This window comes from Bufo gargarizans, chromosome 6 (genome assembly GCF_014858855.1).
Source record: "Bufo gargarizans isolate SCDJY-AF-19 chromosome 6, ASM1485885v1, whole genome shotgun sequence".
NCBI classification, from domain to species: Eukaryota; Metazoa; Chordata; class Amphibia; order Anura; family Bufonidae; genus Bufo; species Bufo gargarizans.
Window position 1 is genome coordinate 363,428,737 of NC_058085.1, and position 144,179 is coordinate 363,572,915.

The 144,179-nt window shown below is 48.4% G+C and overlaps 2 protein-coding genes across 4 annotated transcripts in view; one reads left to right on the plus strand and one right to left on the minus strand.

Annotated features, from left to right (window-relative positions):
- Positions 1-29,203: 29,203 nt before the first annotated feature.
- CFAP58 (cilia and flagella associated protein 58) lies at positions 29,204-119,047 on the minus strand. 3 transcript variants are annotated; one of them, XM_044298110.1, is made up of 19 exons: positions 118,981-119,047; positions 114,082-114,363; positions 106,839-106,987; positions 100,538-100,694; positions 98,949-99,143; positions 95,735-95,872; positions 95,012-95,171; positions 94,315-94,397; positions 92,594-92,785; positions 91,961-92,122; positions 88,382-88,528; positions 82,823-82,963; positions 74,208-74,431; positions 61,373-61,484; positions 58,383-58,487; positions 45,331-45,450; positions 43,056-43,189; positions 36,863-37,005; positions 29,457-29,570 (listed from the first exon to the last, which is right to left on the minus strand). In XM_044298110.1, exons 1-18 carry the CDS (start codon positions 118,987-118,989, stop codon positions 36,888-36,890), a joined length of 2,628 nt encoding a protein of 875 aa, XP_044154045.1. In that variant the 5' UTR covers positions 118,990-119,047; the 3' UTR covers positions 29,457-29,570; positions 36,863-36,887. The 3 variants fall into 3 exon arrangements, with proteins under 3 accessions (XP_044154046.1, XP_044154045.1, XP_044154044.1); XM_044298111.1 differs by lacking the exon at positions 36,863-37,005 and having other exon boundaries at positions 29,204-29,570; XM_044298109.1 differs by lacking the exon at positions 29,457-29,570 and having other exon boundaries at positions 36,822-37,005.
- A 20,828-nt stretch (positions 119,048-139,875) lies between these two features.
- Positions 139,876-144,179, plus strand: part of LOC122940384 (inositol 1,4,5-trisphosphate receptor interacting protein) — a 13,282-nt gene continuing 8,978 nt past the window's right edge. Inside the window, exon 1 of the mRNA XM_044297029.1 lies at positions 139,876-140,025. The gene's annotated coding sequence lies outside the window, so the exon portion shown is untranslated. The remainder of the gene's footprint in view (positions 140,026-144,179) is intronic.

The following is a 144,179-nucleotide window of genomic DNA, read 5'->3' on the forward strand; positions in this document are numbered from 1 at the left end:
ATGTTCGGTGCATTGTGTATTAGTCATGAGAATGTTCTGTGCATTGTGTATTAGTCATGAGAATGTTCTGTGCATTGTGTATTAGTCATGAGATTGTTCTGTGCATTGTGTATTAGTCATGAGAATGTTCTGTGTATTTTGTATGTCATGAGAATGTTCTGTGCATTGTGTATTAGTCATGAGAATGATCTGTGCATTGTGTATTAGTCATGAGAATGTTCGGTGCATTGTGTATTAGTCATGAGAATGTTCTGTGCATTGTGTATTAGTCATGAGAATGTTCTGTGCATTGTGTATTAGTCATGAGATTGTTCTGTGCATTGTGTATTAGTTATGAGAATGTTCTGTGTATTTTGTATGTCATGAGAATGTTCTGTGCATTGTGTATTAGTCATGAGAATGTTCTGTGCATTTTGTATGTCATGAGAATGTTCTGTGCACTGTGTATTAGCCATGAGAAGTTTCTATGCATTTTGTATGTCATGAGAATTTTCTGTGCATTGTGTATTAGTCATGAGAATGTTCTGTGCATTGTGTATTAGTCATGAGAATGTTCTGTGCATTTTGTATGTCATGAGAATGTTCTGTGCACTGTGTATTAGCCATGAGAAGTTTCTATGCATTTTGTATGTCATGAAAATTTTCTGTGCACTGTGTATTAGTCATGACAAATGTTCTGTGCATTTTGTATGTCATGAGAATATTCTGTGCATTGTGTATTAGTCATGAGAATGTTCTGTGCATTGTGTATTAGTCATGAGAATGTTTTGTGCATTGTGTATTAGTCATGAGAATGTTCTGTGTATTTTGTATGTCATGATAATGTTCTGTGCATTGTGTATTAGTCATGAGAATGTTCTGTGCATTTTGTATGTCATGATAATGTTCTGTGCATTGTGTATTTGTCATGAGAATGTTCTGTGCATTTTGTATGTCATGAGAATGTTCTGTGCACTGTGTATTAGTCATGAGAATTTTCTGTGCATTTTGTATGTCATGAGAATGTTCTGTGCACTGTGTATTAGTCATGAGAATGTTCTGTGTATTTTGTATGTCACAAGAATGTTCTGTGCATTGTGTATTAGTCATGAGAATTATCTGTGCATTGTGTATTAGTCATGAGAATGTTCTGTGTATTTTGTATGTCATGAGAATGTTCTGTGCATTGTGTATTAGTCATGAGAATGATCTGTGCATTGTGTATTAGTCATGAGAATGTTCGGTGCATTGTGTATTAGTCATGAGAATGTTCTGTGCATTGTGTATTAGTCATGAGAATGTTCTGTGCATTGTGTATTAGTCATGAGATTGTTCTGTGCATTGTGTATTAGTTATGAGAATGTTCTGTGTATTTAGTATGTCATGAGAATGTTCTGTGCATTGTGTATTAGTCATGAGAATGTTCTGTGCATTTTGTATGTCATGAGAATGTTCTGTGCACTGTGTATTAGCCATGAGAAGTTTCTATGCATTTTGTATGTCATGAGAATTTTCTGTGCATTGTGTATTAGTCATGAGAATGTTCTGTGCATTGTGTATTAGTCATGAGAATGTTCTGTGCATTTTGTATGTCATGAGAATGTTCTGTGCACTGTGTATTAGCCATGAGAAGTTTCTATGCATTTTGTATGTCATGAAAATTTTCTGTGCACTGTGTATTAGTCATGACAAATGTTCTGTGCATTTTGTATGTCATGAGAATATTCTGTGCATTGTGTATTAGTCATGAGAATGTTCTGTGCATTGTGTATTAGTCATGAGAATGTTTTGTGCATTGTGTATTAGTCATGAGAATGTTTTGTGCATTGTGTATTAGTCATGAGAATGTTCTGTGCACTGTGTATTTGTCATAAGAATGTTCTGTGCATTGTGTATTAGTCATGAGAATCTTCTGCACTGGGTGTTCCCAGTATTTAGTGGTTAGTGCCTACCAAAAGTGATCCATGGAAGGACAACCGGTGACAGGATCATTGATGTGTGGGGAGGTGAGGCTCAGCCTGTCTAGTCTGATCCCAAAGGAAAGCTACTGTACAGCAAAGTACTGACAACATTACTCCTGGCTATGATAGAAAGGTGTCAGAATACACAGGGCATCGCAGCTTGCAGTACATATGGAGCTGTGTAGCCACAGACTGGCAGAGCACCCACCTCCAAAAGTTTCTAGAATGGACACAGGATCATCAGAACTGGATCATGGTCTGATGAATCAGGTTACATCATGTGGGCTGCTGGGTGCATTTGCGTCACTTACCTGGGGAAGAAATGGCACCAGGTGCACTATGGGAAGAAGTAAGCTGTATCAAATTAAAAAGCAGGAACTGGTGAAGCTACAAGGAAGAACATTCAGATGGAGAGTTGGTAGAAATCAGCACGTTTCAGGATCATACTGATCCCTTCGTCAGGTCTGACTTCTCCTTTTCTTTCTCCTTAAGCGCTATAGGAAGAAGACGGCCTGGTCTGATGAATCAGGTTACATCACGTGGACGGCTGGGGGCATGTGAGTCACTTACCTGGGGAGGAGATGGCACCAGGTGCACTGTGAAAAGAAGCCTGCCTGGTCTGATGAATTGCATTACATCATGTGGACAGCCGGGTGCATGTGCGTCACCAGGTGCACCATGGGAAGTAGTAAGCTGTATCACAGAAAAAAGCAGGAACTGCTGGTGAAGCTACGAGGAAGAACATTCAGATGGAGAGTTAAAAGATGACTTTATTGGTGGAAATCAGCATACTGTCACCACCAGATCTTTGAGAAGTTCTGATAGACGTTCTTCAGTACTTCCTGCATGATCTTCTTTTGTTTTGCTTTCGTTTTGACATCTCTCCTCCCCAGGGGTCAAGTCCTGGGAAAAAAAGTGTGGGAACTCACCCAAGATCCACTGCAACCCCCCCCCCCCTCAAAAAAATAAAAAAAAGCACAGAAAATCTAGCACGCTGTAATTTGTGTAGCTGCGGACTGAGCCAAATGTACACATTGTGATCAAAACACAATATCATAGTGCCATCCTCTCCCCCTGTCCCCTAATGTGCCAGTATCAAGTTCCTCTCTCCTACCCCCTTCATGTGCCAGTATCATGGCGCCAATAGCCCGCCTCCCCCGTGGCAGTAAAGTAACAGTCCGGTATTTAAAAAAAAAAAAAAAAAACACTTTTAGAAAAGTTTGTCATGGGATTCAAACTCATGACCCCTACACATCAGAGGCAAGGCATATGCCCTCACAGCTATGAAAGCTGTCTAGCTAAAAACTTAAAAAAAAAAAAATAAGACTTCTACTGTAGGTAACTTTGCCCACTGTGTATGGATGTAGCAGAGCTGGGTGTGTTGGGGCAGCTGTCATGTGTATGGTTGTACACTAGGTATCAGTAGGAGTCTTAAAAAAAAAAAAACACTTTTAGAAAAGTTTGTCCTGGGATTCGAACTCATAACCTCTACACATCAGAGGCAAGGCATTTACCCCCACAGCCATGAAAGCTGTCTAGGTAGTTACTTAAAAAAAAAAAAATAAGACTTCTACTTATACCTAGTGTACTGATACCTAGTGTACAACCATACACATGACAGCTGCCCCAACACACCCAGCTCTGCTACATCCATACACAGTGGACAGCTGTCATGTGTATGGTTGTACACTAGGTATCAGTACACTAGGTATAAGTAGAAGTCTTATATTTTTTTTTTTAAGCAACTACCTAGACAGCATTCATGGCTGTGAGGGTAAATGCCTTGCCTCTGATGTCGTGAGTTCGAATCCCAGGGACAAACTTTTCTTAATGATGAACTTCTAAATGATCTCCTATGTGTTAGCTGCGAAGTGACTGAACATACTCGCAGCGTATTAGGCCGACAGAAGAAGTGAAGGAGATGATGTCAGTAGGGGGCGGGGCGCCATGAGAGGAGTCACAGACAGCAGCAGCAGCACCGCACAGACAGCTGTGAAGCCGCTTAGCCTGCCCTGCACAGTGCGCTTCACCCCCTGATTTCAGCCGCGTTCTCCTGGCTTGAGGCTTGTAAAGGGAACGGCGTTCCTGCCATGAAAAAAGTGCAGGAACGCCGTTCCCACGCGTTCCCCCTCCACTCGACCCCTGCTCCTCCCTCTCCCAGCTGTCATCTATTAGCAGTGATTGCCTCCCTATATATCTCCTCTCCATACTGCCTCACCTTGCGGTTTATACAACTTCCTGGAGTGTGCTGATGCTAGAAGCTGTTACTGCTGCATCCACAAGATAAGTCTGTTCCTTTATTTCTGTTTTCCTGTATTCTTGATCCTAGGTGACCCTGACTCCCTCCGTATTAAGTGTAGGGAGCCGGTGGTCGTGTCCCCTCACTATTATAGGGTGTTCAGGTGTCATACAGTCGAGGAACGAGGGTATGCAATTATCTACCATAGAGATTTTTGCATAGGCTGAACAGTAAGGGGGAGTGCTAGGGCTGTTACAGGGCTTACCATCTTGTTCCTTAGTTTTGGATCAAGTCAGTCGGATCTTCATTTGTGTCTTCTAGTTTTCTGCAACACCATCCGTGACACATACTGATCCCTTCGTCAGGCCTGACTTCTCCTCTTCTTTCTCCTTAAGCACTATAGGAAGAAGGCTGCCTGGTCTGATGAATCAGGTTACATCACGTGGACGACTGGGAGCGCGTGCGTCACTTACCTGGGGAGGACATGGCACCAGGTACACTTTGAGAAGACGGCTACCTGGTCTGATGAATCACATTCCATATTTACCTTGTGAGAGAATTAGGCTTCTCCTCAGAGTATTTCAGGAGATGTGTGTGCGGATCTTGTCGGGGTCAGTGATGGTGTCAGTGACAACATGGCTGCACATGATGGGACAGTGTCATGATGTGAGGGAGGATGGAGACAAGTGGGAGATCACATTAACATAGTGGGATTGGCAGTGTTCACAGCAGCACCGAGTATTTCAGGAGATGGGGCATGCTGTAGGATGCAGTGACCTGACCACTATTTAAACCTTTCCTTGTTCAGATAAAATAAAAAGTCTCATAAATCCCGGGATCTATTGTTGGTGCCGGGTTGGATGCTGGATGAGCGCGGTATCTGCCCTGAATCCCCGCTGTGTGGTCCTGCGGCTTATCTGCAGTTTACACGCACTCCTGGTAACATTACATTGAGGTATTATAACATTTCGAGCGGCGTGTGTATCCCCTGTGGCCCCCGGAGCAGCCCGGGGAGGACTCTGCAGGAAGCTTTGTGCCCAGGATTCCTGAATATGTAATCGGCCTCTACAGCGAAAGGCGGAAAAATACAAGTTATTTGTGACAAATCTTCTAATCCTTCTCCAGCATCTTGTCGCTCAGCTTCTAGATCATTCTTTTAGCCAAGACCAGCGGCGTAACTATCGGGGAAGAAGGGGAAGTGGCTGATTCTGGGGCCCAGGCTGACAAGGGGCCCGGCCGCCCAGGGGCAGTGTCTCAAACAACTTAACATACAGTCTTAGTTCCATACTGTGCGTTGACGGTCACATTGGAGGCCCGCGCTCGGCCTGTTGTCCATCATCCGTTCACTAAAACAAGGCCGCCCACTCCACCCCATACCCATGGATTGATTCCTTACTGGCACTGCCAGACAGTGCCTGCATAGCGCACCGTGCCGCCGGCTAGAGAAAAGTACAAGCCGGCAGGCGCCGCGCGCTGTGCTAATAAGCCCACCAGGTTCCTTACCTAAAGAAGGAGGGAGCGACAGGCGGGAGAAGCAGTGCGGCAGGCAAAAGGAGCAGCACAGCGGCGCACATCACTCTGCTTTTCAGGTACTTGCGCACTGCCTGTGCCCCTGGCTCTTACCTGCCCCCCCCCCCCCCCCCCGCCCTTGCCTGCAGCCAAGTTCTGGGCATGAGGAGGAGGGAGAGCAGTGGGCACGCAGGGCAGGGTGGAGTAGAAGAGCCATCCCAGCCTCTGCCCACTACTTCATGTGCCAGCCTTCTGTAATAAAGCATGCGATACATGGCAGCCTCCCCTCTCTGCTCGCTGTTCTGCCATCTACTACTGCTTATTTTGGCACTTTTATATATGCACACGTGATGCCAGGATGGTCCTGGGCTGGCATCGGGTGTGCACTTATATGTGCCATAATAAGCACTAGTACACAGCGGGCAGAAAGGGAAGGCTGCCATGTACTGCAAGCTATAGACAGGAGGCTGGCAGAGATTGGGATAAAAGTTCAAATCACCCCCCTTCCCAATGTTTTATATAAAGATAAATAAACATAAAAAAAATCTTCACTCCTAAAATATAAAAATATTAAAAACACCCCCCCATTCACCAACACACACATACACCAAACAAAAATAAATGAATAAGGGCCCATGAACACGACTGTATGCCCTGCATACAAAAATTTGCTGTGGGGCCCAGTCACTTCTAGCTATGCCCCTGGCCAAGACCATGAGCGGTACTGGGGAGAGAATGACCAGCGGCAGCCACTTACCGGATTTGGCTATTTAACCCTGTAGTGACCGGAGGATTTTGGACACTCATAGAGGTCTCCTGCACCCACTGAGGGTGGGGGTGGTACGTCCATGTAATCTCTGTATGGCCATTTATTTGAATAGACGGCCACTAATGCTACATGTCCCTTACATGTGGATGTCATGGCTCATTGCTGGTGGAGAGAGAAGAGAAAAAAGACATTAGATACAATGTAACATTTTCTGGTATGTGGCGGACTGTTCCATTATTACCCATTCTAAGGGGGTGTTCACAAACCATTCTGCAGCCCATTGATTTCAACAAGAAATCTGCACAGTAGTTCACACACAGCTGATTTTTCTGCTGCAGATTTCAAATGTGGAAATAAAGATTGACATGTCTGTTCTTGCTGCAGACTCCACATGGCAACCAAAGTGATCTGGTCACATATGGATCAGGCACGTTAGGGCCAATCTGCAAATCCAAGTCCCTTCTTCCCTCGCCTAAGCAAAGGAACCATCACAAACCCCTTTGGTAGACATAAATCACAAAATTAGTTTTCAAATATGTATAAAAATATTAATTCTTTACAGTAGCCAAATTATACTATCATGCACCAAATACTACCATACAGTGCCCACATAATACCACAATGTAGTACACAAATAATACTATATGTATTATACCGTGTAACAATATAATAATAGCAAAGACAGGTGCACTCTGCGGTCTCACTAAACCCTCAAACTGATGTTAAAATTGAGAGATTAGCCAACATGTCCTACGGTGTAGGACATGTCTGAGCCCGAGCACCGCGCCAAGGTTTCTCAAGTAGTCCAGTGCTCGGGCTCAGACATGTCAGACAGTAGGATATGTTGGCTAATCTCTCAATTTTAACATCAGTTTGAGGGTTTAGTGAGACCGCAGAGTGCACCTGTCTTTGCTGTTATTATATTGTTATATTTTTATCACATCCACATAATTGCTATCTTGTGTAGGATGTCTATTGTGGTACTTGTGGTTCGCTGCGGGCATTATCCACTGTATGCATTTTTGCTGGGGATCACCATTAGCAACAGGCTACAATTGCAGGATTTGCTCCCCTGTATACATGCACAACTGCATATGGGTATGAGCACTTCCTGCCTGTTTAATACCATGCCATTTTTTTCAGTATGTATTATACCGTGCTAAAATATTACGATGAAACTGTAACCAAATAATACCACGATATGGTAACCAAATAATACCACCACATCGTACCCTAATATTTGGCCAACATACAGTGGCTTAATAACTTAACCAAACATTGCTGAAGAAAATGCCATCATACAGTGACCAAATACTATAATACCACCACAATGCCCCCGTAATATATATGTATTGTACACAAATAATACTGTTATGCCAAGCTCAAATAATTCCTTGATGCAGTGACCAAATAATACCGCCATACAAGGACAAAAAATACAGTATAACCGTACAATGCACAAATGATACTACCATCTACTAAACTAAATTATATCCCCACAGTGTTCAAATAATAGTACCAGATGCTAAAATGATACCGTTATACAGTGCTAAAATTATAATGCCATAAAAATGGTAAAATACCGTAGTCATCATGAAATAGGATGGCAGAAATAACGGGGCATTTGCCTCTTTATTCCCCTCTCTATAATGAAGATCTGAATCTGGCCACCTCTTTATGCTACTGTTTGATCTTCTAGTTAATAGTGGCGCCATCTATGTGGAGACAGCGGTGTAATGAAGTAGAACATCAGGATATTTAGGACTTATCGTTTATCCATTATCGTCCTCAAAAAATTCCATAGATCCAGCTGCACTTGAAGCCTCAGATGACAGGCCTTCCCATCGTGTGTTACGTACTTTCCTGGAGGATCAGATCTCCTCTGGTGCCGGTTCCTCGCTCCTCATCCGCTTCTCATGTCTGGCCCCAAATCTATTTTTCTTGCCGCTGGAGTTAGTCAGAAAGAAAATGAGAGCGACATCAAGCAGAAGACTCCCCGGTGGTGACACTCAGCCTCATTACCTTTTGTTAGCGGGATCTCTACGACTGTGGCTCCAGTGATCGGCAGACGAGACGCACGTCCCTGCAGATGTTTTTATCAAACTTGCCGCCGTGACAGAAATGCCGTGAGCCGACCATGTCAGAGGGAAGGTGAAGGGAGACTGATTAAAACCAAAACCAAGAAGGAAGTCGGGATGAAGACGCTGCAATCCATAGTGACGGGAAATAAGATGCCAATGATATTGGCTCTCTGACATTAAAGGGGTTGTATGAGACTAGAAAAACTTGGCTGCTTTCTTCCAGGAACAGCGCCACTTCTGATCAACGTGAGGAAAGATGAATAAATTACAGATCGGATCAAACACTTTTACTGTTTGTTTCGCTCTATGGCAGATTAAGGTCATACTCCTGGGCTGTTTCCCAAACACGGACCCCCACTACCCACCATCGTCAATACCACCTGTCTGGTATTACACTAGGTCCTTGTTTTTGCTTTACAGTATGACAGAGGTTTGGGGTGGCTTCAGAAGTGAGGAGCCAGAGATATCTCAGCAGTGAACTCTACAGAGGTCAGGAGAGGTTGTCCTGGTGGTCTGGGCTGGAGGGAGAAGAAAAGGGAAAAAAATGACTACACTAATAAAAGACGTCACCTGTGAGCCATTGTGTATAATGAGATGTCACCTCTTCTGACATAACCTTTATAGTAACTCCCTGTACTCCTCGTGAAATAAAAACTCTGGGAAAGCTCTGTAATTCCTCCTGGAAATGGTTGTGTAAGCCTTGGAAATCTTCTGGACAGCAGCAGCTGTCACTAGATCAAGCAGCTCTACAAAATGTGTCCGTGTAGTCCAGACCTGGCCTGACAGATGGCTGATACTATTCCCCTTCAGTGGGTTGTGCCCCTACATACTGACAGTGTCCAATCATCACTGACAGTAGTGACAGATCCCATTGACAGGCGTTGTCATCCAAAATCAGAACCTTCACAGACCAACCATGAATGACGAGGCTTACAGCAGAGCTCCGTGGCTGATATAGGGGACATTGGGGCAGGGTGTCTGTCATGGGCAGTGCAAAAGACTGTATTTACCTGCCCGGTGTATGCTGGTAGTAACTGGTCATGTTACTGCAGTATTATTTTTATTTAGAGGAATGCTACACAGCACATACTATTGATCGGGCAAGTTACCTGGGAGGGGGGGCTAAACTGAGCACCAACATTAGGGCTCCAGTAGGTGATGTATCTCCTTCATAGTTTAGCAGACTTGTCAAGTCTGCCCACTACCTCTGATGAAGCCAGATTAGCTGGCGAAACATGTTGGGGCGGAATTAAGGTTTTAATTTGCTGTACTCCACCGATGCTAGACTGAAATCTGTGTGCTTGGTGCTTAACATTCAGTGTGAACAGGCTTTGTCCCACAATTCACACCCCAATTGTATGGGGGGCTAATAACTATCAGGCACAGCGCAATACCCTAGAGAATAAAGCAGGGAGTTTGGGGAAAGGCAGTGCGGGTCAGTGCACCCCCGCCTGCACATATACGCTTTATACCAGTCCTTAATAGCACATTTTTGGGGTACAGTTAGTTTTAATCTTTCAGCTAGCTCACTTGTCACACTTTTTTCACCTGTTTTAATAAAGTAAAAGTTAAGTTTTAGTGTCTGGGACAAGAGTGGTTAGTAGCCGGTTAGGCAAAAGTGTTTGTTATAGTATAAACCCTTCCCAGATTGGGTCCTCTCTAGAAAATGTGTTATTCTCACCTACTAACACTTTCTCTGCTTCTCCTTATTGCTGGTGATATCTCTCCAAATCCAGGTCCCCCTCAGCAAATCCCCATTATTGCCTCCATGTCCTACTACAAATCTCCTTCTACAAATTTCTGTAACCATTCCTCTGACCCCTGCTCCTTTGGTTCCTCTTGCAGGAGCATTATGAAATTCACGCTCTGTCTGTAACAAACTGTCCTACATTCATAACCTCTTCATCTCTCGAAAAACTTTCCTTTCTGGGTCTTACAGAAACATGGCTGACACCCTCTGACACCTCCTCTCCTGCTGCACTCTTAAATAATGGATTTCATTTCACTCACACCCCCCACCACGGCTGAAAACATGGTGGAGGAGTTGGTCTTCTCCTATCAGACACCTGCTCCTACAGCCCAACTCCACTGCCACCTTCCATTACGCTCACTTCATTTGAAGTACACTCTATTCGCATCTACTCTCCCTCCAACCTGCAAGTAGCTGTCATTTACCACCCCCCAGGACCAGCCACCATCTTTCTTGACCACTTTAACACCTGGTTCCTACACTTTCTGCCGACATCCCCACTATCATCATGAGTGACTTCAACATCCCTACTAACACCTGCCACTCAGCTGCCTCTAAACTCCTATAACTCTCTTCCTCCGGACTCTGGATCTTATCTTTACCCGCCTCTGCTCCCTAGCTAACCTTTCTAATTCGCCTCTCCCCCTATCTGACCACAACCTTCTCTTCATTGGTCTCTTCTGCTGCTCCCCCATTCCACACACTAGCACACCCTCACCTTAAACATCTCGACTTTCGCTTGCTTTCTGACTCTCTTCTCCCACTCTCTACCATTTGTTCCCTCCAAGATCCAGAAATGCCACCACCCTAAAAAACAACTCAATAAGTACAGCTCTGGACACTGTTGCCCCCCTCACACACAACAAAACCCGAAAAATCAACAGACAACCCTGGCACACCAACCTGACCAAAAAACTCTGACAAGCTTCCAGGGCTGCTGAGCGGTGATGGAAGAAATCCCACTCTAAGGATCACTTCACCGCATACAAGCAATCCCTCCTCATATTCAAATCCTCGCTCGCTAAATGCAAAACAGGCCTACTTCTCATCCCTCATATCTTCCCTGGCCCACAGCCCTAAACAACTTTTTAACACTTTTAACTCCCATCTCCGTCCACCAGCGCCCCCACCCTCTCCTCTCATCTCAGCTGAGGACTTTGCCACATACTTCAAACAAAAGATCGTCAACATCAGAGAAAGCTTCAGTGCACAGTCCCCACAGACCCTCTACACAACTGCTCGGTCCTCTTCCCCCAAAACCTGCTTCTCCACCATTACAGAAGAAAAACTCTCCAATCTACTCTCCAGATCACATCTCACCACCTGTGCACTTGACCCAATCCCATCCCACCTCATCCCTAACCTCACCACAGTGTTTATCCCAGCCCTAACTCATCTCTTCCACCTATCACTAACCTCTGGTGTCTTCCCCTCATCCTCAAAAATCCTTCACTTGACCCATCTTCTTTGTCCACTTATCCCCCATATCACTTCTTCCATTTACCTCAAAGCTACTTGAGCAACATGTCTATTCTGAACTGTCCTCTCACCTCTCCTCATGCTCTCTCTTTGAATGGCTACAATCTGACTTCTGACCCCACCACTCGACTGAGACTGCCCTCACCAAAGTCATCAATGACCTACTAACAGCCAAAACCAGAAAACAATACTCTGTCCTCCTTCTCCTTGACCTGTCCTCTGCCTTTGACACTGTTGACCACTCCCTTCTGTTGCAAACTCTCTCATCTCTTGGCATCACTGACCTGGCCCTCTCCTGGATCACATCATACCTCACAGACCGGACGTTTAGCCTCTCCCACTCCCGCACCACCTCCTCGTCTCATTCCCTCTCTGTTGGTGTCCCGCAAGGCTCTGTCCTTGCTATTCTCTATCTACACTTTCGGCCTGGGACAGCTCATAGAGTCCCATGGCTTTCGGTATCACTTTTTATGCTGACGACACACAAATCTACCTCTCTAGTCCAGACATCACAACCTTAATATCCAGACTCTTACAATGCCTATCTTCTATATCATCCTTCTTCTCCTCTCACTTTCTAAAACTTAACGTGGATAAAACAGAATTCATCATATTTACCCCATATTGCCCAACCCCCCCCCAACAGATCTATCTATCACAATCAATGGCTGCACACTCTTCCCGGTCAACCAAGTCCACTGGCTCTGAGTGACTTTGGATTCTGCTCTCTCCTTCCGACCGCACATCCAAGCCCTTTCCACCACCTGCCGCCTCCAACTCAAAAACATCTCATGCATCGGCGCTTTCCTTAACTTTGAATCTGCAAAAATGCTTGTACATGCCCTCAACATCTCCCGCCTAGACTACTGCAACACTCTCCTCTGTGGCCTTCCATCTAGCACTCTCGCACCCCTCCAATCTATCCTCAACTCTGCTGCCCAACTAATCCACCTCTCACCCTGTTACTCCTCTGCCTCTCCCCTCTGCCAATCCCTTCACTGGCTCCCCGTTGCCCAGGAAATTAATTTCAAAATACTAACAAATACATACAAGGCCGTCCACAATCTGTCCCCTCCCTACATCTCTGAGCTACTTTCCCGATACATCCCCACACGCACTCTCCGATCCTCACAAGACCTCCTTCTCTCCTCTCCTCTTATCGCCTCTTCTCACAATTGCCTCCCGTGCATCCCTCATTCTCTGAAACTCTGGACTCTCACCTACAGTGGAATCCTTCAAAAGAAACCTAAAAACCCACCTCTTCAGACAAGCCTACAACCCATGACCCTGCTGCCTCTATACCGCCATGACCAACTTCACCCGCACTGTATCCTTCTCCTTTACCATGTAGATTGTAAGCCCTCACGGGCAGGGCCCTCTCCCCTTCTGTACCAGTTTGTAACTCGTCCTGTTTATGATTAGTGCAATTGTCTGTATTATGTATGTGCACCGCTTATCATATGTACAGCGCTATGGAACGAATGGCGCTTTAATAATAAATAATAATAATACTGTATATAATGTATACAAGTAGAAAAACTACCCCATTATAATGTGTGTCAGTACATCCTCAGACCCTCATAACAGATCCTCAGATCAGACCCCCATTTCAAACCTCACATGAGACCTTCATGTTAGACCCTCCCATACCAGACCTCAGATCAGACCCCCCTTAGACCTTCATGTGAGACCTCAGATCAGGACTCCATATGAGATGGAGCCCCCATATCAGACCTCAGATCAGACCCCCCTCAGACTTCCATGTCAGACCCCCCAAGTATCAGACCTCAAATCAGACTTTAAAATAAATAAATTAACTTACCTCTCCTGTTCCGCCGCCACTCTCCCGGTCTGGCGTTCTCCCCTGCAGTCACACTCCCTTGTCTTCTCTGGGTCCGTGCTGCACAGTCACGTAACTGCCTGCAGCGTCAGGTCGTAGTGCGCTCTGTACGTCCTGACACTCTAGGCAGTCAGGACAGGGGAGCACAGCCCGGAGGAGACCAGAGAGGAGAGGGGTGAGTACAGCTCTCACAGCGCTCCACTCCCCTGCCTCCTGCAAACTAGTGAATGCTTCCTCCTGGCTTAGGGGCCCAGTCACAACTGTAACCGCTGCGACCCCTATAGCTATGCCAGTGGCAGTGGGCCCCCCTGGAGCAGTGGGTCCTGGCACATGTCTGGGTATGGCGGGTGCTGACGCCAGCCCTGAGTCCCAGTATTCTTACCAGCAGCTAATCTCCAGAATAACCGCTGTAATCTGCACGGACAGCAGCTAGGCGGGTCCGGAGTGACTCCATAAGGTCCTGGAAGGTTGTCACAGAATCTGGAGCCATACTGACTGCAGTGCATCCCACAACTGCTGGAGGGGGATCCATAGAGTGGTCCCACAGATGCCTAATTGGGTTCAAGTCTGGGGAATTAGGGGCCAGGGTGATACTTGGAAGTCTTGGTCATGCTCTTCCAAACAATATCAGACATTTCTAGCCGTGTGACATGTCGCATTGTCTTGCTGGAAGATCTCATCCGCTCCAGGGAAGACCATCAGCATGTATGGGTGTACCTGATCTGCAAGGATGGAGTCAAACCCAAATCAGTAGAGAGTGCCTTCCACATGGATGAGTAGGCCAACAAGAGCATGCCATGAAAACCTCCCCCAGACCATAACGCTGCCCCCACCAGCTTGTGTTCTTCCAGCAATGGCTGCAGGGCGTTCCCTCTCTGATGTTTCTCTCCTGACACACCAATGTCCATCCGTTCCATGAAGCAGAAAATAGGAACACATTCGCTCAACAAGGAGCAGAAAAAGAAAAACAAAAGCGCGCTGCTCTGCTAGCTAGAATTTTTTTATTAAAAACATACATAAAACACTATAAATAAAAGGCTAGCCATGGTTTCAGTGGCGGCCGCCACCTTCATCCGGCTGTGAGGTCAGAAGAAAATACATGCATTTAACTCGGGCTAACCACAAGAGACGGCAATCGGGCCAATCAAAATATAAAGACATCCAGAATACACGGAGTGGACTCAAATGGATTGAACCAGAAGAAAATACAAAAATATCCAAAATACATGAAGTGGGTTCAGATTAATAATAATAAAAATAATAATAATGTGCATGAGATGCATCTGCGCATAAATACATTCTCTTCAATTATAGATCTAGACATAGCGGAACACTATCAATGTGCAAACAAAAGTAATATAATGGATGTTCAGCTAAAGTGCAACCTAAAGTGCAACGTGCATAAAGTGCCACACAAGGATATACCATCAGAAAGATGAATCTGATGGATCACCAAGTAGTTAAATGTATTTTTTTTCTTCTGACCTCACAGCCGGATGAAGTTGGCGACCGCCACTACAACGCATGGCTAGCCTTTTATTTATAGTGTTTTATGTAAGCTCCTTGTTGAGCAAACGTGTTCCTATGTGTATTCCGGACAAGCGGAGCAGTCTGACCGACCCTCTCTACAGGAGAGACTGCGCCATTTCCTAGTGCTGCGCCTGGATTCCCACAACATTATTCGGTAAGGTATTCTCACCTTGAGTCCTCATCTGGGAACCCTAAGGCCTCTTTCACACGGGCGTTGCGGGAAAATGTGCGGGTGCGTTGCGGGAACACGCACGATTTTTCAGCGCGAGTACAAAACATTGTAATGCGAGTGCGTTTTGCACTCGTGCATGTTTGGTACCCAGGCTTGGGATCGTTGTTCTGTAGATTGTATTATTTTCTCTTTTACCATGGTGATGGATCATGTGATGGATCATGTGATGACCGGAGTGACGTCACCACAGGTCCTGTTCCTGCACACAGCAAAGAAAGAAGACAGAAGGAGATGCCAGGCTGCGCGATCAAGTGGATTAAGGTGAGTTAAATTTTTTATTTTTTTTAACCCCTCCAGCCCTATTGTACTATGCGTTCTGTATTCAGAATGCTATTATTTTCCCTTATAACCATGTTATAAGGGAAAATAATAATGATCGGGTCCCCATCCCGATTGTCACCTAGCAACCGTGTGTGAAAACCTTTATTGTTTATGATTATGAAGCAGAAAATGTGACTTATCGGAGAAGACTAATCAGCGGAGGTCCAATTCCGATACTGCCGCAAAAACTGAAGCCTTTTCTGCCGATGCGACTTGGTGATCAGAGGCGCAGTGACCGCCGTCTGTCTGCTCCGGAGCCCTATACACAGCAGGGTTCACTGGACTGTTGTTATAGCCAAGGGGGCGCCGCGCACCCAGCCTTTCTGCTGCCTGAGGCGAAAACTGAAACAAAGCCCCCCCCCCCCTTCAAAATGCCAATTTCTTAACCTAACCCCTTTACCACAATAAAAGCGCTCATTGCCCATGGCCCTTCCGCTGCCCCCTCTTGCCCCTGCCTGGTGCTGCCTGAGGCGATCGCCTCACCTGGCCTCATTGGTGGTGCACCCCTGGTTATAGACACACGTCTGGTGCCCCCTGGTACATTTTTGGGGTCAGCTGCTCCACTGTAGTGTGTGGTCCTCCCTTATGCACCTTGATAGCCAACGTTCCCGTCTCACATCAGTGGCACATGGTGCTCCACAGTTTCCACGTCGCTTCTTCTCAATGGCGCCATTTGTCCACTCATCATACACTTTCACCGTAGCAGCACGAGAACAGTTCACACTGCGCATTTTCAGAAAAACTGCCACTTGGGGCCCAAAAGCCAATAATCATTCCTTCCTGCAATTCTGATAAATTGCCCCTTTTACCCAGGACAGCAACGAGGGATCGGTGTCTTTGTCCAAGTGTCCAAGTGCTGGATCGGATGGGGTGATATTCTTAGGAAAGTGAGTGGACTAGACTTAAAAAAAAAAAAAAATACTAACAAATCGCAAACATTTCCCTGAAGCCCATCGGCCTCTGTAGACCAGTCTTTATGACTTCAGTTCCTGATCCGAGACGGGTGACCCTTCTAGGGTTCAGATGCCATGGCCTTGCCGAGGAGCTGCTTGTTCTTGAGAAGATACAAAACGTCTCTTGGATTTTTTTTCCCGCTTACATTTAATAAGTGCGTCTCAGGAGCCCCAATTAAATGAAAGTCTTCATCTGGTTTGTGGTTCCTCTGAAGCGACTTGTCACCTCGTAGACATCCAGCCTGACGTACGTAATCCATATTTAATTAGGTAGAGTTTACATCATGAGTTTATGATCGCAGAGTTTATTCTTTGTATCCGTGTTCCGAGGATAATTAGTTTTGTTTTCTTCGGGGCATCTCCCGTTCAGACTGGAGTCACAGGAGGAGCTTCCCTCTGCATTGCTACCGAGCGGCGCACCTATAATTAATAACTATGGGCCCTAATTACACTCGTCACATTGCAATGATTTTGGGTGGTTTACACCCTACAGAGGGCAAAGATCAAGGGCAGCGCACTACCAGGCCAGTCTGTGATTGGACAGTGACGTCACTGATGAGGGCAGTGAGGTCACACAGTCTCTAGAAAGTTACTGACTGGTTGATGACATCACAAGGGGGAGATAGTGAGGTCATACACTCCCGTACTGGGTCAGTCTGTGATTGGATGGTGATGTCACATGCTAATCACATGATGTCTGTGACTAGTCATACTGTGATGGGATGATGATGTCATAGAGTAGTCAGTCTGCGATTGGACAGTGACGTCACTGATGAGGGCAGTGAGGTCACACAGTCTCTAGAAAGTTACTCTGACTGGTTGATGACATCACAAGGTGGAGATAGTGAGGTCTCTGTACTGGGTCAGTCTGTGATTGGATGGTGATGTCACATGCAAATCACATGGTGTCTATGGCTAGTCATACTATGATGGAATGATGATGTCATAGAGTAAGGTCAGTCTACGATTGGACAGTGATGTCACTGATGAGGGTCGGTGAGGTATCAGAAGTTCATCACAGGGTGGAGAGAGTGTGGTCACTCAGTCTCTGTAGTAGAGAAATCTGTGATTGGGTGGCAAGTTAGTAGCTAGTTATCCTATGATTGGATGATGATTTCATACAGTAAGGACAGTGCACTGCCAGGTCAGTCTGTGATTGGACAGTGATGTCACATGTTATTCACATGAGCTCTGTGACTAATTATGTGATTGGATGATGATGTCATAGAATAAGGGCAGAGCACAAGCCAGTCTGAGACTGGTCAGTGATGTCACATAGTCTTAGCAGCAAGATATTCTGTGATTGGATGATGACCTCACAGTGTGAGGATAGTACGGTCACACAGTGTCTATAGAAGGTAACCTGCAATTGGCCAGTTACGTCACATGTTAATCACACGGTCGATGATGTCATAGATTTGAAGGCAGAGCACTGCAAGGTCCGCATGTGAATGGGCAGTGATGTCACATGGTCTGTATAACAAGTTATTATATGATTGGGTGATGAGGTCAGAAAGAGTCTCTGTTGTGGGTCAGTCTGTGATTGGACGGTGATGTCATATGGTGAGCATAGTGACATCACATGGTGTATGCAGCCAAATGATGCCATATGATGCGTACAATGTAGTCAAAGGACCTCTGAGATTGGACGATGAGTTCACAGAGTACCGGATGGTCAAAGGTAATGTGGTGATTTTATTTCAAGACACAGAGGCTCCTATTGCTTTATCTCTCTTTACTGACAAACCACAGCAGCAAAGAAAAAACTTAAGAGATTAGCAATGCATATCTCTATGGCAACAAACCCCTCCCACATGCTCCCCTATATATAGTCTCTGTCACAGGAAGCCTTCCTCTTTTTTTGCTGCTGCCACAGCTAAGTACCTCACTGTGCCCCTTTTTCTACTGTTTATACATAGTATATATATATTTCTTTCTTTTACAGGGCGCGGACTTTACCCAATTATTCAGTTGCTGTCAGTCTTGTGGTTTTGTGTCATTTTGCCCGTGTATTTTGAAATTTTTTCCACAGGTTGCGCTCGTTTTCACTTATTCGTCCGTTAGCCCCATTGTTTTCTTTCTCAAATCCTTCCCCCTCTTTCATTCTCCCATACTCCACCCTTTTTCTATTTTCACGCCGCGCCCGAAATCTTGCGCTACTTCGGCCGGTCGCCATTTTGGTTTACTGGTCGCGCTGCCCCGAGATCTCGCGCAGAGCCCTCCGCTCGCGAGATTCTCGGCGGCCATTTTACCCTCCTATTTGGGCGCGCGATTCTGTTTAGCCACGCCCCTCGGTTTTCCCTGGCATCGCTTCCAATCGCGTTTGCTCTGTGTCTTGTGGGGTAACTCACCCCGATCAAATTGTGTTTTTTCCCCAACTACCCCATTTTTTAGGGTCAACTCTAATAGCCCAGATTATCATACTTAGGCAAAATAACCTTCTGTATATCACCTCAGCTATCATGTCGCATACCCCATCTAGACATTCTATGGCCGAGGAGTCTGAGGTGGAATTTCACTCCCCTCCTGCAGCACCTACATTTAGTGGAGCCCCTTCCACCTTGGACCCTTCGCAGGTGGATATCTTACAGCGCTCTGTTTCAGAGGCTATTATAGCGGCAATGGGATCTATGTCCCATTCCCTTTTCAGGTCAATTGCTGATGCACTCAAAAGTCAACCCCCCACACCCAGGGTTGATACCCAAGCAGGTTCTACTTCCCATCCAACCTCCAGAATCGATTTGACTGGTGTGTCCATAGCCACCCATGACGGCGCACCAGGATCGCGCAAAAGAGCCTTTTCCCGCCAGGCAGAAAAGGCGAGGAGTTGGAAATGTGCCAGAGCACAACCAGAGTCAGTTTCAGGATCCGAATTCGGTTCCGACTATGAGGAGGCTAGATTTGAGGATGAGGAATTTCCAGATGCAGACCTGTCTGACTCCCCATCTGTTCGGCCTACTGATAGTTCCGCTACTGCGGCAGGACCGTCTAAATCTCAGGCTGCATTGGGTTCATCTGGTCCTTTGACCGACCCCTCTGGAGAGCCATTATTTGACCCCGACTCATTGCACCACCCGAGGTCGGCTGAGTGGCTACCGCTGGATCATGTAGCCCAATATTTAGAATCCAGAGTCCGCTGCCCCCTCAGAAAGGAGGCGCGTAAAAAGCTCAAAGCTGAATGCTCGCAGCCCTTGATAGCAAACAAAGTTTGCGATACGCCAGCAGTGGACCCTAAGATGGTCCAATTTTTATCCAAATCTGGTAGGAATCCTAGCAGAGGCCTGGATTCTGCTCTTCGGGCATGCCAGGATAAACTCCTGGATGTCTTTGGGCCCCTAGCTAAGATTTTCGAGTTAGCTGAGACCGCCAGAGCGGCTAATGAATCTGTGGACCCTGAGGTCCTCCGTGCTTGGGCACAACGTGCCATTTGTATAGCTGGGAATGTTAACACTTCCCTTTCAATAGAGAGACGTAAGGCGATCTTATATAAGATCGAGCCTAAATTATCTAATCTGGCTCTGTCCGAGTCCGGTAGTGAGGCGCAAGGCCTCCTCTTTGGCGACTCATTCATCAAAGATATGAGCAAATTTGTGGGAGCATTTACGGCCCTTGACAAGGCCCAATCCTCCATGAAGAGGGTTTTCCATCCTCGTTTTTCACACAGGGCCGGCAGTTCCAGGGGCCGTCTGTCCGGCCGCTCCTCATTCCAGACCCGGGGCTCGGGTCGAGGTTCCTACAGCCACCGCTCCTTTTCCGAAAGATCCTCATTCCAGGATTCCAGACAACCAACGGGTTTCTTCCCATCCCGAGGTGCCCCCAATCGTAGAGGCTTCCGTGGAAACTCTGGCTCCCGTCGCCCTTTCGGTAAGTGTACCACCACTTATTTTTTCTCCAGTTTGTGTAGGGGGCAGACTACAACATTTTTCTCGTCCTTGGTCTGCCATCACCACGGACACTTGCGTGCTCTCCACAATTCTTGGTTTCCAAATAGAGTTGGTAAGTTTTCCGGTTCTTCCCACCCCTCCCTACCCTATGGTCACCTCATCAGAGAACCTCTTCCACATAGACATGGAGCTGATGGACCTACACAGAAAGGAGGCGATCGAACGTGTGCCAGACTTCTCCGGAGGCGTTCTGAGCACTATCTTTCTGGTGCGCAAGAAGGGCGGCCAAATGCACCCCGTCATCAACCTGCGCCCCCTGAACAGGTTTGTAAGGTATCGACACTTCAAGATGGAGGGCATCCATCTTCTCAGGGATCTTCTACTAAAAGGGGATTGGATGGTGAAGCTCGACCTAAAGGACGCGTACCTCACCGTCCCCGTAGAAGAGTCCTCCAGAGACCTGCTTCGCTTCCTGTGGAAGGGGAAAACTTGGCGTTTCACTTGCCTCCCCTTCGGCCTTTCCTCGGCTCCATGGTGTTTCACCAAACTCATGCAGCCGGTGGTAGCATGGCTTCGCAGTCGAGAAATTCGACTAATTATCTACCTGGACGACATCCTTTTGTTGGCCCAGGACAGACAGACCCTTCTCTCACATCTGGAGCTCACTTCGAACCTATTATCCGGATTGGGATTCCTCATCAACTACGGCAAGTCCGTTTTGACCCCAGCACGGATAATGGAATTCCTAGGTTTTTCCGTGGATTCGGTAGCAGAAACCCTCAGTCTTCCGACAGCAAAGATCAAGGAGATTCGCAAGGAACTACGCAGAACGCTGGACATGCCACAGATTTCCCTTCGACATCTGTCTCGGATCATCGGCCTCCTATCTTCCTCCATCCAGGCCGTTTTTCCAGCCCCTTTACATTACCGGGCCCTACAACGCCTGAAGACGGCGCATTTACACAAAGGAGCCACCTACGCGGATCTTATTTGTCTGGACGCCGAAACTCGGGACGAGATCCATTGGTGGATCGGCAATCTTCAAGCCTGGAGCGGGAAGGCGATTTGCGGTCCTCGTCCGGATTTTACAGTAGATTCCGACGCCAGCCTCCTCGGCTGGGGGGCCCACTGCGAGGGCATTTCGACCGGAGGTCGTTGGTCGATAGAAGAATCTTTGCACATCAATGCCTTGGAACTCCTGGCGGGCTCATTCGCTATTCGCAGTTTTGCGAGAGACATGGCCAAAGCTTGCATTCGACTACGCATGGACAACGTCTCCGCTGTCCGTTATGTCAATGCCATGGGCGGTATCCACTCTCCCATGCTTTCTCATTTGGCCAGGGATTTCTGGTCTTTCTGTCTGAGCCGGGAACTTACAGTGGTGGCGGAATACATCCCAGGATTACACAACGTCCAGGCGGACTGGAGCTCACGCTATCTCAGGGATGCCAGCGATTGGAGATTAGACTCGCAGGTGTTCTCTACCATCTCCTCAATCTGGGGCCCTGCTTACATCGATCTCTTCGCCTCCCGTTTGAACAAACAACTACCGAGATTCTTCAGTTGGCGCCCGGACCCGGAAGCGGAAGCTGTGGACGCATTCCTTCAGGATTGGTCAGAAGACCTTCACTACGCGTTTCCTCCGTTCTCAATGATTCCGAGAACCCTGAGTCAGGTTCGTTTCTAATCAGCGGAGATCATCTTGATTGTTCCGTTCTGGACCACTCAGTCATGGTTTCCCAACCTTCTAGAGCTTCTCATCCTTCCTCCCTTTCTCTTGCCAGATTGTCCAGATCTCCTCTTAGGTCCAGGAGACGTTCAACATCCTCTCCTTCTGGATGGTTCTCTTCGACTTCTGGCTTGCAGAGTATCAGGTGTTCCTACGAAGGCCGCGTCCTTTCGGAAGCAACTTGGAGATTACTGGAAGAGTCTTGGGCTCCCGGCACCAGACGGGTTTATAGAGCGGCCTGGAGATCTTAGTCTAGTTGGTGCGTGGACCGGAGTCTGGATCCCGTTTCGGCCCCTGTAACGGACATCTTGAGTTTCCTTACTTCCCTATTCGAAGACGGTAAGGCTTATCGGACTATAAATCTTTTCAGGTCCGCCATTTCCTCTTTCATCAGGGTTTCGAAGGCCGTCCAGCAGGCCAACACCCTTTAGTCTGCCGCTTACTCAAGGGTTCCAGGATGGCTCGTCCTCCCAGACCACGCCTTTCCGCCACATGGGACGTTTCTCTGGTTTTAAATTTCTTCTCTTCCTGGCCATCCAACTCTGAACTCTCATTACGTCAATTGTCAGCTAAACTGGTCACTCTGTTCTGTCTTATCTCTTGTAAGAGAGTTTCTGACGTGAGAGCTTTGGATTATAACGCCAGATTTTTCTCTCCTGAAGGAGTCACTTTCGACATTTCTCGTCGGACTAAGACCCAGATTCGTTCTGTGTCTTATCCTTGTTTTCCGGGGGTTCCTGCTCTTTGTCCTGTATCTTGTCTACGGGAATATGAGTCTCGAACTTTATCTCATCGTTCCAGCGAGGTCCCTCAGTTGTTCCTTTCCTATCCGACGTCCGTTTGCCCCGGTTTCCACCACAACTTTGGCCTAGGTGGGTGAAATGGCTCATGTCTTTGGCGGGTGTTGATACTTCCATATTCACTGCTCATTCTACTCGAAGCGCGTCTTCCACTTCTATGATGGCGGCGGGTGCTCGCCTGGAGGACGTTATGAAGATTGCAGACTGGTCCAGGGTATCGACTTTCAGAGAATTTTATTTTCGTCCTACTCAACATGTTTTTACTTCTGTTATTGGGCAGCTTTAAACTCGCAATAGGAGCCTCCGTGTCTTGAAATAAAATTGTATGATTTTGCTAATTTATGACGTAAAGTCATTATTTTATGAAAGACAAGGAGGCGAGTATTGCCCTCCCTCACTTACTTGTTTCCCTCCCTTGTCGCGTTACTTTAGTTATTTATTTTATTTTATTATCTTTGATTTGGTGCTGATTACTTTACGCTTGCTATTTATTATGTTTTTTGCTGCTTCGCATGCATATGTTACTTTAGCGTATATTAATATCCCCTCTATGTGATTTTCCTGTTTCTGTTTTTCTTCTAGTGTGACTTAATTCTCACTATCGGTTGGATTACGTATGATCTACGTTCTTAGTTTCCAGTTACGGCATCACAGTTCCGGATTGACCAGTTCTCGGCTTCTGTTTCAAAAGTTCCTGAAGAGTTGGAGTGGCATCCGCCAAGAAAGAGGAAGGCTTCCTGTGACAGAGACTATATATAGGGGAGCATGTGGGAGGGGTTTGTTGCCATGGAGATATGCTAATCTCTTAAGTTTTTTCTTTGCTGCTGTGGTTTGTCAGTAAAGAGAGATATAGCAATACTCGCCTCTGTGTCTTTCATAAAATCATGACTTTACGTCATAAATTAGCAAAATCATACAATTGTGGTGGTGATGTCACCTGGTGGGGACAGTGAGGTTACACAGTCTGTGGATCAGGTCAGTCTGTGATTGGATGTTGATGTCACATGGTGAGTAAAGTGAGGTTAACCTGTGATTTCCTGGACCATGAATTCACATTAGTTGCACTATAGTTACACAGGGTTGCACCTAGCCTTTCTGCTGCCTGAGGCGAAAACTGAAACAGGACCTCCCCCCAATGCCGATTTCTTAACCTAACCCCTTTGCCACAATGAAGGCGCTCCTTCCCCATGACCCTTCCACTGCCCCCCTCTTGGCCCTACCTGGCCTCATGGTGGTGCGCCCCTGTAGATATAGCTGCAGGTTCACCTCAGGGGCGGCTGCAATCGACCATTACTGGTAAATTCACTTTCCTCCAGTTGCTTTTTGTGTAAACAGAAATCCGAGAACATCGTCCAAAGTCAAACACCTGAACTACACGTGAACCTTCTCTTAATCAAATGAAATCTCAGAGAAATGGACAATTACGAGCGGCCGATGTTATTAGTCCTCATGTCTGAGCGATGGAAGCCGCGGTGATCACTAAAAGCCGCCGCATTATTGTAAGGAAAAATGATGACGCTGCAGCGGGCGGCAAGATCACCCCACAAATCAGATGCTAATGGCAGCCTCTCGGCAGTGCGCCGTCTGCAGTGCTCCGCTCGTGACCTTCTGTCTCTCCGGATGACAGGTCCAAACACAAGGATTTACAAGTCATAGGGAGGGGATCCGGGCCATCATCTCAAAGACGACCTAAAGCAATAAGTGGTGGGTGAAACAGTCTGCGTCCTGCTGAGGACTGTGTCACAGGTCCCCTATGATGAGACTCCCGCCAGTGGGGTCAGGGACCTGCTGCTATAGTAGGGGTGGGTTGGCATCTGTCAGCAGTTTTGTACCTATGACACTGACCTGTTCCATGTGCGCTCGGCAGCTGACGGCATCTGTGTCGGTCCCATGGCCATATGTGCCCGCATTGCTGAGAAAAATGATGTTTTAATATATGCAAATGAGCCTCTAGGAGCAACGGGGGCGTTACCATTACACCTAAAGGCTCAGCTCTCTCTGCAACTGCCGTGTCGTCTCCACTTTGATTTACAGGACCAGGTGTGATGATGTTTTCACTGCCTGGTCCTGTCAATCAAAGTAGAGAGGACGCGGCAGCAGCTGCAGAGAGGGCAGCAACTCTAGGTGTAATGGTAACGCCCCCGTTGCTCCTAAAGGCTCATTTGTATATATTAAAACATTATTATTTCTCAGCAATGCAGACACATAGGAACATGGGACCAACACAGATGCCTTCAGCTGCCGAGCGCACATGTAACAGGTCAGCCGGTGTCATAGGTACAAAACTGCTGACAGATACCCTTTAAAGGATTATTATAAATAATAAACACCAAGTAGAACAGAAAGTAGACGCATGATGTTACATTGTCACCAGGGAATTAGCAGCCGCTTTCTTCACAATTAGCAGAGAGGATGTAGTGCCTTCAAGGACTGAATGTTCTGAATGTGCGGAAATATGTTACTTCAAAACACTCCAATGTCCTAAATGCCATAAAGTTCTGAAATGTATTGACAGCACAGAAAGAAACATCGATATAATGAAGCCGAGAGCACTGTGCAGCCTGAAACGCGCAAGCAGCATTCAGGACGGTGATGTCTATCAACTCTAGACTTTTATGGTACTTGAAGTGAAGCTTCTTATACTAAGATAGACTCTGAGCGGAGCATGCCGAGCCAATAATGTACTGACCCAAGCTGAACCCTGGACATCTCCTGATAAATACAAGCTGGTATAACCTGGGCATCTCCTGTATATAATTATATATGTACAGCTGGTATAAGCTATACATCTTCCTGTATATAGTGATATGGGCCATGCTGGTATAACATGGGCATCTCCTGTATGTAATTATATATGTACAGCTGGTATAAGTTATACATCTTCTTGTATATAGTAATATGGACCACGCTGGTATAACCTGGGCATGTCCTGTATATAATTATATATGTACAGCTGGTATAAGTTATACATCTTCTTGTATATAGTGATATGGACCACGCTGGTATAACCTGGGTATCTCCTGTATATAAGTATATATGTACAGCTGGTATAAGTTATACATCTTCTTGTATATAGTGATATGGAGCATGCTGGTATAACCTGGGCATCTCCTGTATATAATTATATATGTACAGCTGTTATACGTTATACATCTTCTTGTATATAGTGATATGGACCATGCTGGTATAACCCGGGCATCTCCTGTATATAAGTATATATGTACAGCTGGTATAAGTTATACATCTTCTTGTATATAGTGATATGGACCATGCTGGTATAACCTGGGCATCTCCTGTACACTACGTGCAGAATTATTAGGCAAATGAGTATTTTGACCACATCATCCTCTTTATGCATGTTGTCTTACTCCAAGCTGTATAGGCTCGAAAGCCTACTACCAATTAAGCATATTAGGTGATGTGCATCTCTGTAATGAGAAGGGGTGTGGTCTAATGACATCAACACCCTATATCAGGTGTGCATAATTATTAGGCAACTTCCTTTCCTTTGGCAAAATGGGTCAAAAGAAGGACTTGACAGGCTCAGAAAAGTCAAAAATAGTGAGATATCTTGCAGAGGGATGCAGCACTCTTAAAATTGCAAAGCTTCTGAAGCGTGATCATCGAACAATCAAGCGTTTCATTCAAAATAGTCAACAGGGTCGCAAGAAGCGTGTGGAAAAACCAAGGCGCAAAATAACTGCCCATGAACTGAGAAAAGTCAAGCGTGCAGCTGCCAAGATGCCACTTGCCACCAGTTTGGCCATATTTCAGAGCTGCAACATCACTGGAGTGCCCAAAAGCACAAGGTGTGCAATACTCAGAGACATGGCCAAGGTAAGAAAGGCTGAAAGACGACCACCACTGAACAAGACACACAAGCTGAAACGTCAAGACTGGGCCAAGAAATATCTCAAGACTGATTTTTCTAAGGTTTTATGGACTGATGAAATGAGAGTAAGTCTTGATGGGCCAGATGGATGGGCCCGTGGCTGGATTGGTAAAGGGCAGAGAGCTCCAGTCCGACTCAGACGCCAGCAAGGTGGAGGTGGAGTACTGGTTTGGGCTGGTATCATCAAAGATGAGCTTGTGGGGCCTTTTCGGGTTGAGGATGGAGTCAAGCTCAACTCCCAGTCCTACTGCCAGTTTCTGGAAGACACCTTCTTCAAGCAGATGTACAGGAAGAAGTCTGCAAGGTAAGAAAAACATGATTTTCATGCAGGACAATGCTCCATCACACGCGTCCAAGTACTCCACAGCGTGGCTGGCAAGAAAGGGTATAAAAGAAGAAAATCTAATGACATGGCCTCCTTGTTCACCTGATCTGAACCCCATTGAGAACCTGTGGTCCATCATCAAATGTGAGATTTACAAGGAGGGAAAACAGTCCACCTCTCTGAACAGTGTCTGGGAGGCTGTGGTTGCTGCTGCACGCAATGTTGATGGTGAACAGATCAAAACACTGACAGAATCCATGGATGGCAGGCTTTTGAGTGTCCTTGCAAAGAAAGGTGGCTACATTGGTCACTGATTTGTTTTTGTTTTGTTTTTGAATGTCAGAAATGTATATTTGTGAATGTTGAGATGTTATATTGGTTTCACTGGTAAAAATAAATAATTGAAATGGGTATATATTTGTTTTTTGTTAAGTTGCCTAATAATTATGCACAGTAATAGTCACCTGCACACACAGATATCCCCCTAAAATAGCTAAAACTAAAAACAAACTAAAAACTACTTCCAAAAATATTCAGCTTTGATATTAATGAGTTTTTTGGGTTCATTGAGAACATGGTTGTTGTTCAATAATAAAATTAATCCTCAAAAATACAACTTGCCTAATAATTCTGCACTCCCTGTATATAATTATATATGTACGGCTGGTATAAGTTATACATCTTCTTGTATACAGTGATATGGACCATGCTGGTATAACCTGGGCATGTCCTGTATAGAATTATATATGTACAGCTGGTATAAGTTATACATCTTCTTGTATATAGTGATATGGAGCATGCTGGTATAACCTGGGCATCTCCTGTATATAATTATATATGTACAGCTGGTATAAGTTATACATCTTCTTGTATATAGTGATATGGACCGTGCTGGTATAACCTGGATATCTCCTGTATATAATTATATATGTACAGCTGGTATAAGTTATACATCCTCCTGTATATAGTGATATGGACCATGCTGGTATAACCTGGGCATCTCCTGTATGTAATTATATAAGTACAGCTGGTATAAGTTATACATCTTCTTGTATATAGTGATATGGACCATGCTGGTATAACCTGGGTATCTCCTGTATATAATTATATATGTACAGCTGGTATAACCTGGGCATCTCCTGTATATAATTATACATGTACAGCTGGTATAAGTTATACATCTTCTTGTATATAGTGATATGGACCATGCTGGTATAACCTGGGCATCTCCTGTATATAATTATATATGTACAGCTGGTATAAGTTATACATCTTCTTGTATATAGTGATATGGACCATGCTGGTATAACCTGGGTATCTCCTGTATATAATTATATATGTACAGCTGGTATAAGTTATACATCCTCCTGTATATAGTGATATGGAGCATGCTGGTATAACCTGGGCATCTCCTGTATATAAGTATATATTTACAGCTGGTATAAGTTATACATCTTCCTGTATACAGTGATATGGACCATGCTGGTATAACCTGGGTATCTCCTGTATATAATTATATATGTACAGCTGGTATAAGTTATACATCTTCCTGTATATAGTGATATGGAGCATGCTGGTATAACATGGGCATCTCCTGTATATAATTATATATGTACAGCTGGTATAAGTTATACATCTTCCTGTATATAGTGATATGGACCATGCTGGTATAACCTGGGCATCTCCTGTATATAATTATATATGTACAGCCGGTATAAGTTATACATCTTCTTGTATATAGTGATATGGACCATGCTGGTATAACCCGGGCATCTCCTGTATATAATTATATATATACAGCTGGTATAAGTTATACATCTCCTTGTATATAGTGATATGGACCATGCTGGTATAACCTGGGCATCTCCTGTATATATTTATATAAGTACAGCTGGTTAAGTACTTTCCAGATCTTTATTGGTTGCAGGAGTAAAACAAGGGAATAGATGTTGTGTTTGTGGTGAGCAATCTTGCGAGCTCTGAGCTCTTGTCCTCTTCAGATGGAATCACCCGCTGCTCATGCTCCATTTCAGTCAAATTGCAGAGTTTATCTCAGGAAATGGTGTACACCGCTCATGTAATTTGAGGCTGACACTATGTATCCACCATTGCTACAAGCGCTTTATGTTTATCTGTCTGGACGGCACAGCTCCAGCCTCACAATGAAGCGGTCGTCCTCATTCAGATCTCAGCCGAGCAGCGCACATTGCAGACGTCTTGAGGTGATATTACTCTCTGCATACAGTGGTGAACATGAGAGCTCATCCCCGGGCCTTAAGATATCTTCATGGATAAATCTAAAACAAAATATATTTAACAACACAATTCAGGAATCAAAGAATACATTCAATTTTACTTTTTCAAGCAGCTGTGGATTTAGGGAGCCAGAAATGTGTACAAACTGCAGTCTTTGCTCCCCCTCCCCTCTCATAGTGCACAGCCTCAGGTAGAGAAGCTGCAGCTGCATCCCCCTCCTCTCCCTCTGAAAATCTGCTTAAGAAGCTGCAGCTGCATCCCCCTCCTCTCCCTGTGAAGCGATCTCACTAAAAATCTGCTTAAGAAGCTGCAGCTGCATCCCCCTCCTCTCTCTCTGAAGCCATCTCACTGAAAATCTGATTAAAAAGCTGCAGCTGCATCCCCCTCCTCTTCTTCTGAAGCCATCTCACTGAAAATCTGATTAAAAAGCTGCAGCTGCATCCCCCTCCTCTCCCTCTGAAGCCATCTCACTGAAAAGCTGATTAAGAAGCTGCAGCTGCATCCCCCTCCTCTCCCTCTGAAGCCATCTCACTGAAAATCAGATTAAGAAGCTGCAGCTGCATCCCCCTCCTCTCTCTCTGAAGCCATCTCACTGAAAATCAGATTAAGAAGCTGCAGCTGCATCCCCCTCCTCTCCTTCTGGAGCCATCTCACTGAAAATCTGATTAAAAAGCTGCAGCTGCATCCCCCTCCTCTCCTTCTGAAGCCATCTCACTGAAAATCTGATTAAAAAGCTGCAGCTGCATCCCCCTCCTCTCCCTCTGAAGCGATCTCACTGAAAATCTGATTAGGAAGCTGCAGCTGCATCCCCCTCCTCTCTCTCTGAAGCCATCTCACTGAAAAGCTGATTAAAAATCTGCAGCTGCATTCCCCTCCTCTCCTTCTGAAGCCATCTCACTGAAAAGCTGATTAAAAAGCTGCAGCTGCATCCCCCTCCTCTCTCTCTGAAGCCATCTCACTGAAAATCAGATTAAGAAGCTGCAGCTGCATCCCCCTCCTCTCCTTCTGAAGCCATCTCACTGAAAATCTGATTAAAAAGCTGCAGCTGCATCCCCCTCCTCTCCTTCTGAAGCCATCTCACTTAAAATCTGATTAAAAAGATGCAGCTGCATCCCCCTCCTTTCTCTCTGAAGCCATCTCACAGAAAATCTGCTTAAGAAGCTGCAGCTGCATCCCCCTCCTCTCTCTCTGAAGCGATCTCACTGAAAAGCTGATTAAAAAGCTGCAGCTGCATCCCCCTCCTCTCTCTCTGAAGCCATCTCACTGAAAATCAGATTAAGAAGCTGCAGCTGCATCCCCCTCCTCTCCTTCTGGAGCCATCTCACTGAAAATCTGATTAAAAAGCTGCAGCTGCATCCCCCTCCTCTCCTTCTGAAGCCATCTCACTGAAAATCTGATTAAAAAGCTGCAGCTGCATCCCCCTCCTCTCCCTCTGAAGCGATCTCACTGAAAATCTGATTAGGAAGCTGCAGCTGCATCCCCCCCTCTCTCTCTGAAGCCATCTCACTGAAAAGCTGATTAAAAAGCTGCAGCTGCATCCCCCTCCTCTCCTTCTGAATCCATCTCACTGAAAATCTGATTAAAAAGCTGCAGCTGCATACCCCTCCTCTCCTTCTAAAGCGATCTCACTGAAAAGCTGATTAAAAAGCTGCAGCTGCATCCCCCTCCTCTCTCTCTAAAGCCATCTCACTTAAAATCTGCTTAAGAAGCTGCAGCCACATCCCCCTCCTCTCTCTCTGAAGCGATCTCACTGAAAAGCTGATTAAAAAGCTGCAGCTGCATTCCCCTCCTCTCCTTCTGAAGCCATCTCACTGAAAATCAGATTAAGAAGCTGCAGCTGCATCCCCCTCCTCTCCTTCTGAAGCCATCTCACTGAAAATCTGATTAAAAAGCTGCAGCTGCATCCCCCTCCTCTCCTTCTGAAGCCATCTCACTTAAAATCTGATTAAAAAGATGCAGCTGCATCCCCCTCCTTTCTCTCTGAAGCCATCTCACTGAAAATCTGCTTAAGAAGCTGCAGCTGCATCCCCCTCCTCTCTCTCTGAAGCGATCTCACTGAAAAGCTGATTAAAAAGCTGCAGCTGCATCCCCCTCCTCGCTCTCTGAAGCCACCTCACTGAAAATCTGATTAATAAGCTGCAGCTGCATCCCCCTCCTCGCTCTCTGAAGCCATCTCACTGAAAATCTGATTAAAAAGCTGCAGCTGCATCCCCCTCCTCTCCCTCTGAAGCCATCTCACTGAAAATCAGATTAAGAAGCTGCAGCTGCATCCCCCTCCTCTCTCTCTGAAGCCATCTCACTGAAAATCAGATTAAGAAGCTGCAGCTGCATCCCCCTCCTCTCCTTCTGAAGTGATCTCACTGAAAAGCTGATTAAAAAGCTGCAGCTGCATCCCCCTCCTCTCCTTCTGAAGCCATCTCACTGAAAATCTGATTAAAAATCTGCAGCTGCATCCCCCTCCTCTCCCTCTGAAGCGATCTCACTGAAAATATGATTAGGAAGCTGCAGCTGCATCCCCCTCCTCTCTCTCTGAAGCCATCTCACTGAAAAGCTGATTAAAAAGCTGCAGCTGCATCCCCCTCCTCTCCTTCTGAATCCATCTCACTGAAAATCTGATTAAAAAGCTGCAGCTGCATACCCCTCCTCTCCTTCTGAAGCGATCTCACTGAAAAGCTGATTAAAAAGCTGCAGCTGCATCCCCCTCCTCTCTCTCTGAAGCCATCTCACTGAAAATCTGCTTAAGAAGCTGCAGCTGCTTCCCCCTCCTCTCTCTCTGAAGCGATCTCACTGAAAAGCTGATTAAAAAGCTGCAGCTGCATCCCCCTCCTCTCCTTCTGAAGCCATCTCACTGAAAAGCTGATTAAAAAGCTGCAGCTGCATCCCCCTCCTCTCTCTCTGAAGCCATCTCACTGAAAATCAGATTAAGAAGCTGCAGCTGCATCCCCCTCCTCTCCTTCTGAAGCCATCTCACTGAAAATCTGATTAAAAAGCTGCAGCTGCATCCCCCTCCTCTCCTTCTGAAGCCATCTCACTGAAAATCTGATTAAAAAGATGCAGCTGCATCCCCCTCCTTTCTCTCTGAAGCCATCTCACTGAAAATCTGCTTAAGAAGCTGCAGCTGCATCCCCCTCCTCTCTCTCTGAAGCCATCTCACTGAAAAGCTGATTAAGAAGCTGCAGCTGCATCCCCCTCCTCTCCTTCTGAATCCATCTCACTGAAAATCTGATTAAAAGCTGCAGCTGCATCCCCCTCCTCTCTCTCTGATGCCATCTCACTGAAAATCTGCTTAAGAAGCTGCAGCTGCATCCCCCTCCTCTCCTTCTGAAGTGATCTCACTGAAAAGCTGATTAAAAAGCTGCAGCTGCATCCCCCTCCTCTCCTTCTGAAGCCATCTCACTGAAAAGCTGATTAAAAAGCTGCAGCTGCATCCCCCTCCTCTCCTTCTGAAGCCATCTCACTGAAAATCTGATTAAAAAGATGCAGCTGCATCCCCCTCCTCTCTCTCTGAAGCCATCTCACTGAAAATCTGCTTAAGAAGCTGCAGCTGCATCCCCCTCCTCTCTCTCTGAAGCCATCTCACTGAAAAGCTGATTAAAAAGCTGCAGCTGCATCCCCCTCCTCTCCTTCTGAATCCATCTCACTGAAAATCTGATTAAAAAGCTGCAGCTGCATCCCCCTCCTCTCCTTCTGAAGTGATCTCACTGAAAAGCTGATTAAAAAGCTGCAGCTGCATCCCCCTCCTCTCTCTCTGAAGCCATCTCACTGAAAATCAGATTAAGAAGCTGCAGCTGCATCCCCCTCCTCTCCTTCTGAAGCCATCTCACTGAAAATCTGATTAAAAAGCTGCAGCTGCATCCCCCTCCTCTCCTTCTGAATCCATCTCACTGAAAATCTGATTAAAAAGCTGCAGCTGCATCCCCCTCCTCTCTCTCTGAAGCCATCTCACTGAAAATCTGATTAAAAAGCTGCAGCTGCATCCCCTTCCTCTCTCTCTGAAGCCATCTCACTGAAAATCTGATTAGGAAGCTGCAGCTGCATCCCCCTCCTCTCCCTCTGAAGCCATCTCACTGAAAAGCTGATTAAAAAGCTGCAGCTGCATCCCCCTCCTCTCCTTCTGAAGCCATCTCACTGAAAATCTGATTAAAAAGCTGCAGCTGCATCCCCCTCCTCTCCCTCTTAAACAATCTCACTGAAAATCTGATTAGGAAGCTGCAGCTGCATCCCCTTCCTCTCCCTCTGAAGTCATCTCACTGAAAAGCTGATTAGGAAACTGCAGCTGCATCCCCCTATTTTCCCTCACTTTTGAACTACATTAAGCCTATGCAAAACAGTGTCCTTCTGGCAAGCCGAGATCTGTCTGTATACAAAAAATGAATTGTGAACATAGTGATATCACCTTGTGCCAAAAGACAAACACAGCAATGATACACCTGACAAGCTCAGCTCTGCAACATCTGTGAAACTCTAAATATCCATAGGCAGTAGTCCTGGCTCACTTGCAGGAATGTCATCTTGTGTCCATGTGACCACTTGCCCTGCCGGTGGAAGCAGCAGATTTGGCTACAGGCAGTTACTGTCTTCACTTGCAACACAGAACGTGTAGGCAATGGGCTGTCCATGTAATGCACAGACATACAGACGTGCCCGGTCCTCCTGAACAGACAGTCTATGGATGGGCCACCTTCTACCCCACATTAGTTCACCAAAATCATGAAAAACATATTTACCATTCACATGCATTACAAAATGATTCAGTAAACAGTTACATTTATCTGCATAGTATGGTGCCACCTGGTGTTCAAGGTGTATAGCAATGTGCACCTCCACCTAATGAGCTGAATGCTGCTGGTCACACATGCTCAGTCTCTCTTCCCACAGGCAGGTCTATTGATCCTCTGTTCACTGGCAGCCTGTACAAAGTGCTTCTATGCTACTTGTCAGGAAGGATGAGTAGTCCTGCAACATACGGCAAAGCCAGACCGACTGCCTGACCGCTCCAGGCTCTATAGTCCAATTACTGTCTAACCATCTTCAGGGGAATAAATATATATGGCTGCCAGAGGTGAAGGAAAATAAATGGGAACTATATTTATAGCTGTCAAGGGGGGACGGAGGGTAACTGGGAACTTACTGGGGACTAATATTTACAGCTGCCAGAGGGAGGAGGGGACTGACTGGATAACTTACTGGAAACTTTATCTATAGTTGCCAGAGGAGGGAGGAAAATAACTGGTAAAATACTGTGGCCTATATTTATAGCTGCCAGAGTGGGTGGAGTTTGAATGGAAATTTTCTGGGGCCTATATTAACAACTGCCACAGGGTAAAGACTGACTGGGAATGTACTGCACACTATATTTTCAACTACCAGAGGGAGAAGACGACTGACTGGGAACGTACTACACACTATATTTTCAACTACCAGAGGGAGAAGAAGACTGACTGGGAACATACTGCACACTATATTTTGAACTACCAGAGGGAGAAGAAGACTGACTAGGAACGTACTACACACTATATTTTCAACTACCAGAGGGAGAAGAAGACTGACTGGGAACATATTGCACACTATATTTTTAACTACCAGAGGGAGAAGAAGACTGACTGGGAACATACTGCACACTATATTTTTAACTACCAGAGGGAGAAGAAGACTGACTGGGAACATATTGCACACTATATTTTCAACTACCAGAGGGAGAAGAAGACTGACTGGGAACATACTGCACACTATATTTTTAACTACCAGAGGGAGAAGACGACTGACTGGGAATGTACTGCACACTATATTTTTAACTACCAGAGGGAGAAGAAGACTGACTGGGAACATACTGCACACTATATTTTTAACTACCAGAGGGAGAAGAAGACTGACTGGGAACGTACTACACACTATATTTTTAACTACCAGAGGGAGAAGAAGACTGACTGGGAACATACTGCACACTATATTTTTTTTACTACCAGAGGGAGAAGAAGACTGACTAGGAACGTACTACACACTATATTTTTAACTACCAGAGGGAGAAGAAGACTGACTGGGAACATACTGCACACTATATTTTTAACTACCAGAGGGAGAAGAAGACTGACTGGGAATGTACTAAACACTATATTTTTAACTACCAGAGGGAGAAGAAGACTGACTGGGAACATACTGCACACTATATTTTTAACTACCAGAGGGAGAAGAAGACTGACTGGGAACATACTACACACTATATTTTTAACTACCAGAGGGAGAAGAAGACTGACTGGGAACATACTGCACACTATATTTTTTTTACTACCAGAGGGAGAAGAAGACTGACTAGGAACGTACTACACACTATATTTTTAACTACCAGAGGGAGAAGAAGACTGACTGGGAACATACTGCTTACTATATTTTTAACTACCAGAGGGAGAAGAAGACTGACTGGGAACGTACTACACACTATATTTTTAACTACCAGAGGGAGAAGAAGACTGACTGGGAAAATACTGCACACTATATTTTTAACTACCAGAGGGAGAAGAAGACTAACTGGGAAAATACTGCACACTATATTTTTAACTACCAGAGGGAGAAGAAGACTAACTGGGAACATACTGCACACTATATTTTTAACTACCAGAGGGAGAAGAAGACTGACTGGGAACTTACAGCTGCCAGTCTGACTGGGAACTTTTGGAACTACACGTATAGCTGTCAGAATGAGAAGGAGACTAACTGGTGATAATGTGGAGCAGGAGGGATTAAAAGTCATAGACAGGGAATATATCGATTTTCATCATTTTTGTAGCATTAAATAGCCTCGGATCTTGGTGTATGCCATTTTTGTGCAAAAAATTCACGACTTCTTGTGCTTTTACTCTGTGCTCACAACTGAAAAAGCGGAAGGAAGAGGGTGGGGCTGTTCAGCAAATTTGCTATAATTTAAAACAATAAACTGAAATAAATTATAGCTCAAATCTACACCGGCACAGATTTTAGTTTCTGGCACACGGAGGGCCAGAGGTGTGCCTCTTGATAAATTAGATGTGTTGAGCACTTGCAATAGGATTTTGGAAAGTTGTAGGCAGAGAACAGAGAAATGAGGAGGGGGGGGGGGGACACTGCCGCCCACAATATCACAGATCAGTGGTGGGGCTGAAGGGGACACAAAGATAAAAAGAGGCCGATGTAGCAGAAAATAGCAGCTAATGGCCTTTTTATACAAGCTTGATTTGTGGGATAACCTCCTTTAATGGAGCCAGAAATCCCCTTTAATATGTTTTAATACAAAACCGTTAATACACCACAAAGTGAGACAACTTCAGATACACATTTATTAAGAGACCAGGTTACATACACTACAAGGACAGGACACGTGTTCATCAGGCTATAATTTTTGGGGCGTGGCTTATGGGAAATCCACCTCCTGTAAAACGGGGCGCATCGGACCGCTGCTGCATATATTGCGTGTCTGTGTCCACCATGCTTCTTTCCTTCTCCCTATACAGAGTAACAAAAGCACATAAACATCAGCGCAGACATAGGAGACGTTACAGAAAACACAATATTAAAGGGGATGTCTGGGGTTGGCCGGGGATGGTGTGTGTGTAGGGAAAATACCCTGCTGCTCTGGTCGTCTCAGCTCTTGTGGTGCGTCTCAGACACCGCCATTTACAGTCCTTGCATGTCTAGAAGGGGGACGTAGTGACTTTCTGCACCGGACAAGTAGTGGTCTCAGCAGTCACCATGCCTGCACACATCACCGCTGAGGCCACTGATTGGCCAGCAGTGGTGACATTCAGGGAGTCAGCACATTACACTTCCGGACAGGCAGGGTAATGGAAGCCCCGGGATGGAGACACACAGCAGGAACCAGGGCGACCAAAGGAGGTGAGTGTTATTTTTTTCCCCACCTCAAAATGCTCTTATAGGGCATTTCAAAATTGCTTGTGTAAAGTGGACTCCCCTTTGATGTGTGGCGGTGTAGTCAGTGACTCACTAAGGACAACTTCGGAGGCTGCTCCTTTTCTCCTTTGAGGACGCTGCCAGGTTTATGAAAGGTGTATTACTAGTGATGCTTGCATGGCGCACAGTCACAGTGGTGGGGCAGGCTCATTCAGTGTCCAAGGACAATCCCTCCCAGCCAAAGTGCTGATTCCTCTGAGGTACGTCTACTGGTTTGATGACCTACCCTTAGCATGTTATAGCTGATCATTTGGAGTCCCAATCTCTGTACCTCAAAGGCCAGGATCCCAGGTCTGGTCGGTAGATACGTGGTATCATCGTCCTTGCGGCATAAGCTATTGGTTTCCCAGGTATCTGGCCACTGCCAGTCGTTAGGTGTCTTGTTCTGAGGTATCCACAGATGCTGCAGTAGTCCTTGAGTCCCTGTCATGTATTCTCTCATATTCAGAGACATGACTGAGATTAGGATACCGGACACCTACATGCTAAGTATCTCCTCAGTCAATTGGTTTCCCAGTCTCTGATGCCCAGTGTTTGGTGTTTCACGCTCTGCACCTCAAGGACACCAATAAACGAGGGAACCAAACTATACCTCATAAGGATACCAAGTCTCTGGCCTCCAGTCATTTGGTGTCCAGAGACTTGGTGCACAAGCCCTTGAGGCCAAAGTCAATTAGTGTTGTATTCCATCCTACCCTAGCTCCATGTGCAGTTGTTGGGTGCTTCCTCCAGCAGGTCGTGCAGGTCATGCAACAGACTTAAATCTCCTTTGCTGGTATAGATCTAAGCCATTTTCCATGCAAAAAAACTGTGTGGAAAATGATAAATGAGCAGGACTTTGGAACAGTGGTAAGCGGAGAAAAGCGCAGTTTACAAAATCTGCTACCTAAATCTGCCACTATTGTGGTGCAAATCTGTTAATAAAGGTCCCCTTGGAGTCCCATTCCAGGGACCTGGTGACTATTTCTATATATCTGGTTATTTGCTGTTCTCTTCTCTAGTCTCCAGAAATGTAATGTTCTAAACCCAGTCAGGTCCAGTCATTTAGTGCCCCATTCTTTGGTGTCCTAGTCTCTTATTCTTGTATCTTATTGTGCCAAGCTCTGGTGTCCAGAGATCTAGTCCTTGAGGTCCTGTCATTTGGTGTCCCAGTTTCTGGTCTCCAGAGAGTTAGTATGCCTTTCCTTGTACTCCTGACATCTGGTGTCACCGTTTCTGGAATCCAGAGACTCAGTTTCTCATCATTTTATGTTCAGTTGTTTGGGTCTGGACTTCTGGTGTATAGTGACCTGGTACCCTAACCCGTGGTTAGGAGACTTAGACTTAGTGACGCCAGTCTTAATACCCCTTTAGCAGGCAGTGGATGCGTTGAATCTATGTAGAGGCGCCGGTCTCTACATAACTTTGGCGTATCCACCGCCTGTCTAAACCTACGCCAACTCCTTTGCTGGGGTAAATTTAGACCATGCGTACAAAATGAGCAGGGAAAAGTCGCTGATTGCGGTGCAAATAACCTTTGTGCCACAATCTGCGATAGATATAGGCCAAAAAGTGACGTATATCTGTTTGTAAACGACCCCCTTAGTCCTTAAGATTCAGCCATTTGGCTTCCCAATGTCTGGTATATGCAGACTTGCTATGCTCGTCCAGTGATTCAGGGGTCTCAATTTCTGGAGTCCAGAGACTCAATACCCTCATCATTTATGTTCACTTGTTTGGTTCAGAACCTCTGGTGTCTACGGACTTGGGACCCTAGCCCCTGATGGTGGCCACTGACCAACCTATGCTATACAGTCATATGGAGCCTTCTTCCTTGAGGTCCAATTATTTGATGCCCACCTTTCTGGTGTCTTGGTCCTTGTCCATCTGTTTGGTACCTCAAGAGCCTGGTGTTCAGCAGTTTTGTGCCACATTTTCTTGCAGCGGCACTGATTTTCTATACCACCCCTTGTCAGGCGTCATAGCCCTTGACTATTGTATCATGGTGCTCAGACACAGCATTGTCTTGTTTTATGGATCCCTCCAGCATCTTCACTAGCTGTGCTTCCTGTGAATACATCTGAAGCCTGCCGCCCCAGACTGTGATCACATAATTAACAATTTGCCTTCTCCGGGTTGATTAATCTCTGCTAATAATCCTATCGTTTTCTTGTAAGCAGATGCTTTACTGCTACAGCTGAGCAAAGACTGGCTAATCCAACAGCTCTTCATCCATTTACCGCTGCAAGGAGCCGGCAGCATGCACGAGTCGGGAATCTTCCTGGTAGAAGCATATTGCAGAATGCTCCACATTGGGGGCATCAGTCATATTTGGATTTTACCCGTTGAATGCTTTGTTCACATATGGATAAATGGTGTTTTGCAAACGCTTATCCTCATCCCCACTGAACGTGTATAGCCGGAGCTCTTCTTTTACTCTTCTTTTTCAGGCCCACATGCCTTGCAGGGTCCTACAGAACGCATTTTACTCTTTTTCTCTCTCCTACCAGTCCCCGGTCTTGGTTCGTTAGTTCTTCACATAATACTGTATTAAGGCTTAGAGCCACTTCTCGTGAAACCTTGAAGGCAAAGTCCTGCACATTCTTTCCTGGGGCAGAGTTTGGCATTGAAGATCTTCCTAGATCTTGATGCGTCTTTGATGCAGTTCTCGTCACGTTCTGCCTGTCGGATTAATATTCTGATTGACCCCAAGTCACATTATTACAATACTTGTTGGCTCCCCACTTGTATGGATCTCGTCATGCTTGCCCGACGCTTCTATGGCCTCTTCCACACGGGCGTCATGTTTTTGGCCCGGATAAGATGCGGGTGCGCCGCGGAAAAATGTGCGATTTTTCCGCGCGAGTGCAAAACATTTTATTGCGTTTTGCGCGCGCATGAGAAAAATTGGCATGTTTTGTACCCAGACCCGAACTTGTTCACAGAAGTTCAGGTTTGGGTTAGGTGTTGTGTAGATTGTATTATTTTCCCTTATAACATGGTCATAAGGGAAAATAATAGCATTCTGAATACAGAATACATAGTACAATAGGGCTGGAGGGGTAAAAAAAAATTAAAAAATTTAACTCACCTTAATCCACTTGTTCGCGCAGCCGGCATCTCTTCTGTCTTCATCTTTGCTGTGCAAAGGAAAAGGACCTGTGGTGACGTGACTGCGCTCATCACATGGTCCGTCACATGATCCATAACCATGGTAAAAAAAGATCATGTGATGGACCATGTGACAAGTGCAGTGACGTCACCACAGGTCCTTTTCCTCACAGGTGAAGACAGAAGGAGATGCTGGCTGCGCAAACAAGTGGATTAGGTGAGTTTAATTATTATTATATTTTTTAATATATCCAGCCCTATTGTACTATATATTCTGTATTTAAGAATGCCATTATTTTTCCTTATAACCATGTTATAAGGGAAAATAATAATGATCGGGTCCCCATTCCGATCGTCTCCTAGCAACCGTGCGTGAAGAATCGCACCGCATCCGCACTTGCTTGTGGATGCTTGTGATTTTCACGCAGACCCATTCACTTCTATGGGGCCTGCGTTGCGTGAAAAATGCATAAAATAGAGCTTGCTGCGATTTTCACGCAACGCACAATTGCTGCGTGAAAATCACCACTCGTGTGCACAGCCCCATGGAAATGAATGGGTCCGGATTCAGTGCGGGTGCAATGCGTTCACCTCACGCATTGCACCTGCGCTGAAAATTTGCCCGTGTGAAAGGGGCCTAAGACTTGAAACTTGGAAATTTGGTGGTGAGATGCACATTTACCTATGTCCCTCAAACTCTATATTTAGAAGGGGGAAAGGGCGAGAGACAGGGAAATGGTCAAGAGAAGGGATGAGCAACAAGATAAGGGCATGTTCACATGAGCAGGATATGCAGTAGGGAAATCCCACACGTATTTGCTACAGTATCTGCAGGATTTTTTTTTCCTTTGGAGAGGACCATATTTTGCGCAAATTTTTTCCATGTGAATTAGATTACAAAAACCACAATCACATACCCTGAATGGAGACTGTCATCAGAATAAACATAGAAATCTGTCAAAACCTGAATGTGTGAACGGGCCCTAAAGGGAAGGGAGGAGGACCATGAAAAGAAGAAAGGATAGGGAAGGGAAAAGGGGCAAAAAAAAGGAAGGAGGGGTGAGAGGAGTTGTAAGGGAAAGACGAGGGGGACAAGGGAAGGTAGAAGAGTCACGGAGAAGTGGTGAAAGGAAACAGAAAAGAGGAAAGAGCAAGGGAAGGTAAGGAAGAAGGAGCATGGAAAAGGGCCACAGAAAAGAAGATGGGATAAGGGAAGGAAGAGGGGGCAGAAGAAGAAAGGGAGAAGGGTCATGAAAAAGTGAAAGAGTCATGGAAAAGAGGAAGGTGCAAGGGTACAGAGAATGGAAGGAAGTAGTTACAAGGAGAGGAAGAAGGGGGGTGAAAAAGAAGATGGGATATGGAAGAGGAGAAGGGTCACAGAAAAGGGAAAGGGGAGAAGAAAAGGAAGTAGGAACAAGGAAAGGAAGCAGGGAAAAGGAAATAAGACAGGATATGGGAAGGGAGAAGGCACAAAAGAAGGATGGAGGAGAATATGCAGGAATAAGGGGGAAGGGAAGGGAGGAATTGCAAGAAAAGACTAAAGGGACAAGGCACAGGAGAATGGACAAGAGACACAGAAAGTACAGTGAAAACAGGAGAAAATCAGTCGGCAATTAAACAGTTAATGGTCAGGAAAGTAGAGGCTGCAAAACATAAGCTCTACAGTATCCCCTTAAACTCTGCCTGGGTCCTAAGACTTGATGAGGGGGTCTCTCCTCTGTTCTCCAGATCCTGTAGTGTCCTGAGTCCAGTCAATCTTTCTAAATCTTACTACTCCACCCATCATTTGTAGAACGTGTCTTCTACAGAAGGTCCATTAATGCCAGATCCCACCTTTCATGCCAGAGCCTAAAATTTGGGGCCATCCTTTATATAAAAGGCAACCCTAGCGCAGTCCAGGACAGGGTTAATCTGCAGAAGTTTGGAGCCTGTTTTACGAACACCTCTTTTGCTGCACTTCTACTCAGCAAGAACATAAGTAATCGGCTATTAGTATTGAGAGGAACCTTAAGAGACGCACACGAGAAAAGCCTCGCGGGGAGTCGAGCAACATCTGCTGCCTTTGTGCAGGAATAGCGCTAATGTTTTTGAGTGATGTTCTCTTACAGAAAGAAAGCGAGAACTTCACGTCGTGCCGAGGTGTCAGCATTTTCCTTCACTTTTCAATTGGACTCCAAAACGTTGGACTTTAAAAAAAAGATTACATTTAAGGAAAAAAATTACCAGCAGATGCTAAATATTACTTTCCTGGCGCGCGGCTGCGGAGAGCTGAGATCATTATGCCCCTCGGCAGCACGTCCCTTTAATCTCTCTGACCGGGAGCACCTGCTACCCGCCGATGGACCTGTTCTTATGTAAAGGAGAATTGGAATTTTTTTTTTCTACAGATGTTTGATAATCCAGAATATTTGATAATCTGGGAGCACTCTGCTGTGTGAGCTGCGTTGAGTAATATCTACGTATCCCGGGGGGGGGGCGGCTTTTCTCTCCGGTACCTGGCCTGCTGCTCCTTCCGCTTCTGTGTCAGGTACTTTTTCTTCACGTTCTGCAGTTCATTGGCCAGTCTCTCGATCTCGTACTTATATTCCTGGCTCTGGGACTCGTACATGTTTAATTCTGACGACAGCGCCTAGAAGGAGGTATAGAAGACACATATATATGGTTAGCCTATCGGTGCTGGCAGATGGACCAAATGCAACGTATCGCCTCAACTAAATAAACCAGATCTTAAAGGGGTTATTGGACCCCCTCTAGGATAGGCTATCAATATCAGATCACTTGGGGTCCGACTCCCGCCACTTCCACCAATCAGCTGATTGCTATGTCTGATATTGCCGCTCAGTGCCATTCACTTGAATGGGGCTGAGCTGCAGGAAGTTGTAATACCAGGCACGGCCACTACAAAAGCTATGGCGCTATGCATGGTAAGCAATGAACAATAAATGGGATGCGGCACTTGCCGCCCTATGCAATTAGCTGATGGGGGAAGGGGGGGGGGGGGTTCTAAGGGTCGGACCCAAAAATATACAGATTATTTGCTTCTTTTCTAGACCTGACCTGCAGTTACAGCACAAGCATATCCTGCAACCAAATCCAGAGCTGCATTCAGAATCCTGCCGCCACTGATTAAAGCCTCATTCACACGTCAGTGTTCCACGGGCAGCACGCGCCCCCCTTCATTTTAAGGTGTGTATTCAGACATCAGTGTTTTAGCACGGTCTGTGGGTCTGTGTTTTGAGCACGGATGCATGCTGTATTTTGTCCGTGTTCACGGATCCATCACGTCCATTATAGTACTCTATAGGTCCATAAAAACCACGGATGCCATCCGTGTTGTATCTGTGTTTCACGTATGATTAGGAAGAGATGCTTTGAAAATATTTTTTTCCGCGGTGCAGGGTCAGTGAAACACGGATGCAAAATGGATAGCAAAAAACGGACACACAGACCCAACACGGATCCTTCATGGACGCATCACTGACCACCTGCTCACGGATTTGAGCACGGACGTGTGAATGAGGCCTAAAGGGCATCTCAGATCTGTCCCTATGACCTGTTACATGTGCACTCGGCAGCTGACGGCATCTGTGTTGGTCCAATCTTCATATGTGTCCTCATTACTGAATGAGGTTTTTATATATGCAAATGAGCCTCTAGGAGCAACGGGGGCGTTACCATTACACCTAGACGCTCAGCTCTCTCTGCAACTGCTCTCTGCACTTTGATTGACAGGGCCAGGTGTGATGACTTTTACACTGCCTGGTCCTGTCAATCAAAGTGCAGAGGGCGTGACCATTGCCGAGAGAGCAGAGCCTCTAGGTGTAATGGTAACGCCCCCGTTGCTCCTAGAGGCTAATTTGCATATATTAAAACATTATTTTTCCCAGCAATGCGGACACATATGACCATGGGACCGACACAGATGCCTTCAGCTGCCAAGCGCACATGGAACAGGGCAGCCGGTGTCACAGGTACAGATCTGCTGACGGATGCCCTTTAAGGCTGCATTCACACTTGTGTTGTGGCTTAAGGGTACTTTCACATTAGCGGCACGGGAGTCCGGCAGGCTGTTCCGGCGGGTGAACAGCCTGTCGGATCCGTCTTGCCGCTAGTTCACGTGTGACCCCGGACTGCCGCTCTGTCCCCATTGACTATAATGGGGGCGGGGGCGGAGTTCCGGCGGCAGCACGGCAGCGCACGGCGAGAGGCAGCGGGACTAAAAGTACGACATACCTAAACACACGACCGGCTCCGTCACACGCTGAATGCTGCCGATGGACTCACCTTTGTTTGAAGAGCTATTCTACCCTTCAAATCTGCCAGTGCTGCCGACATTGCCGCTTGTGGTTAGTGTGAACATGGCCTCTCAGGCTGCAGGAGCGCTCATGTCACCGGTGCATGCGGTGTTCTAAGGGGTGTTATTTATACCATGCTTTATACTGCAGCCTGAAGTAACTCACGATCTCACCTCTAGTAAGGAAAAATATCCCACAATGCATTGCATCAGACCACAACGTATTACAGTAAGTGTTACGTATGTCCATATAATATGGATGGAGTCCGTGAAGAACTTTGAATGCAGCTCTGGATGTGAGTGTAGCATAAGATATGATCTAGCTAACAGAGAGGGGTCCTGATCGAGGGGCCCCTATCTTAGATTATGCCCCAGTAGGGAATCGGATGCTTTGATGAGATCTTCCATAGTAGGCATTTGGGGGGGGGGGTGAGCAGAGGTGGGCATTGGGTGGACATTCTCGGGGGCATCCTCACCTTGAGTTGCTTGGTCTTTTCCCGCAGGGTCTGTTGATAGATCTGGAGCTGCTCGGCTGCTTCTGGCCCCGGCTGCCGCGCCAGGATGTGTTTCAGCTCCACATAAAGCTTCTCTTTTTCCTGCAAGACAATGGTTAAGGAAACGTGACGGATCCTCCAGGAGTGCTATCAGAGTCATTTACGAGGATGGCTACGGAACAACATTTAAAGGGGTTGTAGGAGATAAAGAGAACATGGCAACTCTGCTGCAGAAACAGCGCCACTCTTGTATACAGGTTCTCTCCGGTATTGCAGCTCAGCACCATTCAAATGAATACCGTACAAGGCCCATAGACAATCGTAGTGCTGTCTCTGGAAGAAAGCAGCCATGTTTTCCTAATCTAGCTCTGACCTAAGGTTGTCCCATTTTGGATCTATCACCACCCACCAGTAAACCCTATTACCATCACATTCGCAGCTATTCAGAAGGAAGGGATGGGGGGCGGTTGGCTGCCAGAAAACACCGTCACCGTCAGCCTTCAGACCATGTTTTTACAGAGCGGGGTCTTTATGTTATAAGTAGTGACTGACGTCGGACGTCTCCTTCTCCCCTCTCACAGCATGAAGCCTCACAGACAGAGAACCTGCAGCTGCATCTCCCTCCTCCCTGTTTTCTATCTGAAAGTTTATCATAGACAGATATTTCGGCTACTAAGTAGGAATGTGAACACGCGCGAAGACCCCGCAGATGGAAAAAATGAAACTTCATGCTGCTGGGAGACGAGGAAGACACCACTTTTCCCTGATCAGATATATTGCGAAACGTCACATATTGGCGTGCGATACCGATCCATCCAAATATATTAATAGGTTCTCTCAAAGCATAAATTTACAGATTCATAAAACTGTCCCTTTAAGGGCCTCATGCACGCAACGGTTTGTATTTTGCGGTCTGCAAAACACAGATCCGCAAAAAATACGGATGACGTCCGTGTGCATTCCATATTATTTGGAACGTAGCAGCCGGCCCCTAATAGAACAGTCCTATCCTTGTCCGTAATGCGGATAATAATAGGACATGTTCTATTTTTTTGTGGAACGAAAATACGGACATACGTAAACGGAATTCACACAGTGCAACTTTCGTGTTTTTTTTGAGGACCCATTGAAATGAATAATTCCGCATACGGTCCGCAAAAAAATTTAATTAAAAAAACAACACAGAAAAAAAAAACGTGAAGCTCAATTTCTAGATGGAGTTTCCCTTTAACCACTAAAAAAACGTTTTGTCCTTTTAAGTTCAGAGCGGGGAGAGCGGGATTCAGGTTGGGAAAGAGGTTGTGAAGCCGTCGCTGCTCTAAACAAGATATCGCTGACAGAAACACTTTCGGAAATCGTAGATTAATCCCTTTACTTCCTGCGCACGACCCAAACCTTAAGAACAAAGAGAAGAAGCCGAGGGTATAAATGGCAGCCGTGTTCTCCGCGCCAGCAACAAAAGAAATGGACAGTTTTTGTATCTGCGAACTGCTGGCTACGGATTCCTGACTCCGCGCCAGCCCGTCCATTACAGCCCAAACAGCGGCTTCTTGCAAAGGAAAAAAAAAAAAGCAATTGCTCTATTTCTTGGTAAAAACGAGCAATTATAGGATTTAACTCTGTGTGCCCCAGGTCTCTTCTCAGTTTCACAGCAGTTTCTGCTCCAGAGCTGCTCTTCCTTCAGAAGGTTACAGCCAAGGTCAGCCATATTTGAGACTATGGGGGGGGCTATCTTTAGTCACCCGGTCACCCAGGTATATACACACAGACTGTCACTTTCATAAAGGTTACACAGCAGTGACGTATCCTTCAAGCAGATGTGATCTCCGAGGCCTGTGATTGGCCACAGGCAGTCGGGGGACCAAGCTACTTCCTGCTCCTGCGGGGATCAGAAGCAGCCGGCAACGGAGCAGCGACGCAGGCATGGCGGGACTAAGGACAAGTGAGTGTTTTTTTTTTTTTTATGGCCCACACGTTAAGGACCAAAGGGGCGGTCAGCTTCAAGGCTGGAGAAACCCATCTTGCCCATGATTACAAAAACATGGCTTCTTTCTTACAGAAACAGCGCCACCCCAGGTTTGTTTTTGCAATTGCAACAAGGCTTCATTTAGGTGAATCGGGCAGAGTTGCAATACCACACACAACCTGCGGACGGGTGTGGTGCTGTTTCCAAAAGAAAATACTAATACCAGATTCGCAATGCACGGGCAACATCCGTACGGCGGCCGGGACGGATCGAGACCCATTCAACTTGATTGGGTCCGTAATGCGTCCGCACCGTTCTATTTTTTTGCAGTGTGGAGGCACGGACAGAAACGCCACAGAAGCACTGTGGGGTTCCGAACCGTGCTTCTGTTCCGCATCTCCGTGAGTGCTGACCCATTCACGAGCACACAACGTTTGTGAGCAAGAGGCCTAATGCTCAATATCCGTATAATGGGAGAAGAGCTTTCATCCTGGAGTGTTAGAAAATATCTAAGGTCTACGGAGAGTAGTCCTGCAATGAACCGTTACAGCTACGGAGAGTAGTCCAGCAATGAACCGTTACAGCTATGGAGAGTAGTCCAGCAATGAACCGTTACAGCTACGGAGAGTAGTCCAGCAATGAACCGTTACAGCTATGGAGAGTAGTCCAGCAATGAACCGTTACAGCTGCAGAGAGTAGTCCAGCAATGAACCGTTACAGCTGCGGAGAGTAGTCCAGCAATGAACCGTTACAGCTGCGGAGAGTAGTCCAGCAATGAACCGTTACAGCTGCGGAGAGTAGTCCAGCAATGAACCGTTACAGCTGCGGAGAGTAATAAATGTAAACGATTTCCAGCCACCAGTATTGGTAAAATCCATGCAACTTTATTTTTTCTCCATTAAAAGCAGTTACAAAAGATAAATACAAAACGGGCCTCACATCTCTCTGACGCGTTTCGGGTACACGCTTGTAGCACCCTTAATCATAGAGTCCACGACTCTAATACCGGTGGCTGGAAATCGTTTACATTTATTGCTGTGGGAGTGCAGTCCTGCACCATCCGTGCCCCGAAGGTCCGAGCAGAAGCTGGCGTTTGTTACTACAGCTACGGAGAGTAGTCCTGCAATGAACCGTTACAGCTACGGAGAGTAGTCCAGCAATGAACCGTTACAGCTACGGAGAGTAGTCCAGCATTGAACCGTTACAGCTATGGAGAGTAGTCCAGCAATGAACCCTTACAGCTACGGAGAGTAGTCCAGCATTGAACCGTTACAGCTATGGAGAGTAGTCCAGCAATGAACCGTTACAGCTACAGAGAGTAGTCCAGCAATGAACCGTTACAGCTACGGAGAGTAGTCCAGCAATAAACCGTTACAGCTATGGAGAGTAGTCCAGCAATGAACCGTTACAGCTACGGAGAGTAGTCCAGCAATGAACCGTTACAGCTGCAGAGAGTAGTCCAGCAATGAACCGTTACAGCTATGGAGAGTAGTCCAGCAATTAACCGTTACAGCTACGGAGAGTAGTCCAGCAATTAACCGTTACAGCTACGGAGAGTAGTCCAGCAATAAACCAAGTGGTACAGATCAGGACAGAGGGAACTAAACAGATCGGCACACACACCTCTTTCATGTACTGACAGTTTGCTACAATGTATCGGTGCAGGTAAAATGTATCAGTCTAGAAGTGTAACTGGATACAAATGTAACAAGCTGTCAGCTGTCAGAAGTTTCATCCTCTGGGTGCAACAAGACTGTTCCCATTCACTGAAAGCAAACAGATCTTGAAGAACTGAAACAACTTATTTTATAAATTATGAGAACTTTTCCTTATAGAAGAATTACAGGGATATTCCAAACTTATAACATGATGCTGTAGGATATGTGGGGGTCCGAGAATAAAGGGGGGGGCTGTAGTGCTGAATTAGTGCTGTCTCCCCTTCTCCATGGAATGGAGCCATGCTGCCAGGGCGCTGCTGAAACAGTGGAGTGATATCCAGCGCTAAATCGGTACCATGTCCCCCTTCATTCCCAGGATCAGTGAGGGACCAGAGGTCAGACCCCCACCAATTATAAAGTGATAGCATAACCTAACCATATACCATCCCTTTATAAGATGGGAATACCCATTTAAGCTTTATTAAAGGGGTTATCCAAGAACTAAAGGGGTTGTCTCACCAATGTCAGAAGGGTGCACCTCCCATCCAGGACGAGACCCCCACGCCCACTCTTCATTCATTTCAATAGGAGTTCAGAAAAAAGCTGAGCATTGGTTAAGCAATTTCTGCCAGTCGCAGGGGCTCTTGTTCATTTTATGGGCCCCCATTCTACAGATAGGTGCAGGTCGTAGATGTACATCCTAGCGATATGCCACCCATGTCTGAGGTGACACAACCCCTTTAACCACCTCCGGACCGCCTAACGCAGATGTGCGGTCCGGAGGTGGCAGCCCTGCGCAGAGTCACGCATATATGCGTCATCTCGCGAGAGCCGGGATTTCCTGTGAACGCGCGCACACAGGCGCGCACGCTCACAGGAACGGAAGGTAAGCGAGTGGATCTCCAGCCTGCCAGCGGCGATCGCTCGCTGGCAGGCTGGAGATGTGATTTTTTTAACCCCTAACAGGTATATTAGACGCTGTTTTGTTACAGCGTCTAATATACCTGCTACCTGGTCCTCTGGTGGTCCCTTTTGTTTGGATCGACCACCAGAGGACACAGGTAGCTGTGTAAAGTACCACAAAACACTACACTACACTACACCCCCCCCCCTGTCACTTATTAACCCCTTATGAACCACTGATCACCCCTGATCACCCCATATAGACTCCCTGATCACCCCCCTGTCATTGATCACCCCCCTGTAAGGCTCCATTCAGAGGTCCGTATGATTTTTACGGATCCACTGATACATGGATCGGATCCGCAAAACACATGCGGACGTCTGAATGGAGCCTTACAGGGGGGTGATCAATGACAGAGGGGTGATCACCCATATAGACTCCCTGATCACCTCCGTCATTAATCACCCCCCTGTAAGGCTCCATTCAGACGTCCGTATGATTTTTACGGATTCACTGATACATGGATCGGATCCGCAAAACACATGCGGATGTCTGAATGGAGCCTTACAGGGGGGTGATCAATGACAAGGGGGTGATCACGCATATAGACTTCCTGATCACTTCCCTGTCATTGATCACCACCCTGTCATTGATCACCCCCCTGTAAGGCTCCATTCAGACGTCCGTATGATTTTTACGGATCCACTGATACATGGATCGGATCCGCAAAACACATGCGGACGTCTGAATGGAGCCTTACAGGGGGGTGATCAATGACAGAGGGGTGATCACCCATATAGACTCCCTGATCACCTCCGTCATTGATCACCCCCCTGTAAGGCTCCATTCAGACGTCCGTATGATTTTTACGGATCCACTGATACATGGATCGGATCCGCAAAACACATGCGGATGTCTGAATGGAGCCTTACAGGGGGGTGATCAATGACAAGGGGGTGATCAATGACAGGGGGGTGATCACCCCATATAGACTCCCTGATCACCCCCCTGTCATTGATCACCCCCCTGTAAGGCTCCATTCAGACGTCCGTATGCGTTTTGCGGATCCGATCCATGTATCCGTGGATCCGTAAAAAATCATACGGACGTCTGAATGGAGCCTTACAGGGGGGTGATCAATGACAGGGGGGTGATCAATGACAGGGGGGTGATCACCCCATATAGACTCCCTGATCACCCCCCTGTCATTGATCACCCCCTGTAAGGCTCCATTCAGACATTTTTTTGGGCACAAGTTAGCGGAAATTTTTTGTTTGTTTTTGTTTTTTCTTACTAAGTCTCATATTCCACTAACTTGTGTCAAAAAATAAAATCTCCCATGAACTCGCCATACCCCTCACGGAATCCAAATGCGTAAACATTTTTTAGACATTTATATTCCAGACTTCTTCTCACGCTTTAGGGCCCCTAAAATACCAGGGCAGTATAAATACCCCACATGTGACCCCATTTCGGAAAGAAGACACCCCAAGGTATTCCGTGAGGGGCATATTGAGTCCATGAAAGATTAAAATTTTTGTCCCAAGTTAGCGGAAAGGGAGACTTTGTGAGAAAATACAAAAAAAAACAATTTCCGCTAACTTGTGCCAAAAAAATAAAAATTCTAGGAACTCGCCATGCCCCTCACGGAATACCTTGGGGTGTCTTCTTTCCAAAATGGGGTCACATGTGGGGTATTTATACTGCCCTGGCATGTTAGGGGCCCGAAAGCGTGAGAAGAAGTCTGGGATCCAAATGTCTAAAAATGCTCTCCTAAAAGGAATTTGGGCCGCTTTGCGCATCTAGGCTGCAAAAAAGTGTCACACGTGTGGTATCGCCGTACTCAGGAGAAGTTGGGGAATGTGTTTTGGGGTGTCATTTTACATATACCCATGCTGGGTGAGAGAAATATCTTGGTCAAATGCCAACTTTGTATAAAAAAATTGGAAAAGTTGTCTTTTGCCAAGATATTTCTCTCACCCAGCATGGGTATATGTAAAATGACACCCCAAAACACATTCCCCAACTTCTCCTGAGTACGGCGATACCAGATGTGTGACACTTTATTGCAGTCTAGGTGGGCAAAGGGGCACATATTCCAAAGTGCACCTTTCGGATTTCGCAGGCCATTTTTTACACATTTTGATTGCAAACTTCTTCTCACGCATCTGGGCCCCTAAAATGCCAGGGCAGTATAACTACCCCACAAGTGACCCCATTTTGGAAAGAAGACACCCCAAGGTATTCCGTGAGGGGCATGGCGAGTTCCTAGAATTTTTTATTTTTTGTCGCAAGTTAGTGGAATATGAGACTTTGTAAGAAAAAAAAAATCAAAAAAAAAATCATCATTTTCCGCTAACTTGTGACAAAAAATAAAAAGTTCTATGAACTCACTATGCCCATCAGCGAATACCTTAGGGTGTCTACTTTCCGAAATGGGGTCATTTGTGGGGTTTTTTCTACTGTTTGGGCATTGTAGAACCTCAGGAATCATGACAGGTGCTCAGAAAGTCAGAGCTGCTTCAAAAAGCGGAAATTCAAATTTTTGTACCATAGTTTGTAAACGCTATAACTTTTACCCAAACCATTTTTTTTTTTTTGCCCAAACATTTTTTTTTTATCAAAGACATGTAGAACAATAAATTATGCGAAAAATTTATATATGGATGTCGTTTTTTTTGCAAAATTTTACAGCTGAAAGTGAAAAATGTCATTTTTTTGCAAAAAAATCGTTAAATTTTGATTAATAACAAAAAAAAGTAAAAATGTCAGCAGCAATGAAATACCACCAAATGAAAGCTCTATTAGTGAGAAGAAAAGGAGGTAAAATTCATTTGGGTGGTAAGTTGCATGACCGAGCGATAAACGGTGAAAGTAGTGTAGTGCAGAAGTGTAAAAAGTGGCCTGGTCATGAAGGGGGTTTTAGCTAGCGGGGCTGAAGTGGTTAAACACTGAGCTATCGTCAGGATGGGTCATCAGTATCAGAGTGGTTGGGGTCGGACACCCTTACTGTGGCCACTTCCTCAGACTGATGTCACGTCCATTGGTCACATGTCCTTTCTGCAGCTCAGTCCCATTCAAGTGAATGGAATTTACCTGCAATACCAAGCACAGCCACTATACACTGTGCGGCGCTATATTTGGTATAATATCAAGTGGCTGCAGTGCTATGACCCCTGTGGCCCCTGCACACAGGTGGGAGTCAGACCCCCACCAATCAGATAGGTCGTTAATATTTCATTCCCGGAAAACCCCTTATACAACCCCTATAATGACTCCCCCCCCCCCCCGGCCCCCAAGTGCTGGGGCCCTTCGTATACATTATACTTACCTGCTCCCCGGCACCCGCGTGGCTCCGGATCCCTGCACGGCGACCGCTGCATCTCCCCTTCGCTTGAATCAAAACATCTTTCGAAGGAGGGGATCAGCCAATAGCAAGCTGCAACGGGGACGAGCCTCCCTGGCATCGCGGGTGACGTCCTTGGCATCGCGGGTGACGTCACCGCCGCAGCCTGCTATTGGCTGCTCCACCTGTTGCCGGATGTTTTGATCCGAGCGACGGGGAGATGCAGGGATCTGGAGCCACGCAAGTGCCGGGGAGCAGGTAAGTACAATGTATACGAAGGGCGGGAAGGGTCATTATAGGGGTCGGATAACCCCTTTAACATCTCAGTGGACTGGAGAGGCGGCTTCGCACCACTTTAGGAAGCCTTTGCAGATTTGTAGCTCTCCTGTACACTGATTATCAGCTTGCGCAGGAGAAGACGGCGTCTAATCCGTGCACATAAAGAGCTGCAAGAGCTGAGAGCGGCTTGGCAGAGAGCGGGCACTTACAGTCAGACTGCACTTTAAACTGCCAGCAATCCTGCTGCGTGACAAAGGATGGCATGAAAAATCCTAATCCTAATGGGTAATACGGGCAGAATGGGGAGAACAGCTCCCCGCCGCCACATCCAGTTTGGTCTTGAGGAAGAAGAATGGAGGGAGTTGGCAGGGGGAGTCTCTCGTTGTAAAGGGCATCAGACCGGTGCCAAGTCGTTTAATACGGCGCTCGCTGTGCTGAAGCAGGAAGATGGAAGGTGAAATACAATAGTCGTGTTTACAGAGCGGGCCCCCAGAGCGGCGTCTCGTTCTGCCGCCGCGCTGGTCAAACAAACAGGCAGGAGGAATAAAGCGTGCGATTACTCCCATGCCAACCATTCAGAGCGGCGCGCGTATTTCCCAGTTACGTCTCTGTGCCCGGGCGCGCACTCCGCTGATAACCGCTCAATAGGTCTCTGTGGGCCGTTCATTAAAAGCCGGGGCTGGTGACTGTAGGAATAACAATGTCGCATCTGGACGCGGGCAGGTAAAGCGCTCACCACCCCCCCCCCATCAATAATGAGCGCGCCGCTTTAGTAAGTCCCCCTTTATTATCCGGGTGCTCCAGATTGTAGGTGCCGGCAGAGGAGGGCGCTCATTGTTACATTGTTATATCCTTATACATCAGGTCATTATATCGTGTTGATTGTTTATTATATTATGTCATTATTTTTGTTACATTGTTATACCCTTTTATATCATATAACAATGGGGTTATTTATTATATCGTGTTATATTACGCTACATTATATCATTATCTGTTGTCATCTTATTATATGTCGTGTTATAGACGACGTTATCTCTCGTTATAGTTTATCTCATCATTGATTACATCACATTCTATTATACAGTGTGTTGTGTTACACTATTAGACCTGTGATATTGTGTTGCATTCTTGTTATATTATATTGTTTTATTGTTTAGAATCATGTCATTTATTATATCCTGTTATTTTGTATCATGTCATATAATATAATACATTATCGGCATTATGGTCCATTAATAATGCCATTATATCCAGATGCCCCTAACCCGACATTTATCGCTGCGCTGAGTACTGATGGGGGCGCTATTAGTGTAACTTCCCGCTAATCTTATTCTCCCCCTCACATCATGACTCTGGGTTCACATCACGTTATTTCCCATCCGTTCAACGTATAAAAAAAAGTACACGTTAAACGGATGCCTCAGACTGATGCCGTATAGCGGCGTCCGTTCATCATAAAGTTCCATTCCGCTTTTTTTACCGGATTGTGCAGGATACAAGAACGTGGTGTGCTGCCGTTTTGTATCGTTTTTTTCTAACGTATACATCAAACGGAGGCATAAAAGGTGATGTGAGCCCGCCCATACAGTCTCCTGTCAGATCAGCACCCTCGTCTTCTTCAATCCTCTGTGCTGCTGGATGGTTCCTCTCTAGGACCTTTTGACGGTCTCCATTCACATCCTGATTCCTGTCATTCCTTCACATGCAGCACTGTCCTTGAGAACAGGTGAACACTCCTTTCCTGAATCACTCTGTGCTGCTGGGAGGACCCTTCTTCTTCCACTATGTAAGGGCTCGTTCACACGACCCGTGGCGTTTTTTTTGCGGCCCGCAAATTGCGGATCCGCAATACACAGATTGCGCCCGTGTGCCTTCCGCAATTTGCAGAACTGAACAGGAGCCCCGTTATAGAAAAAAGGACAAGAATAGGACAGGACTCATAATTTTTGCGGGGCCACGGAACGGAGAAATGGATGCGGACCCATTGAAATGAATGGTTCCATATACGGACCGTATGCGGAATGCAGAAAACGGCCCGTATACGGAACGCAAAATACATTCGTGTGAACAAGCCCCAACTCTCACCCTGTGACCTCCACAAGATCAGCCCACTCCACTCCTGAAATCCTCTGTGCTTCCGAGACCCTGCTCATCCCACTGTGTAACTCTCACCCTGTGACCTCCACAAGATCAGCCCACTCCTCTCCTGAAACGCTCTGTGCTGCCGGGACCCTGCTAATCCCACTGTGTAACTCTCACCCTGTGACCTCCACAAGATCAGCACACTCCTCTCCTGAAACGCTCTGTGCTGCTAGGACCCTGCTCATCCCACTATGTAACCCTCAATTTTTGACCTCCCACTTGTCTCCATTTCCATCCTAACATCATAGCTCTGTCCCTGTGCTCACTACTGGCCTAGCACCAGATCGGCACTATCGTCTCCTGAAATATTCTGTGCTGCTGTTGACACTTGGCAATAAAATGAGGCACGATGATGCTTTTCTGCAAAGGCAACTATCTAAGTTCCTTAACCTGGGAGGAAGAGCAGCCTATGTCATCAACATATGGGGGAAGGGACCCGACGCCGGCCCTTAGCCCGCCAGCCTTTATAAGGGTTGTGCCACCAGTAAATATTATTTATAATTCCTCATGAAAAACTTTCTGTTACAAAAATGCTATTTTCTTTACATTGTTATAATGGCGCCCCCTGGTGGTCGCACATACTCAATTCCATCCTTCATCTGCCACCAGCTGAATCTGCTGTGAAACTTGAAGCTGTGAAACTTACAGGGAGAGAGCTGCAGCAGAAAGGACACACCCTCTGAGAAAGGACACAGCCCATGAGCCATGAAAGGAAGAGAGCTGCAGCAGAAAGGACACAGCCCATGAGCCATGAAAGGAAGAGAGCGGCAGCAGAAAGGGCACGCCCCCTGAGAAAGGACAGGCCCATGCGCCATGAAAGGAAGAGAGCTGCAGCAGAAAGGACGCACCCTCTGAGAAAGGACACAGCCCATGAGCCATGAAAGGAAGAGAGCTGCAGCAGAAAGAACACGCCCCCTGGGAAGGGAGGCCCATGAGCCATGAAAGGAAGAGAGCTGCAGCAGAAAGGACATGCCCCCTGAGAAAGGAGACAGGCCATGAGCCATGAAAGGAAGAGAGCTGCAGCAGAAAGGACACATCCCCTGAGAAAGGACACAGCCCATGAGCCATGGAAGGCAGAGAGCTGCAGCGGAAAGGACACACCCTCTGAGAAAGGACACAGCCCATGAGCCATGAAAGGAAGAGAGCTGCAGCAGAAAGAACACGCCCCCTGGGAAAGGACAGGCCCATGAGCCATGAAAGGAAGAGAGCTGCAGCAGAAAGGACATGCCCCCTGAGAAAGGACACAGCCCATGAGCCATGAAAGGAAGAGAGCTGCAGCTGAAAGGACACACCCCCTGAGAAAGGACACAGCCCATGAGCCATGGAAGGTAGAGAGCTGCAGCAGTAAGGACACCCCCTGAGAAAGGACACAGCCCATGAACCATGAAAGGAAGAGAGCTGCAGCAGAAAGGACAGGGCCTCTGAGACATAACATTCCCCCTGAGCTGCAGTAGAAAGGACACGTCCCTTGAGCTATGACAGGTAGAGGGATTGCAGAAAGGAATCGCCCTCTGAGAAAGAAAATGTCCCGAGCTGCAGCAGAAAGGACATGTCCCTTGAGATGCCAGTCTGTAATAAATATAGTAGAGGAATTAGAGCAATGAATGGGGAGATCTCTGGATCCATCGGAGGTACAGGGCTGGTTCTCGCCTTCTTAGGAAGAGATTGTCATGTCTTATATGACTGTTTTATTCTGGATAAAAAGTACTTTTAATCCATATGCAAACGAGCAGTTAAGTGCACCGAGGGCAGATCCTTGTGCACCCTGCTCCTCCTGCCCTCCCTCTGATTCCTATTGATAGGGCCAGGTTCCTGCATAGTCATCTCCCCTGGCCCTGTCAATCAAGATGCCAAGGGAGGAGCTGGCAAAGGAAACCAGAGGAGCAAGGGTGCACAGAGTGACTTGGCCCCGCCCTCATTGCACTTAACTGTTCATTTGCATATGGATTAAAAGTAATGAATGAAGCAACAGATCGCCAAGTGAAAGGTCTCATTAGATTCAGATGAGCTAGCCCTTCCAGGCACTGTGCATGGTTTACCAGTGACTTTCCTACAGACAGACCCCCTTTAAACCTCTTTAACATTACCTTTAAGAGCAAAGTGCAGCATCAATAAACAACAAGAAAGCTACATTGTGCCGCCATCCCCGCCACTTCAATGGCCCAATAGAGTCTGTGGAGAGCCAGGATGGAGAAGAGCCCGTATAAGCCATGATGGAGTGCACTGATATCTCCAATCTGCCTGCTCTCCAGAGGCCAATCTGCTGAGCTCTGCTGCCATCTACAGGCCGGACTGGGTATGACACTCTGCAGGAGAAAACCTGAGAGCTTCAAAGGGAATCTGCAATTACCTGGCAGGCGTGGATTTATGCTTTCAACTTTATTCTCTCTTTATTAACCCTTTTCCTTTCAACCTTGGCTTTAACTCCTAAAATGCTGCTATTAACCTATTCTCTGCCCCTCATTAGTGACTAGTGAGTTGAAGATTAGTTGATAGGACTTCGGATGACAGGCAGACTCCAGCTATACAATTATCCCGCCAGCAACCTGTGTGCAGAGGACACCCCCACCGCCGAGGCGCCCGCCGCTGTTACAGCAGAGGCGTCACAGATATAAGATGTGAGGACATCAGAGTCAGGCAGGAGAGGAGACAGTGGCGGTATCTACTACAGCAGAGGAGCTCAGACCTCTAATGAACCAGGCAGAGAACAGTGGCGAGGTAAAGCATGGCGATCACCTGCAGGAGCAGCTCCTTCTCTACAACCTCCTCGGTTTTGCCGATGAGACGTTTCTGTAGGGTGTGGATTTTCTGGATCAGCTCGTAGGTGCTGGGGTCACTGGCCTGTGGAGGGAGAGACAGCAGGTGAGCAACCTTGTTGAGGGATTCAAAATTCCCAATTTCCTTCATAAAGTGCAAATTCCCCCCCCCCCCCCTCCTTCCCCAAATAAAAAAAACATGGACGACATGACGGACAGACTGTGGCGACAATACCCCTGACAGGCGCACACGTTACCCTAGGGCAAGGCTCAGCGACCTCCCGCACTCCGGCTGTTATAAAACTACAACCACCAGCAGGAAAACTTGTTAGGCTTTTCTTGGGACAGTTAATGGAGCATGCTGGGAGTTGTAGTCACCCACAGATCCCCCCATAACAATGTCATCCACAGATCCCCCCCATAAAAGTGTCATCCACAGATCCCCCCCATAACAGTGTCATCCACAGATCCCCCCATAACAGTGTCATCCACAGATCCCCCCATAACAGTGTCACCCACAGATCCCCCCATAACAGTGTGTCATCCACAGATCCCCCATAACAGTGTCATCCACAGATCGGTCATAACAGTGTCATCCACAGATCCCCTATAACAGTGTCACCCACAGATCCCCTATAACAGTGTCACCCACAGATCCCCTATAACAGTGTCACCCACAGATCCCCTATAACAGTGTCACCCACAGATCCCCCATAACAGTGTCATCCACAGATCCCCCCATAACAGTGTCATCCACAGACATCCCATAACAGTGTCATCCACAGATCCCCCCATAACAGTGTCATCGACAGATCCCCCATAACAGTGTCATCCACAGATCCCCCATAACAGTGTCATCCACAGATCCCCCCATAACAGTGTCATCCACAGATCCCCATAACAGTGTCATCCACAGATCCCCATAACAGTGTCATCCACAGATCCCCAATAACAGTGTCACCCACAGATCCTCCATAACAATGTCATCTACAGATCCCCCCATAACAGTGTGTCATCCACAGATCTCCCATAACAGTGTCACCCACAGATCCCCCATAAGTGTCACCCACAGATCCCCCATAACAGTGTCATCCACAGATCCCCATAACAGTGTCATCCACAGATCCCCAATAACAGTGTCATCCACAGATCCCCATAACAGTGTCATCCACAGATCCCCATAACAGTGTCATCCACAGATCCCCATAACAGTGTCATCCACAGATCCCCATAACAGTGTCATCCACAGATCCCCCATAACAGTGTCATCCACAGATCCCCATAACAGTGTCATCCACAGATCCCCCATAACAGTGTCATCCACAGATCCCCATAACAGTGTCATCCACAGATCCCCCATAACAGTGTCATCCACAGATCCCCCATAACAGTGTCATCCACAGATCCCCAATAACAGTGTCACCCACAGATCCTCCATAACAATGTAATCTACAGATCCCCCCATAACAGTGTGTCATCCACAGATCTCCCATAACAGTGTCACCCACAGATCCCCCATAAGTGTCACCCACAGATCCTCCATAACAGCACGTCATCCACAGATCCCCCATAACAGTGTGTCATCCAAAGATCCCCCATAACAGTGTGTCATCTACAGATCCCCCATAACAGTGTCATCCACAGATCCCCCCATAACAGTGTCATCCACAGATCTCCCATAAGTGTGTCATCCACAGATCCCACATAACAGTGTCATCTACAGATCCCCCATAACAGTGTGTCATCTACAGATCCCCCATAACAGTGTCATCCACAGATCCCCCATAATAGTGTGTCATCCACAGATTCCCCCATAACAGTGTCACCCACAGATCCCCCATAACAGTCACCCACAGATCCCCCATAACAGTGTGTCATCCAAAGATCCCCATAACAGTGTGTCATCTACAGATCCCCCATAACAGTGTCATCCACAGATCCCCCATAACAGTGTCATCCACAGATCTCCCATAAGTGTGTCATCCACAGATCCCACATAACAGTGTCATCTACAGATCCCCATAACAGTGTGTCATCTACAGATCCCCCATAACAGTGTCATCCACAGATCCCCCATAATAGTGTGTCATCCACAGATTCCCCCATAACAGTGTCACCCACAGATCCCCCCATAACAATGACATCCACCGATCCTCCATAACAGTGTCATCCACCGATCCTCCATAACAGTGTGTCATCCACAGATCCCCCATAACAGTGTGTCATCCACAGATCCCCCATAACAGTGTGTCATCCACAGATCCCCCATAACAGCGTGTCATCCACAGATCCCCCATAACAGTGTGTCATCCACAGATCCCCCATAACAGTGACATCCACAGATCCCCCATAACAGTGTCATCCACAGATCCCCCATAACAGTGTCATCCACAGATCCCCCATAACAGTGTCATCCACAGATCCCCCATAACAGTGTCATCCACAGATCCCCCCATAACAGTGTCATCCACAGATCCCCCATAACAGTGTCATCCACAGATCCCCCATAACAGTGTCATCCACAGATCCCCCCATAACAGTGTCATCCACAGATCCCCCATAACAGTGTTATCCACAGATCAGGCTCCCCCTTTTAGTTCTTTCTTGTGTGAAGTGTCAATTTTTTTTAATTTTTTTTACAGGTCCGTATGCGGAACCATTCACTTCAATGGGGCTTGGGAAGAAAGGGAAATGACTCAGTGTGCCTTCCGTGTCCATATGTCTGTTCTGCAATAAAGATAGAACATGTCTTATTCTTCTCCGTTTTGCGGACATGGACAAGCATTGTTACAATGGATCCGCAAAAAAAAAAAAGGATGCAACGCGGACGTCACACAGATGTCATCCGTTTAGTTTTTTGCGGATCCGTGTTTTGCGGACCACAAAATACATACGGTCGTGTGCATGAGCCGTAACTGATGCTATTCATTAACCCGGTGGATCGGCCCACCATAGAATCACTGCTGGTACCTCCAGCTTCCTCCATCTGTGGACATTCATGGGGTTCTCCAGCTCCTCCTCCAGGGCTCTGCACCGCGTCCGCTCTTTCAGGAGCTCCTTCTGCATGTGATACACCTCCCGCCTGGACAGATAAGATAATAATAATTACTAGCCGTACGATAGTGCACAGGGATGGGTGGTTTATTCCAATTAATCATGGAAAAACAGTATTTAAAGTGGTTCCTCTTCCCATCGAGCCCCTGAACAGAAGCCGCCGTCTAACACTAGGGGGCAAGGAGTACAGAGCGGTATACAGATCGCCGCCTAATGGTGACTACAGAAAACTACACATTTTATGTATACGTGTTGGGGGAAGATGAACAATGTTAAGAAAAAGCAAAAATTAAAAAAAATTGGAAAATCTTTAACAAACACCCTTTAAAAAAGGGTAGGTGCCCTTTAAAGACAAAAAGCACTGCACACTGTCTACACAGAATACCGTATCATCCTGCTCACTGTCAGGCTGGATGTTGTAAAGGACAGAGGGCAGGTAGGCAAGTCTGCTCTGCGCACAAATAATCCTGCATTTAGACTTTTAAATCATGCAGAACGAGGACCTGCAAGTGAGGTGACTGCGCAGCGCCTGCCTGACTGCACAATTATAATACCACCAGACGAGGGGGGGGGAATTATCCGGCTTCTGAAAAGATGACTCCGCAAACGCTGCGTTATCAGGATAAATTATTTAGGACAAGTCTTTGACACTTCTCATAAAGAATGTAAAACCGCCAAATGTAGGGTACAGAGTCACCGCAAAGAGTCCGGAGGACAGGACAATTATATAACATTACCCGATACCTCTGCTCAGCGGATAGTGCAAGATATGGAAATGCTTCAAATTGTATCTAATAAATTCTAATGTTCTCATTAGGTGATGACTATAATCAATTAACCGTGAAGAGCTACAACTGTGAACAAATTATGTCCTGTTTTATTATTTTTGAAAAAGTTTTGGGGCATGATCAAATCTGGGTGTCCTGGGGGAGACAATTCCGAATATAGCCTATATGAACAGCAATTTTATTATGCCATTCGGATTGGACTATTTAGCCTATTAAAATATATGGCTGACTAATGAGACTAATAAGAGACTAATAACCCCCCCCCCCCCCCTTTCCTCTTCCCTGTGCTAACTAGCGCCTTAATAAGTTAACTTCAGGGGGCAATTGGTGCAATACCTCTATGCACTTCCCCTACACCAGGGATGTCAAACTCGTGGCCCTCCAGCTGTTGCAAAACTACAACTCCCATCATGCCTGGGCATACTGCAGCTATCAGGGAATGCTGGGAGTTGTAGTTTTGCAACATCTGGAGGGCCATGAGTTTGACATCCATGCCCTACACCGTAACTACCCGGGGAGAAGCTGGAATGCCGCAGCATCGCTAAACCAGAAATGACGTCTGCGGTCCAGCAGACCGGAAGCAATGCTTGCGTTCCAGGACACCGGAAGTTGCGGACGGCGTGCGTTCCACACACCGGACATTTGGCTCCCGGAGGTGTAAACGCGCGCTCGTGCGCCTCATTTAAATCAAGCCAGCACAGGGAGGCCCCACTGCCTTACCAAACACGGCAGGTGGCAGTCCGGACACTATTGGGGCATATCACCAGTAAGTTTCTTCACCTATGGGACGCCAAGAGATGGGCGATCCAGTAAGTAAATACCAACAATTTATTTATTTATTTTCAGGTGACATCCCTCTTCATCGATAAGAGAGTATGGCCTGCCTCACGGTATCATCCAGGACATAGTATTTACACTTTTTATATATCTATTTATCCTGCTTTGATCCATGATGTTATTCATAACAACTATCATCCTTTAACCGACCCCCTGATGAACCGTAGTGGGGAAACGCGTCGGGGTTAAAATCAACATCAGCATATGTGTTAAAATTCCCAAGGTACAGGGCTGTACAGGGCCAGACAGGGTAGGTACGGGGACAGGGTGATCCCACCATCAGGGTTCATCCCTGGGCAAAGGGTTAACCTAGGGCGGGTACAGGGAGAGAACCATCCCCAGTACCCATAATAAGGGCCCTACCCTTTCCCCATATCCCACACCTCTCATAAATGTCATTAGTGCCCTTGGAATTTGCACTACTTACATCTTATTTATTATTTGCACCAATTCACGGTGGTAGCTGGGCGATATCCTGTCCTGATACTGTATATATGTTTTTTGGTCACCCAGTTATCATAGGGTGATACTTTTTTGCTTTTTAAATTGAACTAATAAAAGCTACATTTTAAAAGGGTCCAACCTCTAGGCTAATATTCACTTTCACGGACACTTACACTATTGTTATATATCTAATTTTCCTTTGAGTTTTTTATGGAAATGCTTCTACCTACAGGGGGCAGTATTATAGTAGTTATCTTCTTGTACATAGGAGCAGTATTATAGTAGTTATATCCTTGTACATAGGAGGCAGTATTATAGTAGTTATATTCTTGTACATAAGAGCAGTATTATAGTAGTTATCTTCTTGTACATAGGAGCAGTATTATAGTAGTTATATTCTTGTACATAGGAGGCAGTATTATAGTAGTTATATTCTTAACCAAATTTCTTTTTATTGAAAGAAAAATCAAGGCCGTAGCCCACACATGACAGTACAATGATGGCAATAGGATACAAGATAGACATCCAGCATACATGTCAAGTGCAAACAGTACCAGCTGTCATTGACAATAATCATACAAAGAAATCAAAGAAAGAGAAAAAAGGGAGGGAAAGAGGACCTCAGGAGGGGAGGGAGGGGAGGGAAACAAGGAAGGGATACACATCTGCTCCATCAAGTAAAATTTCTGTAGACTTTCCATGGAGACCACAATTTCAAGAAGCGAGAGCGTGAGTTAGTCTCCCAATGCGCTAGCTCCTCGAAACGGTAGAGCTGGTCCACCTTCTCAGACCACATAAGGGCAGTCGGCGGGGAATCGTTCTTCCACAAAAAGGGTATGATCAACCTAGCCGCTGTGAGCAACATCGTTGGAAGGTCATGTTTGGTGGGTGTAAGGGACTTGTTTGGGCACCATAATAGAATGAGCTTAACATCTAGTGATATCTCAGTATCGCATATTTGGTTGATTAGGGCCTCAACCTCGCTCCAGAACGGCCGGATCTTAAGGCAAAACCACCAAATATGCGATAGGGATCCAGTGTCTGTGCCGCATCTCCAACATTTTTCGGAGACCTCTGGGTTCAGTTTATGCAAAAATTCAGGTGTTTTATACCACCTGCAAAGAAGTTTAAATGAGTTCTCCTGGATTCTCACACAACGGCTGAAACCGTGCGAATGAGCCAGAATAAACGCCCTCTCTGGGTCCGTGAGGGCTACGGAGAGTTCACGTTCCCACGACGCCATGAAACGAAGCTCCGGGGGCAGGGAGGAGAGCAACTCTTTATACATCTGAGATAACGGCCGAATAAGAGGCTTAGTAGTCAGAACCTTCTTTTCAAGCCAGGAAGGGGAGCCACTGCTCAAAAGGAGTCCAACACAAAGTTTGGTGTCCCTCTGGAAGTTCGCTAGATGGAAAAAGGGTGCAGCTTTGACCTCAGGGAGGTCCATTACTGAATCCCAGTGCCAGCTACCGTCCGGGAGAAGGACATCCCGCAGAGCAGTGTCAGCGAGCTTAGACCAAATCCCGGAGGGGCGTGACACGGCAGGGTGTAGGTGACATTGAAGAAGTCTAAGCGGCATACAAGCGTTCGGGAAGCTAAAAGTACGGGATTGGATCATTTTAGACCACTCCACCAGCATGCCCTTCCAAACCGGGGATGTATAACAATGATTAGCTGAAACAGGCCTTATACCCCACATAGCTAACAGTTCCTGGTCAGTCAAAAGAGCATTTTCAAGACGGGAGCAAAGGGAATTGGACTGGCGAGACATAATGTTCACACATCTACCCAGCTGTACAGCAGTGTAGTAAAGCTTGACATCTGGCATCCCAAAACCCCCTAATTTCTTATCCCTTGTGAGCACAGAGTAGGCAATGCGTGGCGATTTGCCATTCCATAGGAAGCGTGTGAACACCCTGCGGACTTCAGTAAAATATGAATTCGGAAGCCAAATGGGGAGGGATTGCAGCAAGTATAAAAATTTGGGAAGAATAAAGGTCTTGATGTAGTTTTTACGGCCAACCCAGGAAACAAACGGGAGTTTCAGGTCCTGTAAATGTGAGCGAACAGTTTGCAGGAGCGGCAAAAAGTTAAGGGAAATGAGATCCTGAACATTAGCTGAAATATGCGTCCCCAAATACACAATGTCTCTAGAGGCCCAAGAAAAAGGAGTTGCACGCTTAAGAGCAGTGATCACCGTTTGTGGACATGATATGTTAAGAGCCATGGACTTCCCATAATTAATTTTAAAATTCGAAACGAACCCAAAATCTTCAAATACATTCAGCAACCTGGGCAAGGCCTCCTTGGGGTTCGATGTCATGACTAAAAGGTCATCCGCGAATGCTGCAGCAACGTGAGTACAGGTACCGATACGTAGACCCTCAATCATTGGGTCCAACCGAATCTTACAAAGTAGGGTCTCCATCACCAGCACGAACAATGCAGGGGATAAGGGACACCCCTGCCTTGTCCCATTAGTGATGCGAAATGATGGCGATAGTGTACCATTCACTTTGACCATAGCAGAGGGGGCCGAGTATAACGTATAAATAGCTTTAATAAACTGGTCCGGTAAACCGAACCTCGACAGGGCCTCGGACATAAAGTGCCAGCTGACCCTGTCGAAGGCCTTCTCCGCATCCGTGCTCACCAACACCAAGGGCTTAGCTGATCGTTTGGCCCAGTTTACAAGCTGAAGGAGCCTTATGGTGTTCTCAGACCCCTGTCTGCCATGGACAAAACCCACCTGGTCCTCATGAATGATGTCGGGTAACACATCCTGGAGCCTAGTAGCTAAGATCTTCGCCCACCACTTCACATCACAATTAAGCAAAGAGATCGGCCTGTAGTTGCTGCAGCATGTCGGATCCTTATTCTCCTTTTGCAAGATCGTAATATGCGCCATCAAGGAGTGGGGAGCCAAAGAGCCCCCAGTAAGGAGGTGGTTGCACAGGTCCCTGAAACGAGGAATTAAAACATCTTTAAAGGACTTAAAATAAGCGATAGAAAACCCATCCGGGCCTGGGCTCTTGCCCGAGGGGATGGACATGAGAACCTTATGGATCTCTGAATCGGTGACTGGTCTAGTCAGCTGGGATGCCTTGAGAGAGGATATGGAGGGGAGGTCTAGATTCTGCAGGAATTTATTTGTGGCTTCAGAAATATCAGTAGCAGCAGCGCCCTCTGGGGGGGGCAGGTTGTAGAGCGCCTCATAAAAAGTACAGAAGGCCTTAGCTATATCTGGGGTGGATTTATATACTTTGCCTTTGGGGTCCTTAATAGAGGAAACAAAGGAGTCAGAGAACTGCTTCTTAGCAATCGCCGACATCAGTCTGTTTCCTCTATCCCCATGAGCATAGGCTTTAAATCGGGAGCGTAGGATCAGCTTAGCAGAGGTTACATTTAAAAGATTTTTCAAATGTACTCTAGCCTCAGTGAGTTCCGCCAAAATGGCCTTAGCCTGAGATTCCTTGTGAGAGGATTCCAGGCGAGCAATTTTCGCAAGTAAAGCATCTAAGGCCTGTGTCCTTCTCTTTTTCACATAAGCCCCTAACGCTATTAGTTCCCCCCGTATAACTACCTTATGTGTCTCCCATAAAGTGGAAGGGGAAGGAGGCGACTCTGTTGTGTCATTGAGCACAAAAAACTCAGCAAGCGAGGCCCTGATTTTGCGAGCGTGGGTAGGATCCAAAATCAGGGTGTCGTTCAGACGCCAGATGCGTTCTTTCCTCTTTGATCTGGACAGGGAGAAATCAATGATGACAGGCGCATGGTCGGATAATGTAATACTACCAATCCGGGCCTCAGAGACATTGCGTATATGTGAGCCAGACAGGAACAGATAATCTAACCTATGGAATGACATCTTAGCATGTGAATAAAAGGTATAATCACGGCCATTAGGGTTCATAGTACGCCAAACATCCAGAACCTTCAATTTCCGCAGGGAAGATTTAAGCCTTCTCAAGAGCCTATAGGACACAGACGATCTCCCCAACGATGTGTCAACAGCTGGTTCTAGAGCCACATTGAAGTCGCCCCCCAGAACCAACAACCCATCAGTGAAAGCTGATAAGGAGGCCAGGGTCTGAACGAGCCATGGTACTTGGCCTCTGTTAGGCGCATAGAGATTGGCGAACGTAACCGGTGAGTCACCAATTACACCCTTTACAAAAATGTACCTGCCCTCAGGGTCAGCTGAAGTATCTGCATGTTTAAAGGGGAGGCTTTTGTGTATAGCTATACTAACTCCTCTACTAGCGGAATCATGTGTACTATGAAACCACTGAACAAACCTCTTAGGAGGGAGCCGAGGGATCTTATTCGTTCTAAAATGCGTCTCCTGGAGGAAGACCACCGAGACCCTATCCTTCAGGAGAAGGGAAATGGTGTGAGACCGTTTGCATGGCTCGTTCAGCCCGTGCGCATTCAGGGAGGCGACTACAATTGATGACATGACACAATCCGTATTAAGCAGAGAAAGCACAAATCACTCATGAAAATGTCTAACAGAGTATAGCACATATGAGCAGAGAGAGGGAGGGAGGGAAAGGGAAAACATGAAAAATAAAATAAATTAAGAAAAATAACCAACAACATAGTGGGCCGGTAAAAAACCAGCTCAGATGCAACGTACATCTAAAAGAAAGGTAGGTGTTCACCTATCACCATCCAAGACAGGGTTGGAGTGGCGAGGGGGCAAGTGAGACACCTCTAGGTCTACTACAAAAACGGAGACCAAAAAACATAAAATGCTTCCAGCACCGGAAACGATCCGGCCATTCCCCTGCAGTTGGGGGGGAAGGAAAAAATACCCACTGAGAGGCATAATCCCAAAACATGAGAAAAGAGTCCCGAATAAAGCGTGACTTGTTGTAAAAACTCTTAGGACCAAAAAACATCATATTTCGTGAAAAGCAAAGCGAACCAAAAAGAAGGCCTTAGCCCTCCATGTAAACACAAGGCCGTGAAGCCAGGAGACAGTCATCTCTCACGTATGAACCGAAGGCAAGGCACGGTAACGGCAGCCTTTGCTAACAGGCAAAAATAATCAACGTCACCTTATTCTGGGCTCAAGTAAGGGCCCTGTCCATCTTGCTGCGACTCGTGCGATCCGGCTTGCTTGCGGAGGCCGTCTGCCAAGGAGACACCCGCGGCGGGACAGGTAAGGGGCCATCTTGGTCAGCTGGTAGCCACGAGGGAATCTCCACCGGAGGGACATCTAGGGACCTCCAAACTGATTCTAGGTCCGCAGGTGACCGTACTGTAAGCAGCTTCCCGTTCCTGGAGACAGCTAGTCCAAACGGATAGAGCCACCGGAACGGAGTCGACGTCTTCCGAAGAACTTCAAGGAGAGGCTTGAATAAGCGACGTTTAGCCAGGGTGGAAGGCGCCAGATCCTGGAACATCTGTAGCTGCGCGTTTTCGTACTCCAACACTTCCATCTCACGTTGCCTTTTCAAAAGAGCTGCGGTATCAATATAGCTCAATAGGCCGCAAATCACGTCACGTGGCGGCTCTTGTGGTTTAGGCCTAGGGCGCAGCGCCCTGTGTATGCGTTCCACCACGATCCCTTCCGCTCTGTCTGGCCCCAGCATGGTGGAGAACAACTCGCGCGCCACAGTCGGTAAGGCCTCTGCTGCTATCGATTCAGGTAGGCCGCGTATGCGGATGTTGCGCCGGCGGCTCCGGTTCTCTTGGTCCTCCAGTTTCAGGAAGGCCTCATTTAATAGGGCTTTATGGGACGCTAGCACTTCTGACGCTTTACCTTCATAGGTTAAGATGGCGTCCTGCGTACCCTCCAGCGTGACCACTCTCTGGCCTAAGTGCTTCATGTCGTCCTTGATGTCCGCCAAGTCTTGCTTAAGAGGCGTAAGGGCCGATTCAAGGACCCGACGAAGGGTCCGCTCCGACAGAGGCGGATCCCTGGGCCTCCTGTCTGAGGTATCGGAGCCGCTGCCCGCATCAGACAGCTCTCCTGCATCAGAGTCCTGTGCAATAGACGCCGCCATATTGGCGCCTTTCTGTGCGGCAGCTCTCGGCGTTTTCCGGAGAAATTTCTCCATTTCAGGCTGTCTGGAGCGCTGTGGAGTGGACTCTGAACTTCCTCTTGTCTTTTCTTTGCCAGGTTTCCCCATAATCAGGTAAAATCCAAGCTTTTATAGGGTAAATGAGCCGGAATGCTGGAGGAGCTCAAGCTCGTGCGGCCATTCAGCAGCGTGGCTCGGCTCCGCCCCCCTATAGTAGTTATATTCTTGTACATGGGAGCAGTATTATAGTAGTTATATTCTTGTACATAGGAGCAGTATTATAGTAGTTATATTCTTGTACATAGGAGGCAGTATTATAGCAGTTATATTCTTGTACATAAGAGGCAGTATTATAGTAGTTATATTCTTGTACATAGGAGGCAGTATTATAGTAGTTTATATTCTTGTACATCGGAGGTAGTATTATAGTAGTTATATTCTTGTACATATAAGGCAGTATTATAGTAGTTATATTCTTGTACATAGGAGGCAGTATTATAGTAGTTATATTCTTGTACATAGGAGGCAGTATTATAGTAGTTATATTCTTGTACATAGGAGGCAGTATTATAGTAGTTATATTCTTGTACATAGGAGGCAGTATTATAGTAGTTATATTCTTGTACATAGGAGGCAGTATTATAGTAGTTATATTCTTGTACATAGGAGGCAGTATTATAGTAGTTATATTCTTGTACATAGGAGGCAGTATTATAGTAGGTTATATTCTTGTACATAGGAGGCAGTATTATAGTAGGTATATTCTTGTACATAGGAGCAGTATTATAGTAGGTATATTCTTGTACATAGGAGCAGTATTATAGTAGTTATATTCTTGTACATAGGAGCAGTATTATAGTAGTTATATTCTTGTACATAGGAGCAGTATTATAGTAGTTATATTCTTGTACATAGGAGCAGTATTATAGTAGTTATATTCTTGTACATAGGAGCAGTATTATAGTAGTTATATTCTTGTACATAGGAGCAGTATTATAGTAGTTATATTCTTGTACATAGGAGCAGTATTATAGTAGTTATATTCTTGTACATAGGAGCAGTATTATAGTAGTTATATTCTTGTACATAGGAGCAGTATTATAGTAGTTATATTCTTGTACATAGGAGCAGTATTATAGTAGTTATATTCTTGTACATAGGAGCAGTATTATAGTAGTTATATTCTTGTACATAGGAGCAGTATTATAGTAGTTATATTCTTGTACATAGGAGCAGTATTATAGTAGTTATATTCTTGTACATAGGAGCAGTATTATAGTAGTTATATTCTGTACATAGGAGCAGTATTATAGTAGTTATATTCTTGTACATAGGAGCAGTATTATAGTAGTTATATTCTTGTACATAGGAGCAGTATTATAGTAGTTATATTCTTGTACATAGGAGCAGTATTATAGTAGTTATATTCTTGTACATAGGAGCAGTATTATAGTAGTTATATTCTTGTACATAGGAGCAGTATTATAGTAGTTATATTCTTGTACATAGGAGCAGTATTATAGTAGTTATATTCTTGTACATAGGAGCAGTATTATAGTAGTTATATTCTTGTACATAGGAGCAGTATTATAGTAGTTATATTCTTGTACATAGGAGCAGTATTATAGTAGTTATATTCTTGTACATAGGAGCAGTATTATAGTAGTTATATTCTTGTACATAGGAGCAGTATTATAGTAGTTATATTCTTGTACATAGGAGCAGTATTATAGTAGTTATATTCTTGTACATAGGAGCAGTATTATAGTAGTTATATTCTTGTACATAGGAGCAGTATTATAGTAGTTATATTTTGTACATAGGAGCAGTATTATAGTAGTTATATTCTTGTACATAGGAGCAGTATTATAGTAGTATATTCTTGTACATAGGAGCAGTATTATAGTAGTATATTCTTGTACATAGGAGCAGTATTATAGTAGTTATATTCTTGTACATAGGAGCAGTATTATAGTAGTTATATTGTACATAGGAGCAGTATTAGTAGTTATATTCTTGTACATAGGAGCAGTATTATAGTAGTTATATTCTTGTACATAGGAGCAGTATTATAGTAGTTATATTCTTGTACATAGGAGCAGTATTATAGTTATATTCTTGTACATAGGAGCAGTATTATAGTTATATTCTGTACATAGGAGCAGTATTATAGTAGTTATATTCTTGTACATAGGAAGTATTATAGTAGTTATATTCTTGTACATAGGAGCAGTATTAGTAGTTATATTCTGTACATAGGAGCAGTATTATAGTAGTTATTTCTTGTACATAGGAGCAGTATTATAGTAGTTATATTCTTGTACATAGGAGCAGTATTATAGTAGTTATATTCTTGTACATAGGAGGCAGTATTATAGTAGTTATATTCTTGTACATAGGAGCAGTATTATAGTAGTTATATTCTTGTACATAGGAGCAGTATTATAGTAGTTATATTCTTGTACATGGAGCAGTATTATAGTAGTTATATTCTTGTACCTAGGAGGCCAGTATTATAGTAGTTATATTCTTGTACATAGGAGGCAGTATTATAGTAGTTATATTCTTGTACATAGGGAGGCAGTATTATAGTAGTTATATTCTTGTACATAGGAGGCAGTATTATAGTAGGTATATTCTTGTACATAGGAGGCAGTATTATAGTAGTTATATTCTTGTACTTAGGAGGCAGTAGTTATAGTAGGTATATTCTTGCTACATAGGAGGCAGTATTATAAGTAGGTATTATTCTTGTACATAGGAGGCAGTATTATAGTAGTTATATTCTTGTACATAGGAGGCAGTATTATAGTAGTTATATTCTTGTACATAGGAGGCAGTATTATAGTAGTTATATTCTTGTACATAGGAGGCAGTATTATAGTAGTTATATTCTTGTACAATGGAGGCAGTATTATAGTAGTTATATTCTTGTACATAGGAGGCAGTATTATAGTAGTTATATTCTTGTACATATGGAGGCAGTATTATAGTAGTATATTCTTGTACATAGGAGGCAGTATTATAGTAGTTATATTCTTGTACATAGGAGGCAGTATTATAGTAGTATATTATAGTACATAGGAGGCAGTATTATAGTAGTTATATTCTTGTACATTAGGAGGCAGTATTATAGTAGGTATATTCTTGTACATAGGAGGCAGTATTATAGTAGGTATATTCTTGTACATAGGAGGCAGTATTATAGTAGGTATATTCTTGTACATAGGAGCAGTATTATAGTAGTTATATTCTTGTACATAGGAGGCAGTATTATAGTAGGTATATTATTGTACATAGGAGGCAGTATTATAGTAGTTATATTCTTGTACATTGGAGGCAGTATTATAGTAGGTATATTCTTGTACATAGGGGGCAGTATTATAGTAGTTTATATTCTTGTACATTGGAACAGTATTATAGTTATATTCTTGTACATAGGAGCAGTATTATAGTAGTTATATTCCTGTACATAGAGGGCAGTATTTTAGTAGGTATATTATTGTACATAGGAGGCAGTATTATAGTAGTTATATTCTTGTACATTGGAGGCAGTATTATAGTAGGTATATTCTTGTACATAGGGGGCAGTATTATAGTAGTTATATTCTTGTACATTGGAACAGTATTATAGTTATATTCTTGTACATAGGAGCAGTATTATAGTAGTTATATTCCTGTACATAGGAGGCAGTATTATAGTAGTTATATTCTTGTACATAGGAGGCAGTATTGTAGTAGTTATATTCTTGTACATAGGAGCAGTATTATAGTAGAAATATTCTTGTACATAGAAGCAGTATTATAGTAGTTATATTCCTGTACATAGGAGGAAGTATTATAGTAGTTATATTCTTGTACATAGGAGGAAGTATTATAGTAGTTATATTCCTGTACATAGGAGCAGTATTATAGTAGTTATATTCTTGTACATAGGAGCAGTATTATAGTAGTTATATTCCTGTACATAGGAGGAAGTATTATAGTAGTTATATTCCTGTACATAGGAGCAGTATTATAGTAGTTATATTCTTGTACATGGTAGCATTTTCCTGTACACAGAAGGTAATATTATAGTAGCTATACACTTGTACATAGGGGAAAACATATTAGAGGAGTTGAGGACATTCACATTTTGAGAACATAAGTTTTTCAGTATAATTTTAAGTCAGCCAAATCATCCAGAGAACTAAAAAGCTGAAGGGTTATTCCCATGTGGGTCCTTTATGACATATTGCTAGGACATACCATTAATGTCAGGACCTCTAAAGTGTGGTACTATTTTCAGAATTCCCATGGCAGTGAATGGAGGCATTGTCGTGCATTCCCATTCACTGCTATAGGACTTCTGAAAAAAACATGTGTGCTTGGTCTTCTATTTTGAAAGTCCTACACCAGTGAATGGAAAGTACCCTTCATATGTGTGGAGTGCTCTCTGTTCAATTCAGGGTCCTGTTCTAGAGATATGAGTGGGTCCCATATGTGGTCAGACCTGCAGTCCTGCACCTATTGGACATTTATGGCGTATCCTATTGAGAATACCCTTTTAAAACCAGACGGACAATATAGGAGCTTTCACAGGTATCAGCGAAGATAATGGCAGGACATAGAAACCATTACTATGACCACATTGCATGGAGGACTTTATACCTGAGATCTTCCACATTGGCCACTGTTTTGGACAGGATTCCTTTCTCTCGTCTCAGTTTTTTTATCTCCAGTTTGAGGAGCCGGATGTCCTCCACCCTCTGCTTGTACTGGCTCTCTCCTTTGTTCAGGATGGACTCCTGGATTTTGATCTTCTCGTACAGTAAAGCCAACTCGTCGTTTCTCCGGACCAGCTGTGTGCCTAACATATCCCTCTCGCCGATCACCTGCACACACACACAATGTACTGAATATCAGATAGGACATCAGCAACACGGCAAATGCTTTCTTGTAATAATGTGCTTTTGTTTCGTTCTTCTGGTGTCTCCTCTACAAAACCTAATTAAGTGATTGGTCAGGGCAAAGGTGGGGACCCTTAGTGATCTCGCTGACTGTGGGGGTCTTGCTGCTATAAATCCTAAATCCATTGTTACTGCCAGTGAACTGCTTGGTGAATGCTCACTTTTCCTGCAGGCATTCATAAAAAAGCGAGATTTTTGTGGACTCACCTGTAAAATCTCATTGGGGGACACAGGACCGCGGGTATAGCTGCTGCTGCCACTAGGAGGCGACACTAGGCTAAAAAGTGTTAGCTCCTCCCGCCGGCTATATCCCCTCCAGCCTGGAGAGAGCATATCAGTTTGTGCACGAGCAGTAGGAGGAAAATAAATCTGAAATTAAAAAACCGAACCCAAAACTGAGGGCCCTACTAATTACCTGCGGCAAAATTAGAAACAAAAACAACGGGTGGGAGCTGTGTCCCCCAACGAACTCAGCGAGAAAGATTTTACAGGTGAGTCCACAAAATTCTTGTTTTCTCGTTCTTATCATTGGGGAACACAGGACCGTGGGACGTTCCAAAGCAGTCCATGGGTATGGAAGAAACCACACACCCATGGAAGAAACAGTCGCGGGAGTCTAAGATACCGCAGCCCGCAAGACCTTGCGACCCAGCGCGGCGTCTGCCGACACAAAGGTATGCACCTGGTAGAACTTGGTAAACGTGTGCAAGGAAGACCAGGTTGCCGCCTTACACAGCTGCAAAGCGTAAGCCTGGAGGAAACAGGCTCAAGAAGCGTCCACCACCCTGGTCGAGTGAGCTGTGATACAGAGGGGCGGAGCCTTGCCCCGGGAGCGATACGCCTCGGCAATGGCCAAGCGGATCCACCTGGCAATTGTTCCTTTGAAGGCTGCCAAACCCTTGCGAGGACCTTCGGGAATAACAAACAGTGCGTTGGTACGCCAAAAGAACTCTAAAGCGGATAAATAAATCTGCAGGGCACAAACCACGTCCAGCTGGTGGAGGGCCCGTTCCCTAGGATGCAAAGGCGAGGGACAAAATGAGGGAAGAACGATGTCCTCGTTGATATGGAAGGTAAAGACTACCTTCGGAGGAAAGGAAGGCACAGGGTGAAGCACCGCCTTATCTTGGTGCAGAATAAGAAAGGGCTCCCTACAGGAGAGCGCCGCCAATTCCGACACGTGCCAGATGGAGGTGACCGCCACCAGAAAGGACACTTTCCAGGAAAGAATGCGGAGAGAAACCGTGTCAAGAGGTTTGAAGGGAGCTGATTGGAGAGAACCAAGCACAAGGTTCAAATCCCAAGAGGGTAAAGGGGGGCGATAAGGAAGGACATGTGAGCCACCCCTTGGAGAAAGGTCTTAACAGGGGCCTTTTGCGCCAGAGGTCGCCGGAAAAATATTGCAAGCGCCGACACCTGTCTATTTAGGGAACTAAGACCAAGACCCAAATCCAGCCCCATTTGCAAAAAGCAGAGGATTGTGGGAAGGGAGAAAGGGAGCGGAGGGAGGCGACGGTCCTCACAGAAGCGCAGGAAAGACTTCCAAATCCTGTGATATATCTTGGACGACATCGGCTTCCTGGCCTTAATCATGGTGCAAATGACTCCATCGGAGAAACCCCACTGCGTCAGAATGGCAGCTTTATTAGCCACACCGTCAAACGTAGCGATTCTAAATGCTGGTGGAAGATGGGTTCCTGAGAGAGAAGGTCGTCCCTGAGTGGAAGCGGGCACAGAGCATCTCCTAGAAGAAGGATGAGATCAGTATACCAGGCTTGGCACGGCCAATCCGGGGCGATGAGAATCATCTGGATGCCCTCTTGATCCTGGGAAGGACCCGGAGTAGGAGAGGGAGAGGGGGGAAGTCGTACAGGAGGGAAAAGCAGTCCCATGGGGCCACCAGTGGGTCTACTGGGCATGCCAGGGGATCTCTTGTCCGCGAGATTAAGGTGGGAAGCTTGTGGTTAATCCTGGATGCCATCAGATCCATGTCCGGACGGCCCCAACGGAGACAGATGAAGTCGAACACCTCTGGGGGAAGAGACCACTTGCCCGGGTCCACAGTCTTCCAGCTGAGGAAGTCCACCGTCCAATTCTCCACTCCTGGAATGTAGACTGCCGATAGCGCTGGTACATGTTCCTCCACCCACTTTAGAATTTTGGCCGACTCCGCCATCACCGCCCGACTGCGGGTTCCCCCCTGGTGGTTGATGTACACCACCGCTGTGGCATTGTCCGACTGGATCCGGACTGGCAGTCCCCTCAGAAGAGGAGTCCAATGAAGCAGGGACAAATGAATGGCCCCAAGTTCCAGGATGTTGATGGGAAGTCTGGATTTCAATAGAGACTATTTGCCTTGGACTGTCCGAGGTGGGAAGATTCCGCCCCATCCGAGGAGGCTGGCATCGGTGGTGATGACCGACCATGAGGGCAGGAGAAAGGATTTGCCGGAGACCAACGTTAGAGTCGAGAGCCACCACCTGAGTTCCGACCGCACCTGCCGAGGAAGGGCGATGGTATGGTCCAAGGAACTCGGTGTCTTGTCCCAGGATGACAAGATCGCCCGTTGAAGAGGTCGAGTGTGAAATTGCGCAAACGAAAGCGCCTCGAAGGAAGAGACCATTGTTTCCAACATTCACATGCAAAACTGGATCGACGGACCTCTACGCTGGAGGAGAAGACGAATCCTGAAGGGATAACCGCTTGTCCGAGGTGAGGCAGACTGTCACTGCGGCTGTGTCGAGGCTCATGCAGAGGAACGTAATCCGCCAGCTGGGATGCAGTGCTGACTTCTGGAAACGTGCCGAAACGTGCCCAGGTGATAAGTAAACTGTCCTTGTTCTGATCGAAGGTCGCAACCTTGACAAGGATGTCGTCCAGATAGGGGATCAGGGTGATGCCCCTGTAACGGAGAAGGGCGAGAAGAGGAGCGAGCACCTTTGTAAACACTAGCGGTGCTGGGTCGAAGGGTAGAGCCACGAATTGATAGTATTGAGACTCCACCACAAAGCAAAGAAAACACTGGTGCGCGAGAGCAATGGGAATGTGAAGGTATGAGTCCTGAATGTCCACTGAGGAAAGGAACTCGCCCCGTTCCAGAGAGGCAACTACGGAGCGGAGAGACTCCATCCTGAAGTGCTGGACCTTGACAAACCGGTTCAGCAACTTGAGGTCTAGAACTGGGCGAACGGATCCCTCTTTCTTGGGGATAACAAACAGGTTTGAATAAAAACCTGTGAACTGCTCAGATCACTCCCCGGGCGAGAAGGGACTGTAAAGCCTGAAAAAAGGCGGCGGCCCGAACTCAGTCTCTGGAGGCCAACTCGATCTTGTAACCCGAGGTTACTATTTCGAGTACCTATTCGTCGCAATTGTGAGACTGCCAAACTTCCTGAAAAAGGAGGAGCCGACCCCCACCCGAGAGGGCGGGGGCACCCATCATGCTGAAGATTGTCTATTGGCCGGGGCGCGGGTGGGTTGTGCCCACGGGAGCCAGGCTGGTTGGGGTTTAAAGGACGTTTTCTCGTCTGCTCTTGACTGGAAACCCTGAGTGGCTCCCCTGCCTACGGGCGTGTGCCGGGGAAGTGGCGAAAGGAGTGCAGATGAGGGCTTGGAACAAACCAAGCGTTTGGCCTTGCCCTGTGGGAGGTGGGTACTTTTACCGTCCGTGGACTCAGAGATCAGCTCGTCCAACCGAGTACCGAACAGACGAGAACCCGAAAAGGGAAGCCCCGTAAGGGAGCGCTTTGATGAGGAGCCTGCATCCCAGACTTTAAGTCACATTGCACGCCGTAAGGGGACTGTGAGAGCGGATGAGCAGGCAACAAGAGAGCCCGCGTCCAAAGAGGCCTCACAGAGGTACTTCCCCGCCTAAGAGATCTGTAGGGCCAAAGACTGCAGGTCCGCCGGGGGAAGATCAGCCATGATGTCCTGGTGCAGGCAAAGGGCCCATTCAGAGACCGCCTTAGCCACCCACGCTGAGGCAAAAATGGGACGAAGCGTGGACCCAGACGCCGCAAAAGCGGACTTAGTAAAAGACTCTCTAGGCAGCAATCCACGGGGTCTGGTGAGGACTGGTCAACCAATCGACCGATGACAGAAAGGGAGGATTGGGAAACTTTTGATAGGTCTTCTACCGCCCGGGACAGGGCGAAGGCCCAATCCGGTTCCACAGTAGGGGTAGTGCGGCTGCTCAGGAGGAATGGCTAGGGCCAGTCTGGGCGCACGGCATGTGGTACACAGGGAGTCCGACTGGCCGCAAGGAAACTTGAGCTTGCATTTTGTGCACGCATAGTGGGTGGGGGCTGGTGAGGGGCGGGCATCAGACGTGGGCTCGGACATGGCTCTAAGAGCTGATTCCAGGGCTGGAGGGATATAGGGTTGTCCTACCAGAAAAGCTGCAGATGGAACCAGGTCCAGATGTCCCCCAGTGAATCTTCCTGCTGACCAAGAAGAGGAGGGAGAGGAATGCCGGCTTCTCCCTGGGCCCGCGCGGGAAAAAGAGGCATCCCCGTCCTCCTAGGAGTGTCCGGTGGCCGAGGGCCCCGCCCCGCAAGCATAGAGGGCGCGGGGAGGGTCCATCGGTGGTGATGACCGACCATGAGGGCAGGAGAAAGGATTTGCCGGAGACCAACGTTAGAGTCGAGAGCCACCACCTGAGTTCCGACCGCACCTGCCGAGGAAGGGCGATGGTATGGTCCAAGGAACTCGGTGTCTTGTCCCAGGATGACAAGATCGCCCGTTGAAGAGGTCGAGTGTGAAAGTGCGCAAACGGAAGAGCCTCGAAGGAAGAGACCATTGTTCCCAAAACTCGCATGCAAAACAGGATTGACGGACGTCTGCTCCGGAGGAGAAGACGGACCGACTGCTGAAGGGATAACCTCTTGTCCGAGGGGTGCCAAGGAAAGTAATCCGCATGCTGGGATGCAGTATTGACTTCTGGAAGTTCACCAGCCAGCCGAAACGTGCCAGGGCGTCCAGGGTGATGAGTAAACCGTCCTCGTTCTGACTTAAGGTCACAGCCTTGACGAGAATGTAGTCCAGGTAGGGGATCAAGGCGATGCCCCTGGAACGGAGAAGGGCGAGGAGAGAAGCAAGCATCTTCGTAAACACTTGCGGTGTTGCTAGGTCGAAGGGTAGAGCCACGAACTGATAGTGGTGAGACTCCACCGCAAAGCGAAGAAAACGCTGGTGCGGGGGAAAAATGGGAATGTGAAGGTACGCGTCCTGAATGTCCACCAAAGAAAGGAACTCGCCCCATTCCAGAGAGGCAACTACGGAGCGTAGAGACTCCATCCTGAAGTGCTGGACCTTGACAAACCGGTTCAGCAACTTGAGGTCTAGAACTGGGCGAACGGATCCCTCTTTCTTGGGGATAACAAACAGGTTTGAATAAAAACCTGTGAACTGCTCAGATCACTCCCCGGGCGAGAAGGGACTGTAAAGCCTGAAAAAAGGCGGCGGCCCGAACTCAGTCTCTGGAGGCCAACTCGATCTTGTAACCCGAGGTTACTATTTCGAGTACCTATTCGTCGCAATTGTGAGACTGCCAAACTTCCTGAAAAAGGAGGAGCCGACCCCCACCCGAGAGGGCGGGGGCACCCATCATGCTGAAGATTGTCTATTGGCCGGGGCGCGGGTGGGTTGTGCCCACGGGAGCCAGGCTGGTTGGGGTTTAAAGGACGTTTTCTCGTCTGCTCTTGACTGGAAACCCTGAGTGGCTCCCCTGCCTACGGGCGTGTGCCGGGGAAGTGGCGAAAGGAGTGCAGATGAGGGCTTGGAACAAACCAAGCGTTTGGCCTTGCCCTGTGGGAGGTGGGTACTTTTACCGTCCGTGGACTCAGAGATCAGCTCGTCCAACCGAGTACCGAACAGACGAGAACCCGAAAAGGGAAGCCCCGTAAGGGAGCGCTTTGATGAGGAGCCTGCATCCCAGACTTTAAGTCACATTGCACGCCGTAAGGGGACTGTGAGAGCGGATGAGCAGGCAACAAGAGAGCCCGCGTCCAAAGAGGCCTCACAGAGGTACTTCCCCGCCTAAGAGATCTGTAGGGCCAAAGACTGCAGGTCCGCCGGGGGAAGATCAGCCATGATGTCCTGGTGCAGGCAAAGGGCCCATTCAGAGACCGCCATAGCCACCCACGCTGAGGCAAAAATGGGACGAAGCGTGGACCCAGACGCCGCAAAAGCGGACTTAGTAAAAGACTCTCTAGGCAGCAATCCACGGGGTCTGGTGAGGACTGGTCAACCAATCGACCGATGACAGAAAGGGAGGATTGGGAAACTTTTGATAGGTCTTCTACCGCCCGGGACAGGGCGAAGGCCCAATCCGGTTCCACAGTAGGGGTAGTGCGGCTGCTCAGGAGGAATGGCTAGGGCCAGTCTGGGCGCACGGCATGTGGTACACAGGGAGTCCGACTGGCCGCAAGGAAACTTGAGCTTGCATTTTGTGCACGCATAGTGGGTGGGGGCTGGTGAGGGGCGGGCATCAGACGTGGGCTCGGACATGGCTCTAAGAGCTGATTCCAGGGCTGGAGGGATATAGGGTTGTCCTACCAGAAAAGCTGCAGATGGAACCAGGTCCAGATGTCCCCCAGTGAATCTTCCTGCTGACCAAGAAGAGGAGGGAGAGGAATGCCGGCTTCTCCCTGGGCCCGCGCGGGAAAAAGAGGCATCCCCGTCCTCCTAGGAGTGTCCGGTGGCCGAGGGCCCCGCCCCGCAAGCATAGAGGGCGCGGGGAGGGTCCAGAGAAATGTAGGCCTAGAAGGCCCCCGAGACCGGGTGCTAAATTAGTTGCGGCTGATGGCCGCGACGCACTTCCGGTTGCCGAAAACCGGAGCGGAACGTGAGAAGAGGAGCCTGCCGGAAGAGAGGGCGCACACCGAAGACCCCACCAGAGGAGAAGAAAAGGGCCAAAGGCATGCGGGGGCCAGGAAGACCGCAAACTGGGGTAGGCCACAAAAGAAGCGGGGGCTAAATTAGATATTTTTTTTCTTGGGAGAGCTGGACTGGGAGGGAGCCGACCCGGGCCATGGTCCAAGGGAGAACAGGGAGGCCAGGCGGCCCGGTCCCCCCAGCCTGAAAAGGAAACAAAATAAAAATAAACAATAGCAGAATTGAGCCTGCAGAGCAGGGAGGTCTGCCTCCTACCACACCAAGCTAAAAACTGATATGCTCTCTCCAGGCTGGAGAGGATATAGCCGGCGGGGGGAGCTAACACTTTTTAGCCTAGTGTCGCCTCCTAGTGGCAGTAGCAGCTATACCCACGGTCCTGTGTCCCCCAATGATACGGGTTAGAAATACCAGCCTTTCTCCAGAGCGAGAGCTGCCCTGGTTCTCTGTTCTAACAGGAGGGACAGGAGGTTCCATTTGGAAATTCCTCTATTACCAACATATGTCCTAAGAAGGTATATAGTCTGGGGTTCGGTAAAGGGGGCAAACCCTATTAGGATATGTGCAGAGCCAATACTTAACCAAAGCATAATAAAGTAAGTAATAATCCAAAACATAATAAAGGTTTGAGCCACTCGCTCGTATGGGGTGATGACTGAAGGCTGAGTTGCATGGAAGCAAAATATTGCTAAAAGTGTTCGGCAGCTGATGTCACTTTAGATCAGGACCATCCTATAAAGTCGCATTTTCCCCTGAGTAAGCTGACGCGAAACACGTGTTGGGGTCTCTAGGAGGTGCCACTAGCCGGGTCTGTATTGCGTATATGTTGCCACATGGATTGATTTTGTATTTATTTATACTTGTTTCTCCATCCCACCTTTTCCACTACTCATTATGCTATAACTTGATGTCCCGACGTGTTTTGTGCACTCTCCATGTGGTTGTGTGTGTCTTTGCCAATTTATGCATCTATTTATTTGTTTTATCGATTTCAATAAAGATATATTTTTGGATCTATATTTGTGTATTATATTTTTGTATATGCGGAGTGCCTGGGTTTGTCCCATCTAAGAGCTATTCATTTTTGACACTTGTGTTTTATTCGTGCTATCTCCGGTTCTGTGATTTATCACTCATCGGTATCCTATAACGGGGACTGGCTGAGATCCGTCCACAATCCGGCAAACATGCTGAGAATCAGCCGGACAAAAATCACTGCAAGCAACAGTATCTTTCCGGCTGATTCTCGGCATAATTGCGGGGTTGCAGCCAGATCTCCGCCATTCCCCATTACAGTTAATAGGGCTGGCGGGTATTCAGGCAGCGTCCGGAAATGCTGAATCCAGCAGGCTATTCAATGACGGGACAGCCTGGCGGATCTCTTTAACGCTACAGTGAAAGTAGCCTAAGATCTGATAATCCTACCTGATCCAGCTCCTTCCTCTGCTGGAGTCGTTCAGCATCTGCTTCAGAGATTATCTTCAAAAGCTTCCGCTCTTCGGCCTCCTGGTTCTCGATGAACTGTTTGGCCTCGATGCTCTGCTGCTTCATTTTCTGCAGCTCAGCCTGTGATACAAAGACATAAGAATCAGTAACTATTACCCGTCTATCACCCACATATATTACCCATCTGTCCTCCATATATTACCCGTCTGTCATCCACATATATTACCCGTCTGTCCTCCATATATTACCCGTCTGTCATCCACATATATTACCGTCTGTCATCCACATATATTACCCGTCTATCATCCATATATTACCCGTCTATCATTCATATATATTACCCGTCTATCATTCATATATATTACCCATCTATCATGCATATATTTCCCATCTATCATCCATATATATTACCCGTCTATCATCCATATATTTCCCATCTATCATCCATATATTTCCCATCTATCATCCATATATATTACCCGTCTATCATCCATATATTACCCGTCTGTCCTCCATATATTACCCGTCTGTCATCCACATATATTACCCGTCTATCTCCCATATATATTACCCATCTATCATCCCTATATTTCCCATCTATCATCCATATATATTACCCGTCTATCATCCATATATTACCCGTCTATCATTCATATATTACCCGTCTGTCATCCATATATCACCCGTCTATCATCCATATATTACCCGTCTATCATCCATACATTACCCGTCTATCATCCATACATTACCCGTCTATCATCCCTATATTACCCATCTATCATCCATACATTACCCGTCTATCATCCATACATTACCCGTCTATCATCCATACATTACCCGTCTATCATCCATACATTACCCGTCTATCATCCATACATTACCCGTCTATCATCCATACATTACCCGTCTATCATCCCTATATTACCCATCTATCACCCATACATTACCCGTCTATCATCCATACATTACCCGTCTATCATCCATACATTACCCGTCTATCATCCATACATTACCCGTCTATCATCCATACATTACCCGTCTATCATCCCTATATTACCCATCTATCACCCATATATTACCCGTCTATCATCCATATATTACCTGTCTGTCATCCATATATTACCCGTCTGTAATCCATATATTACCTGTCTGTCATCCATATATTACCTGTCTATCATTCATATATATATTACCCGTCTATCATACACATATACAAAATCTTGTGTACAGTTTATAAATGATGCTGAGAAGCGATAAAGTAATGGATACGGATGTACAATCCATGTCCCTTTATCTACCAACTGGTAAAGAACACATATTTTACCCTTCAATCATCTCATATTTTATCCATCTATCACCTATATTCAGGGGGGAATTGTTTGGTTGATTGCTAAGTCATGGAGTTTACACCTGCATAGAGCATAGAATGATCAGGCAAAATCCTAGTCAGGGACAGGCCGAGGTCAGGACAGACAGAGTACGTGTAATCCACTAAACAATCCGAGATCAGGCAAAGGTCAGGTCAAGTGGAAAAGGGTCAAATCTAGGACACAGGCAGAAGTCAGTACAGTGGCAGACAAACCATATAACAGCACAGCTTTGCAGGACACTAGTGGACTAGAACCTATTGCTCAGGCCTCTTCCCACAGGGGAAGATGCCTTAAGTACCCTAAGGTGGCCGTCCATTGGCTGGTGAAGATTAGTGTGAACTGGCGGATCAGGACACACTTGGCTTGAAAGGACCAAACACATCTAAATCTGTCCCATTGGTGAGAAATATTGTGTCCAGGACTGGCACACCATCACAGGGGCACTGCCCTAGTGCGGTGTGCCATGTGCTTTTTGTCATAGGAGAGGCTTCATAAAAATGGTGTCCATATTTTTCAAAGTATCTACACAAGAAAACTAGAATAAATTCAACGCAGCAACATAAACAGCCCTTTTATATCACACCGCCTAGCTGAATCAGTCAGACACAGGCGAAACAGCAAACCTACGAGGACCAACACCTCACTCCGATGTAATCTACACTCACTGACAAAGTACCGCACCAGGAAGGAGTCGTAGGGATGAAGATTCCTCTGTGTGACTGTGATTGTAATATAAGAGGAAAGGAGAACATCATTTGGAAAATTGAGGCTCTAGGATCCTTTTGGCAGCCCCTAGACAGGATCCAAGATGCGATACAGCCTCTAGAATGGATACAAGACGCGATACGGCCTCTAGAATGGATACAAGACGCGATACGGCCTCTAGAATGGATACAAGACGCGATACGGCCTCTAGAATGGATACAAGACGCGATACAGCCTCTAGCCTGGATACAAGACGCGATACGGCCTCTAGAATGGATACAAGATGAGATACAGCCTCTAGAATGGATACAAGACGCGATACGGCCTCTAGTCTGGATACAAGATGAGATACGGCCTCTAGAATGGATACAAGATGCGATACAGCCTCTAGCCTGATACAAGATGACATACGGCCTATAGCCTGGATACTAGATGAGATACGGCCTCTAGCCTGGATACAAGATGAGATACAGCCTCTAGCCTGGCTATAAGGTGAGATACGGCCTCTAGCCTGGCTATAAGATGAGATACGGCCTCTAGCCTGGCTATAAGATGAGATACGGCCTCTAGCCTGGCTATAAGATGAGATACGGCCTCTAGCCTGGCTATAAGATGAGATACAGCCTCTAGCCTGGCTATAAGATGAGATACGGCCTCTAGCCTGGATACAAGATGAGATATAGCCCCTAGTGTGGATTTAAGATGAGATACAATTGGGCATGGAGGCTTACAGGTTCCATGAGGTATCGTTGCCCCCAGATGTTACAGTTGGGCCTGTAGATCCTGCACACTCGTGAGTTGGTGAAGCTCAAGTCCCAGCTGGTCCCATAAATGCTGGATTAAATATAAATCTGGTGACCGGGCAGCCAAGGAAGTGCTGTAATCTGGAGGAGACATTCCTGGGAAACCCTTGCTGTGGGCGAGCATTATCCTGCAGAAAAATGGAAGCCCTGCCATCAGAGGAACACATGCGGCGGCAGGATGTCCTGCAGATATCACTGAGCTGTTAGTGTCCTCATATCACTACGAGGGGTGACCGACAGTGGTATACGATGGCTCCCAGATCATCACATCAGCAGTGGGGGCAGTGTGTCACTCCACAGCAAAGGCAGGACTGAAGCGCTTACCATGAGGCCTCCATACTGCAACCTGACCATCACGGGATCCCAAACAGAACCTGGATTCATCACTAAAGATGATACGAGTCCAATCCGCAGAGGTCCAGGCTTCTTGTTCACGACACCACTGCAAACAAGGGTTGTGGTGGCTGGTTGTCAATGGCAGAACATGTAATGGGCGCATGACACTTCTGCAAATGGCCTGGATGAGACATGGGTGTAATGAAGGGACCACCTGTGTCTGGATAGTGGACGACAAAACTGTGGGAGCTGGTCGTGCTTGTCGGGGGGATCAAACGATCCTCTCCATTGGAGATTAGTCTGGGACATCCGAAGCCTGTTCTCTGTGTGTGCCCTTATGTAACCACTGCTCCCAACATCTCCTAACAGCTCGGTCAGAACAACCTAGATGGTGCCACACTATGTATTTAAATGAACACTAGGTAGTGCCATGGAAGGGATGATGCGGCATGCTTAGAAATGTCAATATTGCCGGGTATGGTCCCATATGCTGGATTCGCTTTCGCAGTGGTGATGAATATGGCAAACACTGCTTTAACCATAGTAAGTCATATCTAGTAGCCATGCTCAGGTATTCAGCTCTTCGGGATGAAGCAACGTGCGGTCAGTGTCTCTCTGGCATGGAGCAGCAATAATCAGGGTGAGGGACAGGATTGCCCAGGGCGTTGACTAATGTGCTGCTGAGATTTGGACGCCTTCCCTGCTAAATAATTGAGCTGCAAAAGCGTCGGTGTCAGGCTGATGGCGGCAGAGCCCTGAAGTGTCAGAGGAAATGAGCTGTGTGCGCTGGCAGCACCTTGTACGCCGGGGAGCGGCCGCTGTAGATTCTCAGTGACTGTGACAGTCCTGACAGATGAAGGGGAGATCGACCTAAACACATCAATCGTCCCCTGACTCAGCTGATCAATCGCTAATCTGTCACTAATGCAATGAAACTCTGACAAGGGTCCGCAGAGGTGAAGGTGACGTAAAAGGGGTCTATTCAGGGGCATAACTAAAAGTGGAGCACCGGCGGCAATTGCATATGGGCCCTGATGTGGGGGGGAGGGGTCTTTGATAGATTTTGCATAGGAGCCCAAGAGCTTCAGTTTATGTCTCTGGGCATATTCCTACGATGTCAGATAGTTAGGGGTCCCACCTTATGTCCAGTGTGAACACAAATTAAGGAGGGTAAAAAAAAACTGTGAGGTATTAGCCGTCACCTCCGATTTCTCAGCCATCGCCACATGGAATTCAATGCACCAAGCGAGGAAATGCCACATCCCATAAGGTGAGACCATTATATGCAAAACGTAAAGGGCTATTCTGACAATAGCAATTTCTGACATATTTGTAGGTGGGGTACTGGTTGGGCCGCAATACCAGACACCACCTGGGGACAGGCGTGGCACTGTTTTGAGAAGAGAGCAGCCATATTTTTCGAAACCTGCACAACCCCTTTAATGCCCATAGACTATAAGGGTCCATTCACACGTCCATAGAATGCGTCCGCATCCGTTCCGCAATTATCTGGAACAGGTGCGGACCCATTCATTCTCTATGGGGCAGGAATGGATGCGGACAGCACACAGTGTGCTGTCCACATCCGCATTTCCAGAGCGTGGCCCCGAACTTCTGGTCCGCGGCTCTGGAAAACAATAAAACATGTCCTATTCTTGGCCGCTATACACTAAGGACATGTGAATGGACCCTAATGGAGAGGGCAGCTCGCATGCACAGCCTACTTCCTATAGCTACGGACTCTGGATTGTCAGACCAGGATCGCTGGACCCCAATTCTCCCAATAGGTTGGAGACCCAGAGATGAGACCCCCACCTAATAGACCTAGGATATGCCATAAATATCTATTATTGAATTACCCCTTTAACTCCATTGCAATCTGCCAGTTCCACTATGAGCATTAGATGTGAGACAGATGGAATTTCTGACAACCTTTAGTGTATCCATAACAACCTGACTGATCAGTATAAGGCTACATTCACCCCGTGTGCATTCTGTAATTTGCGGAACACACATGGCCGCCACTATGATAGAACATGCCTATTTTTGCCCGCAATTGCAGACAAGAATAGGACATGCTCTATCATTTTTGCTGGGCCGCGGAAAAGAACTACTGTGTGCTGTCCGGATCTTTTGCAGCCCCATTGAAATGAATGGGTCAGCATCCGTTCTGCAAAATTACGGAATGGATACGGACCCATAATACGGTCGTGTGAATGAGCCCTTAAACTGGATTGTCCACGTGCTCCAGCAGAGGAGGCAAAAAGCAGCAGATACATTGGGACCCCCAAATGTGATCAGTGACCTATGAAGAGGGGACGAACCTTCAGAGCCTCCTTCTCCTTCTCCAGACGTTGGCGATCCAGAGAGGCCTTGAACAGAGCGGACTCCTTGGAGGTGATCTCTTCCTTCAGCTGGTCGACCTGGTGGTTCATTATCTTCAGCTTCCGCTTCATCTCGGTTATTTCATCCTGTGAAGAAGACATCTTGGTCAACCCTAACGTTTGAAATGTGACAGAAAAATTTGAAAATTGTAAGAACGCTCTGCCATTTGTAATCTGGGCAGATTTGAAAAAATACTTCTAAGGAAGGAGGTAAGCAAGTAGGAAAGGGGAGGCGCTATACAAAAGCAGGGGGAGGAGCTAAAAAAGGAAGAGACTAAGGAAGTAAGAAAAGGAAGGGACTAAAGAAGTAGGAAAGGGAAGGGGCTTAACAAATGGAAAATGGGAGGAGCTAAACAAGTAGGGAAGGGACTAAACAAGTAGGGAAGGGACTAAACAAGTAGGAAAAGGGAGAGAGTATACAAATGGAGGGGCTAAACAAGAAGGAAAGGGGAGCATCTAAACAAATAGGGAAAAGAAGGGACTAAACATGTAGGAAAGGAGAGAAACTACAGAAGTAGATACAGAAAGGGACCAAACAAATGAAAAAAAAGGGACTAAGCAAGTAGTAAAAGGAAGGAGATAAACAAATGGTAGAGGAGAAGTGCTAAATGAGTAAAAAGGGGAGGGGCTAAACAAATGGTAGAGGAGAAGTGCTAAACGAGTGTAAAGGGGAGGGGCTAAACAATTAGGAAATGGCAGGAGGTAATGAAATGGGCAAAGGGAGGGGCTAAAGAATTGGAAAATGGAAGGGTTAAACAAATGGGAATGGTTGTGCCAAAATACATTTATAGGCTCCTAGTTTGAAGCATGACAGTCCGGAGGTGGGGTTGGTATGTTGTGAGTTGCAGTAAATTTACAGGTGAAACTGAAAAAATTTGAATATTGTGCAAAGTGCATTTATTTCAGTAATGCAACTGAAAAGGTGAAACTAACATATGAGACTCATTACAGGCAAAGCGAGATATTTCCAAGCCTTTATTTGTTATAATTTGGATGATTACGGCTTACAGCTTATAAAACCCCCAAAGTCACAATCTCAGAAAATTTGAATATTACATGAAATCAATAAAAATAAGGATGTTAAATAGAAAAAACGTAAGACCTCTGAAAAGTCTAATCATGCATATGTCCTCAGTACTTGGGCCCCTCTCAGTGTGGCGTGGCATGGATGCTATCAGCCTGTGGCACTGCTGAGGTGTGATGGAAGACCAGGACGAGCAAGACTTCAGCTCTTCTGCATTGGTCGGTCTCATGTCTCTCATCTTTCTCTTGGCAATGCTCCGTAGATTCTCTATGGGGTTCAGGTCAGGCGAGTTTGCTGGCCAATCAAGCACAGTAATCCCATGGTCATTGAACCAGAATTTGGTACTGTTGGCAGTGTGGGCAGGTGCCAAGTCCTGCTGGAAAATGAAGTCACCATCTCCATAAAGCTTGTCTACGGAAGGAAACATGAGGTGCTCCAGAATCTCCTGGTAGACGACCAACACCAGCAGATGACATGGCTCCCCAAATCACAGACTGTGGAAACTTCACACTGGACTTCAAGCATCTTGCATGGTGTGCCTCTCCTTTCTTCCTCCAGACTCTGAGTCCTTGGTTTCCAAATGAGATGCAAAAGTTGCTCTCATCAGAAAAGAGGACTTTGGAGCACTGAGGCACAGACCAGTTCTTTTTTTCTTTAGTCCAGGGAAGACGCTTCTGACGTTGTTTGTTGTTCAGGAGAGGCTTGACATGAGGAATACGACATCTGAAGCCCATGTCCAGGATCCGTCTGTGTGGGGTGGCTCTTGATGCACTAACTCCAGCCTCAGTCCACTCCTTGTGAATGGCCTTTACCTGACTATCCTCTCCAGGCTGCGGTCATCCCTGCTGCTTGTGCACCTTTGTCTTCCACACTTGTCCCTTCCACATAACTTTCTATTAATGTGCTTTGATGCAGCACTTTGGGGACATACAACTTCTTTTGCAATTACCTTTTGAGGCTTTCCCTCCTTATGGAGGTGTCAATGATGGTTTTCTGCACAACTGTCCGGTCAGCAGTCTTTCCCGTGATTGTGATTCCTACTGAACCAGACTGAGAGACAATGTAAAGGCTCAGGAACCCTCTGCAGGGGGTATGGATTAATTAGCTGACTGGAGGGTGACACTTTGAGCCAAGAATATTGAACCTTTTCACAAAATTCTAATTTTCTGAGATTGTGATTTAGGGTTTTCAGAAGCTGTAAACCATAATCATCCAAATTATAACAAGTAAAGGCTTGAAATCTCTCGCTTCGCATATAATGAGTCTCATATATTAGTTTCACCTTTTAAGTTGCATTACTGAAATAAATGAACTTTTGCACAATATTCAAATTTTTCGAGTTTCACCTGTATATTGTGTACACGCCCCAATTTTGTTTGATGCAATTGGTGCCAAATTAAAGTTTTTGATACATGAACCACATACAGTTAATAGCAAAGGGGTTTTCCAAAGGTTTTATGATCTGGAGAGGTCAAACCTCTGAGCAGCACCCAGACATTGTCCTATTGAGATTAATCGGTTGCCTACCTTAAACGCCGCTGTTCAGGGACCCCAAGGCTAGGGCTACACAACGACATGGGTTACAACTACACTGCGACATGTGTCGCGCAACAATTTTTATAATAAAAGTCTATGGTGTTGCACTGCGACATGCTGCAACTGCGACAGTCACAGAAAAATCCATTTTGGATGGGTCTTTTGCGATTGTCGTGTCGCAGTATGTCGCAGTGCAACACCATAGTGTCACCACCAGATCTTTGAGAAGTTCTGTTAGACGTTCTTCAGTACCTTCTGCATGATCTTCTTTTGTTTTGCTTTCGTTTTGACATCTCTCCTCCCTCTCCCAGCTGTCATCTATTAGCAGTGATTGCCTCCCTATATATCTCCTCCCCATACTGCCTCACCTTGCGGTTTCTACAACTTCCTGGAGTGTGCTGATGCTAGAAGCTGTTACTGCTGCATCCTCAAGATACGTCTGTTCCTTTATTTCTGTTTTCCTGTGGGCTTGATCCTAGGTGACCATGACTCCCTCCGTATTAAGTGTAGGGAGCCGGTGGTCGTGTCCCCTCACTATTATAGGGTGTTCAGGTGTCATACAGTCGAGGAACGAGGGTATGCAATTTTCTACCATTGAGATTTTTGCATAGGCTGAGCAGTAAGGGAGAGAGCTAGGGCTCTTACAGGGCTTACCCTTTTGTTCCTTAGTTTTGGATCAAGTCAGTCGGATCTTCATTTGTGTCTTCTAGTTTTCTGTAACACCTTCCGTGACACATAGACTATCATTATGAAAATTGTCGCGCGACATTGGTGCGACAAAATGTCGTTGTGTAGCCCTGGCCTTAGTAGGGGACACTAAACCAGCATTGCATTCCTTTCATTCTGAGGATCGGTGGTTGTCCCAGATGCCAGACATGCCTATCATACATCCTAGTTATATACTATCTCTACCCCTCGTCTTCATTCTCCTGCTTTTCAGGTATTCTGTAGCACTGCACCTGAGCTTCGATGAGGTTCTTGCTGTACAGGTTCCGGTCCGACCTCACAGCTTCGTACAGATTCTGCTGCTGTTTCAGTTTTGTTTCCGCTTCTGCAATCTTTTTCTTATAATCAAAGATCTGCATCTCCCGGACTTTAATATCCTCCATGTGCTGAAGAACCTGCAAGACGAGAGTACAATAAAGAGGGCAGAACCGTGGTGGGAACTGACATGCAGAATATGTAACCCAAACTCCATTTTATTTAGGGGCTGTGGAAAGCTGGATGACAACCCCTATGGGCACATTAATAGCCCCTATGACTGGCGGTGCCCCGGCATCTGCATGTGAGAGACCAAAATAATTCGGATGACTGGCACGATTTCTGGTATTCAGATATCCCAATCCTTAGTTTCACCTGGAGATAAGCAGCACTAGATGCATGGCAGCCCCTTATCTCCATATTGTGAAATAAGTAGACCAGGGATGCTCAACCTGTGGCCCTCCAGCTGTTGTAAAACTACAACTCCCACCATGCCCTGCTGTAGGCTGTCCGGGAATTATGGGAGTTGTAGTTTTACAACAGCTGGAGCGCCGCAGGTTGAGCATGCCTGAAGTAGACAGTTTAAGGTGAAGTAGGAATGGGGAGCCCACCTTCTGGGTCAGCTCGCTGGCTTCGTTGATGTATCGGTCCCGCTCCTTCTCCAGCTGGTAGATGATCTTCCGCTGTTTCTGCGCCTCCTCTTTGTAGTTAACGATTTCCTCTTCGAGGTTTTTCTTCGACTGTTCGTGGAGTTTGACCAGGTTCAGCTGCTTCTGGGTGGCATTACCCGCTTTCAGGAGGTTCTAGAAGGACAGGAGACATGTGAGGACACTACTTTACTATGAGTTATCAAAAGTCACATCCAGAGCTGCATTCACAATTCTGCTGGATCCCTGCTTGCTCTTGGCTGCTGCACCTTGCTGGCTCAGTGTCTGTAGGGTCATACCCTGCGGTACTTTATAGTATTAGGTACACGGGCACATCTACCACAATGCAAGGTTCCAGGAGGAAATTAGCAGAATACTAAATGCAGCTTTAGATGTGATTGGAGCAGAAGTGCTTGTGTTTACAAGAAAAGTCTGCCTGGTACTTAAAGGAGTTCGGTCATCAGACACAACTCCTTTCAGAATGCGGGCCCCCAAGGCAATCAGCTGATGGCTCTGGGTCCTGCTCCCGGCCCCCCTGGCAAACAGCTTATGGAGGAGAAATGTGTTATTACATGGCGGCCATTCACATAAATGTGCATCCATGTAATACAAGCAGGGCCCGAGTCCACCAGAACAGGCGCCATCTTGGCTCATGGAGGACCCCTCTGTGCAGTCCCTATGCCCTGTGGGGTTATCTTCCTCAGACGACCCCTTTAAAGGGCATTTCATCTGGCATTCATTTCAATGGAGAGTGACCGTGCACTGAGAATAGGCCCCCAAATCCCTGCTGATATAATGAAACGTTCCACAACTTTGTGCTTCAATTCCTTACCATTTATAAAGCCTATAGACACCTTTGGGACATTTTTATGATTTCATTTTACTCATTTTGGGCTAAAAAAAAATTTTTTTATTGGTCTTAATTAAAAATGTTCAGCCGTTTCTGAATTACAAGGGTTAAAATATCAGTCTGTTTGCAAGCCGTGCCTTTTTTTCCCCCCTTTAAATCCCGTCAGCTGACAGCTCATGTGTATCTCTGATCTTCTCATAAACACTCATTATAGCTCCTATCAAACTGATAAGTATATGGCTTACATAAGTGTTAATGGGGTCAGGAGATCAGAGATAAGAGCTCATCCTGAGAAGCCAAGGCAGGGGCTTTTGTGTAGGGCTCAAAGAGGACCTCTGATACTGATACACAGTAACAGAACACAGCTGTGCGAGCAGGTCTCTGAATGTAAACAAGAATGACACCTGATATTCTCACTGACAGAAAGCAGGGATCTTGAAAACAAAGAAGTGAACCACAAAGTATATTAGAAAGCTGCAGAGTTTCGTATTTTACAATGGGCGGCTCCTTTACGACGTGTCGTACCCCATGTAAATGCTGTGCACATATGGACGGCGTGTACTTTAGACTGACCAGCTAGCCCTGGCAATGGTCAGTCAGTGACCATTTATCATACACCATAGATAGCGTCCGACCCCTTACACATGCATGCTTGGTTGGGACAAGCATGCATGTGTTCTCAATGAGCAGATAGGAACAAGCTACTTATAACAAGACAGGATTGGGTAATGCCACCCCATACCCAATACATGGTCACCCGGCCCACTTTCCTCTTATTCGTATGGTCACCCATTATCTAGGACTTTTAGTGTTTCCATGGTAACGGAGCGCTCACCTTGTTCAGTACGTCCCTCTCTCTTATCAGCTCGTCTGCGGCTTTCTTCTCCAGCTCTGCTTGTTTCTTGGCAGATTCCAGCTCTGGGGGAATATGGACATATTATCAGTGTCGGGCTGCTGACGAAACGGGCCAAAACTGCGGCTCGGATGCGGACCAAAACAACGGTCGTGTGCATGAGGCCTAAATGGATTGTTAAATCACAGGTCTCATGCACAGTAACACCATTAAGCCCATGGATGTAAGAATGACTATTCCCATTCACTGACAGCTAGCAGTGATCCTGAAAATGGTGAGAAATGGAAGCACAAAGTCAAATTACAGTTAATAGCCTCTGTTGGTGGTGAAGTTGAGGTTTCCGTCACTTCTGATGGCAAGAATAGTGAAGCACTGGTACTATGCTTGCTGTCAAACTGACGGAAACCTCGACAGAACCACAATTAGGCCCAATATAATTCAACAGGGTCAGTCAACCACTTTCTGGATCCATTTTGGATGGTTAGCCATGATGCCAGTTTGAATAAAGCATAAAACAGGGCAGGTGTTCAGGCTGAGAATGTTAACAATGAGTATTTCCATTCACTGACAGCAGTCTTATGTTCCTGAACTATATGCTTAGTTTCCATGCGCCGCTTATCCTCTGGCTCTAAGTGTGAGGTCCCGGTTGGTGGGGTTGTGAGGGGTGCAGGCGCTGTACCTCTCTCCAGTCCTGTAATCTGGTTTTTCAGCGTTTCCCTCTGCTGCTCCACCTCCGTCTTCTGCTCCTCCATCTGCCGGTACTTCCTCTGGATTGATTCTCTGACCTTGGAAAGTTTGGAGATTTCTTGCCGCATCTGGCCGACCTCATCTTCTCTAGACTGTGAACGAAAAGAAGGAGACAAGATGAAGGCGATGGAAGCGGCCATGTTCCCCATACATCAGCTGATCGCCGGGGGTCCCAGCAGCAGGGCAGCCTGCAATTAGCTTATTGTCAGGGGGTCCACCTTGACTGTAAGGGAGAGCCTCAGTAACCTCACTCCTGATAGTCCAATGCTGCATCTCCCACTGCTGCAAATTTCCGCAGGTGATGCAGCGACTACATCAACGTAACGCTGTTGGGCCCCAGCTGCCGGGCCACCCATCAGCACCCCGCGGCTACCTTGTGGGAGTACCAATGGGGGTACAGAGGGGTTAAACAGTTAGAATCAAATATAACTCTGATCCCAGCGATTGTTCCTGAACCATTGTACATAGTACGACATGTTGAAGGAAGAGGTTAATCCATTAGACCTTAGAGAATCCGCTTGGAGATGCGATGGCATATTGGTTGTCTCTACGCGTTCTCAGAGACAGATATAACAATAAGAAACGGGAACAAGATGGAGGAAGACAGCGATCCCAGTCCGTCCAGTATACACAGGTCACCCGGCAGTGGTCTTACCTTTAATTCCAGTTGCTTCTGCTGGTTTTCCTGAGTCAGCTGCTCATTGGTGACGCTGTGCTGCTCGATATCCTGCTGAAGTTTAGTGTTTCGCATCTGGAACTGTTCTAGTTCTTTGGTGACTCTCTCATTGAGGATCTGCAAGAAATATAGGAAAGTCTATTAACCTCTTATGTGCCTGTATATATATATAACGTCTATGCTGAACACTCACCACTTATAATTATACTGACCCTGAGTTACATCCTGTATTATACTCCAGAGCTGCACTCACTATTCTGCTGGTGCAGTCACTGTGTACATACATTACATTACTTATCCTGTACTGATCCTGAGTTACATCCTGTATTATATTCCAGAGCTGCACTCACTATTCTGCTGGTGCAGTCACTGTGTACATACATTACATTACTTATCCTGTACTGATCCTGAGTTACATCCTGTATTATACTCCAGAGCTGCACTCACTATTCTGCTGGTGCAGTCACTGTGTACATACATTACATTACTTATCCTGTACTGATCCTGAGTTACATCCTGCATTATATTCCAGAGCTGCACTCACTATTCTGCTGGTGCAGTCACTGTGTACATACATTACTTATCCTGTACTGATCCTGAGTTACATCCTGTATTATACTCCAGAGCTGCACTCACTATTCTGCTGGTGGAGTCACTGTGTACATACATTACTTATCCTGTACTGATCCTGAGTTACATCCTGTATTATACTGCAGAGCTGCGCTCACTATTCTGCTGGTGGAGTCACTGTGTACATACATTACTTATCCTGTACTGATCCTGAGTTACATCCTGTATTATACTCCAGAGCTGCACTCACTATTCTGCTGGTGGAGTCACTGTGTACATACATTACTTATCCTGTACTGATCCTGAGTTACATCCTGTTTTATACTCCAGAGCTGCACTCACTATTCTGCTGGTGCAGTCACTGTGTACATACATTACATTACTTATCCTGTACTGATCCTGAGTTACATCCTGTATTATACTCCAGAGCTGCACTCACTATTCTGCTGGTGCAGTCACTGTGTACATACATTACTTATCCTGTACTGATCCTGAGTTACATCCTGTATTATACTCCAGAGCTGCACTCACTATTCTGCTGGTGCAGTCACTGTGTACATACATTACTTATCCTGTACTGATCCTGAGTTACATCCTGTATTATACTCCAGAGCTGTACTCACTATTCTGCTGGTGGAGTCACTGTGTACATACATGACTTATTCTGTACTGATCCTGAGTTACAGCCGGTATTATACTCCAGAGCTGCACTCACTATTCTGCTGGTGCAGTCACTGTGTACATACATTACATTACTTATCCTGTACTGATCCTGAGTTACATCCTGCATTATACTCCAGAGCTGCACTCACTATTCTGCTGGTGCAGTCACTGTGTACATACATTACTTATCCTGTACTGATCCTGAGTTACATGCTGTATTATACTCCAGAGCTGCACTCACTATTCTGCTGGTGCAGTCACTCTGTACATACATTACTTATCCTGTACTGATCCTGAGTTACATCCTGTATTATACTCCAGAGCTGCACTCACTATTCTGCTGGTGCAGTCACTGTGTACATACATTACTTATCCTGTACTGATCCTGAGTTACATCCTGTATTATACTCCAGAGCTGCACTCACTATTCTGCTGGTGGAGTCACTGTGTACATACATTACATTACTTATCCTGTACTGATCCTGAGTTACATCCTGTATTACACTCCAGAGCTGAACTCACTATTCTGCTGGTGGAGTCACCGTGTACATACATTACATTACTTGTGCTGATCTTGAGTTACATCCTGTATTATTGGGAGGTCATCAATATCAGATCGGTGAGGGGCTGACACCCGGTACCCTCTCCAATCACCTACTAGCAGGAGCTGCAGTCACTGGAGCGGTAACCAGACAGCGCTCTACACTGTGCAGTGGCCGTGCGCGGTACTGCATCCTATTCACACTTTTCATCCTCCAGTAGATTAAACATCTCTTAGCGGTGTCTCAGGACTACAATCCAGTTTTGGAGCAGCTGGCGGATAAGAATTTAATACACATTCACCAAAGTGGCGGCTGCCTGTCATAATTATTGTAGAGGAGTGTGGGGCAGAGATGGGCACTGCCAGCTGTAGGGCGCGGAGGAGACTGGGAGCTGGCCCTCTGCTGTAATCTCCCAGTCGCAGTTGGCTGTAATTAGTGATCTTTACCGATGCGCTTGTAATAATTAGTGCGCTAATTGCTGACATTTATTCTGCAAAGTTTATCAACAGCAGCCTGTGCGTTCTTAAAGTGACCCTCGCCCGTATTTCAACTTCTCGGTTTTCTATGCCTGGTGGCAGTATCCAGTAAACCATACTAAATAATGCATTGATTACTATTTCAAATTTTCTATTGAGATTCTTAACCCTTTAACGGTGTCGTCTGGTCTTATGGAACTAGAGAATCATCACAATCTGTAACTCTCCGATGTCCTATCACCACCAGCAAGTCTCCATCACCCTCTGGCAGCTGTAAATATTGCCCCCCCCCCCCCCCCCAATAAGTTCTCATTCAAACTTCTTCCCCCTGTCAGATGTAAATGTAGACCCCAGTAAGGGTACTTTCAAACTAGCGGCAGGATGGATCCGACAGGCTGTTCACCCTGTCGGATCCGTCTTGCCGCTATTTTGCCGTGCCGCCGGACTGCCGCTCCGTCCCCATTGACTATAATGGGGACGGGGGCAGAGCTCCGGCGCAGCACGGCAGTGTGCAGTGAGAGGCCGCCGGACTAAAAAGTCGGACATGCAGTACTTTTAGTCCAGCAGCCTCTCGCCGCGCACTGCCGTGCTGCGCCGGAGCTCTGCCCCCTTCCCCATTATAGTCAATGGGGACAGAGCGGCAGTCCGGCGGCACGGCGAAAAAGCGGCAGGACGGATCCAACAGGGTGAACAGCCTGTCGGATCCGTCCTGCCGCTAGTGTGAAAGTAGCCTAAATTCCCAGTCGGTCTCCTCCACATTATGGTATCTGTAATACAGTCCACAGTAAGTTCCAGTAAGTGTCCTCTTCACTTCTGGGGTCGTGTTCAGGAGATGGGACCCTCACCTATCTGACATTGGTGGCATAGCCTAGTGATGTCTGAGATGGGAATACCCCTTTAAGAGCCAAATAATATCTGCAGCACTTTCAGCGGATGTCGTACCTTATGCTCCTTGAGCTGCTGCTCCAGCTTCTGCAGCTCCTCTTTGTTCTTCTGCAGCGTCTGCTGGATGGTTCGGATCTCGCTCTGCTTGCTGTCCAGGTCGCTTTGGAGGTTCCTTAGATCTTTCTCCAGCTTCTCCTTCTTACGAGCTTCCCGGGAAGCTTCATTCTGACGCACTTGGATTTCTTGTTGGAACTAAAAGCAGTGAAGATACGGATTTAGTAAGCCCCTGCGCTGACGGTGGATCCGCCAAAGTCATGAAGAGGCGCCGGCGTCTACATAACTTTGACGCATCCAGCGCCGGTCTAAATCTACACCAGCTTCCTTGCTGTCTTACATTAAGACCATTTTCTACGCCTAAGGCTCCATTCACACGTCCGCAACGTGTTTTGCGGATCCACGTAGCCACGAATCTGCATAACACAGAAAGCGGCAATGTGCGTTCCGCATTTTGCGGACCGCGCATTGCCGGTACTAATAGAATATGCCTGTTCTTGTCCGCAATTGCGGACAAGAATAGGACGTGTTCTATTTTTTAAGGGAATGGAATTGCGGGACCCGGAAGCCCGCGTCCGGGCAGCACATCGTGCTGCCCCATAGAAATAAATGAGTCTGCAATTCCGGAACGAAATTACGGACGTGTGAATGGACCCTAAACCAGGCGTAGAAAATGATAAATGAGACAGGTCTGCCGGCCAGTCCCCTTCCCAGCCCAAGGCCACTTTTTTAGACTGGGAAATAGCTCTATGTCTCCTGCTTCCGCTCACGCAGTGAATTATAAAACGGTCTGCTTGCAGACACCACTAGGGGGAGCTCAGTGAATAAGAATATATACAGCTGTAAAATCCTGAGCACCTTCTAGTGGCGGCAGCAGGAAGATGCTGAGGTTTTATGTCAGGGATAGTGTTGAGCGAACTTCTGTCTTCAAGTTCGGCGTACAAGGTTCGAGTTCGGGTTATCTAAGAATTCTGTTATAGGTTCCGCTACCACGGACTATAAGTTATGGTCCATGGTAGCGGAATCCACAACGGAATTCTTAGATAACCCGAGCCTTGTACGCTCAACTTGAAAACAAAAGTTCGCTCAACACTAGTCCGGAACAAGAGAAGGAAGTCCCCTCTCACCGTGGGCCCCATAGCAGTCACGTGGCCTGCCTCCACGGTGAGTCTACCACTGTTCAAAGAGTAGGGGTGACCTAATAGCTATGCATAATATATCAGTGGCAAGTACAGAGATCACTCCCATCATCTATTTATACCCAGGACTGCAGGGGGAAATCTCTACATCTAGAGGATAGAAGGAAGGTGTCTACACCAACATGGAGCAGAGGAGGTGGTGACTGTGGAGTCACTAAAAGAGTCCTAGGGGGACCGGGATGTCTGGGGTGTAATAATATTACAGTTACAAGAATTCTGGAGAACGGTCGCTGATCCAGGGAGTTCATTTTTCCCCTAAGATGAGGGAAATTGTCTTCTACCTCATTTGGGTTTTGCCTTCCTCTAGATCCACGCTGGACTGGATGGACATTGCGCCCGGCAGTGAGATGACCCCCCCAGGACACCTCTTTTCTGGACGTTGCTGTACCTCACCTGTGCTATGCTCTGCTCGGCCTCCTCTCTCAGCCTCTCGGTCTCCTGCTGCTGGGCGGTTGCTTGCATCAGGCTCTCCCGCAGCTTCACCACCTCGGACAGCAGCTGGTCGCGCTCTCTGGTCAGCTCCTCCTTCATGTTCAGCAGATCATTTACACTGAAGGTAGATATCGATGAGGAGTTAGAGGACACTTACCTCTTACCTAGACACAGATCTAAGGGTTAATTCACAAGCCCCGGTCATGTTACAATTGTGGATAACTAACGTGACATGGCCGCAACGTGTGAATGCTACAGCGGGCAATGACCTGGAGGGCAGGGGCAGTAACTTACATAGCGCCAATAGGACGAGCACTGTTATGGTGTGAGGCTATTAATACGATGGGGGTACTGCAGTCGGCACTGGCATGGAGGACTGGGGCAGTTACTTACATAGCGGCACTAGCACTGTTATGGAGTGCATGGAGGCTGTTAAGGCTTTGGGGGGCACTGATATGGAGGACGGAGGCAGTTGCATATATAGCGGCACTATAACTAGTATTGCTATGGAGAGCACTGAGGCTGGTAATGTTATGGGGGGCACTGATATGGAGAACGGGGGCAGTAAATGCTATAGCGACACTGACTAGCACTGTTATGGGGGGCACTGATATGGAGGACGGGGGCAGTAGCTTATATAGCGGCACTATGACTGGCACTGTTATGGGGAGCACTGAGGCTGGTAATGATATGGGGGGCACTGATATGGAGGACGGGGACAGCTACTTATATAGCGGCACTATGACTGGCACTGTTCTGGGGGGGCACTGAGGCTGGTAATGTTATGGGGGGCACTGATATGGAGAACGGGGGCAGTAGCTGATATAGCGGCACTCTGAGTAGCACTGTTATGGGGAGCACTGAGGCTGGTAAAGCTATAGGGGCACTGATATGGAGAACAGGGGCAGTAGCTGATATAGCGGCACTATGACTAGCACTGTTATGGGGAGCACTGAGGCTGGTAATGATATGGGGCACTGATATGGAGGACGGGGGCAGTAGCTGATATAGCGGCACTATGACTAGCACTGTTATGAAGAGCACTGAGGCTGGTAATGATATGGGGGGCACTGATATGGAGGACGGGGGCAGCTACTCAGAACGCGGCACTATGACTGGCACTGTTCTGGGGGGCACTGAGGCTGGTAATGATATGGGGGGCACTGATATGGAGGACGGGGGCAGTAAATGCTATAGCGACACTGACTAGCACTGTTATGGGGAGCACTGAGGCTGGTAATGTTATGGGGGGCACTGATATGGAGAACAGGGGCAGTAGCTGATATAGCGGCACTATGACTGGAACTGTTATGGGGAGCACTGAGGCTGGTAATGATATGGGGGGCACTGATATGGAGGACGGGGGCAGTAGCTTATATAGCGGCACTATGACTAGCACTGTTATGGGAGCACTGAGGCTGGTAATGATATGGGGGGCACTGATATGGAGGACGGGGGCAGTTACTTATATAGTGGCACTCTGACTAGCACTGTTATGAAGAGCACTGAGGCTGGTAATGATATGGGGGGCACTGATATGGAGGACGGGGGCAGCTACTTATATAGCGGCACTATGACTGGCACTGTTCTGGGGGGGCACTGAGGCTGGTAATGTTATGGGGGGCACTGATATGGAGAACGGGGGCAGTAGCTGATATAGCGGCACTCTGAGTAGCACTGTTATGGGGAGCACTGAGGCTGGTAAAGCTATAGGGGCACTGATATGGAGAACAGGGGCAGTAGCTGATATAGCGGCACTATGACTAGCACTGTTATGAAGAGCACTGAGGCTGGTAATGATATGGGGGGCACTGATATGGAGGATGGGGGCAGCTACTTATATAGCGGCACTATGACTGGCACTGTTCTGGGGGGGCACTGAGGCTGGTAATGTTATGGGGGGCACTGATATGGAGAACGGGGGCAGTAGCTGATATAGCGGCACTCTGAGTAGCACTGTTATGGGGAGCACTGAGGCTGGTAAAGCTATAGGGGCACTGATATGGAGAACAGGGGCAGTAGCTGATATAGCGGCACTATGACTAGCACTGTTATGAAGAGCACTGAGGCTGGTAATGATATGGGGGGCCCTGATATGGAGGACAGGGGCAGTAGCTGATATAGCGGCACTATGACTGGAACTGTTATGGGGAGCACTGAGGCTGGTAATGATATGGGGGGCACTGATATGGAGGACGGGGGCAGTTAGTTATATAGCGGTACTCTGACTAGCACTGTTATGGGGGGCACTGAGGCTGGTAATGTTATGGGGGGCACTGATATGGAGGACTGGGGCAGTTACTAACACTGCGGCACTATGACTAGCACTGTTATGGGGAGCACTGAGGCTGGTAATGATATGGGGGGCACTGATATGGAGGACGGGGGCAGTAGCTTATATAGCGGCACTATGACTAGCACTGTTATGGGAGCACTGAGGCTGGTAATGATATGGGGGGCACTGATATGGAGGACGGGGGCAGTTACTTATATAGTGGCACTCTGACTAGCACTGTTATGAAGAGCACTGAGGCTGGTAATGATATGGGGGGCACTGATATGGAGGACGGGGGCAGCTACTTATATAGCGGCACTATGACTGGCACTGTTCTGGGGGGGCACTGAGGCTGGTAATGTTATGGGGGGCACTGATATGGAGAACGGGGGCAGTAGCTGATATAGCGGCACTCTGAGTAGCACTGTTATGGGGAGCACTGAGGCTGGTAAAGCTATAGGGGCACTGATATGGAGAACAGGGGCAGTAGCTGATATAGCGGCACTATGACTAGCACTGTTATGAAGAGCACTGAGGCTGGTAATGATATGGGGGGCACTGATATGGAGGACGGGGGCAGCTACTTATATAGCGGCACTATGACTGGCACTGTTCTGGGGGGGCACTGAGGCTGGTAATGTTATGGGGGGCACTGATATGGAGAACGGGGGCAGTAGCTGATATAGCGGCACTCTGAGTAGCACTGTTATGGGGAGCACTGAGGCTGGTAAAGCTATAGGGGCACTGATATGGAGAACAGGGGCAGTAGCTGATATAGCGGCACTATGACTAGCACTGTTATGAAGAGCACTGAGGCTGGTAATGATATGGGGGGCCCTGATATGGAGGACAGGGGCAGTAGCTGATATAGCGGCACTATGACTGGAACTGTTATGGGGAGCACTGAGGCTGGTAATGATATTGGGGGCACTGATATGGAGGACGGGGGCAGTTAGTTATATAGCGGTACTCTGACTAGCACTGTTATGGGGGGCACTGAGGCTGGTAATGTTATGGGGCACTGATATGGAGGACTGGGGCAGTTACTAACACTGCGGCACTATGACTAGCACTGTTATGGGGAGCACTGAGGCTGGTAATGATATGGGGGGCACTGATATGGAGGACGGGGGCAGTAGCTTATATAGCGGCACTATGACTAGCACTGTTATGGGAGCACTGAGGCTGGTAATGATATGGGGGGCACTGATATGGACGACGGGGGCAGTTACTTATATAGTGGCACTCTGACTAGCACTGTTATGAAGAGCACTGAGGCTGGTAATGATATGGGGGGCACTGATATGGAGGACGGGGGCAGTTACTTATATAGCGGCACTATGACTGGCACTGTTCTGGGGGGGCACTGAGGCTGGTAATGTTATGGGGGGCACTGATATGGAGAACGGGGGCAGTAGCTGATATAGCGGCACTCTGAGTAGCACTGTTATGGGGAGCACTGAGGCTGGTAAAGCTATAGGGGCACTGATATGGAGAACAGGGGCAGTAGCTGATATAGCGGCACTATGACTAGCACTGTTATGAAGAGCACTGAGGCTGGTAATGATATGGGGGGCACTGATATGGAGGACGGGGGCAGCTACTTATATAGCGGCACTATGACTGGCACTGTTCTGGGGGGGCACTGAGGCGGGTAATGTTATGGGGGGCACTGATATGGAGAACGGGGGCAGTAGCTGATATAGCGGCACTCTGAGTAGCACTGTTATGGGGAGCACTGAGGCTGGTAAAGCTATAGGGGCACTGATATGGAGAACAGGGGCAGTAGCTGATATAGCGGCACTATGACTAGCACTGTTATGAAGAGCACTGAGGCTGGTAATGATATGGGGGGCCCTGATATGGAGGACAGGGGCAGTTACTTATATAGTGGCACTCTGACTAGCACTGTTATGAAGAGCACTGAGGCTGGTAATGATATGGGGGGCACTGATATGGAGGACGGGGGCAGCTACTTATATAGCGGCACTATGACTGGCACTGTTCTGGGGGGCACTGAGGCTGGTAATGATATGGGGGGCACTGATATGGAGGACGGGGGCAGTAAATGCTATAGCGACACTGACTAGCACTGTTATGGGGAGCACTGAGGCTGGTAATGCTATGGGGGGCACTGATATGGAGAACGGGGGCAGTAGCTGATATAGCGGCACTATGACTGGAACTGTTATGGGGAGCACTGAGGCTGGTAATGATATTGGGGGCACTGATATGGAGGACGGGGGCAGTTAGTTATATAGCGGTACTCTGACTAGCACTGTTATGGGGGGCACTGAGGCTGGTAATGTTATGGGGCACTGATATGGAGGACTGGGGCAGTTACTAACACTGCGGCACTATGACTAGCACTGTTATGGGGAGCACTGAGGCTGGTAATGATATGGGGGGCACTGATATGGAGGACGGGGGCAGTAGCTGATATAGCGGCACTATGACTAGCACTGTTATGGGAGCACTGAGGCTGGTAATGATATGGGGGGCACTGATATGGAGGACGGGGGCAGTTACTTATATAGCGGCACTATGACTGGCACTGTTATGGGGAGCACTGAGGCTGGTAATGCTATGGGGGGCCCTGATATGGAGAACGGGGGCAGCTACTTATATAGCGGTACTCTGACTAGCACTGTTCTGGGGGGCACTGAGGCTGGTAATGCTATGGGGGGGCACTGATATGGAGAACGGGGGCAGCTACTTATATAGCGGTACTCTGACTAGCACTGTTCTGGGGGGCACTGAGGCTGGTAATGATATGGGGGGCCCTGATATGGAGGACAGGGGCAGTTACCTATATAGCGGCACTATGACTGGCACTGTTCTGGGGGGCACTGAGGCTGGTAATGATATGGGGGGGCCCTGATATGGAGGACAGGGGCAGTTACTTATATAGCGGCACTATGACTAGCACTGTTATGGGGAGCACTGAGGCTGGTAATGATATGGGGGGCACTGATATGGAGGACGGGGGCATTAGCTTATATAGCGGCTTTATGACTAGCACTGTTATGGGAGCACTGAGGCTGGTAATGATATGGGGGGCACTGATATGGAGGACGGGGGCAGTTACTTATATAGCGGCACTATGACTGGCACTGTTATGGGGAGCACTGAGGCTGGTAATGATATGGGGGGCACTGATATGGAGAACGGGGACAGTTACTTATATAGTGGCACTCTGACTAGCACTGTTCTGGGGGGCACTGAGGCTGGTAATGATATGGGGGGCACTGATATGGAGGACGGAGGCAGTTACTTATATAGTGGCACTCTGACTAGCACTGTTCTGGGGGGCACTGAGGCTGGTAATGATATGGGGGGGCACTGATATGGAGGACGGAGGCAGTTACTTATATAGTGGTACTCTGACTAGCACTGTTCTGGGGGGCACTGAGGCTGGTAATGATATGGGGGGGCACTGATATGGAGGACAGGGGCAGCTACTTATATAGCGGTACTCTGACTAGCACTGTTCTGGGGGCACTGAGGCTGGTAATGATATGGGGCACTAGAGTGGGCGCTAATATGCAGCACTGGGGCAGTTACTAATACTGCGGCACTATGACTAGCACTACTTTGAGGGCGTTGGCTAACGGTATAATACACAGCTGCTGCAGAACTTCTTTTTGAATTTGAAGACTGTAATCCAAGTCATTTAATCATCATATCTCATTTCCTCTTCAAAAAGAGGGTCTGCAGCAGCTGAGGTACATGTTATGATGTCATTTCTATTACTGTATGGAGACAAGCAGCTGCCAGACACAAGAAACAAAGGATCGGAGGGGTAAAACCAGCCAGGCCGACCCTTGTTTCCTCTGACGGGAGACCTCAGATGGGGGCTGCACCGACGATTACTTGTGAGGACCTGCTACGTGTCCACCGGCTCGGACAGATCTGTACTAGAGGAGCCCCCCAGACATTTATGTGACTCATACACTATATGTACGTTGATACGTATGGGGGTCTTGCCTGTGCTCTTGGCCCATGGACAGTCCGGATCCCTGCTCCACCAGTTTGCTCAGGTTGTTGATTTCCTCCTTCAGCGACTGAATGGTTTCCCTCGCCTTCTGTTCCTTCTCGTAGGCCGTGTCCACCATCTTCCAAGCCTTTTCTATCTCCTGAGACACATGAGGTCCACATGAGCCAAACAGCCAGCAATATGGACGAAGCTGAAATATCTCCAGCGCATGGTCTCCCCCCTTAAATGAGATCTGACTGAAGGCGGAGGCAGTTTCCGTACACACCGCGTATTCCCCCGCGGTCTATCCGCTTGAAAATGGCTGCCACAGTAGAACAATAACCCGCACGTATCTACAAAGTAATATGTGGTGTGAGACGTGAACTTTCATTTAAAGGGGGGAATTCATCGCAGTTCGCGTGGGAAAGGCGGCAAAATGTGCAACTTTTCTCCCTCTTCCACTGAAAAGTCCTAACAACTTTCTAATAGACTTTGTCCTTCAGATCCTCACCATTTTCCAGATCTCTGCTTGCTGTCTGTGAATGGAAAGAGTCTTGTTTAACTCCAGAGGCTAAAAAACTCCCGAGACTTAAAGGGGCCTTCCTACTGATAACACTTATCGCTTAGGGCGCATTCGCACGATTGATTGAAACTGCGGATCTGCAAAACATGGGCACCGGCCGTGTGCAACCCAAATCGGACCCACTTGGCACTGACCTAAAAGCACATGGAAGCCCTTCCGTGTGTTTCATGTGCTTCTGGGTCCATGTCATTGCGCCGCAAAAGATTTAGCCCTATTTTGCAGCAGCTCACGGACCCGTTAAAGTCAATGGGTCCGCACCGCGATGTGGGGTGCGCACGGGCATTGCCCATGTTTTGCAGATCCCTATTGTGTGGTCGTGTGAATGCGCCCTTATACAGAGAATACGTGAAAGTTGGTCCGACTGTTGGGACCTTCAGTAATCTTAAAAGTGGAGGTCCTGGAGCACATAGTGTGCTCTCCCCATAGAGAATAAATTGGGTCCGCACCCATTCCGCAATTAGCGAAACGGACGCGGACCCATTATTACGGATGTGTGAATGGAGCCTAAATGTGTAATTACTAAAAAAAAAAAAAAAAAAAAGAGTGTGGGAAACTACTACTGAGGTTTTTAGCCATAATATATAGACAGCAGGTTAACATGAAGCTCTATAGCCCAGTGGTTAAGGTTCTTGACTTTAATGTAGAAGGATGTGAGTTCGAATCCCAGCAGAATCATTTCAAAAATAGAGGCTAAATCAAACTTACATAGACGCACCAATCTTTTTAATTTGTGTAACTATTATTTTTTGTTGGGAAAGGTGGCAACTGAACCCCTGCTCCCGGGGACCAACATAGCTTTTTTTTTTTTATAGTTATGTCTACAGAGATGTGTGGGGGCTCATTTGAGCGAAATCTGCGTTTTTTGACAATACCATTTTGCGGTGATCACTTTTTATTCAATTTTCAACTGATGAAAAAACGGTAAATCTGCCTTTTTTTTTTTTCTGTTACATCCTTCACCATATGGGCTAACCTTTATATATTTTAATACTATAGGTGTTTTCGCAACGATGCCCATAATGTTATTCTTTTTTTGTTTATTTTTGGGGAAAGTGAAATGATTTTACGTTTATTTATTTTTTTATATTTTCAAAACTTTTTTTTTTTTTTTTACTTTTTTTTTTATTACTTTTTATCAGATTGCAACTTGGAAATTGCTCCACTATTCTCTAAAGAAATCACTATATCAGGGCTGGCCAACCTGAGGCTCTCCAGCTGTTGCAAAACTACAACTCCCATCATTCCCGGACAGTCTAGAGCTATCAGCCTACAGCAGGGCATGGTGGGAGTTGTAGTTTTACAACAGCGAGAGAGCCGCAGGTTGGCCATGCCTGCACTATATCATAGTTCAGTGCTGCCACCTAGAGGCCTGAATTGGGATATACTAACAATGAGCCTGGAAGCCTAGTACAGGCTGCGGCTTCCGCTGGGGGAAGGCGCGTCTGAGCAGGAAGCCCACGCTTCTGTTTTTAACACTCTCAGATGCCGTCATGACATTTGACAAATGCCACTAAGATTTATTGCCCAAGGGCCCACATGAACCTGGAGCCGGCCCTGCTAGTGATGGTGTATCACCAGGGACCCCCACCAATCCTGAGAAGGAAGGGACCACAGTGCTAATTAAGCGCTGCATTTACTTCTAAGCTTTTCCTGCACAGCGCCACCCAAGCCACGTGGCTGTGCAGGGAACTGCATCCAACCCCCTTCACTTCAATGGGGCTGCACAGTGAAGGAGACATCAGCACTGCAGCTCCTTCGTTCTCAGAAATGGTGGTGGTCCCAGAGGTCGGACCCCCTCCTGGCGATATACCATCAAGGGGAATACCTCTTTAAGTGAACTAACAGCTGAGGGTTTGTTACAATTGCATCCATCCTCTGTAAGGTAAACCCACCTGCAGCACCAATGGTTCTCCTGTCCTGATAGTTTGTTACAATGTATCAGTCTGGAGTCCAAGCAGTTTATCTAACAGAGGGTTGTCTAGACTGAATGCAATTGTAACAAACCCTCAGCTGCGAGAAGCATTAGGTCTGTAGGGGTTTCAGACTCTGGATGGAAATAAGAAGGTTCTCATTCACTAACAGCAAGCAAAGATTTCGAAAAGGGTGAGGAAATGTAAGGAAGTTTTTCTCTGCTCAGAGATAGATGAGGCTGATAAGTTTGTGCCCCCCTTCCCTCGTGATCTTGATTGCAGTCTCTCCTGATCGACCCATTATTTCGGCTCCTATTATTCTCGCAATTACTACTCTGGCGATGTTCAGGAGACCGAAATATGATGGACAATGAGAGACGCCATTAAACCGGAGATTTCCCGCGATTAGTATTCTGTATCATCTGAATATCATCAGCGGTCATTAGAGGCGGAGGCGAGCTCATCTCCGGAGATAAATGGCAGCCGCGCGCTTAGTGTCCCGGTAATACAGATCGCCCGCGTCCTGCGCTCATCACAGGGATGTCTGTATGTGATACCGGCCTTTACTGGAGGAACCTGCGGAGTAATTACATGTGACCCCCAAAGTCAGATGTCAGGGGGAACATGTCTGCTGAGCTGTGTATCTAATCCTATCATGTGTGATACTGACAGCTGAGCTGTGTATCTAATCCTACTATGTGTGATACTGTCTGCTGAGCTGTGTATCTAATCCTATCCTGTGTGATACTGTCTGCTGAGCTGTGTATCTAATCCTACTATGTGTGATACTGTCTGCTGAGCTGTGTATCTAATCCTATCCTGTGTGATACTGTCTGCTGAGCTGTGTATCTAATCCTATCCTGTGTGATACTGTCTGCTGAGCTGTGTATCTAAGCTTACCATGTGGGATACTGTCTACAGAGCCCATGTACCTAAGCCTATCCTGTGTGATACTGTCTGCTGAGCTGTGTATCTAATCCTATCCTGTGTGATACTGTCTGCTGAGCTGCTGTATCTAATCCTATCCTGTGTGATACTGTCTGCTGAGCTGTGTATCTAATCCTGTCCTGTGTGATACTGTCTGCTGAGCTGTGTATCTAATCCTATCCTGTGTGATACTGCCTGCTGAGCTGTGTATCTAATCCTATAATGTGTGATACTGTCTGCTGAGCTGTGTATCTAATCCTATCATGTGTGATACTGACAGCTGAGCTGTGTATCTAATCCTACTATGTGTGATACTGTCTGCTGAGCTGTGTATCTAATCCTATCCTGTGTGATACTGTCTGCTGAGCTGTGTATCTAATCCTACTATGTGTGATACTGTCTGCTGAGCTGTGTATCTAATCCTATCCTGTGTGATACTGTCTGCTGAGCTGTGTATCTAATCCTATCCTGTGTGATACTGTCTGCTGAGCTGTGTATCTAAGCTTACCATGTGGGATACTGTCTACAGAGCCCATGTACCTAAGCCTATCATGTGTGATGCAGTTTGCAGAGCCATGAATCTAAGCCTGTTGCGTAATACTATATACAGGGAGAATGTATCTAAGCCTATGATGTGTGATACTGTCTGCTGAGCCAATGTACTGTATTTAACCATGTGTGACATGTTGTTCCACTGTATCTAATCCTCTCGTGTGATACTGTCTACTGAGCCATGTATCTAAGCCTATCATGTGTGATACCGTCTATACAGCGCATGTATCTAGGTCCTTTATGTGTGATACCGTCTATACAGCTCATGTATCTAGGTCCTTTATGTGTGATACTGTCTATACAGCGCCTGTATCTAGGTCCTTTATGTGTGATACTGTCTATACAGCTCATGTATCTAGGTCCTTTATGTGTGATACTGTCTATACAGCTCATGTATCTAGGTCCTTTATGTGTGATACCGTCTATACAGCTCATGTATCTAGGTCCTTTATGTGTAATACCGTCTATATAGCTCATGTATCTAGGTCCTTTATGTGTGATACCGTCTATACAGCTCATGTATCTAAGCCTATCATGTGTGATACTGTCTATACAGCTCATGTATCTAGGTCCTTTATGTGTGATACTGTCTATACAGCTCATGTATCTAGGTCCTTTATGTGTGATACTGTCTATACAGCGCATGTATCTAGGTCCTTTATGTGTGATACTGTCTATACAGCTCATGTATCTAGGTCCTTTATGTGTGATACTGTCTATACAGCGCATGTATCTAAGCCTATCATGTGTGATACTGTCTATACAGCTCATGTATCTAAGCCTATCATGTGTGATACTGTCTATACAGCTCATGTATCTAGGTCCTTTATGTGTGATACCGTCTATACAGCTCATGTATCTAGGTCCTTTATGTGTGATACCGTCTATACAGCTCATGTATCTAGGTCCTTTATGTGTGATACCGTCTATACAGCTCATGTATCTAGGTCCTTTATGTGTGATACTGTCTATACAGCGCATGTATCTAGGTCCTTTATGTGTGATACTGTCTATACAGCTCATGTATCTAGGTCCTTTATGTGTGATACTGTCTATACAGCTCATGTATCTAGGTCCTTTATGTGTGATACTGTCTATACAGCTCATGTATCTAGGTCCTTTATGTGTGATACCGTCTATACAGCTCGTGTATCTAGGTCCTGTATGTGTGATACCGTCTATATAGCTCATGTATCCAGGTCCTGTATGTGTGATACTGTCTATACAGCTCATGTATCTAGGTCCTTTATGTGTGATACCGTCTATACAGCTCATGTATCTAGGTCCTTTATGTGTGATACCGTCTATACAGCTCATGTATCTAGGTCCTTTATGTGTGATACCGTCTATACAGCTCATGTATCTAGGTCCTTTATGTGTGATACCGTCTATACAGCTCATGTATCTAAGCCTATCATGTGTGATACTGTCTATACAGCTCATGTATCTAGGTCCTTTATGTGTGATACTGTCTATACAGCGCATGTATCTAGGTCCTTTATGTGTGATACCGTCTATACAGCTCATGTATCTAGGTCCTTTATGTGTGATACTGTCTATACAGCGCATGTATCTAGGTCCTTTATGTGTGATACTGTCTATACAGCGCATGTATCTAGGTCCTTTATGTGTGATACTGTCTATACAGCTCATGTATCTAGGTCCTTTATGTGTGATACTGTCTATACAGCTCATGTATCTTGGTCCTTTATGTGTGATACTGTCTATACAGCTCATGTATCTAAGCCTATCATGTGTGATACCGTCTATACAGCTCATGTATCTAAGCCTATCATGTGTGATACTGTCTATACAGCTCATGTATCTAGGTCCTTTATGTGTGATACCGTCTATACAGCTCGTGTATCTAGGTCCTTTATGTGTGATACCGTCTATACAGCGCATGTATCTAGGTCCTTTATGTGTGATACTGTCTATACAGCGCATGTATCTAGGTCCTTTATGTGTGATACTGTCTATACAGCTCATGTATCTAGGTCCTTTATGTGTGATACTGTCTATACAGCTCATGTATCTAGGTCCTTTATGTGTGATACTGTCTATACAGCGCATGTATCTAGGTCCTTTATGTGTGATACTGTCTATACAGCGCATGTATCTAGGTCCTTTATGTGTGATACTGTCTATACAGCTCATGTATCTAGGTCCTTTATGTGTGATACTGTCTATACAGCTCATGTATCTAGGTCCTTTATGTGTGATACCGTCTATACAGCTCATGTATCTAGGTCCTTTATGTGTGATACCGTCTATACAGCTCGTGTATCTAGGTCCTGTATGTGTGATACCGTCTATACAGCTCATGTATCTAGGTCCTTTATGTGTGATACCGTCTATACAGCTCGTGTATCCAGGTCCTTTATGTGTGATACTGTCTATACAGCGCATGTATCTAGGTCCTTTATGTGTGATACCGTCTATACAGCTCATGTATCTAGGCCCTGTATGTGTGATACCGTCTATACAGCTCATGTATCTAGGTCCTTTATGTGTGATACCGTCTATACAGCTCGTGTATCCAGGTCCTTTATGTGTGATACTGTCTATACAGCGCATGTATCTAGGTCCTTTATGTGTGATACCGTCTATACAGCTCATGTATCTAGGTCCTGTATGTGTGATACCGTCTATACAGCTCATGTATCTAGGTCCTTTATGTGTGATACCGTCTATACAGCTCGTGTATCCAGGTCCTTTATGTGTGATACTGTCTATACAGCGCATGTATCTAGGTCCTTTATGTGTGATACCGTCTATACAGCTCATGTATCTAGGCCCTGTATGTGTGATACCGTCTATACAGCTCATGTATCTAAGCCTATCATGTGTGATACTGTCTATACAGCTCATGTATCTAGGTCCTTTATGTGTGATACCGTCTATACAGCTCATGTATCTAGGTCCTGTATGTGTGATACCGTCTATACAGCTCATGTATCTAAGCCTATCATGTGTGATACTGTCTATACAGCTCATGTATCTAGGTCCTTTATGTGTGATACCGTCTATACAGCTCATGTATCTAGGTCCTGTATGTGTGATACCGTCTATACAGCTCATGTATCTAAGCCTATCATGTGTGATACTGTCTATACAGCTCATGTATCTAAGCCTATCATGTGTGATACTGTCTGTTGATCTGTTGAATCTAAACCTATCATGTGAGAAACTGTCTGTTGCTTAGCTGTATCTAAGCCTATCATGTGTGATACTGTCTGCTGTATCTAACCTCATCATAGGCTCCTCCTCAGGGGGTGTTACCTTCTTCAGGGAAGCAATGGTGGACTGGTCCTCCTGGGACAGTTTCAGGGCGGTGGAGACTTTGGCAGAGTTGGCCACGATCTCGGCGTTCAGCTCCCGGCATTTGGCCATCAGGCGTTTCTCATTTTCATAGGACTTCTTCAGGACCCCGTGCAGCTTCTCGTACTCGGTCCTGAACTTCTCCAGACTTTTGTCCCCGGTGAGCTCATTGAGCACCTCCTGGAAGTCTTTCTCCAGGGCTTCGAACGCGTTTTCATCCATCAGACTCTTCTCCTGCTTCTCCTTCAAGAACAAGAGGAAGAAGGGAAGAGTCAAACGAGGCCTACAAGGAACAAGGACTTTACCCACGTGCCTTCTTGACCTGTCAGTAACACAGGACGGTCCAGTGAGGGCCACATCTACATGATCATCTCATCACCCAGAGGTCTCAGAACCAGAGCCCGGTGATTGCCAGGGGCCCTAGTTCCTTAACCTCTAATGATGCCACCGGTTATGGGATAATCTGAAGCCTCACTTCTATGCCCTGGGCCCTGTTACAGGAGCTTTAGGTCATGTCTCTGCCACTTCTTACATTTCCCCAGTGGCACAGCTGTAGGGGGCGCCAGAGTAGCTGTATCCATGCTTTTGATGGACCCTAAAGCCTCCTATGTTATGTAAGACTTTGGTCTGGGATATCTGATGGGATCAGCTCCTGTTCATAGAAAGTCCTACAAGATCTGAGAATGTGGCCATGGGAGCACCACTTCAAAGCATGGCTGGTGGTACAGTGACATCATACTTCTGCCTCAGTGATGTCATCACCCCATACATGCAAAAAATAGAAAAATGACAGCAGTAGTCTTGTGTCCAAGGAGGAAGGTTTAACACTTTCGAAATGTTCTAAACATTTAAAAAAACTACTGTTGTTATTAGCGCCCTATGATGTCATTAGCACCCTGTGGTGTCATTATCAGCTTGCAATGTCATAAGTGCCCATGTAAAGGTGCAGCTGATGATTCAGTGGGTAATCCTGTTGTTCGTGCAGGCGCCTAAATTATTTCTGGGCAGCAGATCGAGGCAGTGAGAAGAAGATTGGGGGAGAGCACAGGGATGAAGGAGACTGTGGGAGTGAGAGCAGGGGGAGAGCACAGGGATCAAGAAGGCTGTGGGGGTGAGAGCCAGGGGAGAGCAGAGGGATGAAGAAGGCTGTGGGGGTGAGAGCCGGGGGAAAGCACAGGGATGAAGGAGACTGGGGGTGAGAGCAGGGGGAGAGCACAGGGATAAGAAAGGCTGTGGGGGTGAGAGCCGGGGGAGAGCACAGGGATCAAAAAGGCTGTAGGGGTGAGAGCCAGGGGAGAGCACAGGGATGAAGAAGGTTGTGGGGGTGAGAGCCAGAGGAAAGTGCAGGGATGAGGAAGGCTGTGGGGGTGAGAGCCGGGAGAGAGCGCAGGGATAAAGAAGAAGGCTGTGGGGGAAAGAACTGGGGGACTGTGCAGGGATGAAGGAGACTGTTGGGGAGAGAGCAGGGATCAAGGAGGCTGTAACAGTGAGAGCCAGGGATGAAAGAGACAGTGGGAATGAGAGCCGGGAAAGGGCACAGGAATCAAGGAATATGTGGGGGTGAGAACAGGGGTAAAGCACAGAGATGAAGGAGGCTGTGGGGGTGAGAGCCGGAGGAAAGTGCAGGGATAAGGAAGGCTGTGGGAGTGAGAGCCGGGAGAGAGCGCAGGGATGAAAAAGGCTGTGGGGGTAAGAGACGGGGGAGAGCACAGGGATGAAGAAGGCTGTGGGGTTGAGAGCAGGGGGAAAGCACAGGGATCAAGGAAGCTGTGGTAGTGAGAGCGGGGAGACAGCGCAGGGATTAAGAAGGCTGTGGGGGTGAGAGCGGGAAAGAGCACAGGGATCAGGGAAGCTGTGAGGGGGAGAGCAGGCGCAGAGCACAGGGATGAAGGAGACTGTGGGGTTGAGAGCGGGGGAGAGCACAGGGATCAAGGAAGCTGTGGTGGTGAGAGCGGGGGAGAGCACAGGGATGAAAGGGGGTGTGGGGATGAGTGCCGGGCCACAGCACAGGGATCAAGGGAGCTGTGGGGGTGAGAGTGGGGGGAGAGCAAAGGGATTAAAGAGGATGTGGGGGTAACAGTGAGGGTAGAGCACAGAGATGAAGGAGACGGTGGAGGTGAGAGCCAGGGTAGAGCGCAGGGATCAAGGAGGCTGTGGGTGTGAGAGTAGGGGGAAGCTCAGGGATGAAGGAGACTGTGGGGGGGGGAGAGTGGGGGGAGAGTGCAGGGATCACAGAAGCTGTGGGGGTGAGAGCGGGAGGAGAGAGCAGGGATCAAGGAGGCTGTAACAGTGAGAATGGGGGGAAAGCACAGGGATGAACTACGCTGTGGTGGTGAGAGTGGGGGGACAGCGCAGGGATTAAGAAGGCTGTGGGGGGAAGCGGGGGGAGAGCACAGGGATCAAGGAAGCTGTAGGGGTGAGAGCCGGGAGAGAGCACAGGGATAATGGAGGCTGTGAGGGTGAGAGCCAGAGGAGAGTGCAGGGATCAAGGAGGCTGGAGGAGTGAGAGCTGGAGGAAAGCACAGGGATGAAGCAGACTGTGTGGGGGAGATCGGGGGGGGAGCGCAGGGATCAACTAAGATGTGGGGGTGAGAGTGGGGGAGAGCACAGGGATGAAAGAGTATGTGGGGGTTAGAGCCGGGGGACAGCGCAAGAATCAAGGGAGCTGTGGGGGTGAAAGTTTGGGGAAAGCACAGGTATTAAATAGGCTGTGGTAGTGACAGCGGGGGAGAGCACAGGGATGAAGGAGACTGTGGGGGTGAGAGCCAGAGGAGAGGGCAGGGATCAAGTAGGTTGTGGGAGTGAGAGCAGGGGGAAAGCTCAGGGATAAAGTCGATTGTGGGGGGACAGTGCAGGGATAAAGCAAGCTGGGATCAAGGAGGCTTGTAAGAGTGAGAGCTGGGATAGAGCACAGGGATGAAGAAGACTGTGGGGGTGAGAGCGGGGGGAGAGCGCAGGGATCAATAAAACTAGGGGGTGAGAGAAGAGGGAGAGCACAGGGATCAAGGAGGCTGTAAGATTGAGAGCCAGGAGAGAGCACAGGGATGAAGGATACTGTGGGGGTGAGAGTGGGGAGAAGAAGCAGGGATCAAGGAAACTGTGGGGGTGAGAGCGAGGGGAAAGTACAGGGATGAAGGAGGCTGTGGGAGTGAGAGCCAGGGGATAGCGCAGGAATCAATGAAACTGTGGGGGTGAGAGCGGGGGAAGAGTGCAAGGATCAAGGAGGCTCTGGGGGTGATAGCCGGGGAAGAGCGTAGGGATGACGAAGGCTGTGAGGGTGAGAGTCGGGGGAGAGCGCATGGATGAAGAAGGCTGTGTGGGGACAGCTAGGGGAGAGCGCAGGGATGAAGTAGGCTGTGGGGAAGACAGCTGGGAGACATCTGGGAGAGAGTGTAGGGATGAAGTAGGCTGTGGGGGTGAGAGCGGGGGGGGAGTGCAAGGATGAAGGAGGCTGTGAGGGTGATAGCTGGGGAAGAGCGTAGGCATGACGAAGGCTGTGAGGGTGAGAGCCATTGGAGATCGCATGGATGAAGAAGGCTGTGAGGGTGAGAGCGGGGGATAGTGCATGGATGAATGAGGCTGTTGGGGGGACAGCTGGGAAAGTACAGGGATGAAGGAGGCTGTGGGGGTGAGAGCGGGGGGAGAGTACAGGGGTGGAGGAGGCTGTGGGGGTGAGAGCGGGGGGAGAGTACAGGGATGGAGGAGGCTGTGGGGGTGAGAGCCGGGGAGAGTACAGGGATGGAAGAGGCTGTGGGGGTGAGAGCGGGGGGAGAGTACAGGGATGAAGGAGGCTGTGGGGTGAGAGTATAGGGATGGAGGAGGCTGTGGGGGTGAGAGTGGGGGGAGAGTACAGGGATGGAGGAGGCTGTGGGGGTGAGAGCGGTGGGAGAGTACAGGGATGAAGGAGGCTGTGGGGGTGAGAGCGGGGGGAGAGTACAGGGATGAAGGAGGCTGTGGGGGTGAGAGCGGGGGGAGAGTACAGGGATGGAGGAGGCTGTGGGGGTGAGAGCGGGGGATAGTGCATGGATGAATGAGGCTGTTGGGGGGACAGCTGGGAAAGTACAGGGATGGAGAAGGCTGTGGGGGGGAGAGTGGGGGGAGAGTACAGGGATGATGGAGGCTGTGGGGGTGAGAGCGGGGGTATAGTGCAGGGATGAAGGAGGCTGTGGGGGGGAGAGCGGGGGAGAGTACAGGGATGGAGGAGGCTGTGGGGGTGAGAGCGGGGGGAGAGTACAGGGATGAAGGAGGCTGTGGGGGTGAGAGCGGGGGGAGAGTACAGGGATGAAGGAGGCTGTGGGGGGAGAGCGGGGGGAGAGTGCAGGGATGGAGGAGGCTGTGGGGGTGAGAGCAGGGGATAGTGCATGGATGAATGAGGCTGTGGGGGTGAGAGCAGGGGGAGAGTACAGGGATGGAGAAGGCTGTGGGGGGGAAAAGTACAGGGATGAAGGAGGCTGTGGGGTTGAGAGCGGGGGGAGAGTACAGGGATGGAGGAGGCTGTGGGGGTGAGAGCGGGGGGAGAGTATAGGGATGGAGGAGGCTGCAGTTGGGGACACTCTTTATATTTTTGTTTTTGAGGGGTCTGCGCGGTGTCCAGTATCACTTTTCTTGGTATCTGAATCAAACTCAGAATTCTGCTGTTGTGACAACTCTATTCTGAAGACTAATAATGTGACTGTATCACCCACTATATGACACAAATGGAGCGCAGGCCGTGCTGGGACTTGTAGTCCCACACCAGATCTGTGACTCTGCCTGCCTTCCATGATAAATATAAAGTGAGCGGTACTCAGGCAGTAACACAGCGACCTTCTCCCCGTGAATCACCCCCCGTGCTCCCGGTCTCCGGCCGCCCCCTCTCACCTCAGTCATGATGCCGCACGGCTGTATTTTCCTGCGAGTCTTTTGCGCGTTCTTCTGTATCCAGGCAACCGAGCATGCGCGTGCGCAGAGAGAGCAGCGGCAGGGAAAGCAGTCACATGACAAGACGGGTACCACGTGTTCAGCAGCGTACGCTCTCTCGTGCTGTCAGTGCGCGGGGACACCAGCAGGGGGCGCGGCGTACACGGAGGGAGCTCCTCTAGGAAGCCTGAGGTGGGGGGGGTATGTAATGTATGGATTGTGTGGGGTCGCAGTGTAGACGGCAGTGACGTCAGCCTTCATTTTACTGTAGTCCCACCCCTTATTGAGGCTCCTCCCCTCTTTCTACAGGAGCCAATCTTAAAATGTTGAGCTGCAGTGTAAAGCCTCATTCACACGTCAGTGTTCCACATACATGTGCTGCGCGTGTTCTCCACACGTCCCCATTCATTGTGTATTCAGACATCAGTGTATGAGCACGGATGCACGCTCTATCGGATCCATCACGCCCATTATAGTCTATGGGTCCGTGAAAACCAAGGCTGCAACACGGACGTTTCACAGATCATTAGGAAGAGATGCTTCGAAAATAATTTTTCAGCTGTTTAGTGTCAGTGAAACACGTATGGCACACGGGTCCTCCATGGACAGCTTCACAGATGCATCACTGACGCCTTCTCCTGGACACGGAAAGCATGGTGGACATGTAAAGTGCAGCAGGTGTCACCGCTCCGCGCCCCTGGTCCTCCTCCTGCAGTGTCACTGCTCCGCGCCCCTGGCCCTCCTCCTGCAGTGTCACCGCTCCGCACCCCTGGTCCTCCTCCTGCAGTGTCACCGCTCCGCACCCCTGGTCCTCCTCCTGCAGTGTCACCGCTCCGCACCCCTGGCCCTCCTCCTGCACTGTCACCGCTCCGCACCCCTGGCCCTCCCCCTGCAGTGTCACCGCTCCACGCCCCTGGTCCTCCCCCTGCAGTGTCACCGCTCCACGCCCCTGGTCCTCCTCCTGCAGTGTCACTGCTCCGCGCCCCTGGCCCTCCTCCTGCAGTGTCACCGCTCCGCACCCCTGGTCCTCCTCCTGCAGTGTCACCGCTCCGCACCCCTGGCCCTCCTCCTGCAGTGTCACCGCTCCGCACCCCTGGTCCTCCTCCTGCAGTGTCACCGCTCCGCACCCCTGGTCCTCCTCCTGCAGTGTCACCGCTCCGCACCCCTGGTCCTCCTCCTGCAGTGTCACCGCTCCGCACCCCTGGTCCTCCTCCTGCAGTGTCACCGCTCCGCACCCCTGGCCCTCCTCCTGCAGTGTCACCGCTCTGCGCCCCTGGTCCTCCTCCTGCAGTGTCACCGCTCCGCACCCCTGGTCCTCCTCCTGCAGTGTCACCGCTCCGCACCCCTGGTCCTCCTCCTGCAGTGTCACCGCTCCGCGCCCCTGGTCCTCCTCCTGCAGTGTCACCGCTCCGCACCCCTGGCCCTCCTCCTGCAGTGTCACCGCTCCGCACTCCTGGCCCTCCTCCTGCAGTGTCACCGCTCCGCGCCCCTGGTCCTCCTCCTGCAGTGTCACCGCTCCGCGCCCCTGGTCCTCCTCCTGCAGTGTCACCGCTCCGCGCCCCTGGTCCTCCTCCTGCAGTGTCACCGCTCCGCGCCCCTGGTCCTCCTCCTGCAGTGTCACCGCTCCGCGCCCCTGGTCCTCCTCCTGCAGTGTCACCGCTCCGCGCCCCTGGTCCTCCTCCTGCAGTGTCACCGCTCCGCGGCCCTGGCCCTCCTCCTGCAGTGTCACTGCTCCGCACCCCTGGCCCTCCTCCTGCAGTGTCACCGCTCCGCACCCCTGGTCCTCCTCCTGCAGTGTCACCGCTCCGCACCCCTGGTCCTCCTCCTGCAGTGTCACCGCTCCGCACCCCTGGTCCTCCTCCTGCAGTGTCACCGCTCCGCACCCCTGGCCCTCCTCCTGCAGTGTCACTGCTCCGCACCCCTGGCCCTCCTCCTGCAGTGTCACCGCTCCGCACCCCTGGCCCTCCTCCTGCAGTGTCACTGCTCCGCACCCCTGGCCCTCCTCCTGCAGTGTCACCGCTCCGCACCCCTGGCCCTCCTCCTGCAGTGTCACCGCTCCGCGCCCCTGGTCCTCCTCCTGCAGTGTCACCGCTCCGCGCCCCTGGTCCTCCTCCTGCAGTGTCACCGCTCCGCGCCCCTGGTCCTCCTCCTGCAGTGTCACCGCTCCGCGCCCCTGGTCCTCCTCCTGCAGTGTCACCGCTCCACGCCCCTGGTCCTCCTCCTGCAGTGTCACCGCTCCGCACCCCTGGCCCTCCTCCTGCAGTGTCACCGCTCCGCACCCCTGGTCCCTGGCCCTCCTCCTGCAGTGTCACCGTTCCGCACCCCTGGCCCCTGGTCCTCCTCCTGCAGTGTCACCGCTCCGCGCCCCTGGCCCCTGGTCCTCCTCCTGCAGTGTCACCGCTCCGCGCCCCTGGTCCTCCTCCTGCAGTGTCACCGCTCCGCACCCCTGGCCCTCCTCCTGCAGTGTCACCGCTCCGCGCCCCTGGTCCTCCTCCTGCAGTGTCACCGCTCCGCGGCCCTGGCCCTCCTCCTGCAGTGTCACTGCTCCGCACCCCTGGCCCTCCTCCTGCAGTGTCACCGCTCCGCGCCCCTGGTCCTCCTCCTGCAGTGTCACCGCTCCGCGCCCCTGGTCCTCCTCCTGCAGTGTCACCTCTCCGCGCCCCTGGTCCTCCTCCTGCAGTGTCACCGCTCCGCACCCCTGGTCCTCCTCCTGCAGTGTCACCGCTCCGCGCCCCTGGTCCTCCTCCTGCAGTGTCACCGCTCCGCGCCCCTGGTCCTCCTCCTGCAGTGTCACTGCTCCGCACCCCTGGCCCTCCTCCTGCAGTGTCACCGCTCCGCGCCCCTGGTCCTCCTCCTGCAGTGTCACCACTCCGCGCCCCTGGCCCTCCTCCTGCAGTGTCACCGCTCCGCGCCCCTGGTCCTCCTCCTGCAGTGTCACCGCTCCGCGCCCCTGGCCCTCCTCCTGCAGTGTCACCGCTCCGCGCCCCCGGTCCTCCTCCTGCAGTGTCACCGCTCCGCGCCCCTGGCCCTCCTCCTGCAGTGTCACCGCTCCGCGCCCCCGGTCCTCCTCCTGCAGTGTCACCGCTCCGCGCCCCCGGTCCTCCTCCTGCAGTGTCACCGCTCCGCGCCCCTGGTCCTCCTCCTGCAGTGTCACCGCTCCGCGCCCCCGGTCCTCCTCCTGCAGTGTCACCGCTCCGCGCCCCCGGTCCTCCTCCTGCAGTGTCACCGCTCCGCACCACTGGCCCTCCTCCTGCAGTGTCACCGCTCCGCGCCCCTGGCCCTCCTCCTGCACTGTCACCGCTCCGCACCTCTGGTCCTCCTCCTGCACTGTCACCGCTCCGCGCCCCTGGTCCTCCTCCTGCTGTCCCTGCTGATCGTTCTCCGGCTGCAGCAGGCCTTGCCTAGCGTTCACCCCCAGCAGGAGGGTCAGTGCACAACATGCAGCTTATAATGCACTTAAGGAAGATGGCTTCCCATCCCTCCAAGCATGTTATGGAACTCCACTGCCTGTCCCCCTCAGCAGTGATGCAATGGTCTCTTCATCTTTCAAAGGGGGCCTTAACCCTTAGAGGACCGGGCAATTTTCCCTTTTTCCGTTTTCGTTTTTCGCTCCCTTCCTTCCCAGAGTCATAACTTTATTTTTCCGTTCATATTGCCTTATGAGGGCTTATTTTTTGCAGGACAAGTTGTACTTTCTAATGGCACAGGAGGAGCTCCCCCTAGTGGTGGCTGCAGGTAGAGATTTATTAGTATTTATGCCAGGTGTGTGATCAGAATGAGCGCCATGTTTATGAAGCACCTGTTTCCTGACAGAAGTCGGATAAAGGGGGTGAGGTGGAGGACCAACTTTTTATCACAATTTTTTTAATTAACATTTTTTTCTCAGAAATCCGGGTGCTGCACGTTGTGTTCCACTTCACCTGGGAATGTTTGACGCACACGTACTGGGGAATTGGAGGGCCCATACCGTGCATTGGGGGGGTGACAGGTGCTGTACATGGGGACATGTGACAGGTGCTGTATATGGGGACATGTGACAGGTGCTGTATATGGGGACATGTGACAGGTGCTGTATATGGGAACATGTGACAGGTGCTGTATATGGGGACATGTGACAGGTGCTGTATATGGGGACATGTGACAGGTGCTGTATATGGGGACATGTGACAGGTGCTGTATATGGGGACATGTGACAGGTGCTGTATATGGGGACATGTGACAGGTGCTGTATATGGGGACATGTGACAAGTGCTGTATATGGGGACATGTGACAGGTGCTGTATATGGGGACATGTGGCAGGCGGTGTATATGGGGACATGTGCTGTATATTGGGACATGTGAGAAGTGCTGTATATGGGGACATGTGACAGGTGCTGTATATGGGGACATGTGACAAGTGCTGTATATGGGGACATGTGACAAGTGCTGTATATGGGGACATGTGACAAGTGCTGTATATGGGGACATGTGACAAGTGCTGTATATTGGGGCGTGTGCCAAATAGGAGACTGGGCCCGGCAGCCATTGACTATATGACCGTCCTGATGCTGCTGTTGTGCCATAGGGGTCTGACACCAAGTTATTGGTCACGGTTAGTAAGGGGTGTGAATACTTTTTTAGTGCACTGTATGCTGCCATTTTGTGACACCCACATTTCCGCTTGGTATTTATTTAATTATTTTTTATTAATATTTATTATTATTTCTGTTTGTAGTCTACGAGCCCCGGCATCTCGTATCTGACCCGTCTCCCGGGCAGTCACCTCCACCAGCAGCGGTCTCGTATCTGACCCGTCTCCCCGGCAGTCACCTTCACCAGCAGCGGTCTCCTATCTGACCCGTCTCCCCGGCAGTCACCTCCACCAGCAGCGGTCTCGTATCTGACCCGTCTCCCGGGCAGTCACCTCCACCAGCAGCGGTCTCGTATCTGACCCGTCTCCCAGGCAGTCACCTCCACCAGCAGCGGTCTCGTATCTGACCCGTCTCCCGGGCAGTCACCTCCACCAGCAGCGGTCTCGTATCTGACCCGTCTCCCGGGCAGTCACCTCCACCAGCAGCGGTCTCGTATCTGACCCGTCTCCCAGGCAGTCACCTCCACCAGCAGCGGTCTCGTATCTGACCCGTCTCCCGGGCAGTCACCTCCACCAGCAGCGGTCTCGTATCTGACCCCTCTCCCCGGCAGTCACCTCCACCAGCAGCGGTCTCGTATCTGACCCGTCTCCCTGGCAGTCACCTCCACCAGCAGCGGTCTCGTATCTGACCCGTCTCCCAGGCAGTCACCTCCACCAGCAGCAGTCTCGTATCTGACCCGTCTCCCGGGCAGTCACCTCCACCAGCAGCGGTCTCGTATCTGACCCGTCTCCCGGGCAGTCACCTCCACCAGCAGCGGTCTCGTATCTGACCCGTCTCCCTGGCAGTCACCTCCACCAGCAGTGGTCTCGTATCTGACCCGTCTCCCAGGCAGTCACCTCCACCAGCAGCGGTCTCGTATCTGACCCCTCTCCCCGGCAGTCACCTCCACCAGCAGTGGTCTCGTATCTGACCTGTCTCCCAGGCAGTCACCTCCACCAGCAGCGGTCTCGTATCTGAACCGTCTCCCGGGCAGTCACCTCCACCAGCAGCAGTCTCGTATCTGACCCGTCTCCCTGGCAGTCACCTCCACCAGCAGTGGTCTCGTATCTGACCTGTCTCCCAGGCAGTCACCTCCACCAGCAGCGGTCTCGTATCTGAACCGTCTCCCGGGCAGTCACCTCCACCAGCAGCGGTCTCGTATCTGACCCGTCTCCCAGGCAGTCACCTCCACCAGCAGCGGTCTCGTATCTGACCCGTCTCCCGGGCAGTCACCTCCACCAGCAGCGGTCTCGTATCTGACCCGTCTCCCAGGCAGTCACCTCCACCAGCAGCGGTCTCGTATCTGACCCGTCTCCCGGGCAGTCACCTCCACCAGCAGCGGTCTCGTATCTGACCCGTCTCCCCGGCAGTCACCTTCACCAGCAGCGGTCTCCTATCTGACCCGTCTCCCCGGCAGTCACCTCCACCAGCAGCGGTCTCGTATCTGACCCGTCTCCCGGGCAGTCACCTCCACCAGCAGCGGTCTCGTATCTGACCCGTCTCCCAGGCAGTCACCTCCACCAGCAGCGGTCTCGTATCTGACCCGTCTCCCGGGCAGTCACCTCCACCAGCAGCGGTCTCGTATCTGACCCGTCTCCCGGGCAGTCACCTCCACCAGCAGCGGTCTCGTATCTGACCCGTCTCCCAGGCAGTCACCTCCACCAGCAGCGGTCTCGTATCTGACCCGTCTCCCGGGCAGTCACCTCCACCAGCAGCGGTCTCGTATCTGACCCCTCTCCCCGGCAGTCACCTCCACCAGCAGCGGTCTCGTATCTGACCCGTCTCCCAGGCAGTCACCTCCACCAGCAGCAGTCTCGTATCTGACCCGTCTCCCTGGCAGTCACCTCCACCAGCAGTGGTCTCGTATCTGACCTGTCTCCCAGGCAGTCACCTCCACCAGCAGCGGTCTCGTATCTGAACCGTCTCCCGGGCAGTCACCTCCACCAGCAGCGGTCTCGTATCTGACCCGTCTCCCAGGCAGTCACCTCCACCAGCAGCGGTCTCGTATCTGACCCGTCTCCCGGGCAGTCACCTCCACCAGCAGCGGTCTCGTATCTGACCCGTCTCCCAGGCAGTCACCTCCACCAGCAGCGGTCTCGTATCTGACCCGTCTCCCGGGCAGTCACCTCCACCAGCAGCGGTCTCGTATCTGACCCGTCTCCCAGGCAGTCACCTCCACCAGCAGCGGTCTCGTATCTGACCCGTCTCCCGGGCAGTCACCTCCACCAGCAGCGGTCTCGTATCTGACCCCTCTCCCCGGCAGTCACCTCCACCAGCAGCGGTCTCGTATCTGACCCGTCTCCCAGGCAGTCACCTCCACCAGCAGCAGTCTCGTATCTGACCCGTCTCCCTGGCAGTCACCTCCACCAGCAGTGGTCTCGTATCTGACCAGTCTCCCAGGCAGTCACCTCCACCAGCAGCGGTCTCGTATCTGAACCGTCTCCCGGGCAGTCACCTCCACCAGCAGCGGTCTCGTATCTGACCCGTCTCCCAGGCAGTCACCTCCACCAGCAGCGGTCTCGTATCTGACCCGTCTCCCGGGCAGTCACCTCCACCAGCAGCGGTCTCGTATCTGACCCCTCTCCCCGGCAGTCACCTCCACCAGCAGCGGTCTCGTATCTGACCCGTCTCCCAGGCAGTCACCTCCACCAGCAGCGGTCTCGTATCTGACCCGTCTCCCAGGCAGTCACCTCCACCAGCAGCGGTCTCGTATCTGACCCGTCTCCCAGGCAGTCACCTCCACCAGCAGCGGTCTCGTATCTGACCCGTCTCCCGGGCAGTCACCTCCACCAGCAGCGGTCTCGTATCTGACCCGTCTCCCAGGCAGTCACCTCCACCAGCAGCGGTCTCGTATCTGACCCGTCTCCCGGGCAGTCACCTCCACCAGCAGCGGTCTCGTATCTGACCCGTCTCCCGGGCAGTCACCTCCACCAGCAGCGGTCTCGTATCTGACCCGTCTCCCAGGCAGTCACCTCCACCAGCAGCGGTCTCGTATCTGACCCGTCTCCCGGGCAGTCACCTCCACCAGCAGCGGTCTCGTATCTGACCCCTCTCCCCGGCAGTCACCTCCACCAGCAGCGGTCTCGTATCTGACCCGTCTCCCAGGCAGTCACCTCCACCAGCAGCGGTCTCGTATCTGACCCGTCTCCCTGGCAGTCACCTCCACCAGCAGTGGTCTCGTATCTGACCTGTCTCCCCGGCAGTCACCTCCACCAGCAGCAGTCTCGTATCTGACCCGTCTCCCAGGCAGTCACCTCCACCAGCAGCGGTCTTGTATCTGACCCGTCTCCCCAGCAGTCACCTCCACCAGCAGCGGTCTCCTATCTGACCCGACTCCCCTGCTGTCACCTCCACCAGCAGCGGTCTCGTATCTGACCCGTCTCCCCGGCAGTCACCTACACCAGCAGCGGTCTCCTATCTGACCCGTCTCCTGGGCAGTCACCTCCACCAGCAGCGGTCTCGTATCTGACCCGTCTCCCCGGCAGTCACCTCCACCAGCAGCGGTCTCGTATCTGACCCGTCTCCCCTGCAGTCACCTCCACCAGCAGCGGTCTCGTATCTGACCCGTCTCCCCGGCAGTCACCTCCACCAGCAGCGGTCTCATATCTGACCCCTCTCCCCGGCAGTCACCTCCACCAGCGGCGCTCTCATATCTGACCCGTCTCCCCGGCAGTCACCTCCACCAGCAGCGGTCTTGTATCTGACCCGTCTCCCCGGCAGTCACCTCCACCAGCAGCGGTCTCGTATCTGACCCGTCTCCCCTGCCGTCACCTCCACCAGCAGCGGTCTCGTATCTGACCCCTCTCCCCGGCAGTCACCTCCACCAGCAGCGGTCTCGTATCTGACCCGTCTCCCGGGCAGTCACCTCCACCAGCAGCGGTCTCGTATCTGACCCGTCTCCCCGGCAGTCACCTCCACCAGCAGCGGTCTCGTATCTGACCCGTCTCCCCTGCAGTCACCTCCACCAGCAGCGGTCTCGTATCTGACCCCTCTCCCCGGCAGTCACCTCCACCAGCAGCGGTCTCATATCTGACCCCTCTCCCCGGCAGTCACCTCCACCAGCGGCGCTCTCTTATCTGACCCGTCTCCACGGCAGTCACCTCCACCAGCAGCGGTCTCGTATCTGACCCGTCTCCCCGGCAGTCACCTCCACCAGCAGCGGTCTCTTATCTGACCCGACTCCCCTGCTGTCACCTCCACCAGCAGCGGTCTCGTATCTGACCCGTCTCTCTGGCAGTCACCTCCACCAGCAGCGGTCTCGTATCTGACCCGTCTCCCCGGCAGTCACCTCCACCAGCAGCGGTCTCGTATCTGACCCGTCTCCCCGGCAGTCACCTCCACCAGCAGCGGTCTTATATCTGACCCGTCTCCCGGGCAGTCACCTCCACCAGCAGCGGTCTCGTATCTGACCCGTCTCCCCGGCAGTCACCTCCACCAGCAGCGGTCTCGTATCTGACCCGTCTCCACGGCAGTCACCTCCACCAGCAGCGGTCTCCTATCTGACCCGACTCCCCTGCTGTCACCTCCACCAGCAGCGGTCTCGTATCTGACCCGTCTCCCCGGCAGTCACCTCCACCAGCAGCGGTCTCGTATCTGACCCGTCTCCCCGGCAGTCACCTCCACCAGCAGCGGTCTCGTATCTGACCCGTCTCCCCTGCCGTCACCTCCACCAGCAGCGGTCTCGTATCTGACCCGTCTCCCCGGCAGTCACCTCCACCAGCAGCGGTCTCATATCTGACCCCTCTCCCCGGCAGTCACCTCCACCAGCGGCGCTCTCATATCTGACCCGTCTCCCCGGCAGTCACCTCCACCAGCAGCGGTCTTGTATCTGACCCGTCTCCCCGGCAGTCACCTCCACCAGCAGCGGTCTCGTATCTGACCCGTCTCCCCTGCCGTCACCTCCACCAGCAGCGGTCTCGTATCTGACCCCTCTCCCCGGCAGTCACCTCCACCAGCAGCGGTCTCGTATCTGACCCGTCTCCCGGGCAGTCACCTCCACCAGCAGCGGTCTCGTATCTGACCCGTCTCCCCGGCAGTCACCTCCACCAGCAGCGGTCTCGTATCTGACCCGTCTCCCCTGCCGTCACCTCCACCAGCAGCGGTCTCGTATCTGACCCCTCTCCCCAGCAGTGGTCTCATATCTGACCCCTCTCCCCGGCAGTCACCTCCACCAGCGGCGCTCTCTTATCTGACCCGTCTCCCCGGCAGTCACCTCCACCAGCAGCGGTCTCCTATCTGACCCGACTCCCCTGCTGTCACCTCCACCAGCAGCGGTCTCGTATCTGACCCGTCTCTCTGGCAGTCACCTCCACCAGCAGCGGTCTCGTATCTGACCAGTCTCCCCGGCAGTCACCTCCACCTGCAGCGGTCTCGTATCTGACCCGTCTCCCCGGCAGTCACCTCCACCTGCAGCGGTCTCGTATCTGACCCGTCTCCCCGGCAGTCACCTCCACCAGCAGCGGTCTTGTATCTGACCCGTCTCCCCGGCAGTCACCTCCACCAGCAGCGGTCTCGTATCTGACCCGACTCCCCTGCTGTCACCTCCACCTGCGGCTCTCTCATATCTGACCCGTCTCCCCGGCAGTCACCTCCACCAGCTGCGGTCTCGTATCTGACCCGTCTCCCTGGCAGTCACCTCCACCAGCAGCGGTCTTGTATCTGACCCGTCTCCCCGGCAGTCACCTCCACCAGCAGCAGTCTCGTATCTGACCCGTCTCCCCGGCAGTCACCTCCACCAGCAGTGGTCTCGTATCTGACCCGTCTCCCCTGCTGTCACCTCCACCAGCGGCGCTCTCGTATCTGGTCATGTGATCCCATTATCTCGGCTCAGAAGAGGATTGTGTGGTCTCGTGATTAACCCAGCAGTCCATGAGTGATGCAGGTAACGTCCCCGGGACCCCGATTCCTTATGTCACTTCACGGCGAGCAGGAATTACATTCCGGGACTAGACTGGGGGTTGTGGGGGTGCGAGAATCTGGGTGCGAGAATCTTTGCTGTTTAGACTTCATACTGTTAGTATTTTAACCAGGCTGTTCATGGAGCTTTTCTGGAAGTGATAGAGTTAAATTTTGGACTTCCCCTTTAAATCCATTAGATTGTGTCATTTTTATTTGGCAGCTCAGGAGTTAACATGTCTCTTTCTGGCAGACCGCACCTGCTGCGCTCTGATGAGCGAGAGGGCGAGTCTTCTGTCTGTGGCCCCTGCGCTCGCCTTTGTCCCCAGCCTGATTGTTGTCTTCGTCTTACTGATCCCTGAAAAGTTTGTGCCTCCATCAGTCCCTTCTGACAGTGTAGGGAGGAAACGTGACATTTAAGAAGGATTTAAAGGGGTATTCCGGGTAAAATGTAAATATATGTGCCTCTCCCCGGAGCCCTGTACAGACAGGCAATGGTAGAGGGGCAATTCTGTGATTGCCATCTGGTGGAGGGTAAAGTGACGTATTCTGTGGTTGTCACAGTAGGCCATCATGCTGCCAAAACCAGTCTAACCCATGGACTCCACGTGACCTCTGAGGAGTCCTGTAAGTAGCTCGGTGCGGCCTCCATGGATCCCACAGATGACGATCGGATTGACATCTGGGATTTTGGAGACAAGTCATCACCTACATCTCTTGTCATGTTCCTCATTCCTGGACAGTTCTTGCAATGTGGCTGGGGCATCATCCTGCTGAGAGAGGGCACTGCCATTAGGGGGCACTGCTGCCATGGAGGTGGTACGTGTCTGTACAGTGGTTAGGTAGGTGGCACGTGTCACATCCACATGATGCCAGGACCTGAGGTTTTCAGCAAAACATTGCCCAAAAAATCACACTGCCTCCGCCGGCTTATCTTCTTCCCATAGTTGCACCTGGTGCCATCTCTTCACCAGGTAAGGGGTGCACACACCCCCTAACGTCCACATGATGTAACCTGATTCCTCAGACCAGGCCTCCTTCTTCTCATAGTGCACCTGGTGCCATCTCTTCCCCAGGTAAGTGACTCACGTCCCCTGCTGTCCACATGATGTAACCTGATTCCTCAGACCAGGCCGCCTTCTTCTCATAGTGCATCTGGTGTCATCTCTTTCCCAGGTAAGGGGCGCACATATCCTTTGTCGTCCACATGGTGTAACCTGATTCCTCAGACCAGGCTGCCTACTTCTTATGGTGCCCCTGGTGCCATCTCTTCCCCAGGTTAGTGACTCACGCCCCCTGCCGTCCACATGATGTAACCTAATTCCTCAGGCGAGGCCGTCTTCTTCTCATAGTGCACTTAGTGCCATCTGTTCCTCAGGTAAAGGATGCACACATCACCTGCCGTCCACATGATGTAACTGTCACGACCATGGTTATGGTCGTGACTCTTTGGTCGCATGCGGTTGTCAGCGGTTTTGGTCTATGTTTTCAACCACAGGTGAGGGCTTTGGATTTGTTGCCTTACGTGTGGTTGCCGCTGGCAACATAAGGTTGTTGGCAGTGGAGCGGCCTGAGCGGTTGCTAGGCGCTCACTGTCACAGCATGCGGTTGCCGCTAGCAACTTATGTTTGTCTGCACTTTCCCGGTTTGGTGTGCACGGGGTTTATTTGTGTGATGTTGTTTGTACACCTCCCTTTTCAGTAGCTTTCTCCCATGCCTGGTGTAGGAAGGGTTAACTCCCTTCTGTGTGTGTGAACACTGGGTGTGTCTGTGTGTGTGTGGCCACATGGGCTATTTAGCCTCTGCTGAGAGCAGTAGTCAGAGGGGTACTTCAGCCATGGTCTGCTGGAGTCATCCTCCTACCTATATACCATCTACCAGTGGGGGCCACCCTTGTGGTCATCAGTTTAAGTATAAGTTTATGTTATACACGATGTTATGATGGTGTGTCTTTTGTATGCTTCTCTATTGCAGCTGATGGTCCTGGGTTCCTGTGTGATGTGTGGTGTGTGCTGTGTCCGTTTATGTTTGGTGTGGACAGCAGCACTTGCACATGGGTTCCAGGCTTTGTGTCTGTGGCAGGTAGGTGTTATTCTTGTTGCATTTACCTGCCATTGCCATAAGTTGTTTAGGTTCCCCTTTCTATGTAGCTTGGTCACTTTAGACTCCTGTTTCTCTGCGTCCAGGAGGAACAGGTTGTCTACCCAGCTTCTAGCTCAGGGATCTGCGGAGGGTCAGTAGGGATCCGAGGTTCCTGAGTATGAGCCCTCCTACCATCAAGGTCGGCTCATACAGCTAGGAGTCAGGGTCAGATTAGGGATGCGTTAGGAGGTGACCTGCTCCCCAATTCTGTTGTTCTGGCCGAGCACCCACTAACATCTTCTGGCATCGCACGGCTGAGGGTTTCCCCCATCCTCGGCCGTGACAGTAATCTGATTCCTCAGACCAGGCTGCCTACTTCTTATGGTGCACCTGGTGCCATCTCTTTCCCAAGTAAGTGACTCACGCCCCCTGCCGTCCACATGATGTAACCTAATTCCTCAGGCGAGGCCGCCTTCTTCTCATAGTTCACTTAGTGCCATCTGTTCCTCAGGTAAAGGATGCACACATCACCTGCCGTCCACATGATGTAACCTGATTCCTCAGACCAGGCTGCCTTCTTCTCATAGTGCACCTTGTGCCATCTCTTCCCCAGGTAAGTGACGCACACAGCCCCTGCCATCCACATAACGTAATCTAATTCATCAGACCAGGCTGCCTTCTTCTCATAGTACACCTGGTGCCATCTTTTCCACAGGTAAGTGACTCGCGTCCCCTGCCGTCCACATGATGTAACCTGACCAGGCTGCCTTCTTCTCATAGTGCACCTAGTGCCATCTCTTCCCCAGGTAAGGGGCGCACATACCCCCTTCCGTCCACATGATGTAACCTGATTCCTCAGATCAGGCCACCTTTTTCATATAGTGCACCTGGTGCCATCTCTTCCCCAGGTAAGTGACTCACGCCCTCTGCTGTCCACATGATGTACCCTAATTCCTCAGACCCGCTGCTCTTTCTTAAGGACTGCAAAAATCGGTGCACTACAATGGTTAATCTAATTGACAATATATGGCTAAACCCTCACTCTGATGTTAAAAATGAGACTTTCGCCAATATATTCCTATATCAAGAGCATACTGGAGCCCGTGCACCTCGTCAAGGTCTCTCATAGTGGCAAAAGTCTAATTTTTTAAAATCAGAGTGAGGGTTTAGCCATATATTGTCAATTGCATTTACCATTGTAGTGCACCGATTTTTGCAGTGTTTTGTTTTACATAATCAATCACATCCACGTGTTTAGCTATCCTGTGTAGGATGTTTTGGTGGTACATGTGGTCCACTGCCGGCATCCTCCATTGTATGCATTTTTGCTGGGGATTGCTGTTAGCAGCGGATCACATGTGCAGGATCTGCTCCTCCAGTTAGAAATGCGCAACAGCATTTGGGGTTTTGAGCATTTCTCTGCCTTTTGAGACCACTTTGCTTTGTCAGTTTCTTTCTGAAGGACCCTCTTGTGGGGGTCCCCCACCTCTATAACCGCATGTCTGACACACAGAGCAGTGCCAGCTCCCTGGGGGCATCAGCTTTCAGAGACACAGTGATGGGTTTAGCATAGGAACGCTGCCGCAAATGTTTTTTGGGTTTATCAGAGACACTGCTGCCACTGTACGACGCTGTTAACCCCTTAAAGGGGTATTCCCATCACAATGATCACTGTTAAATCTGTTAATGATTTGACAGTGATCATTTTTGTAAATACATTTTATTACCCAATTCCCACCCTTTTTGAGAAAATAAGTCCCCTCTTACCTGATTGTTGTCTTTCGTCTCCCTTGGTTACGGCCACCTCTCCTGTCGAATCCCGCCGGGCCGCGGTTGTGCAGAAGACTGAAGATTTTCTCCCGGCCAGGCCGCACAATGTCCTGAACGCGCACGCTGCTGCGCATGCGCCATGATGACTTCTTCCTGGCCAGTATTAGTTCAGAGCCGCGCATGACGGCTTTGTACTATACAGGCCAGGAATAAGTCACCATGGCGCATGCGCGGCGGCGTGCACGTTTAGGACATTGCGCGGCCTGGCCGGGAGAAAAACTTCAGTCTTCTCCGCAAACGCGGCCTGGCCGGGAGAAGACGTCAACCAAGCCCAGCCGAATCCAGGAAGTGAACGTCGCGCTGGACGCAGGTAAGTATGAAAACTGAAGATGGGAATACCCCTTTAATTGACAGTGAGAAATAACAAGTACTATGCCATAAAGGCCAGCCATGACACTAATACAGGAGTACGAAGGGGGAGGAGCCAGGTGCAGAACTTATCCGCCAATCACCGATACAATATCAAACCCCTCATGGGTGGGTTTATTGTTGGTAGCCGCCTCCTTGGCTTCATCCTCAGAGGTGCTGCATCATCGGATATTCTTCTTGTGGAATGTATATTACAGGCCTGTGCTGAAAACAAGCGCCGGATTATCAGTTTTTCTGGATTATAAAATATCTGTCTGAATATTAGAATTTCACTTAGTTGCAGTTCCACCTTGTGACACTAGATGGCGGCGCGCAGCTGCGCGCACTGTAGGTTTCCTCGTTACTGATCGCCTCATTTCTCCGCTACCACCATCAGTTTATTTTGGGGATATTTTCACATTTTTTCTTAGTTTTTCGCTCACAGACTCAAAAAACAAACCAGTTACTTCTGTTGATATGTCCACTTGCCGCCGTTATTCTCCCGGTCGTCCCCCGCTCCCGCAGCAGAACGCTCCCACCTCTCCGGTTTCCAGTGATTAATATTTGCCGCCGTTTTTCTCCCAGTCACCCCCCCACACCCCCACCCCCCCCCCCCCCCTCGCGCAGCAAAACGCTCCCATCTCTCCGCGTTTCCAGTGATTAATATTTGCCGCCGTTATTCTCCCGGTCGCCCCCTTCCCCGCTCCCGCAGCAGAACGCTCCCACCTCTCCGGTTTCCAGTGATTAATATTTGCCGCCGTGTCTGGAGCTTCCTGAGGACAAGAATAGCCAAAATGTTATTCTGAGACCACGAGGCCTAAGAGACAGGAAGACGGGAGGAAACAAGGGAGGCACCCGGCAGCGTGATAACGGGGGGCGTGCCGATGTCCTTGGGAGGGGGTGACCCTCCTGATCTCTGTCCTACAGTTCTGCATACTTCTCATCACACCTCATGTATAATGGGGGCCTGAGGCCTCCTCTGCCCCCCCTCCCTCCCTGGCACTCAGTGCTATTATCATGCGGTACTCTTATGCATGTCACTTTTACATGGGCACTGTATGGCGGTGACAGGTAGGCACCGTAACTTGAAGCTCCTAGGCCCCAATGCCAAATCTGTAAAAGGCCACCCGTCTGCCGTGTATCATATTAGTGCCTTTGGCCCCTCAGACAACGTGGTCTTGGTGCAGCCGTTAGCTTTGCCCCCCTATACCTACAACACTGAAAACTAAGCACTGTATGGCAGTATTATGTGGGCAGTTGGTAAACATTGTCTGGTATTGTTATTTGTTCATTGCCTGGCATTATTGTGTAAGCACTGAATGGCGATGGGCACTGTGATACTCTCAAATGTTCACTGCATGACACTATTGTGGTAGCACTATATGGCAGTATCACCCTGGGTTCACACCTTAGCGTTCTGAAAGGAGCGCTCTGTATGCGCGATTGTACCGGCGAACGCCCATTGTACCGGCGATTGTACAAGCGAACGCCCATCGTCGCGCGTTCCTGAAAGTTCAAACGCGCTGTAAAACGCTCAAGTGAGAACCATTCCCATAGGGAAGCATTGGTTTTCATGTGTTGAGCGTTTTACAGCGCGTTTGAACGCGCTGTAAAACGCTCAGGTGTGAACCCAGCGTTACATGGGCACTGGGTGGGAACATTAAAAACATTTATTGCACTAGAGTGCTGGTTCATTCCATTACCTCTGCAGCCCTGTAAGTGTGCCACTAATAATGGGGCACTGTATGGCAGCATTAGGTAAAGATTGCTTGGAATTGTAATGCATTCACTATATGGCACTATTATGTAGGCATTTTGTGGCAGTATTATGCAAGCATTGTATGGCACTGTGGTGCTTTCACGTGTTTACAGAGTGGTGCAGCTATTTTAGCAGTATATGGCAGTATTGTGTAGGCACTGGGTGGGAAAATTATTTTGCTTGTGCACCCCTGTAGCTACGCCACCAATAATTGAGTACTGTATGGCAGTACTATGTGGCCACTTTTACAGTATTAGGTGAATATTCTGCGGACTTTACTGTATTTACTAATTGGCATTATTTTGTAAGCACTCTATTATGTAGGCACTTTGTGGCACTGTGATACTTTCACGTGTTTACAGCACAGCACTGTTATGTTAGCACTGTATGGCAGTATTACTAAGGCGCTGTATGGGAGGACTGCCAATGTTTATTGCATCCGAGTGCTGGATCATTCTCCTTCTTGAGACTATTTTATAGAAACTTGATGGCAGTATTAGACTGGCACTGTGGCACTTTCATGTGTTCACTGCATGGCAATGTTACAGTATTTTAGCACTGGATGGCACTATTATGTAAGCACTATATGCCTTTATTATGTGAGCATAATATGGCACTATTATACGGGCACTGTAGTACTTTCACATGTCCAGCGTATGACGCTATTATTTTATCACTCCACTGCGTATGTGACTATTATGTGGGTAATGTGGTACTTTAATGTTTCCACTGTATGGCGCTATTATTTTAGCAGTGAATGGCAGTACTATGTAGGCACTGTATAGGAAGATTGAGAAATGTTATTGCAATAGAGAGCTGGATCATTCTTCTACGTGGGACTTGATATGATTCTGATGTATGCTCATGATATATCCCTATTTTGATGGTATTGTATGGCAGTATTATTTGGGCACTGTGTAGTTCCATAATGTATTTATTGAGCAGCTCTTCTATGTAGGCACCATATGGCAGTATTATGTAGGTACTGTGCCAGCATCGTGTAGTCACTGTGTGTTGGTGTTCTTCAGCACTGCAGGGGAACATTATTTGCTCGCAGTATGACGCTATTATTTATCAGCATTGTTCCCCAGTGTCTTCCATCCAGGACCAAAATGAAAGCAAGATATCCTGAACTGTCCCCAGATGGGAGCTTCTTAAGGGCTCATGCACACGACCGTATTTTCTTTCTGTTTCCGTCCCTTTCTTTTTTTTTTTTTGCAGCCCGTATTCACTTCAATGGGTCTGCAAAAAAATGGAATTTTGTGTCCGCAAAATAAATAAAACATGTCGTTTTGCAGACAAGGACAGGCATTGGGCCCGAAACTAAAACGGATGCAACACGGACGTCACACGGACGTCACACGGATGTCATCTATTTTTTTTTGCAGATCTATGTTTTCCCGACCACAAAACACATACGGTCGTGTGCATGAGCCCTAAAGGGGCTTTCCAGAACCCAGAGGGTCCGGCAAATCCACCTTAATTACACAGGACACACCTATGGTTATCGTTCCGAAGATGCGTGTATCCCAGTCACATGACGCCGACATCACGCCATTTGCCAGGTTTCCAGCCAGGGCTATGGAGGGGGCAGGTCGGTCACCTCGGATTCTAGGGGCTCAAAGGCCTGAGGTGACCGAGCTGCCTATATACTACTACTACGTGCAAGCCCTGCTACACGTAACCACTTAGCTGCCTTCCAAACTCTGATTCATCTAATATCGTCCCCTGATCTCTCCCCCCCCCCCCCCCCCCTTCCCCCCGGCGCCCGTCATCCCGACATCTCATATATTACGGGCACCACCCCTAATATTTTTCAGATGCTCTAACCTCTTTTTGTACATTTTTCTCTCCTACTATGGAGGGGGCGTCACTCCCGCTGTGACTGGGACCAGAACCACCTCTTGTCACGGTCCCTCAGGTGACTGATGTCAGGAGATCAGGGAGACTGGCTGAGCGTGGAGGAATCTAACAGCCTCCTTGATTTCTCTTGATTCAGTGTTGATAGGGTTAATGACCACTTCACTTTTCTCAGCTGTTGCTCAATGGTCATCACTTCTACCCTTTATAGTCTCACTCCACCCTTCTGACTATGCGGTAGATAGCTTCATTTGGGTTTGGCTGAGCTGGTGTGAGGTCGTCTCTGGTGTTCCTGTTCTTCCATCTCTACAGAAGTTAAGTGTCGTGTTTGTTTGTGTTTGTTATATTCCCTGTTGTTTGTATCTGGGACAGAGACTTTCATTCATCCATCTGGGGAGGAATAGGTTGTCTCTGGTCCTAAACTTATTCCAGGGCCTTATAGGGAAATAAGGGCCTAGGTATACAGCAATATTCTTACCTTCAGGGTCTATTCATATTGATAGGAGGTAGTTCAGGCCCGGTTTAGGAGGTGACCTGTTCCTTTCCTAGTTTCCAGGACCAGTTACTGTTCCCCTTCCCTCCTGTGTTCAGTGTGGAGTCCCCCCCCCCCCCCCCCCCATCGTGACACCTCTGTTCCTGGCGCATGGGCAAACTCTAGAACCCACCTCATCTGCACATGCGCCAGGCTAAAGGATTGTTCCTCAAAAGTTTGGTAAGTATATTGCAAACTGTCTTCTACAGGTGAGTTATATGTAATTAAGTGGGTTGTGGGACCCGGAAAACCCCTTTAATATTTTCCAGCTGTTCCTGAGTTGCCCTGCGGGTGCTAGTAACGGCAGCCATTAAAGTGACCATATGGGGAACCTAAGATGTCCATAAAGGATATGTAAATCTGAATTATTAGGGAGGTTCACCTTCTTTCTCTTGCTCCTTGTCTGTTACTATTTTGCCTTTGTGTCAGTCCTCACTGTAGTTATGGCATTCTACTCAATAATATAGGTGTCACCTGCACCTGTCTCTGTATCCACCTGTTCTATATTATAGTCACATTCATTACTCACCTCTGATAAATGTCGGTGTCCACTTCCTCCTCTAGGTGCCCATTGATCTCAATATGAGTGTATACAGACAGCGCCACCTGGTGGAGGAAGCAGGCTACATTTATTATGCACAGCAGGATAATCAGCGCCACCTGAAGGAGGAAGTGGGTACTACAGGACCAGAGTGACTAGCTAAAGAGGGTGCACCATACCCTAATATACACAATACGCGTCCTCTGTAGACATGTGGGTGTATGTATGTGTATGTATATGTCTATATAAGTCCGGGGCACGGCATCACCCTGTCTAGGAGCCGCATTCCAGGCGCGTCTACGTGATAACACAGCATTCCGCAGGGCACGAGTGAGCGGGCCACCAGTCTGCGGTGGGGGGCATATATTTATACAGGGCTGGTTAAAACTCTTCCCGACTTAATAATTGAGGGCTTGTTACATGTGTATCCAGTGTAAACAATCCTCTGTGAGCTCAATGCACCAGCGGGCGCAGACCTCTCCCCTGTCCTGATAGTTTGTTACAATGTATCAGTGTAGGTAAAACGTATCTTCTCTGGGGTCGGGCTGGTTTGGAGTCATCCGGACTGGATGCAATTGTAACAAACCCCCAGCTAGGAGAAGTATTAGGTCTGGACGGGTTTTTGGGCCTCTGGAAGAAGGTTCCAGTTTATTGAAAGCAAGCATAGATGTTGAAAATGGTAGAGAACTGAAACACCAAAGATATCAGAAAGAAAGCTGCAGCACTTTTCAATAATGGTGAACCAACTGCAAACCCTTGTAAAAAGTCTGACTGCTGCCCCCGAGCGCGTGGAAAGAAAAGAAGAAAAATAACCGTATAACCAAATAAATGGGGCACTGTGTCTTTAAATCCGAGACACACTTTTTGACCTGTTAACCCTTACTCTTCCAGGAGCACAGAATTCCCATCATTGAGGGCTGATACAAAGCCCGGGTCTGTCTAGACACAGCAGTGCTTGTTCTGCGCAGTGATACAGATGTGGTCATGGCAGTTCTATATTTAAGGAGGCACCGGGGAGATATTCGCTTTGCTGCCCCAGTTCAGCTCTGCTGTGCCCAGCGTAGAAGGTTGGCATAGTGTGCGGCACATTAGACACCGGGTCACACCCTTACGGGCGCTCATTGTTATTAGCTCTCCGTGGTTACATTCACGTTGTGGACAATGACATCCGCAACTATGTCGCAATTAATGATTTCTTTCGGATCGCTCCAAATAACGGCTATCAGTAGACAACTCATAAAAAAAGGTTCTCCAGCCATGAAAGGGTTAACTCTCCAGGCCCCGGCCGTCCCCACATTCTGTGTCTTAAGGTTGTCGGAACCTCCTCAGTCCACCTTAAGAGGGACCATGTAAAAAGTTTTGCAATTTTTTTTTTTTTTTTGGTGTGTGTCAGTGATGACATTCAGGAAATTGTGAGACAGACGTGAGGAGGAGAAGAACAAGAAGGGGGGACCCGGACGACGCTGAAGGGCCACAGCCTCCCGGAGCCCAGACCCCGCCACAGAAGATGGACTACACCGTGTAATAGGACCGCGCTCCCCGGGAGAAGTAAGTTCACCGGCCTCCATCTTCTTATTATTACGTTTTCTGCTGAGGAAGCGGGGGTTGTAAAAGAGAAAAAATCTGTATTAAAAGGGGAAGTTTCAAAAAGTTTAATTAAAGGGAAAGTGCCCCGAATACGCCGATGTCCGGAACAAACAGCTCGTCTTTATCAGCATCCCAAACCTTCTGAAATCTCCATTACAAGCTGTGCCACATGACAAAGTCAGCACTGCTACATCTAAATACAGGTGCGCGGACACAAGGGATTTGTCACGGTACAGTTCATGCGCTGTAAAATAAGGCGACTCTTCGGCTCTGCTTCACCGACGCATCACTTTTTCTTGCTCAGGATTTATGCACAGCAGCACTCGCCTCTCTACAGTGCTGTTCATCCAGGGCTTTCTGGTTCATGAATAGAATGCTAGAGTTACAGTAAAGAGTGACAAAGAGCAGAGTAGTAAAGTATTCGCCTCCTTGTGTGACTAGCGGGGGGGTGCTGATTGGCATCACGGAGGCTGCGGCCCGGCCCTGGCACCTGCGGCCACTATACAGATGCCAGCTGCTGTAGGGGGCCTGACGTGAATGATTCATGAGGACGCAGTAGTAGCGTGTGATGCCCGCGCTGAGGCCTTGAGTTCCGCTTTAACCGCGACGCCACCTGTCGGAATGTTCTGACGGGAAGGGTCACAGGCTTTCTTAAAGGGACGGTTAACCCGGAGTATGTGCTGTGCCCGCTGGATGTAACGTACAGTATTGATCACCCGGCATTGCTCTCTGCTATCAGCCTCCCTGTAATCTCCTTGACTACCCCGGGGGCGGCCATTGAGGACGTCTAGCTGCTGATTTGATGGTACATATGGTATGTGTGTGTGTGTCCCCCCCCCACCCCGAGCTTAAAGGGGCGGTACTGAAAAACATAGAGGCTTTACTTCCAAAAACAGCTCAATAGAGCTGTAATACCAGACACAACCCATGGACAGGGGAGGCGCTGTTTCTGGAAGAGAGCAGCCATGTTTTTCTAATCCTGAATAACCTCTTTAACGGCCTGAGATCAATTGTGATGTCACCGCCGCTCCTCTAACCGAAATGCAGCCGTGATGTCACAGTAACTTACCTGAGTGAGGTCCTGCTGTGAGGTCACAGTAACTTACCTGAGTGAGGTCCAGCTGTGATGTCACAGTAACTTACCTGAGTGAGGTCCTGCTGTGAGGTCACAGTAACTTACCTGAGTGAGGCCCAGCTGTGATGTCACAGTAACTTACCTGAGTGAGGTCCTGCTGTGATGTCACAGTAACTTACCTGAGTGAGGTCCAGCTGTGATGTCACAGTAACTTACCTGAGTGAGGTCCAGCTGTGATGTCACAGTATAACTTACCTGAGTGAGGTCCAGCTGTGATGTCACAGTATAACTTACCTGAGTGAGGTCCAGCTGTGATGTCACAGTATAACTTACCTGAGTGAGGCCCAGCTGTGATGTCACAGTAATTTACCTGAGGCCCAGCTGTGATGTCACAGTAACTTACCTGAGTGAGGTCCAGCTGTGATGTCACAGTAACTTACCTGAGTGAGGTCCAGCTGTGATGTCACAGTAACTTACCTGAGTGAGGTCTAGCTGTGATGTCACAGTAACTTACCTGAGTGAGGTCCTGCTGTGATGTCACAGTAACTTACCTGAGTGAGGTCCAGCTGTGATGTCACAGTAACTTACCTGAGTGAGGTCCAGCTGTGATGTCACAGTAACTTACCTGAGTGAGGCCCAGCTGTGATGTCACAGATGTCACAGTATAACTTACCTGAGTGAGGTCCAGCTGTGATGTCACAGTAACTTACCTGAGTGAGGCCCAGCTGTGATGTCACAGTAATTTACCTGAGGTCCAGCTGTGATGTCACAGTAACTTACCTGAGTGAGGCCCAGCTGTGATGTCACAGTAATTTACCTGAGGTCCAGCTGTGATGTCACAGTAACTTACCTGAGTGAGGCCCAGCTGTGATGTCACAGTAATTTACCTGAGGTCCAGCTGTGATGTCACAGTAACTTACCTGAGTGAGGTCCAGCTGTGATGTCACAGTAACTTACCTGAGTGAGGTCCAGCTGTGATGTCACAGTAACTTAACTGAGTGAGGTCCTGCTGTGAGGTCACAGTAACTTACCTGAGTGAGGTCCTGCTGTGAGGTCACAGTAACTTACCTGAGTGAGGTCCTGCTGTGAGGTCACAGTAACTTACCTGAGTGAAGCCCAGTTGTGATGTCACAGTAACTTACCTGAGTGAGGTCCAGCTGTGATGTCACAGTAACTTAACTGAGTGAGGCCCAGCTGTGATGTCACAGTAATTTACCTGAGGTCCAGCTGTGATGTCACAGTAACTTACCTGAGTGAGGCCCAGCTGTGATGTCACAGTAATTTACCTGAGGTCCAGCTGTGATGTCACAGTAACTTACCTGAGTGAGGCCCAGCTGTGATGTCACAGTAATTTACCTGAGGTCCAGCTGTGATGTCACAGTAACTTACCTGAGTGAGGCCCAGCTGTGATGTCACAGTAACTTACCTGAGTGAGGTCCAGCTGTGAGGTCACAGTAACTTACCTGAGTGAGGTCCTGCTGTGATGTCACAGTAACCACAGATTTCCTACTGATAATTTGATGACAGAGAGGAGCGTCCATGTCTGTGAATGGAAACAACCGTTACATTTAATGGATGAAAACCCCTGTTTGTTACAATGTATCAGTGTAGGAAACTCTTTACTAACAATTGCAGAAATCTGTTTCCTGGACTCTCGATGGCTTTTACCTACTGTGAAACACTGTGACCACCTGGACACGATCGGACAACCCCCTTTAAGGTTAGTGGCCCTTTAAGGGTGGGGGGTGTTGCGGAGCACCACAGGTCAGTGCTGTTTGTATCCTATGAATGAGATCAGGAGACCTCACGCTGACTTCCCACGTCCTGCTCGGAGATATATGTCAGGAAGGAAGGAAAGTGAGGAGTGTAAGTAACGACGCTGCAGTTAATAATAATTCCACTACCGGCTCTGGAAGTCGTCCCTCTGCCAGCGATGCCTCCTCCCAGTAGCCTGCAGGGCACTGATGTAGAGGGTGGTGCTGCAGCTCGCCCCCCTATGGGCTGAGCTGCAGTACCGGGCGCAGCCACACACAGAAGGGGCGTCTCTGTGCAGGGCACTGATGTAGAGGGTGGTGCTGCAGCTCGCCCCCATCCACCTCTATGGGCTGAGCTGCAGTACCGGGCGCAGCCACACACAGAAGGGGCGTCTCTGTGCAGGGCACTGATGTGGATGGGTCCATGCCCCAGATATGGAGCCCCCACTGACCATACAGTTATGTCTATTTAGCTTGTCCCTGAGCCCAGTAAATCTGTGTCCACATTGAAACTATTAACAAGCTGCTGTTGACGGATCTTTTCCAGCTCTGTGTTATTCAGTACTGCACACGTGGATATCCTGCTTTGAATGGACGGTGAGTTTGATTGGCTCCTGCAATCTGCCATGTTCACACAGCATCAGCTGCGGTGCAGTGTATTAGCCCATCCCACCCCCTCAAGATTTTTTTCTTTGCACTTCTCTTCTTTGGTCGATTCAACCCTGTTTGTTACAGTCGGATCGTAATAGCGGCCGCGCTACACCGCAACCGCTTTGTGAACATGTGACCGAGCGCAGATATCGGCTCCAAAGATGAATCCGAACTATCTGGATGATCATGTTATAGGGTTTGCTGTTCTGGGAATTTGCAGAAACCTTAGTTAGGCCTCGTCCACATTTCCGTTTTTCACGGACGTGTACTGTACGCATTTTCCACGGACAGAAAAAGTACCCATTGATTTAAATGTCGGTTCACACATCAGTATTTTTTACTGACCGAAACAAAATCACAGAGACATGAATTACTTTGCTCTGTGATGCAAACCAAACACGACCATCGAAGCCTATGGGTCCGTGAAAATCCCGGACACAACACGGATTGATTTCGTGGTGCGTCCGTTTTTCATACAGGAAATGCTCCTCCCCCCCGACATCGGATGTTTTAATCCGTGTGCAGGGAGAAGCAGCAGCGGCGGTGCGGGGATCGGGAGCGGGGTAAGTATATTACCGGTGAGTGGCCCAGCACATGTGGGGGGGGGGTTGAGAAATTGGATAACCCCTCTAAAT

What these genes read in the sequence shown, in the direction of transcription:
- CFAP58 (XM_044298110.1), bottom strand. An exon ending in AGAGGGACGTACTGAACAAG is followed by an intron (nt 92,786 to 94,314) that starts GTGAGCGCTCCG and finishes CTGTCCTTCTAG; the next exon opens with AACCTCCTGAAAGCGGGTAA. An exon ending in CGGAAGGAGCAGCAGGCCAG is followed by an intron (nt 37,006 to 43,055) that starts GTACCGGAGAGA and finishes TACTCTGTATAG; the next exon opens with GGAGAAGGAAAGAAGCATGG.